The 139,397-nt window shown below is 43.3% G+C and overlaps 11 protein-coding genes and 1 non-coding gene across 17 annotated transcripts in view; 5 read left to right on the top strand and 7 right to left on the bottom strand.

The window, feature by feature from the left end:
• frmd6 (FERM domain containing 6) overlaps window positions 1-20,964 on the top strand; it is a 25,613-nt gene extending 4,649 nt beyond the window's left edge. Inside the window, exons 2-14 of one of the 2 annotated variants that reach the window (XM_053434204.1) lie at window positions 5,226-5,534; window positions 6,167-6,257; window positions 8,351-8,430; window positions 9,201-9,277; window positions 9,410-9,596; window positions 11,004-11,159; window positions 11,338-11,403; window positions 11,715-11,783; window positions 15,452-15,626; window positions 16,400-16,708; window positions 16,971-17,102; window positions 17,374-17,465; window positions 17,789-20,964. In XM_053434204.1, the coding sequence (XP_053290179.1) occupies window positions 5,436-5,534; window positions 6,167-6,257; window positions 8,351-8,430; window positions 9,201-9,277; window positions 9,410-9,596; window positions 11,004-11,159; window positions 11,338-11,403; window positions 11,715-11,783; window positions 15,452-15,626; window positions 16,400-16,708; window positions 16,971-17,102; window positions 17,374-17,465; window positions 17,789-18,079 (1,824 nt within the window). In that variant the 5' untranslated portion in view covers window positions 5,226-5,435 and the 3' untranslated portion in view covers window positions 18,080-20,964. Of the gene's footprint in view, window positions 1-5,225; window positions 5,535-6,166; window positions 6,258-8,350; window positions 8,443-9,200; window positions 9,278-9,409; window positions 9,597-11,003; window positions 11,160-11,337; window positions 11,404-11,714; window positions 11,784-15,451; window positions 15,627-16,399; window positions 16,709-16,970; window positions 17,103-17,373; window positions 17,466-17,788 lie in introns of both variants that reach the window. The other variant, XM_053434203.1, reaches the window with a different exon arrangement.
• Window positions 20,965-28,309: 7,345 nt separating this feature from the next.
• LOC128450635 (guanine nucleotide-binding protein G(I)/G(S)/G(O) subunit gamma-2) lies at window positions 28,310-43,972 on the top strand. Its single transcript, XM_053434205.1, has 5 exons — window positions 28,310-28,403; window positions 28,799-28,883; window positions 37,745-37,821; window positions 41,987-42,107; window positions 42,965-43,972. The coding sequence occupies exons 4-5, from the start codon at window positions 42,021-42,023 to the stop codon at window positions 43,091-43,093; spliced, it is 216 nt and encodes a 71-aa protein (XP_053290180.1). The 5' UTR covers window positions 28,310-28,403; window positions 28,799-28,883; window positions 37,745-37,821; window positions 41,987-42,020; the 3' UTR covers window positions 43,094-43,972.
• A 3,237-nt stretch (window positions 43,973-47,209) lies between these two features.
• Window positions 47,210-47,292, bottom strand: trnal-cag (transfer RNA leucine (anticodon CAG)). Its single transcript has one exon. It is a non-coding gene; the product is annotated as a tRNA-Leu (tRNA).
• On the top strand, window positions 47,264-50,110 carry dusp23b (dual specificity phosphatase 23b). Its single transcript, XM_053434314.1, has 3 exons — window positions 47,264-47,536; window positions 48,315-48,595; window positions 49,193-50,110. Exons 2-3 carry the CDS (start codon window positions 48,326-48,328, stop codon window positions 49,376-49,378), a joined length of 456 nt encoding a protein of 151 aa, XP_053290289.1. The 5' UTR covers window positions 47,264-47,536; window positions 48,315-48,325; the 3' UTR covers window positions 49,379-50,110.
• LOC128450703 (afadin) lies at window positions 49,728-60,618 on the bottom strand. Its single transcript, XM_053434313.1, has 25 exons — window positions 60,523-60,618; window positions 59,557-59,749; window positions 59,364-59,470; window positions 59,084-59,211; window positions 58,883-58,975; window positions 58,691-58,752; window positions 58,381-58,586; window positions 58,119-58,264; window positions 57,313-57,407; window positions 56,942-57,213; window positions 56,306-56,449; window positions 53,855-54,053; window positions 53,638-53,729; window positions 53,457-53,543; window positions 53,286-53,351; window positions 53,135-53,208; window positions 52,761-52,879; window positions 52,514-52,672; window positions 52,303-52,397; window positions 51,898-52,035; window positions 51,400-51,734; window positions 50,859-51,351; window positions 50,259-50,358; window positions 50,111-50,162; window positions 49,728-49,815 (listed from the first exon to the last, which is right to left on the bottom strand). Exons 1-25 carry the CDS (start codon window positions 60,616-60,618, stop codon window positions 49,728-49,730), a joined length of 3,639 nt encoding a protein of 1,212 aa, XP_053290288.1.
• A 5,011-nt stretch (window positions 60,619-65,629) lies between these two features.
• txlnbb (taxilin beta b) lies at window positions 65,630-71,426 on the bottom strand. The gene is made up of 10 exons (XM_053433954.1): window positions 71,133-71,426; window positions 69,181-69,424; window positions 68,747-68,838; window positions 68,469-68,639; window positions 67,530-67,724; window positions 67,097-67,216; window positions 66,924-66,998; window positions 66,745-66,837; window positions 66,530-66,625; window positions 65,630-66,234 (listed from the first exon to the last, which is right to left on the bottom strand). Exons 2-10 carry the CDS (start codon window positions 69,407-69,409, stop codon window positions 65,698-65,700), a joined length of 1,608 nt encoding a protein of 535 aa, XP_053289929.1. The 5' UTR covers window positions 69,410-69,424; window positions 71,133-71,426; the 3' UTR covers window positions 65,630-65,697.
• A 1,017-nt stretch (window positions 71,427-72,443) lies between these two features.
• On the bottom strand, window positions 72,444-84,185 carry hivep2b (HIVEP zinc finger 2b). The gene is made up of 7 exons (XM_053433953.1): window positions 83,970-84,185; window positions 77,462-81,432; window positions 76,834-76,991; window positions 76,524-76,699; window positions 76,009-76,107; window positions 75,142-75,929; window positions 72,444-74,740 (listed from the first exon to the last, which is right to left on the bottom strand). Exons 2-7 carry the CDS (start codon window positions 81,326-81,328, stop codon window positions 74,330-74,332), a joined length of 5,499 nt encoding a protein of 1,832 aa, XP_053289928.1. The 5' UTR covers window positions 81,329-81,432; window positions 83,970-84,185; the 3' UTR covers window positions 72,444-74,329.
• Window positions 84,186-89,456: 5,271 nt separating this feature from the next.
• fuca2 (alpha-L-fucosidase 2) lies at window positions 89,457-94,318 on the bottom strand. Its single transcript, XM_053433949.1, has 7 exons — window positions 94,003-94,318; window positions 92,488-92,675; window positions 92,016-92,355; window positions 91,705-91,915; window positions 90,857-91,047; window positions 90,631-90,739; window positions 89,457-90,023 (listed from the first exon to the last, which is right to left on the bottom strand). The coding sequence occupies exons 1-7, from the start codon at window positions 94,209-94,211 to the stop codon at window positions 89,892-89,894; spliced, it is 1,380 nt and encodes a 459-aa protein (XP_053289924.1). The 5' UTR covers window positions 94,212-94,318; the 3' UTR covers window positions 89,457-89,891.
• Window positions 94,319-94,472: 154 nt separating this feature from the next.
• Window positions 94,473-97,450, top strand: LOC128450475 (putative deoxyribonuclease TATDN3). 2 transcript variants are annotated; one of them, XM_053433952.1, is made up of 10 exons: window positions 94,473-94,591; window positions 94,670-94,702; window positions 94,794-94,867; window positions 94,943-95,027; window positions 95,850-95,912; window positions 96,010-96,119; window positions 96,260-96,315; window positions 96,407-96,519; window positions 96,830-96,907; window positions 97,098-97,450. In XM_053433952.1, exons 1-10 carry the CDS (start codon window positions 94,475-94,477, stop codon window positions 97,239-97,241), a joined length of 873 nt encoding a protein of 290 aa, XP_053289927.1. In that variant the 5' UTR covers window positions 94,473-94,474; the 3' UTR covers window positions 97,242-97,450. The 2 variants fall into 2 exon arrangements, with proteins under 2 accessions (XP_053289927.1, XP_053289925.1); XM_053433950.1 differs by having other exon boundaries at window positions 96,827-96,907.
• Window positions 97,451-100,642: 3,192 nt separating this feature from the next.
• LOC128450472 (atypical kinase COQ8A, mitochondrial) lies at window positions 100,643-111,783 on the top strand. The gene is made up of 13 exons (XM_053433947.1): window positions 100,643-101,023; window positions 101,104-101,170; window positions 101,961-102,032; window positions 102,984-103,109; window positions 104,478-104,563; window positions 104,647-104,787; window positions 108,774-108,855; window positions 108,974-109,067; window positions 109,628-109,769; window positions 109,855-109,962; window positions 110,050-110,115; window positions 110,739-110,825; window positions 110,980-111,783. The coding sequence occupies exons 1-13, from the start codon at window positions 100,784-100,786 to the stop codon at window positions 111,262-111,264; spliced, it is 1,596 nt and encodes a 531-aa protein (XP_053289922.1). The 5' UTR covers window positions 100,643-100,783; the 3' UTR covers window positions 111,265-111,783.
• Window position 111,784: 1 nt separating this feature from the next.
• On the bottom strand, window positions 111,785-115,941 carry LOC128450473 (proton-coupled zinc antiporter SLC30A2). Its single transcript, XM_053433948.1, has 8 exons — window positions 115,788-115,941; window positions 115,468-115,685; window positions 114,950-115,096; window positions 113,781-113,934; window positions 113,491-113,689; window positions 112,925-113,030; window positions 112,709-112,843; window positions 111,785-112,336 (listed from the first exon to the last, which is right to left on the bottom strand). Exons 1-8 carry the CDS (start codon window positions 115,844-115,846, stop codon window positions 112,203-112,205), a joined length of 1,152 nt encoding a protein of 383 aa, XP_053289923.1. The 5' UTR covers window positions 115,847-115,941; the 3' UTR covers window positions 111,785-112,202.
• Window positions 115,942-116,788: 847 nt separating this feature from the next.
• LOC128450831 (dnaJ homolog subfamily C member 5) lies at window positions 116,789-122,909 on the bottom strand. Of its 4 annotated transcripts, none has more exons than XM_053434545.1 (7): window positions 122,605-122,909; window positions 122,382-122,511; window positions 120,168-120,381; window positions 119,095-119,251; window positions 118,766-118,828; window positions 118,273-118,329; window positions 116,789-117,540 (listed from the first exon to the last, which is right to left on the bottom strand). In XM_053434545.1, the coding sequence occupies exons 2-7, from the start codon at window positions 122,492-122,494 to the stop codon at window positions 117,461-117,463; spliced, it is 684 nt and encodes a 227-aa protein (XP_053290520.1). In that variant the 5' UTR covers window positions 122,495-122,511; window positions 122,605-122,909; the 3' UTR covers window positions 116,789-117,460. The 4 variants fall into 4 exon arrangements, with proteins under 4 accessions (XP_053290520.1, XP_053290519.1, XP_053290521.1 ...); XM_053434544.1 differs by having other exon boundaries at window positions 122,693-122,904; XM_053434546.1 differs by having other exon boundaries at window positions 118,766-118,825; window positions 122,693-122,904.
• Window positions 122,910-139,397: the final 16,488 nt, after the last annotated feature.

The raw sequence follows: 139,397 nt of genomic DNA, 5'->3' as shown, positions 1-139,397 counted from the left end.
CTGAAACACACACACACAGGGCCTTCCAGGTATTTATGGCGGAGCAGCTAAACATGCTTCTAGGCTCTATCAATACCAGCAAGGGTCACAGCAGAGCTACACAAATATATAAACGACAACATCATCACAGTGAGGGCTGCATCCTTTTTATAAGTAAAATAAACATAAGTGAGTTTTTTTTTTCCTGTACATAACGACAGCCACTTCCTGACATCGCGAGCCAGCCAGGACCCAGAATAGATGTTTAGAACATCCATCCAGGGTTAGTGGTTCGGGTGGTCAAGCATGTCGGCCACTAGCGTGCCTCTTCCTGTTTACTCTCCGCACTCGGCCCCTCCTCTTTCAGTGTATCGGTAGGTTAGACAGAGACAAGCAGGGAAAGTCTCACAGCAAGGGCTCGTGCCATCTTGTGACCAATGTGATTTAGGGCTGCTCGTCCGCTCAGCAGCATTTCTCATTAGCTGAATAAACAGATATTTTGGCAGCGAACCGAGGAGGGGAGGAGAGAAAAGAAAGAGCAGTTCCCACTCAGATTTAGTTGTTGGCACTATTTTTACAAGCTGTGGCCTTTTGCAAACAAGCCTTTTAGATATCTTAGCGAGGGAAGTTTGTGTCAGCATCTGCAGACACACAAACATCCATCCTCTTATACGATTGTTTGTACGATAAAATTGGGATTTGATTTGTTTTTATTTCTACTGGAGCCACATCTATTCTGTTAAATAATTTTGAGAGAACGTAAAGTGAATCTAGTCTTTGAACATAGTGCCATTATTTGAATTGTTTGATTGTTATTTGTCTCTCCGGCTCATTCTCTTGAATGCGATCTTAGCAACACCTTGAGGGAATCTCTTCAAATTTGGCCCAAACATGCACCTGGACTGGACAATAATCTCATATTAAGCTAAATTACAAGAGGGCAACAATAAAATGGTAAAAGTTCACTGTCACCTCACACTTTTGGCCATAACTCAAGAATTCATACATTGATTATGACTCAATCTTTATAAATTCCTTCACAGCATATTGCTTGAGTCTGAACAGGAAGAGGGATGCTATTGTAAGGCATTAATTTAAGTTGTAATGCAGAATGTCTCAAATTATTAATCGCTGGCCATTTTCTTTTGAGCTACAAATCAACTTATTATTCACAGTTTCTTATAGCTCATACTTCAAATACAACTGCTTCACAAATTGATTGTGAGAATAACTGTTGATTACTTCTGTCAATTGATGAATGGTTTCATCTCTTCAAAGTTGTTAATATTGGAAAGTGAGTTGAATCGGATTTCCGTACCGTAATACCAAACTGGTTCTACCTGTTAGGTCCTGATGCACCAGTATTATTCTCAAAGTCGGTGGAGCCAAACAAAACCAGCCAGTTATAGTGAATCACACTAATGTATAACTTTATTAATAGGGTTCTGTTCTAGATTAGGAGTTACAGATCACGTGTGCAGCTCCAGGTTGTAGGAGGATGGTGGAGGATGTGTGCACGTGGAGCCGGTGGCGGCGCTGCCCGTTGTGTTCGTCAGGAATCAAAGACCGCCATTGTTGGAATGAGAAGCAGATGTTAGTGAGGAATTCTCCTGACTGCAGCAGTTTTTTTCATGCCCGAGCTTTGAGGGCTGCCTCACTCCATCTCCCTCCCTCCCTCCGTCCTGCGTTCTCTCGCTCTTATCCGCTGTATACATCCTCCCTCCTTTCTCTGCTAGTCTGACACAGACTCCACCTGAAGCTATTCTAAAAGCAGCCTCCGTCCTCCTCCTTCTCTGAGCTGAGGAAGTTTCTCTCTTTGGCTTCACCCTCCAATAGTTGGTCGCAGAGGCTCTCCACCCCTCTGGTGTGTGAATGGAGGAGGGAAAGAATGAGAAGGAGAGAGGTGTAGTTGTGACAGAGGGCCTCTCTTTCTCTTTCCCAGTGTGGGGTTTGATGTCATGACTCTGAGGTTTGCCACGTTGACAGAATTCCTGTTTTTCGGGCTGAAAGGCAGGAGGTAGAAGTTCCGCTGGCTGCTCTTTGTGTGTGTGTGTGTGTGTGTGTTGCTTTAGATGGACTTTAGTGTTGCATCACACTTTGCACAGCAGTGAAAGGGTTGATGGAAAGCAGCAGTAATGTTATTACCCAGCAGCACTCTCCTCGCACAGACCCAGTGTTTGCCATGCTGAGTGTAAAAGCCCTTTAATTTCACTGTGGAGTAGACCAGACATGACACTATAGACTTTTAAACCCATAAATAATAAACTGTACGCAGTTATCTCTGAGTTACCCGCCTCTGCATGACACCAGCACACGTCCACTTTCTCTGTAACACCAAACACTATGATAATTGTGTCATGACTAGGGCGTCTGCAGAAAGTAGGAATCATATTTCCGGCTGCAGATGCAACATGATCTGATTTTAACGGAGACTGCTTCAAGGGCCATTAACCCTCTCTGCAGGAAGACATGACTAAGCTGAATGTGGGAGTGTTTCCATCTTGTTCACAGAATTCAATCCCTGAGAAATAAGAGTTTTTGAGCCCCTAAAATAAAGAACTATGGAAATGCTGCAAGCCATGTTTGAGGCTACATCCACGCTACTATTTTTTTAATCTTAAAATGCATCATTGCAACTAACACGTCTGCTTCTTATCCTTTGCCTCTTTCAGTCGGCAAACAACAGAAGTAATCGTCTAGTTACACAGAGAACGGTCCAGTTAAATCACACTACCCCAACTCTGTGCTCTTGCAAAGAGAGCAGTTCAAAAAACACGGTGTTCTCGGTGTATCGTTCGTGTTTTACTGGAACCACTCTCGCTCTGTGGATGAGAAGCGAGCGATGCTTGGAAGTGATCCAATTAGAAAGATCTCAGCACTAATTAACCCTGCTGCCATCACACAGCTCAGCTGCTCTGTAGCTGCACCTGACACATGGTCATGGCAAGAGATCAGAGTGTGAGAGTGATATTGTGTGTGTGCATGTGTGTGATGGATTTTTGTCTTCATGTACATATGTGTTTGTGCAGCGCAGCAGTTTAGTCAAGGTCAGCAGCAGTGCAGGGAGTCGCCCCAGTCACGGCTCATCAGCTGACTCTGCTGAGTGGCTGGTCGACTGCCACGCTGCTCGTCCAATGAGCAGCTCTAATGAGAACTGATGCAGGATGTCAACAGTATGTGTATTTACGGCTGCTTTGCCCACAATGCTCCCTCTCTATAAAGTTGGACAGCGGGCGTATTGAATGGGCACTTAGTCCGAAAAGCACTTTCAGAGTTTGCAGCAGAAGTCCCATCCCACAGCTAAAGGTGGTGTTTATTGGTTTCGGGGCTCGGTCGGTAATTTCCGTGTTGTTTTCCACCGGTGACAGATAATCGACCTGCTGCTTTGTTACAGAAGCTCAACACTCACTCTCCCATCATTCCCAGGCCTCATGCACGTGAGCACGGTTCAGTTTTAAACACATCATCTTCATCTTAGACTCATCCCTGTTGCTGCGGTCGTGCCCACCATCCACACTACCCCAGATTTTTGTAACCTCCTAAAACAATACACTCGATAAACTGCACCGTCTTGTTTTTAATTCTCTTTGTAGTATGGACAGGCAGGAACTGAGATGTTAAGATAAAGTCTCCTGCATTTACATCCTGATTGGTTCTAATCATTCATGAGAAGACTACCAGCGGTTAATGCAAAACGCTGTTAACACTTAATGTCCTGACCTCTAAGAAAATAAATCCCTAATACTTAATTTTCAACATTGCTTTTCCTTGTTTGTTGAATTTTTCTATAAGTTTGGAACCAGCTGCAGAGGAGACAACTTGTTTCAAGAGTCCTGACACTGCAGCAGAGCCCAACATTTAGATCATGGTCTGTTGGTTCCTCAACCCTAAACTCTCTGCCTTCGTCTTTTAAAATTCAAATTGCTTTCCTCTCTCTGTCATGGGATCCTGCCCATTATCTGCCCTCTCTGTTTTTAATGACAACATGTCCTCTAGGTGAGGAACTTTAAAACAGGATGAGGTGATAATCTGGATCCATTGTTCTTAAACATTCTTTTGTCAGATCAGCTCTGAGACTTTTCACACCCCCTGCTGGTCTCACACGCCCCAGGGCTCAGTTCACGCTGTGAGCTGTTCCCAGGAGGTGTGTGTGTCTGTGTGTGTGTGTGTGTGAGTCACACAAAGTTGTGAAAATTTAACATGAGATTGGCTCAGGTGCAGAATAAAGTAAAATTTCTCCAACACATTTCTGTGAAAACACTTTAAATTCACTGGGCAGATATACTGACTCATTCCTGCAGCAGTACTTTTCCATAAATACAAACAAAAACATACACATCACAACAATCCCAGTGTTTAAGAAATAATTACATAACCTAGGGATGTTTTAAATGTTTGTCTTTCTGTGTCAGCATCAATAGAGCTGTACATGTGGATTTCAGCAGACAACCAAATATTAAACCGTGTCAACAGCTGAAAACAGAATGAGTTGACAAATCTGATGCCAGGAGGAAAATGTGGAGCTGTGAGACTCACAGTGCCAACGAGGGCAGACACCCGCTCAGCTTCTAAATCTCAGAGTTTCACAACAGCTACTCTTTCGCTGCTGTGTTGTAATTCTGTTTTTGTCGGGAAAGTGATAGAAAAACACTAAAAATGTGATTCTCAGTCTGAGTTCTCTGTGTTTCCTTCGAGCCATCGTTATGCATCTCATCAGTTCCTGTGCAGACAGATGTTCACATGTTCCTCTGGAGTCACTGACATTCTCCTGCCCTGATGTCACACGGTCAAGGACATGAACAGGAATGCTGCCTCCTTTCATATGAATTCATAGGACTCTGGATGTACCCTGATAATATCGGATAAAATTAGCTATTCAAAGACATTTGATAATCTGCTTTTATATTTTTCTATATCATTTTTTTCATTGTATATACTTATTATTACTATGTTGACATTTCTCGAAATCATTGGTTTTCTCATTCAACTTCTATATCTTTGGTTCAGTTCTTTGACATACAGGATTAATCACATCTTAGGAATCATTACCAAATCTTTAAGTACGTATATTGGCCAATATTGGTATAAGCAATATTTGTAACTGCTAATAGTGGCATCAGACCCATAAAATCCCTATGAGTCAGGGTCTAATCTCCTCTCATGTCGCAGAGCCCATCTTGATACGTTTGCATTCAACGTGATGCACTAAACTCAAGTCTTCCGTCCTCTCTGTTGTGTCTCTACAGTGTCAGACTTCAGCTCACGTCCCCATGCCCTGCCCTGCGAGTGCTGCTCGGCCTGCTGAGCCCAGAGGTGCGTCAGGTGTGTCTGTACTGGACTACAGCGACTGACCTGTTGAGGACGAGGAGGAGGAGGAGGAGGAGGAGGCGGGTCGTCCGAGGGCCCAGAGCCCCCGAAGCAGGCGGAGGGGCCTGTCCTGTCCCAGCCACTCGAAGATGAACAGACTGAGCTTCCACAACAACAAAACCATGCAGGACCGCCGCTGTGTCTGTGTCTTTCTGCCCAACGATGACACGCTCAACGTCATAGTCAATGTGAGTAGACGTGATGTCACTTCTCCTGTTGCAATGCTGCTTTTCCCAGGTTTTTATCTCTTGAACAGTCAAAGGAGCAATTTGGTATTTTGGGAAATAAAATCGAGGCAAGAAACATGAGGAAACAGCTTCTCTAACTCAGTCTGAAGATATAAATACATAAAAATGTAAATGAATAAACTTGAGAGAGCTTTTAAATAGGATCAGTTTTCCCTAGTGTTGTTTTGATGTTGTGTTAACAGAGTTGTTTTAATTTCATAATAAACGTTGGCTTCTTGGCATCTGACAACAGCTACTTATGAAAACCCAGTTTTTTGTGGTGCAGAATCCTGAAGATGTTAATTACAGTAAATTATCAACTGTTGTTCCATAACTACAGCTTTGAATGTGACTTCCTGGGGTTGTTGGCCAAAAACCAGGTTTCGACATGAACTGAAATAGGTTTAACTTTACACAAGAAGTCACAGGGCGTCTGCAATCCACACCAGACGTTAGTATTCGATAGATCGAGTGTGATAGTCTCTGTGTAAGGTATGTGATTACTAACGGATAAGCTAAAATTAACCTTCCTCCTCCTCCTCCTCCTCCTCCTCCTCCTCCTCCTCCTCCTCTTCCTCCTCTTATTTCCTCAGGTGAAGACTTTGTGCCAGGAACTGTTGGTGCAGGTGTGCGACCTCCTGAGGCTGAAGGACTGTCATCTGTTTGGTCTCAGCGTTATTCAGAGTAAGACCTCTCATCTTCTTTCGGGGGAAACAAAGAAATGCTTCCTTCTTCTGTTTGTGACTGAAGGCTGTTCATAAAGACTGACAACGTAGCAGAATCCCCCTGGTGGCCGGTCGCAGTATAGGCCCTAAACCCTGTCTCCTCCGTGGTCGTGAATGGGACACGAGCCAAACTTAAAAGTCAAAATACACATTTTGGGGTAGTTCTTATCATACTGATGTTTGTTAAATAAATAAAAAAGGCCAAAAAGAATCTTCCAAGAATATACAAATATATTTAAATTTCCCAATGACTGGATGCAAACTGTGCAGTGGATCCACTTACAAAGAGAGGCACATAAAACTCCTCAGACAAATAACTCTGCACTAAACTAAACTAGCATCTCTCACCTATCTGTCATGGCGGTCTCCCAGGAACCAGGCCCACCTCGTCCTGACTGCCTCCCATTGTGCTGTGAGGGGTAAAGTTGTTTTTACTGTGACGCTGCCCGGCGAGGGGCGTGCGCATGGATTGAGTCAGCGTGTCTGTCCCACGGCCGAGCAGACAGCGGGTGACAGTCATAGGCAACTGCAAAGGGAGAGTAAATGGCAGAGGCAGTGTCTAAAGACAGCTGGCCTCCACATGAGCCAATGACGGCACAGCAGGGCAGTTGAGCAGGAGCCAGTGGGTCTGATGGTGGGACATTCCTGAAGTGCTTGTCTGAACAGCGTGAAATCCCCAAGGCAAACAAAGGCCACCCACTCCCTGTGTGTCACCCACCGTCCCCTCCGACCAGAGTGTCACACAGACGTACATCTGTTTCCTCGCTGTTCGGAGGATAAAAAGAAGAAACAATAACTCCTGCATTGATGAAGGGATGAGGGTCTTTTATAGATTTGCTCAAAAAATCAGGCTCGGTTCAGAAAATACAGAATCCCTCCTGAGTTCTGGTCGGGGTTGGTTAGTTCTCTCCCGAGCTCGGACGGAAAAAATTACTTCCAGAGCTGCACTCTAATCCACGCTGCTATGTTTCAGTTTCAACAGCATTGATCCATTTCATTGTTAGTACAGTTCAGTTATGGCTCACACTACTTTGCAGTTTGCAAGCACTTAAACACTGCTGACCCTATTCTGGTTTGAAAACTCTGGGGCTGTGCTATAGCATCGTCTCAGGAACTTTGTTAGTATGAAAATAATGATTAGCTTTAGCTTTACAGCGTTTGTTAATTGATTAGTTCGACTTTGTTCCTCCATCACTCAAACTTTCTTCAGATGACCTCTTCAGATTTTTTACTATGCATATCCACTGTTATTCTCACACACACACACAACATGATACAATGCTAAATGTACTGTCGATGTTAACTGACAGGATAGACCACTAAAATTAAGGTAAAGGCTTCAAACAACTCCTTAAAAACATGAGTTTCCACTTTCGATCTTGGATATCGACCAACAGGGAAATTGTTTCTGGAAACAGTCGTCTCTGGACTTTTTAAAATGTAATTTATGGATTCCTGAAGCACCACACACTAAATGCCGCTGACCTCAGCTGTAATGGGACGGCGGCAGAAGCCTCAGCCATCGTCACCAAATAAAACTCAAAGTTTCTGGTGAAATGTTTTGAATTTAACAAGGTGAAAACGAGGCCGGTAAGATTTTGGACATCGTCTTCACGTCTTACTGCTCATTTAATCGCTCTGATAACACACTCACGAAGATATTCTCCGGTGCTCTGTACGAGACGCTCTTCATCTGCTGCAGCTTTTCAACAAGTCTTCATTCTATAGAAACTGTGAGTTGTCAGATCAGCGTTCAGCTCATGAGAGGCTTCACTTCAGGAGGAGATTAAGACGTGACAGAGCGAGGTGAAGAAACGAGAAGGAATACCAGAGGCTCCGAGTACAAAGAGGAGAGCAGAGACTGTCTGATGTGATTGCTCTGAGCCTCGTCTTTGAACAGACCTCATTCAGGGGGGATTTCTCTGAGCACACACAAACCTATACGTGCCTCCATACCTAACTCATGAAGGCACCTATACGTACACAAACACACACACACACACAGTGATGACAAAGACCTAAACCCGTCTCTCTCTCTCTCTCTCTTGACAGATAATGAACACATCTACATGGAGCTGGATCAGAAACTGTCCAAATACTGTCCCAAGGAATGGAAGAGAGAAGCCAGCAAGGTGAGAAAAGATGTAAGGGGATTTAAAAGTCCACATTTTAAAGTGACACGAGAGAAGTTTCAGACACTAAAACTTAATAAAACTGGATTTAATAGATCCCCTGTCTCGGATTTACAGGATTTATCAGAGAGTCAGCATCAGGTGAACATGCTCATGACGCAGGAAGTGGAAATATAAACTGTCTCTTCTATTTTTAACCCTGTAAGTTGCAGGTGTATTCACCTCAGTCAAGGAGGTTATTATTTCACCCCTGTTGGATGGTTGGTTAGTTGATTTCCACAGAACTTGGAGGAAGTACATATTTCCTAGTCATAGGTTCTCGATGTAAAAGTCATATATAAAGGGACTGATATGTAATATTTAGTTTGCACCCAGAAATATAATAGTTTCATTCTTTGGGCCATGTACCATCTGTCATAAACTGCTTTCTTTATCTTTTTAATTGATTTAGCTATTAATCGATGTAGCTGTTAATTGATTTATCTGTTAACTGTGAGGCATGTTGCCCTTTCACTTTACTATCCATGTGCATTTGAACTGACAGCAGATCAGCCCAGTTGGTGAACATGCTAATTGGAATGTTTTAAAGCTATTTGCTCTTTCCAGTTAAAGACGGAGATCTTCATAGCTGTACCTCTCAGACCTAAACATTTCTATAAAACTGATCTTTCTCAATCTTGATGCTAAACAGTTGCTCCCTGACTTAACCGATGTAATAACGTTCCCTGTTCCAAACAATAAACATGAATTTCCACTTGTGTGTTTTCCAGGGTATCGACCAGTTTGGTCCTCCGATGATCATTCACTTCAGAGCTCAGTATTACGTGGAGAACGGGAGATTGATCAGGCAAGTGAAGCTCAAAGACTGTTCACAACCTCCGAGTGACATCACCCGCCTGTAGCAGACTGTGTTAACGTCACCCAGTTCAGCAGGATTGACATATAATCTGTTTAACTCTGCCCTCTGTCTGGCCTGCAGTGACCGGGCAGCCAGGTACTACTACTACTGGCACCTGAGGAAACAGGTGCTGCCCTCTCAGTGTATCCAAAGGGAGGAGGCCTACTTCCTGCTGGCGGCCTTCGCCCTGCAGGCCGACCTCGGCAACTTCAAACGCAACAAGCACTTTGGGAAATACTTTGAACCCGAAGCCTACTTCCCCCCGTGGGTGAGTATGTCTAACCTGTAGCGCATGTGGCCTGAACTCCTGTTCGTCAAAGTTATTAAAGAGAAAGGAAAAGGATGATTTAGGACCAACGACCGTCATTCCTTCTTCTTTCTTCTAGCTGTTCACACCAGTTCACATCTGGATCTTCTTTGTTCTGCTGCAACTGAGCACAACCTGGAAAACAAAAAAACAAAACCTGACCTATTTTTCTCTCTGGCTCTTATTTAAATATCAGGCACTTGTTTATTTAATGTGATTATGCAAGAGACGTGTGAGTATTTGCTTTAGAGCTCAAGGTGACGTCTTTAAATATCTTGTTTTGACCGACTCACATTCCCAAACTCAAAGATATTAAGCTCCCAACTAAAAATAAAATGAAGAAGAGCAGCAGCATCCCCACACTAAGGAAGCTGGACTTAGAAAATGTTTGGAAATCTTGCTGGGACTCATTCTCATGTTGTGGCAATTCAGTTATTTCTCTCACGCGAGAACTTCTCCTTCACTCTTTAGTCGGTGTACCTGTCACTCGGGATCTGTTGTGCAAGAGATTGACCTTTTTGTGCATGCACGTGCCCCCCCCCCCCCGTTACCGCCATAGATTGAATATTCTAGTGGGAAAAGCTGGAAAGGCTGCAGCCGTACACAAACAAATTGCTTAAACATGTTGTCAGTCCTTCTGTGGTGAGCTTGTCTGACATTCTACTGAGTCACGGTGAAATCTCCCTGAAATAAATAACAGGTCCAAGCTGATCAAATCTAAAGTTCAGGGTCCTGGTCTGTGGTGGGAACAGAATATGGGTCTGTAGCCACCTGCCGTTAATCACACTGACCAAACACCTAGCGACAGCTCCACGTCTGAGCATGTGCGATAATGAGAACTGGGACAGCAAGTTTATTTTTGTCCATGAAAGTGGAACACACACACACACACACACACACACACACACACACTGATATATTGTTTTAATCTTGAGAAATTCTCCAGTTTGAGTTTCTCTTCTGGCCACATCGTCCTCCACCGTGGCGTTTAGAACCACCACACCCGTCTGATTGCCCTCCACTTCCTGTGATTAGCCTCCTGCCTCCTTATCGCCACTTGAAACCAGGCGGTGACAGGAAATGGTTTGATGATGAGCGCTACCCGGCAGTAAATCTCTGGTGGATTTAGGTGCTTAGAAAACTCACTTATGAAATCTTCAGAAGTCACATGCGGAGCTCAGCCGGAGTGTTTCCGGTTCCTTGTCCGGTCTCTGCAGGCTGACATCAGCTTGCTCTGCAGCAGGCAGCCTCATTATCCTCATTGGCAACTCGTGCCTCCAATCTGCTGAAACGTGTCCGTGCAACTTCAGGGCAGCCAGGCCTGACGCTTCTCTCTCTCTCTCTCTCTCTGTCCTTCCTCCTGCCCAGGTGATAGCCAAGCGCGGCCGTGAGTACATCCTGAGACACATCCCCAACATGCACAAAGACCAGTTTGCCCTCACGGCTTCAGAGGCGCACCTCAAATACATCAAGGAGTGTGCTCAGCTCGATGACGTCACTGTCCACTACTACAGACTCTACAAGGTGAGAGATGGGATCAGACGCACAGTCGCAGGTGGCTTTGTTGTTTCTGTAGAAGACTATGAATCTACATGCAGATGCCGTGGTTGGAAACTCAAGATCTGCTGCTTTTTGTTTAGGGTAAACTTTCTATACTTATATCAGGCTTAACCCCTCTTTATGATTTCTTCTCTTTCACCAGGACAAGAAAGAAGTGGAGGCCTCGCTCACATTGGGACTGACTTTACGTGGGATTCAAATATTCCAGGTACAGTTTTTATTTGCGAGGCGATGGAATATGTATCTTCCTGCCTTTCCTGGATCTGAGATTTTCATCTCAACAGTAACTGAAACTACCATGGCTCCACCAACATCTCCCTTTTTTATTTTTTTTTATTTTTTTTTGCAGTTTGTTGCTCTTGAAGCCATAAAAATTGAGATGTTGAAATATAGAGATATGTAATTTTCCTATTTGAATAAAACATGATTTTTATGGTTCATCGATGGACACAGTGTTGTCACCGGCTCTGTTTGAAAAATTCTAATAATTGACTTTGTCTGTTTGTGTCTTTTTCACAGAACGTCGGCACTGTGAGGCAACTGTTGTACGACTTCCCCTGGACCAACGTGGGAAAACTGGTATTTGTGGTGAGTCAGATGCACCATCAGACCGACACATTTTTCCACCGGTACCGTTTGTTCTTTTTCTTCCTCTGTTGTAACGAGGATGAAACCCGAGCATCCTCTGGCTCACGGAGATGTTTGTGGAAGCTTCGCTCCTGCTCAGGGTCGTGGAAACACAAGGATCCTTTTCTCCACGCTGCTGTTTTATCTTAGCCCTGCAAGTCCTCTGGAACAAATCAGGGATTTAGGCCGACTTTTTTTTGCTTGTGCTCACACACACACACACAAACACACACAGACACACTCTCACAGCATATATGTTTTCTTGGAAGCAGCATTATATCCTCTCGTGATATACATGTCTCCAGATTTATCAGAGTAAATTTTAATTATTGCCCTCTCAAGGAAATCCTGTTCAATCTTCTGATCTCTGCCCTGAGTCAGCTCCTTGTTCAGTCGACTGCAGCAGTCTGTTAATTTGCTTCCATAGGGTTTGTGTTATCACAGGGAGGCAGAGAAGCCGACTGTATATCTGTTTCACTCTGACGCCTCCATGCTTTATGCCGGTCGGCTAATAATCACAACCCAGAGAGGTAATTAATGCTTGTCACTGCTGTTTGCTCCTTGTGAGTCTAATTTTGGCTCCCTCTGTATTTTTAAATATGTAAAATAGGTTTTTACGACTGCACGGCCTTTGAGAAAAATGCTTTGTTGTCCCAGAATGTTTACGTTTTTTGAGTCGCCTTCATTTTGGCATTGTCCCGTCTGCCACTCAGTTCATGGGGGAAAGACATCCGGTTTTTTCTCATTGCTCTTTTTCTCGGTGGTTTCCCTGCATCTGCCGTGACAGTGCACCGGCGCTGGCGTGGCTGTGGTCTCACGGTGGACATGAAGGGCCTCTCGCGGCCATGTCCCACCCTTCAGCTGAATAACAGGCTTTCTCCCTTCGCCCCACCCTCGAGTCACGTCATCCAACACCGCTGCTGCCACCACGGCTGCAGCAACGGGCCGAGCGAGCCAGAGAGAGGGCGGAGGGACATGTGGGGTCAATAAGCACCAGATGCTGCAAATGTTTTGGATCCAGGCTTTTGGCCGCTGTGACTCTAGCTTGTCTTTGGTATCGAGGTTAGAGAAGGGGGGGGGGGGGGTGCGTTTTCCACTCGGTGTTGGAAAAGGTTGGAATTCAGTTTTCTGATGCAATAAGAGGAAAATCAAATTCTGCTTCTTTTCTGGAGCTGGTGAGAATTCGATGTGTTCCCACTGAAATGAAGTCATCACCCTGGTGTCCTGTGGTGTGGGATCTGGGGCCAGACTCCGACCTCAGCAGAACTCCAGTGAACGCTGGTGTTGATGATAGATCGTTGGATAAAACGTCCTCTCTGTGATGTGGGCAGATTGTCGATGTGTGTGGCCCCGTCTTTTTTGGAAAAAAGGGGGAGAAAGTGGTGCAGCTGTCTTGTGCAGGGAGTTTAGATGGAGCGGTCACGTGTGCGTCATGTAACCAGAAACGTGTCTAAGTGGTTCCTGAACAGTGTTTAATAACCTGCTTGACACCGGTCGGCTGCTGTTTGTGTTTTGTTTGGAATTGAGTTACAGCCGGCAGGGAGGCCGTTGACTCGGTGTGTTTGGTTCTTGGAGTGTGGGCAGATTAGAACCTTTTCAAACAGAAACTAGTGGAAACGGAAACTTAACTCATTCCAGTGTCGGTTCATGATAAACATCAATAGCTTGATTTAGGGATAATTCTCCTCTAAACTTGATATATTTACATCTGTGGTCACATGGTCTTTTAGCCGGACTTCCTGCTGTACACATTGAGGCTGTCACTTCCCCCAAAAATCAAGTTTGAATGGATTTGACGTTTCCACTCGCCGCTTCTCAATTGCTTTGGTGTGATTTGTCCACTAGGACGACTGTGCATGTTAGCAACTTCCATTTTCATAGCCAAAGAAGTTGACATCACTGACTTAATTCACTGACAGGTCAACAGGGCATGCAATAGAGGTCAAATGACCACCCCCTGCTGGATTCACTGGCAAACTACTCCAGATGGTCTGATGTACTTCTACAGAAGATACATAGGAGATACATTTATTTAATGGTCCCGCAAACACACACAACATGCAAATGGGGGGGTATTTGTTCTCTGCCTTTGACCCATCTGATGAACACAGGAGGACACACAGAGCAGTGGGCAGCCATGCACGGCGCCCGGGGAGCAGGTGTTGGTGGAGTAAGGTGCCTTGCTCAGGGGCACTTAGACAGTGGGGTGGGGTAGGCACTTAGACAGTTGGGAACAGATCCAGGTATGTTGTTTTTGTTGTTGTTGTCACTCCGTGGAGTCGAACCAGAGACCACCGTCAGATTTTCTGCCCATAGTCCAACTTTCTGCCACTAGTCAGAGTAGTTTAAAACTCTCAGACAACTCCTCTATATCTATTTATCCATGTTTGCTTTGAAAACTTGCTTGAAAACCTTCCCAGTCCAGCAGTGTCCCAGTGGCCTCTTGGTTTGTGGCGCTGCATCGTCCTTGGTTTGTGTTCAGCCGGATCTTTTGGTCCCATATCGTTCCTGTTTTCTGTTCGCCCTCCACTCCTCTCATCTCTCTACTCTCTGTTGTGGAACAAAAGCCTAAATATAACTGTCCTGGGACCTGCTTAGTATCACTAACAACGTGAGCATCGACATTTCCGAGCATCTTCACCAATTTGAGCTAAAACATGCAACTTGTCAACAAAGCAGAGTTCAAATGTTTCAGATGAGGAGAAAGAGCAGAGAGATACACGTGGTTATAAAGCAGAGATGTGATGCAGCTGCAGCCTGTGTTGACTCACTCACTCTGGCTCGTTCACACCTGGCCGCTGCCCAGTGCGACTCAACCGTTTTTTCGCTGGCGGCTGCTCTGAGCTGTAGAGGGGCAGTTTGAGGTTGAAGACAAATACTCAACTTGGATGAGAATAAATCCCCTTCCTTTTCCCACCAAACAGTTTTTCCTGCCAGTCCAGGGTTTTTCAAACAGGAAATCTCTCGGCCTCAAGGAGACCTCTGCCCAGAGAAAAATGATCTTTTATAGGAAAAGCCACTTTCAAAGACCTGTCAGTTGGTTTCTATGATCTAATTTCCCTACAGTAAGAAGCTGAATATGTGTAACTTGCTTCCCTGCTTGTGTTCAGGCTTTAAAGTTACTCCAAATCAGCTGGATTCTTTAATAACATCTGGATAAATAAAGTAAAAAAAAAATCCTTGTGGTCAAAAACCTGCATCTCTTTGCATTTTCACAGTCTCAAAACTGGCCCATCACCGTGTGGAAGTCCAAACCTTTGCAGAAATGTTTATAGGTCTGTATTGAAAACAACCCGCTGACACTGGAGACAGCTGTTATTGAGTCGTGCGTCTGCCAAAAGGCGAGGGGAGAAAGCACAAACCCACCATTTTAGTTTTTCCGTGAATTCAGCCAACATGTCCTCTCCCTGGAAAATCATCCGGACGGCTCAAAAAAAGCTTTGTTTCAGGGTCTGCATGAAGAAATGAGAAACAGACACGTGAACTGAATGTTGCTTTGTGTTCGGCTACCAAATCGTATTTTTAAAACAGCCTCTGTCTTTCATTCCTTCGTTCATAACTGCAGTAAATCATCCCATAGTCCTGTAATCAACGTTCATCTTTTCCTTTTTATCCTCCTGCTCTCACAGGGGAAGAAGTTCGAGATCCTTCCTGACGGCCTCCCCTCGGCCAGGAAACTCATGTACTACACCGGGTGTCCAGCGCGCTCTCGCCACCTCCTGCAGCTGCTCAGCAACAGCCACCGGCTCTACATGAACCTGCAACCTGTTCTCAAACAAGTCCGGCGACTGGAGGAGAACGAAGGTAGGAGCCAGCAGCTGATGTTATTTAATTACTTCGTTTTTTTTCATCTCTTCTTTCAGCGTGTGCCAGAACTCGATAACAATGATGAAGAGTGAATTATGACAGCTGTAAAATACGAGAACATAAACTCCTGCAATGGGAAGAAACTTCCTGGAGTCTAACATTCTCCTTCTGGAGGGGCAGGATGTGAGACTGCACATGTCTGAGTCAGTTGCTCCTGACATGCTCCAGAACTTTTCCTACCAACCCTCTTGTAATTTGTTTGGAAAAAATGTCGGAGTGAGCCTATTTGAGAATACAGCAGGAGAATGTCTGGAAACATCCCAGCGAACGATCGGGCACGTTGATGGTTTTTCACACGCGACATAAAACTGAAACTAAACTAAACTAAAACAGATTAAAAGAGGAGTCGTACACGAAGAAGAAGTAGACGAAGATGTCAACTTGGGAAGACCAGACCCAGCTTTGAAAAAATTGTCCGACAGAACTAAAATTAAACAACATTAAAACTAAGAAAGTTGTTTCTAAACTTTAGTTTTGTGAAGTTGAAACAAGAGAGATCATGTGTTAATTGTTGAGTTTTAGAAAAGCTGATCGGTGGATTGTTTGACCTTTGACCTCTTTCAGAATTATCTTCTAGAAAACTAATAATTTCCCAGAGTTTTGAAGTTTTGCTTTAGGGTATATAATTCTAGACAGCACTTAAAGTTGTGGCTCTTGAAATCTGTAATAAATTATAAAATATGTCTATTGTGTGTCTTGTGTGATTTCAGATAAGAAGCAGTACAGGGAGTCGTACATCAGCGACGCTCTGGAGCTGGACATGGACCACCTGGACAAACGCTCCCGGGCCAGCGGCAGCAGCGCGGGGAGCATGTCCCATCACAAGCGTCTGTCTCGCCACTCCACCACCAGCCACGGGAGCTCGCACACCTCCGGCATCGGGACGGACAGCTTCAGGGCCCCGGGCCAGGCCCCACACAGGCCCCTGAGGACCTGCAGCTCGTCCACAACCAGCCACGGGAGCTCAAACACCTCGGGCATCGAGAGCAGCGGCAAGGAGCGAATACTGGATGATGACGGTAAGAGTGAAAGGTTGATGTTTCAGCTGCAGTGAGCCAGTAGCAATAACTGTAATATCTTGTTAAAGGAAGATACCTCCAGAAAAAAGACATCACTGGATACAATGATTACTTGAATTATGATTTTTGATGTCCTTGCATCAAAAGTGCTGCAAAATAATATCTAAAGACAGAAGGAAACTGCAGGTTATTAGTTCAAAGTTGTAATTACTTCAGGGGTTTTCTTGAGTAATAATTTAGACAACATTTGTTCCTTTTGCAGAGATCGAGATGCTGGTGGACGACCCCAAAGATTATGAGGAGCTCCATGAGATGGCTCTGGACCAGGAGCTGTGCATCCACATCACAGAGGACATGTTGACGATGTCTCCTGATCAGACCAACGGATACTCAGGTACACACAGAGTTCTTTTTACATTCCCACTTAAACCCTGAATTACAAGTGAATAAACATAGACTTGATTTACTTGAGGGTTTCAGAGTTTTCCTTATCTGATGTTCTTCTAGAGCAAATCTGGAGAAGTAAAATAATATTTGAGTCACGGTTTTCCAACTTTAGGAGTAGAGAACGAGATTTAAAACCAGATATCAAATATAACAATCAACCATGGGGGAACACTTCTTCATAATACAGTAACTAAAACAATACCATACCTTCTCCTCAGGACTGATCGTGAAAGATGTCAGCTCCTCCACCTCCAGTTCCTCCGAGACCGTCGTCAAGATGCGAGGACAGAGCATCGAGTCTCTGCCGCAGGTGATTGAGATTTAATGCTCAGGTTTCTCAGCGCTGCAGTAAAAACATTAAATATATTAAAGAGCATTAACCTCTTTTTACGGCTTGATCCAGAGAGCGGTGTCCACAGGACGTGGTCAGCTCGTTCCTCCAGAGCACTTTAACAAACACCATCATTCATGTTAAGGATACAATTGGCTTATCCGGTGAAGGGGTGGAATAGTGATCATATAACTGCCATCTCTTTTTTTTTGCAGATAAAAGAAAGTGTTGAGTGTCACAAGCTAAAGATGAGAAACTATAACTCGGTGTTTAATTTTGATTTTTTTTTCCTTCTCTCGCAGACATCTGCATGCAAGAAGCCCGACTCTTCGACCGACCGCCACAGCCAATCCCTGGACGACGTGCGGCTCTACCAGAAGGACTGCCTCCAGTGGGCGGAGCTCTGCCAGGACACCGCCCACAGCTACACGTTCGGCTGCGCCCAGGAGCTGAGCGACAGCAGCGGCTACCAGGGTCTGGCCGACCAGCGCGCCGGCATGCTCGCCGACCAGCACCCGTTCCCCATCAAGAGAACCAACAAGTACTTCTCCCTGGACCTGACCAGCGAAGAGGTCCCGGAGTTTGTGGTGTGAGGGAGACGAGGCGACCTCAGGGCGGCCTTTTCGCTCCTCCGTGACACATGTGGAGATATTTCAGCCCTCAGGGAACGAGACGAGAGAGGGGAGTGTCGGAGAGAGGTGGTTTCTATTCTTGGCAAGGAACGGAAGAGATGAGTAAACTGGCAACAAGTCGGCTGCATCTCCAGTCACCACGTCACACGCGTTACACAGGATCAATGAACAAACATGGAGGATTACGACTGAAACGGTCATTTTGAAAAACGAACACTGGGCTCAAGAGAACCTGTGTCTTCAAAAAACCGGCTCCTCCTGTGTGAAGGGAAACGAAAAGGGATCGAATCATCTTCTTAAGAAAAACAATTTAACTCAAACCTGTCTCCTCCAAACTGGTTTTGAAACGATGTGTGCATGCAGGTAGAGCCACGGCAGACACACACACACACACACACACACACACACAAGCACGATGAGGATATCGAGGGTTTCTGTGGAGGACAGAAAATCTCCCCGAGCTACGAACCAAAGACATGAAATGATGCGTTTCTGCATCCGCGTCATTAATCGCAGTGTGACGCAAAACATTTCAGAGGGAAGATGGACCCATAATCCTTTAACTCTTCCTCTATGCCACTTCATTTTACCTCAGAAGGAAGTGCGGTGTGCCAACGCTCCCCCGTCTCCTCTCAGGCTGGATCCTTAATCATGTGAAGACACACTCGACGTGCCTTCATCACACTATGCAGGTGTCAAAACCCTCGCCTTGACAATCACCCCCCCCCCCCTGGTCATTTTTACACACCCAAGCCATCAGATTTCAAAGCTCCACTTTATATCAACACATCGTGCACACGCCTCGTCGGCAGTCAAGGCTCGTGTGTCAGCATCTTAGATCTCAAAAAGGTCCAAACTGTTTCTCGCCCTGTGAACTCCGATCGAGTTCCCCCGGGAGGAATGAGGTCGAGTTCGTTCCTGCGTGTCCGGACTCGAGTCGAGTTTGGGGCCTCAGAAGCTTCCCTGTAATCCCCGACTCAAGATGGAGCCCGGGCCGGTCGCCAGCCAAGACAAACAGTTCTGATGCATGCGTTATTCGTCTTCCTTTGAGTCCTCGTTACTTTTGTTTTCGTCTCATCGTTTTAAACTGGAACTTGTTACATTGCTTCCTGTTGTTTAACCTGAGATCTCTTTACATGTTGTGGTTTTTGTAAAAAAAAAAAAAAAATCGTCCAGACTGTCATACAGTATTACATTCAAATCTATGCGACAGTATTAAGAGGTTTGTGGCTCCGAACAAGAAAGACTGGTTTCATTAATAAGAGGTGAGCGGAGTGTAGCCTGCGGTAGCTGACAGCTCCTGTTACAAGCTCTTATTACACGTTAATTACATCTCAACGTCTCAGTCCGCTGGTGTGAGTGAGGACGGGAGGTTGTTTTTGTTTTTACTCGTAAGTCGTGCAGCTCAAGTTCAAAGTGCCGCAGTTATAGCTTTAAAATTACAGCCATAATGTTTTTATTTTAAGTTCTCTGGGGTGAAAACACTAAAGATTTATTTAAAATGCACCGTAACCTTTTACCACGACGACAGAAAAACCATTGGTTTTAAAATGAACTTTTAAAACATTGCGTTGCTTTAAATTATTTAAAATCATCAATTGGAAAAAGACCAGATTCTGCTGATAAAGGAACATTTATTGAATTTCCTTGTGAAGATTGATACTAAACAATAGGGCTGGGCGACATGCCAACAAATATAAAAAAGGTAAATCTCATTCGATGTTGATCATCACGTTAAATGTCCCATTATTATTTCTTTTAAGTTTGAAGACTTTGCTCCTGAATGAAAGTTGTGCTTTTCTTTCTAAGCAGATAACTTCAAACACTTGATAAACAACAACACTGTGTTTACACAAAGCATAAGAAATATATCAATATATATTTTACTTTTGCTATATTGCCATTGATTTAAAAACATTATTTGCAATACTTATTGATATTGTTTTAACGCCTGGCCCTACTGTACAACCTTGTTAGCTTTGGACAGAGCCAGGCTAGTTGTTTCCCTCTATTTCCAGTCTTTATGCTAAGCTAAGCAGATATGTGCTTGTGGTACAGTAGCTTCATATTTACTGTAGAGACACGAGAGTGGGTTCAATCCTGTTCTCCTACTCCCGGCAAGAAAGTGAAGAGTGTGTTTCATGAAATGTCTCAACTGTCTCAGTGAATGCTCAGTGTTCACTCTGCCGCATGTCGTGGGCAGATGAAATCCAGCGAACAACAAACATCGGAGCTGATAAATGTTCAGTTGAGCCTCAGCTACTTAAATTCCTGTTGCCGAGCTGAACTGTGACGTGTACGTTCGTAGCTGCAAGATTCCAAAGTTGTATTTAATTTTTCCCCCGCGTCAGCAAATACAGCATCCGAACAATTTTTGTTTTGTTTTGTTCAAAAAAGACGTCTCTGTTTGACATAACTCATGAATTTGATACTGCTATGTAATTAAAAACAACTATATTTCTTACAGTTTGTTTCTCTCACTGTTTTGAGCTTATACGTATTTCTACTCATTAATGGAAAATGTCTTAAGTCATATTTTGATGGACAATGATGTTTCTTATATTCAAACAGTGTGTGTGTGTCGAGGTACATAGCCATACAGTCATAACCCACCACCTTAAAGTCTTCATGAACTCTTCTGACTTCGATATATGGTCCTAGAGGCCGTATGTGTGCGTCCATCATCCTTTCTGTGAAAGGATCTCCCTTCAGGAAAAAAGATTAATTTTTTTTTTGTCACCTTGTAGTTTGAAAGAAAAAAAGATTTGTTATTATGAAGTCTGGTCCGTGCCTTCCTGGTACTAACGCCCTCAATATCCAATAAAAAGGTACATTTATCTACCAAACCTCTGCTGCTTTGTGCTGATTTCAATTTGCAATGAATAAAATGTGTATTTGTCTTTCTACTTGGTTCTAAATATGTCCAGGAAACTGTTAATTTTTACATATCTATATTACAAAAGCTTTTTCAAAATGGAATACATTTTTTTATCAGACAGACCTATCTCTATAATAATCCACAGGAATGTTCTCGATCATGTTTCCAAACTCTCCCCTGAGTCTATGCTGCCCTCTGGTGACATTCACTTTCATGTGATTATCATCCTTGGCCTGAAGGTGGCAGTATTGCCTGTGAAATCTCTTATCCAGCTGTTTATCATTACATGTTTGCATCTGCCCAGAGACACAAACCAACTCAATTATGTAAAAAAGTACAAAATGAGGCAGAGATATTTTATCTCTGCTTCTCTGGTGCAAACGTTGATGAAATAAGTATTGACAGTAAAAGTATTTAGCATTTTTATTGAAACACAGTAACTGTACATGTTGTGTAGCACTGAATGACTCGTACGTCCCTGCAAACTGATGCTGATGCAACAGAAGTCATCTGTGCTCCAGCTGCTCTCGTCTTGTCCCTGAGGTGACGGGAAACCTTTCTGCTGCTCCTCTTCCTCCTCCTCCTCTTCCTCCTCCTCCTCCTCTGTTAAATCTGCATCATAAATCTCAGTGACACTTTTGACCAGGGATTGACTCTTGAACAGAATAATGTGAAGCGCTGGAGTCGTTCCTGTCTGTTCCTCCAACTGAGGAATAATCCTGAACTTGTGTCTCATTGTGTCTCAAACTCACACTGAGAAAAGTGTTTGCAATGTGGTGCGGATCCAAATCCAAATCTGGATCTAAATGTGGTTTCATGAGGAAAGTGTTGGGCCTTAGCACAGATATGTCAGGGATATGTGTTCAGCTGCAAAGTGCAACTCCACCACTAGATGTCACTAAATTATACACACTGAACCTTTAATGGAGAATCCTCAGCAGACACTTTACACTATTGAAAAGTATCAATAATTATTTTCAAAAGTATTTGAATCCAATTTGAATCCAAAATAAATACTGTAAATGTTGACCTGAAGTTACAGATTCCCCTTTAATTGATAAAAGAAAAATGTGGATTGGATTATTGGGAGACTTTTCCCTAAAGATGCAGGTAAATGTTAAATTGTGCAGGTTCACATGTTTTAATTCCTAATTTTTTTTTTTATCATGGTTCCTTTCTTGAAGGTTGTTTAATGGAGAACAGCTGTGTGCAGGTGTTTACAAAAAAACAAGGATTTGATCAGTGAAGTCTGGCTCCACTGATCTACAGCTTGACTTGATGGTCGTTAAGGCTTTAATGAATCAATCATAACCTTTATTTTTGATTTAAATATCAACGTGACTTTCACCTTTTGGAGAACCATCGTCTTCTCTGATGCCCACACGCCTCAGTGAACCTGCTCTAACATCCCAGTAAGTACCGGCCCAGAACTTGCCTTGGAATAAAGTGTTTTTTAGGTTTATTTCAGTGTCAGAGTAATGTAGTGATAGTCAGGTCATACATTTATGATACATAGCGAACAAAAGCGGCTAGTTATTAATTCGGTGCATTTTAAATTCCCAAATGTCTCGCAAATAAAGGCCAAAAACGAGTTGTTGAAGTCTGCATCAACTGGACGGCTAAAGACAGAGCTAAGCTAGTAGCAGTTAGCCACAGCTAGCACTGAGTTCACTCATTGGTGAACAATGGACATTTAGAATCAACCGATATCTTTGTAGTTCTCTTGTTATTTCCCATTACTCAGTGGTTAATGGTTTTTAATGAAGCTATCAAAGCTAACTAGCATGCTAACTTCAGCATAAGCACGTGGAACCAGGCCGACGATTTGGTGACGTTAAGCCACCTGTAATTACTGATACATGAATTAACTGTTTAATTTACATTGAGTAAAATGTAAATAATGGATTCAGTTGTTTTGTATTTGAACGTGGGATTTAACAAATAGTTAATGAATGTGTTGAAATGAAATAATCTGTAACTAGTTTGATAAAAATTTATTTATTGTTGTAACACTCTGCAATGGTCACACCACATGATATTTTTCTAGTTCAGTCAAAATTTACTGCCACAGAATTGGCCACCTAAAGAAAACAAAACTAGGTCAGCACAAAAGTACACTATGCAATTTATAATCCAAATATATATTTTTAGAAATAACTTAGATAACTTAATTTCAGGTCCTACCACATGATATCCAAATGTGACAACTACATACCAGCTGTGAAAAAGGTCAAATTTGCATGATATTTTGACACTTTAAAAAACAGGAAACATTTAAATAACTAATGCTCTTTTGAAATTTAAGTGTGTACATATACGGGACAGGTACGACAATTATATATATTATTTCTGTATGTATTTAAACCTTTTTTTTTACAGAAGAAAAAATGCAGTCGGACAGAAAACATAGGCGTCACTTCAATGACCCATATACATTTTTTTTTATAGACCAAATGATTAATGAATTATTTGAGGAACTATCTGCAGTTTTCTTGATAATGTAAATAAGTTGTGGCTCTGGCACAAACTCAATAGAGACACTTATTTCTCAATGTTTCTGTCTCTGTACGGCACGTGCCAATAACTCTGGTACTGTATATGTTTTGTTCCATATTGTTGTTAATGTTGTTTTTATATTGTTGTTTTTATATTGTTGTTTTTATATTGTTGTTTTATGTTCAGTGCACCAACGAACGACACCAAGGCAATTTCCTGTATGTGCAATCATACTTGGCAATAAAAAGAATTCTGATTCTGAATCTGATTCTGATTCTGTAGGTTCACGTCTCTTTGCTGAGCAGGCTGATCTGCTGATGAAGACACTGGATGTGGCTGAAAGCTGCAGAGACAACAAACACGTGGGTGTTCCAGTGAGATTTCCTTTTCTCAATCTTTCTACAGACACTTATCTCAATTATAGAAAATAGATTATAAGAGGTCAAATAGGTTTCCCAGAAAGCTGTAGCTCCGGAGACACGTACGTTTTCAAACTTGACCTGTGGATAAAGTACGGCTCCAGAGTTTACCCAGAGTTCACCTTTCAAACACGCACATAACAGAGGGAGGTTTTCTGCACAGACAGATTCGTAACAGCAACAGATCCTCCGCATTATTCAGGCGAGAGGTGGAGCAGACACAGGCAGGAAGTGACGTAGTAATTCTACGAGAGCGTTGGCACAACAAACTCTTGACATGTCCGTCTGGCTTCTACGTGTGTGGCTCCACTTTTTCACCGGGAGATATTAGTTTCTTTTTCATTTCTGCATCTTCAAGCAGCTATGGATGTTTTAACAGACCTGGGTAGGGCATTGCCACTCAGCCATGCCGACAATTTGTCCCAGTGGCCGTTTGTTATATTGCAATGATAAATATTTTCCCTGCAGCCCAAAAATAATTTTCCAGATATGAACGTAAATATATAATAAGACACACGCAAACCATTTCCATATCAGACATGCTGAGCTTCAATTACAGCAGCTTCTAAAAGAAACTAAAACTTTCATTATTATAATAAATATAAAGAAAACAACCATAACTTTGTGAGCTTAGAATTATCTGCATGTTATTGCAACTTGGTTTCATTTATGTCCTTAAAGCATTTACCTGTGACATCTAGCCCATGAATGTCTAGGGCTTATGGGAAATGGTGTTCTGTAAATGTTGCTAAAAAAATAAATATTGGATGAACAACAATGTAGAGAAAACACAGATATATTGTACAAAGTCAGCCACAATATATACTGTGGAGAGAGCCTCTGTTCCAAGGTTTAATATTTAGTTATCACTGTAGTTACAAATAACAGAGACTCAAAATATGTTTCATCCAGAAAACACTGATCACCACAGAGAGACTTATGTCGATTTTAAGAGAAAACATGGATGCTCTTCTACGCTCGCTCCACCTCCTTCCTCCGACACAGATAACGCGTCTCTCCCCTCTCTCTCTCCTCTCTCTCCTCTCTCTCTCTCCTCTCTTCCCTCTCTCCCCTCTCTCTCCTCTCTCTCCTCTCTCTCCTCTCTCTCCTCTCTCTCTCTCCTCTCTTCCCTCTCTCCCCTCTCTCCCCTCTCTCTCCCTCTCTCTCTTCTCTCTCTCTTCTCTCTCCCCTCTCTCCCCTCTCTCTCCTCTCTCTCCCCCTCTCTCTCCTCTCTCTCCTCTCTCTCTCTCCTCTCTCCTCTCTCTCCTCTCTCCCCTCTCTCTCTCTCTCTTCTCTCTCCTCTCTCCCCTCTCTCTCCTCTCTCTCTCCCCTCTCTCCCCTCTCTCTCCTCTCTCTCTCCTCTCCGAGCTCCACAGCTGTACAGGAAATCAGTCATCCACCATCCACTGCTGTCGCCATGGCAACACAGAGGGGGAAATCCATTCTCTCTTTCTGTCGCCACCCCCTCCTCCCTCGCCTTTCTTCTGTCTTGTTGAATTAGGTGTAGCTCGCGTACAAGTATTTTCTCGATGTTGTTTTTTTTGGGCGTTCAAACCGGGTCACTAGTAACCTTTAATAACACTTCTAATTATCAAATCATAAGGACGGCTGAACTGGAGATCTGATCCTCCATTAAGACGTATTCATCATCTGTTTATTTGTCTTCTCACAATCTTCTCTCTACAAGTTTCCCCCCATTTGCATCCTTTCTAGTGTGTGCGATGATTTGAGCCGATTGTTTGGAAGTATTAGGTGACAGTGCGTCTCCGGCAGCGGCGGTGACCTCTCCGTAAATCCCATGAGGCATCGGGGCAGGACAGGCGGGGCGGCTCTGTTCGGCTCGGGGCCTGCAGCTGCCTGGAGGGGCCAGATGGTCACAAATCAGAAAGTAAATCCAGGCCCTTCCCCCGCCCGTGGTGATAACCCTACCCCTGCTGCACACACACAAACAATGAGCGTACAGCATCCTTCATCCTCCTCATCCTCATCCTCCTCCTCCTCAGCCAGTATCACCATGGTTGTGTGAACAACCCTGTTATTATGGTCACGATTTGACCTCAGCTGATGGTTCTCCTAAGTGCTGGAGCACATTTTACTACACGTCGGGCTCATAAAACCCTGAAAACACTTTTGATGTGAATCCAACGCGGCTTTTCCCAGTTCCTGAAAAGTCGCCCTGATTCAAAACGATGCTACTAATTTCACCAAGAAAAAATCCTTGTAGTGATAGTGAAAGTCTGAAGTCTCTACATCTGCCCGTGTCCTCTTGGAGGTGGATTAACAGCACTTAATAAATCAGCCTATTAACCGTAAAACAGCTGCACTGACACCACACGGTTCAGAGATGATCCCCAGAGCCGATAATAAAACATAGTAATCAGATTACAAATAAACAAATCTCTGGGTTTATCCCTTCTCCAGTGATGGAGGGAGGGAAGGAGCGGTCTCTCTGATGTTAAACAGGGACGTAACAGAGCAGCACTGCACTGTAGCAGAGGGCAGGGAGGTGGATGAGCTTTAATTTAAACAATTAACTTACATAAACTATTACAATAGAGTATAAGGACAGTACTACAGAAAGTGATTCCAAATACAACAACAGATTCTGTTTATTGATAGCAAATTCCCCAATAAGCTAGTTTAGCTAGTTTTTTTCCCAGTTGCTCTTCTTGCATTTATGGTTCTGATGCTTTTACCTTCAACTTTAAAATAATCTGTGGTTTTCTATTGGATTCAAGTCAAGAGAAGTGGCTGGATCATCGTTTTCACTCTGTTCTTTTTTCCAAACCCTTACTGTGTGTTTGAGATCATGGCCATGTTGGAAAGTTCCTCTCCTGCCAAGTCATACTTTGATTCAGTGTTTGGCTCCAACGATTCATAGAGTTCTGTGTTAGTGCATTGATTTGTTGCATTAATATAGTATCGACTATGAACTTCATCTCTCATGCTTCCACCGCCATGTTTCACCGTGAGGTCACTGTGGCCAGGACAAACATACTGGTTAACGGTGAAAATATTAAGCTAAAATAATTGTTGAAATCATTTGAAAAGTTAAATAAACATTTTAGAGAATTAGCTGAAATGTTTAAACACATAAAACAGGAAGTAACACAGCTTGTCACTTAAAATATCCATTACCAATGCAGACTTACATTGATAAAATGAATAGTAATATAATTCAGAGACAAATGAAAACATCTAGTTTATAATCCATTCATAAAAACATGACATATAGACTCTCGGGGCACGTCAGGACAGAAGATGTTGGGAAACACTGTCCCAGTGGACCCAGGAAGGTCCACTAGGTTTTCTCCTTCACAGGAACCATGACTCACTAATTCTCCATCCTCCTCCACCTCCTCTCACCATCTCTCGCCGGTTGTGTGCTGTTACTGTACGGCTCAAGGAGAATAACATCTGCATGAATGAAGCTGAGGAAAGTGTGATTCACAGAAAACGAGATGTGCGGTGGAGACAGCCGGGCAAAGATGAGTAACGTTCACCGAGTTTACCTGCAGGCGAAGAACACGCGCACGAGAGCAGATGTACGGTATGATCCTTTTAGAACAGATGCGTCTGCACGTGCATGAACAATTCTCTTAATATTGACAATTATAAATGTTTAGAAATGATTAAATCCAGATATTGACTGTTAAAGACACGTCTCCACATTATCCCAGATGCCAATGTTGCCATCTTGCACCGATGACACCAATTTAGACACAGACTCTGCACAGACGCGTGTGGTGGATGAGGCCGTGATATCAAGGTCCTGCCACTACACACTCTCCACCAATTGTAAGTCAGTGACTGCTGTCAATCATGATGCTCGATTATACATCAGTGTGATAAGAACGACCTAAATCGAGAAGCTCTGGCTTTGCTTTTTCGGGAGCTGTCATGTCGTCCTTCTTTATATACAGTCCATGATCCAGATGTGCAGCCCCATGTCTATTTCAAAATATTCTATTTAAATATGTCAATTTAGGTTTTCAAATCTCCTGCTTCTACATTAACGTATGTGAACACTATTGACCAGAAACAGGATCTCTTCTGTCAAGGCAACACACACAAACAATGCTGCACATTAGATCTTGTTCATCTCCTCCTAATCAAATACATCCTGTACATTCTCTGTGATGTGTGAACGAGCCATGTGTGTGTGCAGCCCTGTGCTTGTTTATGTGTGTTGCTCAAGCTTTGTAGTGCCGTTGCTGGGACACTCATTCTCTTCTTTATCTTCTTTTTTTTTGGTTTTAATCTTTGATGGTTCACAGTTGTGCACAAGTGGTGTAAAGCCACAGCGCTGGCAGTGTCATGTCACACGTCATGTTTGCGATGCAGGATGTTGCCGCTGTGGTCAAGTGCTGAATGAATGTTTTTCTCTTCAAGAAAGTACAGTAGCAAAACATGCTGAGGAGAGCTGTGCAGGAGCCGGCATGAATATTTATCAGTAGGGAAATCCAGCTCGTCCAGACTGTCTTCTGTCCTGGTATGCATTTGTTTACTGTAGGTGTTTAGAGAGACAGTCAAGGCTTTTCCTGTGGACCTCTGGGAGATGAAGGGAGTGTGTCCCTAAAGCAGAAAAAGAGAAGACGGAGAGAGCGAGGGAGAGGAAGAAGAGGAGGAGGGGGTGGGTGGTTTCTTGCAGCCTGAGCATTTGGCTGAAGGGTGGAGACTCAGAGCAGCAGCGAGGAGGGAGGCAGGGAGGATCTCAGCTGGAGCAGAGAGAGAGAGAGAGAGAGAGAGAGAGAGTGAGAGAGGAACAGGCATACAGAGAGAGGAGTGTGTGCGTTGGATGTACGCGCCTGCCTCGCTGACTGACTGACAGACAGACTGTGTGTGTGTGTCTGTGTGTGTGTGTGTGTGTGTATTTGTGTGTGACAGAACGAGAGAAAATCGCGTGGACACTACTCTGCGGGACTGGATACGTCTGGCATCGCGGGAGGAGAACACGCACGCTCAAAGAAAGGTAGGATTATTCTACATTACTGGAGGCAGGTGTTGTTTCATATTGAATTTCTGATCCGGTGACATCTGGGTTGATTGCATCCAAAACAGGGTGTGTTCCAGAGGAGCAGGGGTGGGGGGGTTTCAGGTCCACACTGTCATTTTGTCAGCGCTCGAGGGGCGAGATGCTGGTTTGCATCATGGAATCCCCTCCTACCTCTAAAAATCTAGAAAAAAAACATCCCTCCTGCTGCTTTATTTCCCTCACCTCCCTTCATGTGTACGTTCGAGGGGAATAAGAGAATGGACGGCCGTTCTCTTCTCCCACCCGTCCTCCCTCTTCTTCCCTCAGGATTGGGCAGATCTTATAATGTGGAGCCAGAGGAATTAAGGGCATCTGTTTCTAAAGGGATATTTGCACCAGGACAGAGAATGAGACAGATGAAAAAAAGGGGGATGTGGCATACAAGAAGGGGGGGGGGGGTGCAAGAGTCGTGTGGGGGGGCCGAGGAAAACCAGAGAAGAAACCGACACGCCTCCAGCAAGGTTTTCCAGCCACTCTCAACCCTCTCGCCCCCCCAATACCTTGAGGAGAAAGCTGTTGACCACACACGAGCTCCGTGTAGTGGTTGTATCAGGCAGATGGCGATGGGAAGGGAGGTGAAGGAGGGGGGGGGGGGTTGTGTTTTTATGCTGTTCCTAGATAACGTCTCTGACACCGGGCTGCATTCACAAGTAAACCGAGAAAAAGGGAACAGGATGTGCTGTTTTTCCCACTCTCAGCTTGTCATGCGAAAGCATCGTCATGCACAACTCGCATTAAATCGTCCAATCGTGTGTGTGGTTGTGTGTTACACATGCAGGCCTGTTACAAATTGCACACAGCGAGTCAGAATTACGCAAGAGCTCACGTCCAGGCAGCTCGTACTGTATCTCCAAGGCGAGCAGCTCCAAGGCCAAAGGTCTGTTCACACACGTCAGTGTTGAGGCTACGAGAGACGTTCAGTGTTACACAGGGAAGAGTCCGAAACCCTGAGAGTTATCTGCATCACAGTAGAAAGTAGTGAGCACTACAGGGGAAAAGGGAGGGATCACAGAGGAGAATAAGGAAACAGGAGCAGCCGTTCACTCTTTGCTGACCACTTTGACCTCTCCACTCCCTTCACACCCGTCCACTGAAAGAATTCTTCCATTTCAAATCAAAATGTGAGTCGTTCTTCCCGAAAGCATCTGTCTGGCTGAAGTCGTGTCAGTGTGAACCTGAAACCTCTAAAACAGAGTAACCCGTGTGTCTGAGATGTGGAGGGCTTCAGAGGGACGAGTAACACGAGGTAAGAAGGATGTTGTTGCCCCGGAGGCCTCGACCTTTGTACTGGCTGCACCTGTTTGTTTCAGACTGTGTTGATTTTGGGTTCGGAGCTTAATCGAGCGTGTTGTGGTTTGTCACGATAGAAGCATCCAAGTCAACTCTCGTGTTCTGTCCAGCCGGCTCTCAACTTTTCCATAGTCCTTGACTTTTCAAGTCTTCAGGGACCCAGAGCTCTCAGGGTTGAAGGAGCTTTTCAGTCTTTTGTGGTCTTATCTTGTCCAATCAGGTCCTGAGACAAGCACAATCAACACAGGAGTCTTTCAATCAATCAATCAATCAAATTTTATTTGTATAGCCCATATTCACAAATTACAATTCATCTCATAGGGCTTTAACAGGTTGTGACATCCTCTGTCCTTAACCCTCAGCAAGAGTAAGGAAAAACTACTAAAAACCCTTTTAACAGGGTAAAAATACGTAGAAACCTCAGAGAGAGCCACATGTGAGGGATCCCTCTCCCAGGACGGACAGAAGTGCAATAGATGCCACGTGTAGGAAAACATCATCAATAATCAAAGTCTCTAGCAGCATTTGATGAGGGTAGACATCCCGAAGGACAACCCCAACATCTTTAGTCCTTGTTTTTGTTACTCAAGTCTGAATTGATGTCAATGTCTCAAATCTCAAATCGACACTTCTTTCTCAAACTCGTCCTTGAGGCTAAAATATGATCTTGCTCTTAAGGTAAAAATGTAGTCTTTAGGGAGTGAAAACTCAAGTTTCACAGAAGCCAGGTTTAAGTCGGAAATCCAGACTTTTGTGACTTGGGTCCAACTCTATCAGAGCTGGTTTTAGGCTTCTCAGATCAAATACAAGCCTGGATCTTGTCCCACCAAGATTCAAATCAAGACCAAGTAAAGTCAGATCTCACAGCAGTCAGTCACATCTTCTCATATTTGTGACCTAAGCCTTACCAATCAGCTTTTTTGACTCTTCGTGGGAATTCCAACCAACTCTCAAGGAATGCAGCCGAAGTCCATTTGAAGAGAAGTCTCAAGTGCTCCATTGGTGACTTAAGTCTAACCAAGGTCTAACTCTACCTAAGTCTAGCTAACATCTTTTATGTGTTTTGAGACATTTAAAGTCTCATGTCAAATTTTGATTCCTTACGGACAAAACACAAGAATTTTATATTTTTGCTGTTAAATCCCATCCAAGTCTGGAGTCAAGGCCAAAGCCCGTCCAAGTCCAAGTCTCAGGTCAGGTCTCAGGTCCTTAACTTAAAGTCAGAGTCAATGCAAATGTTCACAGAACTGCATCTTCAGGTCTTTTAGGTAAATGCTGACCTGACAGACACTCTCAGTCAGTTTCTGGCAGTTTGGATGAATCTATGGCAGATTCTTCCCTCAAGTCAGATGCACTTTCATTACCTTCCAGTCGGTTAGAGCAAGTCGGGGTCTGAGTCTCTCTGAGGAGCTCACTCACACTCTCAGCAGAATCCAAACAAGCCCGGATGTTTGTAATATTGTTAACAGCCAAGGAGTGTGGCCGTGTTATTCTTGGCATGCAGATTGATTCCAGAGGAAAAGTGTGTTCGTGCCTCCGAACTCAAATGCAAATCCACTAATACTGTTCATTCCTGCCTGTTAAAGCACAGAGATGAGAGCCTAATATTCACAAGATATGGTAAAGGTCATCTCCTGTGGCATGGGGGGGGGGGGGGGGGGGGGGGGGGGGCAGGAACCTAACCTTTTCAATTTGGCGACCACAGCGACCACTTCCAAATATGACTTCCACAGTGGGAAAGAAGCTCCACACAATGGTTGGTTTCATGCCGAATTGGCCAGGGGATTTCAATAAAACCATCACCAGCATTATTTGGCTGGTGTTAATTTTCCACCCTGGTCAGATAAAAGCACACATGTGCCTTTTCTGTGACTACAAAGCTTCCAAAGCTCTGTAGCGGCTCCTGTGACAGCAGTGCCGTGTATTGTTTCTACCCCACTAACTACACGGCTGTTACATAACACACACATATCAAAGGTTTTAAACACGGGTCTTTTACACGTTCAAGGACAATAGAAACACTTTGTCACCGCTTTAATCTAACAAAGAAGAAACATGCTGATCCTTGATCGTCTGATTTAATAAACACAATGGAGCCAATTTGCACTCCCTGGAGCAATGAGCATCCTCCCTGCTGCATCCTTGACTCCCAGGGGATGCATCATTTCCTGGGCCACTGCCTTCTCCCTCCCCCCCCTTCTGGGACCTAGATTAACCCTCAACACACACACATATCATGGGCATACACACACATGCACACACACACACTGCAACCTCTAAGATGGCAGGATGGGCAGGGCATGCTGGGGGTGGCACAGATGTCCGGGCTAATCGAATGATCACGGGTGGTGGCGGTCTGACCGAGAGGCGGCAGCACGAGGTGAAACCAAAACACAAACTGGGTTTCGCTCCTTTTAAAAGGAACTGAATGGATAGTGTTACTGTTTATACTGGGTTTTATTTTAATGGAAGTGCCAGCTGTGGTGCACTCGCTGGCGTTCTGTCGACATGTGTGTGGTTCTTTTCACCAAGGAGTTTGGTTGAAAAGAAAGATATTCCCAGTATCTTATTGGTTGAGGCTTTGACATGAATACAATAGTTCAAAGTGAATAAAGATGCTAAAGGTTTGGTGCTTTATAATGGTCGTATAACTTCACTACTACTAAATATTTCACCAGAGCAAAACCTCCCTCTGAACATGCTTCCTTCACACAGTGTGGATCCGAACCACAAAGGTCCCATTAGACGCCTCTCAGGGTAGTAGATTCAGGCCATAGACTCTAAATGTTATGTGATAATAGGACCTTCTTCTTCACATCTCGGGTGCTCTATTTTGGGGACTAACCTTTTCCAAATGTCCCATATTCCTGTATAAAGGTTGTTGGAGTCTGCTGTGATGTGAGGTCCAGGTCTGAGAGCTGCTCACATCCTGGTGTGTTCAGGAGTGGTGATGCAGAGAGAGGCTCAGCTGTCAGACTCGGCGTCCTCGTCCCCAGGCGATCGCGTCCTGACGGCTCCGTGTCCCAACTCTTCTTCTCTTTGCGTTTCGTGTGCAGGGGGAGCGGTGACCCTCCTCCGATTCAAGGGCAGGGATCTGTGCTATATTACATTCAATAGTCAATATCGTCTTGATTGTGTTCATTAATAACTCCAGAGGTCAGTTTTAAATTACTTCTCCTTGCTGCGGTCGCTGTGAAACACTCAGGAAGATGGATATTACCACCACTTTTATCTTCCTGTGAAACTTTACGTTCCTAGTTCCAGCTCTTCTTTTATTTCTATCTCACTCCATCAACATCTCCTATTGATTTACGACTCTGTAAATCTTTGTTTAGCAGCGCGTGCCCTTCACCGCCTCTTATTTCCCAGTGACATCGCAGAGTGTACCTCATTGTCCTATGACACACTGAGGATGGTGCAGTCGCTCAGTCACACTGCGAGGCCTCGGAGGACTTCCACTGACACAATGTCTTTGAAAAATATATATATATACATTTCCTTAAATCCACAGGGGGGCTCTGGATTCATTTTGTGGGTTTTGTAGCAAAACACTTACCCCAGAAAGGAAATGAGTCTCTCAGCACAGAAAAGGGCCGAGTCAGCATCTACAGTAACCAAACTGGAGTCAGGAGTTTTGTTCTGTGATGAATAAATGAACATTCCAGTCAGTTCACCCAAATCACCCCCGATTTCTGAGATAGTCTTCAACAGTCATTAATCACCCAGTTAAGAATCAACTGACATTTCATTGAAAACCTCTCCTGTACAGTGAAGGTCCAAACATGGCTTAGCAACCAGTCGAGCTTTGGACTTCACTTCCTTCTCAGACAGTTACTTGACCTTTTATCATTATGTCCCATATATGGTGCAGTGGTTAGCAATGTTGCCCCACAGCAAAAAAGTTCCTGGGCTTGAACCTACTGTCGGCATGTGGCTTTTCATGTTATCCACAGTCCATAGACAGGCTGTCAATTAAGGACTTTAAATTGTCCGTAGATGTGAATATGGGTTTGACTGGTTTGTCTCTATATGTCCTTGATATGCTGGGTACACTGGGATTGGTTCTGCGACCCCCAAATGACAAGTAGGCTAGATTATGGGTGGATCATGTATGTCTCCATCAATTGCAAATTTGAAAAAACCCTTTTCCAAGTCAGCATTGTGGAGCTGTCCGTCAGATGTTGTGAAAGAATGGAAGGATTGACAAGTACAGCAACAATAACCCACGGGACAGGGCTTAGTAAACTGTCAGTTGTTTGCGTCTGCAGTTTATGTGGCCCTCACAACTTAGTCCCTGTTTTGGCTTAGCGGGGGTCCCATCCTGCCTCCGCTCAGTCCCTGCAGACCCTCACAGGTTAATCACTGGCTCTCCAGGGTCCAGATAGCGGAGCCAGGGACAGATTTTTAATTACCACGCTCTGATTTCACACGCTGGGCATCGTAGAGGACAGAACACTCCCTGCCTGGCCGCCTTACTTTCTCTCTTTGGATGGAGTGAAGGGTAAAACAAAGGCAGGATGATAACGTGTGCACTACAGTAGGAGAACAGGGGAGAAGTGGGGAGGATGAACCAAGCGGAGAGTCAACGTGTGAGGGGAGTACGTGAGAGATCGTCATTCTCGGCAGGCCAGGAATTATATTTTCCTCACCAGGATGTTTCCTGCGGTGCTTCATCAGCCTTTAAGTCTGCTACACCCAGAGTCGAGCAGCAGCCATAATCACATCTGTGGAGGGCCCCGTCATGAACACAGCCCCCCCGAAAACCCCGGAGGAAGGGGTTCAAAACGGCTCCAAATGGCAGCGTGAGGACGGCAGAGGGGGTCAGATTGATTTGGTGGAGGTGGCAGGAGGACAGAGCTGCTGGGGGGGGTTTAGTCCCATCACTGAACACCTGTCGGCCACGGGAGGGAGGGATGGGAAGCAGGAGGCTGTAACGCAGGATAGAAATGGATCAGCAGACACATCACCTGGACGTATTTCTTCTTCTTCCTCTCTCAGTGCAGTTTAGCTCAAGATGCTTTGCAGGCATTAAGTAGGAGAACAATATTGCCAGAGCATCAAGATTGAAAAAGATCTGCTTGCTCTCTCTGTTCTCTCTTGCACACTTGCATTAATGTGAGGACACAGATGGTGTACAAGCAAAATCTAATTGTGCAATTTCCTTTTTTAAGAACCTTTTTCTCTTACAAGAGTGGAGAAAACACAACGAAGGTGTGAGACTGCTGTAGGAGGAAGTCAACAACACGCTAATTACTGTTATGAAGCATTTAGCTGCTAAAAAGAAAAATATTTTGCCCGGGGGTTGGGAGGAGAGCGAGAACAGAGCTATTCAGGAAAGGGCATAATCATCAGGTCACCGTAAACACAACACAAATAAAGTTGTTTTGCATCTGTGCCACGTTTCATTGGCTAACAAGTGAAATCAGAAAATGCACATTTAACTTCAAACAACCACTTTGATCGGGTATCGTGTTTTTTAGTTGCTCTACATTGGTTTAGACTTTTAGATGCAGTTTTTATGTCACATCATTAGAGGGCTTATTTGGAGGTGGAAAAAACTAAAATAATACAAACAAAACAAAAACTTTACTCTACTAATATGTTGACCCACACGTTTCAATGCTCTAACAGGTAATTAATAATTCAATACATCAACAGAAAATTCAGTGGAAGAACAAACACTATAATACGATAGAAACCTTCCCATCTCCACTCAGTCCAAACCAGCAACAACACACAGTCGAGCTTATTTCCTGAGAAACGTTAATGTGAGTCTGCCGAGTGAGGAGCCGGATGTCTCCGAGGGCGAGCACATGCTCTGAGCAAATACAACTTGGTCACAAGCTCCAGGTCATGTGACTGTTTGTCATCGGAACCTGTTTTCCAGCAGGAAAGATAATGTCAATAACGGTGATGAGTTGAAAGTTAGTTTTGCATATTTTCCGACTCCTGAAACGCCCTCAGTGGTTTTCAGTTAATATGTAAAAGAACTGACATAGAAATATACAAGTTACTCGCAAGATGCAACTGAAAAAAAGATTATTGTTCCATTTCTTTTCCATTTGGATTGTGCAAAGTTTAGTATTATTTATTATGGTTATTTATTCAAATGTATATCAAGTTAATTGGATTTTGTCAATGTTTCATTCAAAGTCAAAGAACAGGGTCTATAATCTGAAGGTCCTTCAAACATCAAATCCGTTTAATTGATTCCAACCCAGCATCAACTCTGCATTTTATTTGTTGAATTAAAATATGAACACACATGAAGGTAAATCAAGGTTATATCTCAGTCAAAATAAAGTCAAAGTGTTGTTTGGTATTTCATGACAGCAGAACATTCCATGTGAAAACCCATGAGACCATCCTGCCACACACTGAAACCCTCCAGTGAATAGTTCAAGATTCACTGCGCTGATAAAATAATTACACATGTTGCATAACACGTAGTAACAGTGAAGATTAATGATGCCAGAGGGAATCAGGTCTGATGGTAGTGCTGCTGCTCTGTCTTCTATTTGTTTCTTTAATCTCCGAGCAGTGTTGGTGTCACTGGGAAACTCTGGCTGCTCTGGCTGGTGAGTGGATGCTTCCATGTAGCGCTGCTTTAACGTTTTGTGCGGTCGTGATTGACGGTGGGTAGAATTCCCTTCCTCTGCAGATCTTCTCATGCAGGGTAATTGGCCCATTTATCAGACGCTGCCGAGGGAATGTGTTGGACCAGAGGACGAGAGACAGAGGAATGGGTAGAAAAGAGAGAAGTGAACCGGTCAGAACTGACAGGACAGTAGATACAGTGGTAGCGTGTCCAGCCAGTTAGCTTAGCTTTACTTAGCATGACGACTGATGGTTAATTACTGGACAAAGTGCCTACAAGTCTCTGTGCTAAGCTAAGCTAACCAGCTGGGGGCTGTAGCTTTATAGACAGACAGTTAGAAGTGTCACTGAAATCGAAACAACACATTTTTCCCATCATTTCAGATTGTTGTCAGATTTCCAGATGTTTTGGCTTCACTTTCGGGATCTGTCGTCCATCTTTAGAAACAGTTATTAGTTCTAAACATCACAATTATTGTTATCTTATAATAAACAACCGTGATGAGACATAACCCTGCAACTTCTTGTCTGAGCTAAGCTAGAAGTAGTTGCAGCTTCATGTTGACTGCACAGACATAAAAGTGGTATCTATCTTCTTGTCGGACTTTTGGCATTTCCAACAAGAGTTGAACTATTCCTTTAAATGCAAGACTTCCCTCTGTAGTTTGTTGTTGTGTTTTTCAATCAGTGTTTATCTTTGAGGCCTTGAGTTTGTAAGAATGAGCTGTGACATTATGACACACAGTGACCAGAGGACAGAGGCTACACACACACACACAAACACACACACACACACACACACACACACAGTCGTGGCATCATTTATCTGGAATGCAGAAATGAAAGCGCACGGAGCGTCTTCCTCTGATCAGCGTCTAAATGTCACTGTCTGTATCTCTGTCTGTTTGCAGAGAGCGAGCTGGACACAAACTGCTGACTGACCTGCAGGAGGACACCGGGGCAGAGCGCGGAGGAGTGAGCAGACAAGGTAAGTCAGCTCAAGACCAGAGGAACAGGCAGTGCAGCATTATGAGAGGAGGCAGAGACCGGCAGGAAGGGTCAGTGATGACAGCACCTTCGAGGCGCTCACAAACTTCCTGCTTGCAACTTGTGCAACAGCGTAGACTTTTTGAATTGGTGGCGACAGCTGACACAGTTGAGGCCTGCGTCCATCGGGATGCATTATTTATCAGTGCCCACATTAATCAGCATGTTGACACCGTGTGCAACATCTCAGGGTATTTTGAGCAGCTGATAGGACCGAGGGAAAGAAGGAAGATAGAACATTGGGCAGCAGATAAATAATATCCTGAAAGAATGAGTAAACCAACCTCCAAAACCAAAAGGCCAGGCCGCTGTATTCTCTGCTTATCTTTCATTTGAAATCCTTTCAGTTGCCTTCAAGGTACCAGCTCTTCCGCTTGATGCCTCCCCCCCACCCCTTCCCCTTCCTAGATATGAAAATGTCAGGGTGGCATTTCCGCACGCTCCTCTGTCAATAAACAGGAAACAAACTTTGTGGACGCAGTGACAGTTTTGTTAAATAGCGTATCTCATAGATTTAGATGTTTAACATATTCTACACATGAAACACGCTCTCATAACACGGCAGCTTTTTATTTCTACACATTTTTTGCGGTACAAATCAATTTTTTATTTTTTAATTTGTTATTTGATGCTATAAAAACAGGGATGAACATGATTCACAGCTGAGACTGACTCATGATTTCTCCTTTCCAATGACAAAAATCAGCCCCTCGTGTTTCAGCTCCTTAAGATGCTGTTTTTTATTTTCTTTTATGATATTTAACAAAACCATCATGTCTCTGTGTCAGTCTCACATTAAACTAGGTTATTGTTTCAGTGTCTGATCGTTTTCTGTAAAAAACACGAAGCCCTACTTTTTCATAGACATCCCAGAAACCTTTAAAGAGGGACCTCTCTCCCTATCAATAGCCTGGTGTTGGTCTGGCCTGTTTTGACGTCTCCCCTGAGTGTTGAAACAATGTTATGGCCTCGAAACATTACAAAGACAAATTTCTACTCAGAATTCTCACCTTGTAAGAAGTCTATGGCCTATTTTTTTGTTTTGGCGAGGTATAATTCTGAGTCACAACATATTTTGGCTTAAAATTATCCTTAAAATAGATAGAGCAGTGTATGAATGATGTGTGATAGAGAAAGTGCTGCACATAGATGCACTGTAAGAATGTATGTGGTCATCAGGATGAGAAAAGGGCTATAAAAACGCTATTTTAAACCTAAAACGTCACATAAAATACACCGAACCTGCTCCATCTGTGATTGTCAGATAACACAGGAACGTTGGCATATGGCTTCCACACAGGGAACCCAGATTATTGTATTTTAACCCCACAAAGAAGTCAATACGCTGAAGCCAGGAGTCCACTGGGAGGAAGTAATCCAAAACCCCTCCAGCTGGTGTAAACACGACCTCCAGTCATTTCCTTTCCTCTGTTTCTTCAACATTTCTTCCGCTTTTTAAAGCAAAAAAACTTTTGGGACGTTTTGGTAGTAACATATTTACCTCCTGTTCAGACTTGTACCCGTCTCATTCATAAGAAGAAGAATCTGACAACACAACAGATGTGGAATTATATATTCTGACACCGAGCTCAGTTTGAAATCACCATAAAAGGTGAAACTCTCTAACCAGGATCCCTCTGCTGCACTTACTGTAAAACACAGTGTTTATTAAATCTGCACAGTCCACTGCAGGTTTTGCTCATGAATCATCTTCAGGTTGTCACTTGGTTTATACACTGACGCTGGTTCGAGATATTCCAGCTCAGTTCAGAAGTGTTTTTCAGCCTTAAAGTGGAAATTAAGATTTTGACATAAACCTGTGTTTCAAGTCAATTCAGGCTCATGCTGTGCATAGAGACATCATAAGTGTGGATATAATCACCCTCACTGTAAACACTGTCAACTTCAAACCTGAAGCAAAGAAACACTTTGTAGATGAATTAGTCGGCCGACAGAAAATCTCAGACTGTTATTGTAGAAGCAAGATCATTAAAATACAGTTCATCTTCTAATCAGACGCTGCAAACAGTGATAACTTGTACATAAAGACATAATAGACTAATGTGCAGTAGAGCAATGAGGTATTATAATAGAGGAATATAAAAAGGCCTCATGTATTTCCTTTTAATAAATACAAATATGAAGACGACACTCTGGGCCCTGAGAATTAGTTGTTCTGTTTTAAGATTGAACGATTAATAAAAAACATTTTTAGGAAACAAAGAAAATACTAATTAATTGACAACCCTGAAATGCAACAACATCATTAACCACATATTGGAATCAGTGGAAAATATGTGTATGTGGGTTGTCAGAGCTCAACAAGAAACAGGAAACTAACATGAAAGAATACAAAGACCACAGAAAACAGAAGAAAGGTACAGAACAGTATCACATTCAGTCCGATTCCTCTGGTACACGTTGGGAGTTATCACGTGAAGCAGACAAAGAGGAACCGGTGACCCTGTGCTGCGGTCGTGATTAACGAAGCACGTCAGGTCACCGGGGTTCAGGTCGTGTGACACCAGAGACTCCTGCGGCCTGATGAGCAGATGTGCCACCGTGGAGCATCATTATTCATGCTCGGCTCCTGCGCCGCGCTGAGATCAGTCTTGACCCCACACTGAGTGGCACCGCCGAGCGTACGGGCGGATGATGGAGGGAGGGAGGGGGGGTAGCACGGGGAGGATTGATCCCACACACCGAGGAGGACGCTGTTTGAGAGCGCACGCAGCTGGATCCAGTTAATCAAACAGGTTATAAAAGGCAGAGAAGCAACTGAGGACACGGAACTAAAACTGTGAAGCAAATACAGACACACACACACACAGGTGGCAGCTGTGAGGGGGAAGTAGATGGTTGGTACAAGGTGGAAAAAACAGATACTTCTATTCATATAGGACAACCAGAAGTTTAATTCAATTCCAGAATCAGATCCCAACATGTAAGGGAGATTCTTGAGAACAACAGATTAGGGAACACAGAGTTTCAGAGACGTGCAGAGTCTGAACTGGATGATTCCACTCATCCGTCTGTGTGACACATACCGAGCAAACAAACACAATAGCATCCAACTTCTTGTAAAAGGTCCTGAGAGGTGACTCATCCCAACCAGCACCAGTAAAACAGGGACTTTGAATCTTTAAGCTGCTCTGAACAATATTTTCAGATCCTGTGACTCGTGTGTTTTCAACGTGAGTGTCAGCGTTTCTGTCCCCGCCCCCTCAGTGTTGTTTCCAACAGCAACTGGGCCTTGAAGAACAAAACACCTCACATGAGCTCATTCACTGTTTGCTTCCTAGTTGACCTTTGCAGCTTTACTGAAGATTAGATATTTCATTTTCAAGTGGTCCCGTCATTCACAAAATCTATTTTAGAATAAAGTCAAAAAAACGACCAGGTAAAGCATCAATCTATCCTTAGAAGCCATGATTCAACATGAAGTGAACGCTCAGCCCTGTCATTCGCAATATGAATAAACAACAATGTCGTGTTTATCCTGACTTTATTGAAATTTACTGTTTTGCATTTAACGAATGATAAGGTAAAGCAATCTATATATAAAACACTGGGCTGTGTTTGCATCTGCTGCACCAGAGGTGACCGGTCTTACTTTGCATCAGAAACACACTCCATCACTTTATTGATCCATGCTCCTCTCGTGTGACACTGAGGACCGAGTCTGAAGAAAACAAAACAAAACTTTGTATCAGGGGAAGCAGTCATGTCACTTATCCGTTTATCTGTTTTAAATATAGTGCACGACAAAGCGCTGCCCCCTCACTCTCCCCCCCCCCCCCCTCTCTGCCTCCCCCTCACTGTCATGGGCTGCCTAGCAACTGACACCATAAATAATATGCGTGTGCGTGTGTGTGCGCGTGTGTGTGTGTGTGTGTGTGTGCGTGTGTGTGTGTGTGTTTGCAGGCATGTGATAATAAACAGGGTGTCTGTTAGTAGCACTCCTCTTTGCATGCCTGGTGTATTATGGTGCTCGTCCTCATCAGTGTCACAATGTGGCTGAAGTAGATGATGTGTAAACCTCTCTCTCTCTCTCTCTCTCTCTCTCTCTCTCTCTCTCTCTCCCTCTCTCTCTCTCCTCCGTGTAGACAGAGCACACAAGACCTGACTGATAGCGCCCCAATGGCGAGCAATAACACGGCCAGTATCGCACAAGCCAGGAAGCTGGTGGAGCAGCTGAAGATGGAGGCCAACATCGACAGGATAAAGGTCAGTTGACACGTTTTGGATCTTTTTTTTAATTCTCCACCGTCCAGGCAGCTCTTAAACCCAATGAGATGTTTGATTGGAATCAATCGGCAGACTTTAATCTTGAAAGGGTCTTTAAAGTGAAGCCAATGTGGAAGTGCCTGAAACCTGTATTTCCCTTAATGACCAGCAGGGGGCGACTCCACTGTCAGTTTCTATAAAAGTCACTTAAGGAGTGAATGAAGAATTTATGTTCTCAATCTCTAGTTTCATGTCTTATCAACACAGCATAATGTTAGTTTAGTAAATTCTAAATAGACGATTGGATACTTGATGTGATTGACAGCTCTTAATGTGATTGATGCCATTGAGCTCTCAGTCAGGAGTCCAGACACTTCTTCTGATAATAGATTTCCAAGATCACTCTGTAGATAAAAGAAAGACTATTTAAAACTTGTATTGATCCAAAAAATGGTGATCAAATAATTATTCATCATATGATGTCATGAAGGAGTTCAAAACTACATGTTCACTGTATCTGTGCAACCTAGAAACTGACCTGAAGCTTATATAGACCTAAAAACCATGTATATATCATATGGGGAGAATGATGTCATCATGATGTCACTGTGATATGAATACCATATGAAATAAGTTACCTGAATTGGGGTATATACAGTATATGACTAACCCCTCTCCTCTGTATCCAGATGTTATGCTAAGCTAACTGGCTGCTACCTGTAGTTTCCTATTTTCTGTATAGACATGAGAGCAGCATCGATCTCGTCATAGAAACAAGTACATTCCCCTAAAATGTCAAAGTACTTCTTTACACCTGGCGCCTGCTGACACGTGTGTGTTTGTGTTTTTAAATCCAGGTTTCAAAAGCAGCGGCGGACCTGATGTCGTACTGCGAAGCCCACGCCAAAGAGGACCCTCTGTTATCGCCGGTGCCGGCGTCGGAGAACCCGTTCAGGGAGAAGAAGTTCTTCTGTGCCATCCTGTAAACTCGGCGTGGCCCCTCAGCAGCCTGCTCAGCGTGGGACTTTGAACGAGGACGTTCAAAATACGTAGAAATCTTCTAGTAGGAGGGCATGGCGATTAATGCCCCCTCCCCCCCCCCCCATTTTCTTGAACGGCACCTACAGAGTGCACAAATTAAAACCAGAGTTAACATGTAAACATTAAAGGGGTTGTGATTGCTTTGTTGGGGGGGGGGGGGGGGGTTGCAGCATGTTGAAGGGAGTCAGTGCTTTTTAGATGAAACAAAAGGGATGTTATTGATAATGAGGAGGAGGAGGAGGAGGAGGGGGAGTAAGATGAAAACCCAGAGACGCAGAGTGATGGACAACCAGTCAACCGAGAAAAGTCTTCAGGTTGTGACGTGTACAAAACAAAACAAAAAATAGATAAAAGGAGAATAAATATATTTCGTGGTTCTGTTGGGACTTCCAGATGTTCTGTTAAATGGTTTGTTGGTGGCTCGAGCTCCGTAGGACAGAAAAACAAAAAAGTACGCCTTCCACTAGACACCACCTGAATCTTGGAATGTTTTTTAAGTTGTTTATTTTGTGTTTATTTGACCTTTGACCTAGATATCTTTCTATAACTGTACGTGATGACTGCTCTGTTAACTTCTATTCTTTTCTTTTCTTTTTTTTTACACCAACAGGTTAGTGAAAGCTTTTTTTTAAATGGGATGTTTGAAAACGTTCGACTCTGTGATTCTCTTTACAAACACCTTTCTGAAAACCCCCGGTCTCTGTGTATCTCAACATCCATCTGGCAAATGTGACGCCGTTTGTCTCCTTCAGATACAAACCCTCTTTCTACTCTTTGTATAAAATGACTAGCAAGTAAACTGTGCTGTGCTGTGAGTTCTGAAACCGTTGTGTCTGTATCTTTGTCTAATTGCATGAAACGAGCGGAACGAGCTTCTCTTTCCTTTCGTGTGGAGATTGTGTGAAACAGGGTCCGGCCTAAAGAAATTAGAAGCAGAATGATTCAGTGTGGACTCGACAAGGACGTCTCTCAAACGTAAGAGGAAAAACAACGATGAGCGTTTGCTGATCATGTTCTGCAGCACATTCGCAGTTTGGAGACGATTGACTGCAGAAAACATCAGATTTTACGAACATTGGTTTGGATGCTCGGGATAAACATACATTTATTTATAGTCAAACTAAAAAATAAACTGTTTTAACCTTAAAATATTAATATGTTCACTTATTTTTCTTTAAATTAGCGGGGAAGAATAAACTTTTTCCTAAAATATGTAACAGTATAAAAATCGATATATCTGCTTTAAATAGAACTATTAAAACCCAGATCATGTGTTTTCATCATTGCTTATAATTTGATATAAAATCCTTGGGATGGCTCGGTTGCACAATACAAGTTTGTGAAAAATGGATCCAAGCACCATTTGTTTCTGCTGCGCCCCCTACAGGTATTTTAAGTGCAACTGCGTGGATGATATAAATACATGTAACATTTTTTTTATTTCACCTTTTGGGGATTTTGGGATAAAACTTTGGGATAAAACAAACGTGTGATCTCAGCTGGTCACTTGTTAGACATTTGACATATTTCTCTGTATCATGTTCCATTTTCATCTTTACAAAAAAAAACGTTAAAGTTTTGTTTTGGCATAAAACATCATCAGAACACAGATTCTCCAAAGATACAAATGTTTGGTATCTGATATTAGTATGATTTTAAAACAAAGTCTGGCCTTTATGTGTAATCAAGTATTTGAGTTGTGTATAAGTTTATTTCATTCATCCACCAAACAAAACTATTTCAAACGCAAACACAAAATCTCAAATCATTAATAAAAAGGAGAAGAAAGAAGAATAATCTTATATAATCTGCTCCTGTTTCGCGAGATATTAATTTACAAAGCAAATAATAAAACCTAATAAAATTATATCTTGTGGTATTAGTACATTTACTTAGACTTGAACTCTGAGTACTTATTCTGTCGATGAAGCAGTACAGTATAAAACACGTGACATAAATATAAGGTTCTGTACCAGTAGGATAAAAAGGTTCATGTCATAAGTGGGATTCGAACCCACGCCTCCAGGGGAGTGGAACAGCAGCAGACGGATCGTCCGTGCAAATTCTCGACCTGACGGCAAATCACGTTCGAACCTCTATCATTCAGCGGCCAATCGCAGCGGCGGATTCTTCCCGTCTCGCCAACGTTTTCAACATTTGACCAATCACAGCACCGAAATGTTGGAGGTGCTGGAGCAGCGAAGGTGAGTAAAAGGGGCGTGTATCATGCAGCGAACACGTGCGGCTGGCCGACGGACGAGTGGGCATTAGGGCGGCAACCAATCACAGCGGCTGTCCGGGGAGACACGTGCCCGCCCGTTCCTCAGCTTTACCTAAAGAAGTTCATCGAACGCTAATGCTAGCAGGTCACGGAAAACTACCGAAGTTCCCGATGGAGACGGTAAGAATCCACACATTTAATAGAGAGAAGCGACTTGGCCTTCGATGGAGAAGTGGTTTCACCTGAAGTGTCGTGTTGTCATAGACATTTAATTAACTCGTTAGCATCGAGCTCCCAAAGCAGCGACCGCCATTGGTCGATGGCGTTTGGAGATTTACTAACGTTCACAAACCTTTTTATTCACTGAGTGATTGTTTGACAAAATAACTCTGTGGTGACGAATCCATTTATCGTTACTGCCTTTTCAGTTTTAAGTTTCTAACGTATAATTACCCAACTTTGACTTATTATTAGATAAACACGCTTTCTTCCTCTTTTCTCAAGTTAACTGATGCGTAGACATCCAACTCATCCAGTGTTAGAGCATCATCCATGTTAAGAAAACCAACAACTGTCGTCTTTTCATGAAGCTCAGCATCAGGCAGTCAACTGTAAAATGGACAGAACACTTTGAGCAAAGCACAATGGGACAAATCTGCGTTTCTTCCACTAGATTAACGGATTGTTCAGTTTAAACTGTTCAATTTAATAAAGGTATGAATCATCTCACAGTTTGTTTTGGCATCAAACATTATCCGAACACAGATTCTGCAAAAATACAAATGTTTGGTATCTGATATTAGTTTGATTTAAAAATAAATAGAAATAAATGATAAATGAAGAGATAGATAGTTAGATTGAGAGATAAATAAATATATACATAGACAAATAGCTAGATTGATATTGATTAATTCACAATTTTACTGATTTAGGTCTTTAACACAGAAACCCTGCTGTGCTTATTCTTATTCCCAAAGCTTGCTGGATATTTGTTCACGTATCAAGGACTCTGATGTGTTCTTAACGTGTAATAAAGTATTTTAGTTGTGTATAAGTTTACTTCGTTAAACGACCAAACAAAACTGTTCCAAATACAAAATGTTGAATGAAAAGGAGAAAGAAGAAGAATCTTATATAATCTGTTTCACAGGAGACCATTAATTAACACGGCAAATAATTCAGTAAAAATAAACCTAATACCTTGTGGTATATTAGTACACTTACTTAATCTTAAAATTCAGAGTACTTCTACTTCTGTTGATGAAGCAGTACAGTATAAAACACGTGACTCCTGCATAAATATAACGTACTGTACCAATAGAAAAAAGGTTATTGTCAGAAGTGGGATTCGAACCCACGCCTCCAGAGGAGACTGCGACCTGAACGCAGCGAAATAGCTAGATTGATATTGATTAATTCACAATTTTACTCATTTAGGTCTGTAACACAGAAACCCTGCTGTGCTTATTCGTATTCCCAAAGCTTGCTGTATATTTGTTCACGTGTATCAAGGACTCTGATGTGTTCTTAACGTGTAATAAAGTATTTTAGTTGGGTATAAGTTTACTTCGTTCAACGACCAAACAAAACTGTTCCAAATACAAGATGTCAAATGTTGAATGAAAAGGAGAAAGAAGAAGAATCTTATATAATCTGTTTCACAGGAGACCATTAATTAACACGGCAAATAATTCAGTAAAAATAAACCTTGTGGTATATTAGTACACTTACTTAATCTTAAAACTCAGAGTACTTCTACTTCTGTTGATGAAGCAGTACAGTATAAAACAAGTGACTCCTGCATAAATATAACGTACTGTACTAATAGAGAAAAGGTTATTGTCAGAAGTGGGATTCGAACCCACGCCTCCAGAGGAGACTGCGACCTGAACGCAGCGCCTTAGACCGCTCGGCCATCCTGACATGAAAACGTATGATTTCAACGAATCATCTTATACATCTGATTTACGTTGAACAGCTGATTTCCGCTGGTTGTCTCTGACGCACCTCGCACTTCTACCGTTACATAACAGAGCAGCAGCTGTTTTCTTTTTACTGTGGAGACGGGTTCGGTCATTCATTCACCTCGGCGAGTTAGCTTGATGCTAGCTTGTTAGCCGCAGCTTTGGGAAGTAGCCGAACATCGTTTCACCACAGAGAAGAAGCAGTGAGTAACTTCACTCGGGAACAGGAAGCTTTGATATAAGTGTACTGGATAATATAAACAGTTGTGTCATCGCTTGAGCAACATGTGTGTGTCTGTGTGTGTCTGTGTGTGTACATGACGATAGCTGCTAGCTAGTTAGCTTCCAGTGGCTCTGAATTGGACTTTGATACAGAAGCTAAACGAGATCTCTGTCGTGTCTTTTCTGATCTCTGTGTGAAACAAGGTGGAGGCATCTGCTTGTGTTTCCTTCTCAGACTAACTGGGACTGACTGGGACAAAATGTCTTCAGACTAATCCCTCAGGAAGACACTGGACTAGCCAGACTAGCCAGTATGCTAATGTCCCTCAGGAGTACTGCTGTTTACTTTGTGTATTTTCTCACGTGTCTCCACAGTATTTAACTTGTTGCTGTGGTTATGTTTACTGACACACTTGCTAGGCATTGTCAAAGTTTGTTGAACTTAATAGGAGTGTGTAACTTGTCTTAACTTTGTGTGTTTACCTTACAGTCTATGGTGTTTACATAAGAAAAACACACAAAGTTTTAGCCAACTCACACTTCAAAGCCATAAACTCTGGGAGAATTTCTAGATTGACTGGATATGACACGAACCAGGAAGTCTGGCTAAATGAAACAGTGTCTTGGACTGTTAGCTGGAGAGGTTGAATGTTCATTGTGTAGGATTGAGTGACATCTAGTGGTGAAGTGTCTGAATACCACGCACTTCACCCTCCCAGTTCCAAACATGAAAGACTGTCTCTGTCTGTCTGTCCTCAGATCCTACAGTCATGGCCTCCAATGCTCCAAGCAACTTCTCCTGGGTCGAGCCAGGCAAAGTGGCCGGACTGGCGTTGCCCAGGATGACGGCTGAATACCAGTATCTGCTGGACAACGGCATCAAACACCTGGTTTGCCTGTGCGAGAGGAAACCGCCCCAGTATGACTCGTGTCCACAGCTGCAGCTGCACCACATCAACATCACAGACTTCACTCCTCCTTCGCCGAGTCAGATCGACAGATTCCTCGCTCTCGTGGAAGAGGCCAACTCCAAGGGGGAGGTGAGATCTCAGACACTTGATCCACTGTGGTGTGAAGGATGGATTATTTTTATAAAGTAGTTTCAGGATCATGTACAGTATTGTGTTGTTTGCTGGCTCACAAGTTATGGTCGAGTAACCTAAAACACTTGGAATAATTATTAGGTGAATGTGATGGAGCCTGTGTGAGAGTGGAAAAAACCACAACTTGTAGCTCCTCCAAAGTTTGTGAATGAAAAAGGAAAAAATAAGTCTGATGCTCTGTCAGTATGTTGAATTAACCCAGCATGCAGTATGTTTTTAAAGCCTCACACAGGCTGTCAGCACAACCATTGTTTACTGAAGCTTATTTAGCGGTTTGTCATTTACTTTGTCATTTGAATGTGTTATATATATATATATATAAAAGTGTAAAATGTATACATATTAAATACAGCTAATCCTCTCAATTAGGAAAATACAAACAATCCATGTTTTGCAATGTTTGCTGGAAAACATCACTTGGATAATTAAATAGTTGATGTTTAATTTCCCCTTGTCTCACAAGAGAAACTAATGCAGGTTGTGTGCGTAGCTGCAGCTGATGAAACGATATTGAATGGTGTCTCTTCTCTTCAGGGTGTTGCAGTTCACTGCATGCACGGCCACGGTAGAACCGGGACGATGCTGGCCTGCTACCTGGTGAAGACGAGGAAGATTTCAGGCATCGACGCCATCGAGGAGATCCGGCGGCTGCGGACCGGCTCCATCGAAACACACGAGCAAGAGAAAGCAGTGGTGCAGTTTTATCAGCGCACCAAGTAACTGTGACACAGAGGATTTAATAACTGTTTTACAGATGCAGCACTGATTATCACAGACAACATTATTTCCCTAAATTTATACTTTATTCTCTACAAGTAAGAAAATACAAAATAATAATGTTGAGACAGGCGAAAAATCAAGAAACAAAGTCCTGAACAATAATGAACTCAAATGTTAATTACTCACATGATCCCGTTGGGATATTTAACTAAGAGAAACACCTCTACAGTTAATGAACACAGAACATGCCTTTTTATATTGTACTGTATACCCTTCCTTCTACCAGCACATTCTTACTTTTCTTTATATAAACATTCTGACATTTTCTTTTACACGGCTGAAACTTCTTTCATGCACTGGACGCCAGAGAAAAGAGACGCTGCCGCTCCCTGAATGTGAGCGTCTCATGAGCCGCCAGGCTTTTCTCCTCCTGGTTTCTGCAAATAAACAATCATAATGAATACTTGAATTGTATATCTTGTTGGGGGGGATATTTTATAGCGACACAATCAGGAGCTTGTTTTTATTTATTTATTCTTTCGCTTGAAAGAAATTCACGAAGCAAACTGGAATAAGCTTGACGAATAGAGACTAATGTAATAATCTTGATGTGCTTATTGATTTCTATGTCTTAAATTCATCATTTGTACAAATGCTGCATAAATATCTTCATGTCGGTTGATTTCATTTCAATGTTTCTCCTCAATTGTAAAAAATAAAAAGTCAACTCACTCTTTTGATGCCACGTTGTGAACATGTTCAGTCTGTCCAGTTGGTCTGTGACCTGTAACACACAAGAAACGTGTAACATGAAATAAACACAATAAATATTACATGAAAACTGATTCTCATTGTCATGCAAACATCTGTAAACAATTACCGATGTTTGCCTTGTCTTCTTTTTTGAGAAAGTGATTTCCAATCTGCTGATTCAACTCTTTCAGTTCGCTGTTGATATTTCCTCCAGAGCTTATTTTATCCTGAAGATGGAAACAAAAAATATGAGCTATAGATTATCGAGACTTTTTAATCATCACCTTAATTATACAGCGAATAACACTAGTATTTCTAAAGTATAACAAGTCCTAGTTGGTTTGGGTAAAGCCTGTCAGCCTCTACAGATTCTGTTTTAGTATAATCTGTGTGATAAGAACAATCCCAGCTTCACAACACATTCTATACATGTACTTTTCTCTTCATATGTTTGTACATTATATATCGGCCTTGAGGTAATTTGGGCTGTGATTTGCCACGAGAGAAATAAAATGTAATTTTTCCAGAAGTTATGTATTAATTTTCCTGCACTTCCTAAACCTGACTAATCTATTATTATTAATCTGCCTCCATCTCCTAAAGAACCTCTGGGAAAGAGCCTCAAAATCAAAATCAAAAAACAATATACCAAAGTTAAAAACACATTACTCATAATTGAATATCTGCACCCTGTATATTTCCCTTAGAGCCATGTGATGTGATTCACCTGAGTCTTCATGTCCAGCTGCTGTTTCGCCACCATCATGTCCAAATCCTCATATTCGTCCTCCTCCTCGTCACCTCTCTGCTGAATCTCCCGCAGCCTCTTCTGAAACTGCCACTCCAGGCTGAGCTTCCGGAGTCGGTCGTTCTCCTCCGCCGAGCGCTTCACCTTGGCCTGGAGCTCCTGCACCTCCTGCTCCAGGAGCTCCACCGCCTGAAGCCGGTGCTGCTTCTCCAGGTTCTCCTGCGTCTCCCTCCTCCAGGGGCCGGACAGCTCCTGGGGGCCTCTCTGCTTCGGAGCACCCGTTCCCTGCCTCTGTTGAGTGGGAGGTTCCTGGAAGGAAACATGTTTTGTTGGAGGGATGCTCACTTGAGGTTTTACAGCTTGACCCCTGAACATGCCGGGCCTGTGCTGCTGGGACGGAAGTGACGGCCGGGGCAGCTTCTTCACTGCAGAGATGGGGCATGCGTAGTTATGGTGGGCCTGATGGTGAGGGCTCGGATTGTGTCCGTTGATTTTAGGAGTTGGGCTCATGCTGGTCGACAGCAGAGCCGGACTCTGGAAGGTGGTGAGTGGAGGATTTGTGTTCACTGCCCTGGTGATGGGGATGTCGATGCGTACGGGCTGAGATGAAGGCGTGGACATGGGACGTTGGGAAAATGGCGCCCTCCAGACACCGGCGCCACTTGTGCGAACGCCCTGCTGGTGTCTCACAGGGGAACTGTAATCAGCGAGGAGGTCGTGGGTGGAAACGCTGGAGCGAATTGGGAAAGAGGAGTAGTGGCTCATGGGTTGTTTGGCACTGGTGTCCTTCCCCCTTTTGTCCAGCAGGGGACCTCCACTCTCCATACAAAGGTTTTCCTGTGAGAGGGCCTGACGCTGGAGGGGAACACACAAACGGTTTAGGCACATTAACCTGGTTGTACAATTTTTTGGGGGGGAAACTATGTCAGATTTCATATGTTTACTGATTCTTGACATGATAAATAAAACATTTGATGATATCTAACGTTTTTAGAGCCTGAGGGACATTAATATTCACCATGTATGTCTTCTTACTGCAGCTGCTTCCACTCAAAGGCCCGAAAGACACTAATGTTTGCTGCGGTCGACTGGATTCAGACACGTTCTTGTCCTGTGACTTAGGAGATGGAAGTGTCAAGTATTCCCTGTGAAACGTCTGAATGGTGGAAAGGAGGGAACCAAATTTAAGACAGATTTAGTTGCTACAGTTTCACAAAAAGTTCAAATTCTATCCAATATAAAATCAAAATGTAAAATATTGGATAAACCTACATTAGACCTTGTAAATAAAATATTATAAAACTCGTTTAGATGAAGGTGTGAAAAAAAACTGTAAAATAATACAACATTTTCACAGTGAAATCATTGATGGATTATATTTCAGATTGAAGAAATTCATTGTGATAAATGAAACGTATCTTACGTCAGTGCAGAGGTTGACGGTGGACACAGCCGCAATGTTGTTTCCTCTCACAACAGGGTCAACAAGTTCATCTCCATCCTCGGGGCAAAGGTCGGCTGTAATGCGGAGAAAAATAAAAAAACATGACGAACCCTCGAGCATTAAACATATTTCACATTAAGGCCATTTACTTAATGTGCCCAGTAGAGGCTCGACATGGAAGAGCACCCACTGGTCATGTTGGGGTTGGAGCGGAACAGCTGCCGGTTCCTCTGCATCAGCTCTTTCTTCCTCCTGCTGCCTCCATGGAGCTGATGCACTGACGGACCAGGATCCAGAGCACGGTACAGCACCAGCGCTTCACCGTTTGGTTTGGCAAAGATTGTTTCACCTTGTGGAGCAATAAAAGCTCTTGATCAGGTCATGATCAACAAACAGAAGTGATATGGAATTTGTGTTTTGCTTGTTTAGTGTTTTACCTGTAGTCGTTGTTGGAGCTGGTTTACTCAGCAGAGCCGCCAGCCCGTGGAAGCTCGCTCCGAACTTTGCCACCTGTAAAGTCACAACAGGGCCGGTTTGCACCATGATGGCAGCAGCCCTGAATCAACACAAGAGTAATACAATCAACCACCAATCCACCATCATATTAAACTGTTAGCAATGCTAACCTGGCGTTGATTAAGAAACTGGGGCCTGTATAAGCTCATAAGAATATCTGTCGTATGGTTCATCTTGCAGGGAAGACGAACGACCAATGGTTTTGTGTCCCATTTCCTTCAAAACAGCAAATGTAAACCTAATGGTGGCGCTAGAGGACAAGTCGGGGGATCATTGAAGTTATTGGGATTCATACCTTTCTTGGTTGAGGCCAATGAGGCTCTGACCATCCACACTGAGCAGCTGATCTCCAGCTGCCAACCTTCCATTCTGTAGAGACACATGAGGCTTATGTCAATCTTTCCTTTTAGAGTCTCAAGTTCGGCTGCAGCAGGAACGTGTCTCACCATTTCAGCTGGTCCTCCCTGGACTACAGATTTGACATAGATCCCAAGGTTACCCTGCTGCGCTCCCTGTGGCAGAAAACAAGAGGCGGGCTGTTAATTAGCTGAGACGTTCAGCTCCCAGGTCTGGTGTTAGAATGGTTCCAGTTAGTGAGCTGGGAAACACGTGGTCACCTTGGCAGCCACGATGCTGACCCCCATCCCACTGTTGAGAGGTTTCTTCAGTGTGATGGTCACAACCTCCGGCTCTCTGTGTGCTGCCTGGTAAAGAGAATAGAAACCAGTCAGCGACTGCTTCATTAACGCTGGATTTGCTGCTGAAATTAAGATTATACTTTAAAACCTCTGTATTTACCAAGTATGTGTTCTCTGTAGGAGGTGAAGATTCACAGAAATACACGGTCCAGTCGCCTTTAGGGTTCGGCTGGGACGTTATAGAGCAGAGACCTGGAAGAGTAGGATGTCAGGAAGAACTACACAAATAACCTATTTTAGCAGTTTTAAATACACTACATCCTTGAAGTGCGATTTAGAAGTTTTGTATTTATCAAAGAGAATTCACAATCATGTACCTTTTCGGCAAATTGGCTCCAAAAACTCCCTGAAGCCATGAGGGATTCCTCTCACGGTGTCACAGGAGTAGCCTCCCTCCGGCAGCAGGAAAGGCAGGTGGAGGTCGAGGCTCTCCTCCAGCTGGACGTCCCGCCCCTCGCTGTCAATCAGGCTGTCGGCCGAGGCCTCGGCGCCCGCCACCACAACATCGATCAAATCCTGCAGCGAGGAGAACAGCGGACAATATTTCAGGAAAAGGTCGTTCGAGGATATATGGATTAGACATTTGTCATTCCGTGACAAGGCTCGAATCTGCCGACTGCGACCCTGAACCTAAATACTAAAGACCTTCCTGCGGATTACCTTGACCTCTGACCTCAGTGTAATGTATAATAAACCTTAACTCACAAAACTTCCGTCTTAGGTCGACCAACTAACTTCCCTTTAAGTTTTGTTCAACCATCTTCCCGTTCTCTCTCTTCTACACCCCATTTTTCACTTGATGCTCATTGTTTTTTATCGTCTTCATTTGTTTTCCCAAATTACACTCATGAGAATGTGATTCTGTTTTACGGCCTCCTCTCCACATCTGTCAGCTCGTTCTGTTCTCCGCTCACTGAGACAGCCTCTGTGCTGGTATCCATACAAACGCACCACTTAAGTCCCATCATTTGAATTCAGTTCCAGTTGCTGTATCTCTATTAAAGCATCTGCTGGGCTGTCTGAGCGGCTGAGTTTCAAGCTGGCTGGTTTCACGTCTTCATCCCACTGCAGTGCTGATAAAGGATCTCACGGGTATACAAGGATAATCCTGAGTCTTTTGAAATCTGGAACCACAGTATGAGTTTGTTCAAGCATCTGCGTTAGTGAGTGTAGCTGTTATCGTCATTTTGTTTGTTGGTCTGCAGAAATACCCCAAACTACTACCTCACTAGTATTTTGTTCTCACTTTTATATAAAAAGATACTTGTTATATAATGTTTTTCCAGCCTCAGGGCCACTCAAAGTACTTCACACTAAGAGTCACAGTCATCCATTCATACATCATGCTCTATCACTCGTATATTCATAAGAGGCAGATTTGTGTCTTACCCAAGGACCCTCCAACATGCAGACTGGAGAAGGCAGGAATCGAACCTGTGACCTTCTGAACGATGCACATTCTTCCTACTCAGCAGTAACTTAACTCCTTATCTTTGTTGTTGTTGTCCTACAGTGTTGTGCAGTTTTGTTTTTATTATTTGACTGTTATAATTGGTGGGGGCGGTTCCCACGGCAAAGAACTGGGTCATTCTATTGACGAGGCCCCGCCCACTTCTGCCACCCGCGTTCTCTGCTCTTCTCCTGTGAGATCGTTAGCCCTTAGCTTAGCTGCTAATTAGCCTAGCTGCTAGTTAGCTTAAATCAGGAGTTTCATATGTTGTCCTGCCTCAAACGACTGCTTCAACCCAACAAGATAAGTATTGTTTATAATTTCTGTTAGCATTAATAAGTAGCTTTCTTGGAGTCTCAGCTAGCATCATGTTTTCTTAAAGAATTGGGATTTAAACACCTTTAAAAGTTCTTTTAACAGCACAGAGATGTTTTTATAAATGTTTTACACTCCATCACAACTGTAAAACATTCAAGTTTGAGTATTTCCTCATTAAAACTTTTAGACAGCGAAATACAATCCTCAGGTTTTTGTATGAAAGCCGAAAAACAAACGCAATATTGTTTGTGAAAGTTGTAGCAAATATGAAAGGTACATATTCCTTATGATAAAACTTTAAACTCTCACAGACAAGTGAACCAAGGAGACGTCATAGATAAAACTGTAAATACATGTTAATGAAAGGGACTCAAATAAACATGTCAGACACAAAGTGAGCTTAGTTTGATGCATCCATTGCCTTCATGCTGTTCAAAGTTAAATATGGATGTTGATGTTTATCATTTTATGAGTTTAAGTGGCTGAATTGATCTCATGACATATTCCCAGCTCCTATTGGCTCGTTGTAAAATCTCAAACTGATGATGCAACCAAAAGCTTCACGCAGAAACATGGATTTTGGCTTTTGTGACTCGTGGAATAGTCGCGTTAATCTGCCGTAAAACATTAGAGAAATATTTCACTCCGAAGCAATCAGGTAATGTGACAAGTCGCTTTACTCGTTTTCATATATAATTCATAATCACATTCATCACCGTTAATTATTCATACTGTTAAACCTATACTGCCGAGCTTCTCTGGTACAGTCAGACACATTCATTATGAAACTAATATTCATACATGCCGTCATCTGCTTTGTGCAGTTCTAAACCCCAAGTTTTCTCTGTATCCGCCCTGTGTGCATGAGTTTCCTCTGACTCCTCTTGATTTCAAAGATCTCACACGAGGATTTGTCTCAAAAGCTGCATCGTGGTTTTAAAAAGCACACGGTGGAGAAAGACAGGAGAGAGAGAGAGGAGGAACACACTGCAGTACTCACGGGGGGGATGTGAGGCTCGGTGTTTGCATAGAGGTAGCCAGCGAGCAGCGTCTGGAGCTGCAGTGAGTTCAACTTGAAACAGGTATTCTGGATGTCCTTCGCCTCCTGCATCGAGTACTTATTCATGGTCAGGAGTGTGGTTGCCTGGAAACAGAGAGGAAACAGTGTTTTAGCAGCTCCTGTTCTCTGGATGTTCTCAGACGCAGAATCAAAAAAAAAACTGGGATAAAAGCTGCAAAAATCACAAACGAGTTCTTACACGTGGATGTTGAACGTGTAATATAGATGCACTGAGAAGCTTCTGTCATGTTCTTAGATGTTTTTAACCTTATTTGGATTATTTATCCATCATTTTATCATTTCTATAGACTAAACAACTGTCCCTCCCAAGAATTAAAAGGTACAAAGTATTTCACCTAAAGGCTATCTAACAATGTACAGTATAATCTCTTACACGGATTTGAAAATTATGTAAAACAAGGTTATTCAATGTATCTACTCATCAAAACATCCAAAAATAGAAAATGTGTACAGAAAAGATTATTTGATTCAGATTTTACTTTGTTTCTAAAGAAGCAGACAGACTAAACATTGCTTTAACCAGTATCCAGACAGGAAGTCCAGGTAGGAACTGACCTGGATGATGTGTCCGAGGTGGCAGTCGGCGGCCAGCTCCAGGCCCTGCCTCTCCGCCCAGGCCTCGATGCCGGTGAGCCTCTGGCGGAGAGCTGCTCCCCAGTAGTGGGAGCGCAGGCCCGGAGCGGTGGCCGCTGGGCTCATGAGCCGGTTGAAGAGCCAGGCGCTGATGAAATGGAAGAGCTGGGAGAAGAGCTGGATGGTGAGGGCGGGGTTGACCCGACAGCGGCGTAGCAGAGACATGGTGTTCATGAAGGTGTTCAGCACCATCTCTGGGACACGCAGAGCACGAGAGATACAACTTCAGAATACTGAACATATCTCAGCTCATATAATTATACAGTATTGTATTGTGATTAATGAATGTGTACCTATACCAGCCGGCAGGGAGCCATGTTGCTCAGGATCGATCAGAAAAGTTGGCAAATGCTTCATTAACTCATTCTGAAGACACTGTAACAGGCAACTGAGAAAAATACAACAGACACAAATAGAACATTTAGATAACAACACATGTGATTATTTAGAATTTTACACTTTAATAACCACATAACCTGAGTTCGGAGAATTTGTTCTTTCGTTGAACTAAATTTAATCTAGAATGTCAGAAACGATAATAAGCAGTCTTGGGCTGAAACTAACATGTCAGTTTTTGGAGTATACATATCAAATATTTGAAAACATTGGAAGAGGTAATAAACTTCCCTCAAGTCCCACAATCATCATGAAATTACAAATTTCTTCAAACTAAAAGCTCAAATTAGCGAAAGATTTACTTTACTTTGATTAAAGAAAAGAGAAGTCACTTATATTTTAGAAACTGGAAAACCAAACAAACATTAATATTTGTTTTACTACCACGTTCACAAGGCAGGAGAAATTAATGCTGAAGTGGCACAGTGCTGAAGTGCATGTAGTGTTCACTGTAAGGTTTGGGATTTGGGGATTTGAGGTTTGCTTCTGCATAGCTGAAGAATTAATTTTTTACTGCAGTTTGTTTAGACCTGCAGGACAAATGCCTCAGTGGGTAGAGCCGGGTGAGGTGAATGAGATCAGATGTGATTCTAGCTCCACTTTTCATGATGTGGTCTTAGCACAGCCACATGTTTGATGGGGAAGGAGGATAGAAACACTGGAAAAGCATCGTATGCCTCCGTGTATCGTCTTGTTGTTTCACCTGTAAGCTCTGTGCACCAGGTGGGCGAGGTCCAGCTGACTCTGCTGTGTGAGCGGGCAGAGGTCTTTGTCATGCTTGATGAAATTCAGCAGCTCAGAGGAGTTGGCCATCCAGAAGGCGAGCGCCCCAGCAATGGTCTGCTGCCTCTGAGGGTCAAACACAGCAGCAGTGTCGTTTTTAAACTCGCAACAACATCTGGTCTCGTGTTTCTCAGTCTCATCTGTTCAAACGGAACAAAAGTAGGTGTTTGACTTCCACTTGCCTGGATGACCTTCCGTGTCATGGCCACCATTTTGCCGGTGATGGATGTGACGGCGTGTGTTTGTCCTGAGCGCGGCGAGCCTTGCCTGTGTTGGCGCCGCAGGGTGAAGCGTCCCACAGCATAGAGGATGTACGCAGGTGAGAGCTTGAAATGGACCGTGGAGCTGTTGGTGTAATTTATGACTGCAGACAGGAAGGCCTCCTCAGCTGAGAAGTGAAACACACCAGCAGGGGGCACTGAGCTTCTGACTCACAGGTTATTAAACTTGAAAATAACTCGGTGGAAGGAAAACATCTAATCTCATACTCACAGGTTTCACAGAGTTTAATCCCGAGTGGTAATCCAGGCTGATCTGAAAAGTCAGGATGGAAACTTTCTGAGTGTTCACACCAGCAACCGTCGTTTCTTATGTTATATAATCTATTTCTTATAGAATAGATGTTAAATATTCCTGTATTTTATGCATGAAAGTAAATTCATCACAGTTTCTATATCTCTACACCTTCCAGAATACTCACCTGCAGCTTGCCTCTGCTGCTTTTGGTTTTCTGAGCCGTGATTTGCCTCCTGGTTGTTAAGTAGTTTTTCAGTTGACCTGGATATTGGTTTTACAGGTTAGATGGTTTTTCAGACAGTTAGGTACAGCAGACCTGGGACCAGTAGTTTGAAAACAGTAACGTATAGTGAACACTGGACATTTTACCCCTTCTCGTCTCCTGGGACCTTGTCAGCAGCTTTAGCTTTGTTCTTCTCCGTCTTCTTGTCTTTTCTTGACAATGTCCTCTTGAAGTTCTGGATGATGCCTCCTTTCTCCTTCTCGGGAGACATTTCCTTTATTTGTCAACACATAAAACAAATGTGAAATTGTGTGTGTGTAAAGGAGGAAGCTATCTACTGACTAAATTATCATATACCTGTAAAATAGCACCTTCAAATGAGGTACACCTGGTTAAATCTTGCATTAAGTAATAGGTTGATGATACCTGGGAAGTCTCCTTGTCCTTCTTGAGCACAAAGCGTCCTTCTCTGTTGTCCGAGCTCCAGTTTAATTGGACAATCAAAGGTTTCTCGTCCGGCTCTAGTTTGCGTTCTTCATCCACATAAAACAAAGAGAAGTGATCAGAGTGACGGTTTGCAGCTGCGGGACCAGAGAACACAGACCAAACCAATGCTCACCCTTCTTGGCTTGGATCTCATAAAGGGAATAACTGGAATTCAGCATTTTCATATCGGGCCTGAACTTCTCCGAGAGAGTTTCAATGACCTGGCGAGTGGAAGAGTTGCTGCAGACACGCAGGCACTTTGTGGCCACGTTCCCCTCTTCCTGATTCTCATGGTAGAAACGCATCACACCGTGAAACTCCACATTCTGCTGGGAAACAAAAAACGTCCAAGGTTTTTTCAATGTGTCCTGTGGTTTCTGTTTTCGGGACTATATAGTTAAATATGCTTTCAGAATATTAAGAGTACTCCGTGCTCAGTAGTTCTATCCACACCTTTAATAAGCCAACTCTTAGCACAGTGAAATGTCACGATGGTCACAATAAAATAAGATGTAAATCAGAAGATCAAGAGTCAGAATAGCAAGAATGTTTGGACACTTATCATTGCTGTAAGTAACTAGAAGTAGTTGTCGTCATAGTAGTAGTATAAGTAGTAGGAGGAGGTAGTTGTTGTGTAGTATTTCTACTTCTGCAGAATTTCTACTTTGTTATTTCTATATCTATCCATGTCTTTGCATGTTTACATCTCCATACTGTCCAAACTACCAACAGCTGTAGACCAATAACCATTCGGCTCATAAAGTGAAAAAATCATTATTTTCTTGATTCATAATTTGACCTGTTCAACAAAAACAGAATCAACAACTATTTTGACAATCGCCTAATTCTCTTGTGGCAAAAATGCTTCATATTCTCTGCTTTCAGTTTTTTTTAATGACTTTAAACTGAAAACCTTTCATACATTTGATAGACAAAATAATTAATCTAAAAATAATTACCTTCTGCTTAAGTATTACAGTGGCTGTTAACTTTATAAAACAGCTCTGAGGTTCATCTAAAGTTAAAAAGACTGAAGGTAAATCCAGCCTACAGCTGATTGAGGTGCAGGAATCCAGTCTAGTGTTTGCAGCCCACTCACCTCGTCAGGTTGGCTTATTTCAAACAGGTCCAGTCTGTTGTTGTTCCACTGTCGGATGACTCTGGCCAACTTCTCTCGTTCTTCCTCCTCGGGCATTTTTCACCAATTAACGTCAAAGTCTCTATGGGACTGACTCCTGTGGGTTTGCTCCCCAAAAACCAAAGAGAGGAATAAAAACAATCCTTTGAAAGATGAGTTATTACCCGTAGTGGCTAATGTATTGAGACCCCACCCCGTCCTCACTCTATTCTCTGTTCGTTATAAACCCATTGTGCTGTGCAGGGAGTTCGAAAACATAATTGCCTACTTCATCCCCACGTTCACATCTCCCCTCCGAGCCCTCGCACCCCTCTGCTCCCATTTAACGGGTCAGTGCCTCTTTGTTATGTGAGGCAAACACTTTCCTAATCATGGATCCTTCACAGGCAAACGATTACACTCGGCTAAATGTAATCTGTCAGTTTCTCTTCATTCCTCATCAGATCATTTCCCAAAGTTTATGTTTTCGGATCTCTCATCACGGACATTTACATGCGTTCAAGTATTCCGATATATTCCAACCGTGCTGCATAGGTGGTCATGTGACGCGGACAGTGTGTGGTGAACTCAGAGACATTTCCACCCAGCAACATGCATATTCACGCTTGAGGGAATCCCACTTCTCATGCATACCAGTGATCTTCAACACAATTTACGGTTACATGTCCTCCCATTCAGTCGGCTCCATGTATGTGGGGCAGCTTTTGTTGGCTGCACCGAAGCTCTCGGGGTAAACCCACAATGGAACAAAAGCCTTAAAGAAACCCACCCCTCAATTAGATATAAAGAACTGCATTAACAAACACTGAACAATCAAGGGCATTGTTGTCTGGATGCTGGAAAAAGAAGGTTTGCTTTAGTTTTTTTGAAAGGAAAAACACATAACTTTCTGTGATGATGATGCCTTTGAGAAAAAGGTATGGGGCCATGGTCCAACAGTGTAATTCTGCCAATATTGTTTTTAAGAAAAATAAGTTTTTTTATAATAAGGAAAAACGGTTTAAAACGGCATTAGAATCCAGATCTGACTGATGAGGCTTTGATTTCTGATACCTGAATCCTCACAGAGGTATATTCACCATAGAGTTTCGAGAACATCTTTGTAAAGTTTGCAGCATCACTGAGATGATATGTGCATGTTGTTTTGGTTCTAGTAGCAGTTCATGTCCGCTTCAATTCAATGAGGCCACAGTAAATTGCACACACTCACAAGAACTCAAGTATCAGTCCTCTAAATCTGCCGGATTTTGTTTCTTTTCATCAAGGTCCATGATTGAATCCCCGGGAAATTGGTGAAAATGTAAAAAAAAAAAAAAAAAAGATAACCCTAACCCTTTGTCTGGATCGGCCCCAACATGTAATGAGTTCTCTCCTGACCCGTGTCCTAATGGAAGAATCCATTCAGTAGTTTTGCGTGTCACACCTAAAAGGGGTCAAAGTTTTTTCCTTTCAAACCAAATTCATACCAGATTTTGTGATGACTGGATAAAAGATTGTGAGATAATGGATAGAAGTTTCACCACAGTCCTCTGCAGCTGGTTTTACAAGTTATGCTGTATAACATCTCGTCTCCTGCAGCCTCAGTGTTTAAATGCACACCGGTCCATAGTAGCACTGTTGATGGTGCGTTCAAAGATTAGCTGCAGAATAACAGAAAGATGATTGGACCACCCATAAAGTAAAATGTGCAGCACAGGCATTCAAGACATTTAGATTTGTCATTGTCATTAGAAAACAGAATTATTTCCAGATATATGTGGACAATTTTATTTTTCTTCCATGTATATAGTAACACATCTATTCTTCTGTGATTTTAAACCCTCTTAAGAGAACATGTTGATTTTCAGTTTTAAATCATTCTCTAAACCGTTAACAACAATTTTTTAATTAGCTGCTTAAAGCCACTTTCAATATTTATCATTTAACAACTCTGCATTTAACAATCTTAAATGAATCAGCCTTCACCCCCTCTGTTTATGTATAACTTTGATTAATTAACGTGTGTTGTGCATGAAGGAGTTTAATATTAACTGTGCAGATAAAACGTCCTCCAGGGTCTGTCTGCTGGATTCCTGCAGCAGAGACAGAACAGCACCCCCCCATGTTCGACAGAAACCAGGTCACCTCCCGGCTGGAAATACAGGGAAACAAAATCAACAAACAAATAAACCAAAATACTGAAACTCTCTCTGGGAAGATTAGAATAAAACCAATAAAAACCAAAGTGGTAAATACAGAAGTTTTGAATCGAACTTGCAGATTATTTATTTTTATTGTGAAAAGGTACTTTGTATATCAGAAAAATATTATTTGAACTCAAAGGTTATTTTTGTGTCCTTCTGGTTTATATTTGGCTGATTTTACTATTTTAAAAGCAGCTGAAATGTTCTGATTTGAAAGAATAGATCTTCTGTTTATAAATAAAAAGCATGTTAATTAAATCTGCATTAATTTAATCAAAACAGCAAAGTATAAACGTGTAAAAAGAAAGTACAAACTGAAGGATAAACTGTTGAGTCAGAGTATAATCACTTGTTAGAATGACAAGAGTTTTGAGCTTGTTTATAAAATGTTGACTTTCACAGCTTTTAATATAATTACACCTTCGATATGCTGAAATATACCAGTGACAGAGATGACATTTCCTTGTCACATTTCATTTTTAGAGTGGAACGATATGGCGTTTTGTCCACCAATGATGAAACAATTTCAAATATCTGATATATCAGCCTTTATTATGAATAATATAAAGGAATTGAAATGTGTACGTAAAATGTAAATAAACATCTTTTCTGCATTGTTTATTCTGTAAATAAGAAAGAATTCAGATTCTGATGTTATCGGTTGACAATGCATCGTCAGGCTCTATTCATTTGACAGTTTAGTTCATTAGTTTTTACTTGTCTGACGTTTACCTGATTCTCCTCCAGGTCTTTACTGTGGAGGCGACCGAGCAGACAGGAGAACTGACGGATCAGCATCAACAGGATCTTTTTACCTGCCCAAGGTATTTTTCTACTGCCACTGTTCTGACTAACACACACTAACAGTAGATCACTAAAATGCCAGCACACATGTTTTGACAGGTGGTAATTTATGAATTTTCTTAACAAGAATGGTTACATAAAAATAGATAAATCAAAGTCGGGGTGTCAGGTGAAATACATTTTGATTGATGGTCCCCAGCCGGTATCTCAGCGCTAAACTGTAACTCATCATCCACACGCTGTGGAAAGGAATCCCACTGCACCTGGGTTACATCAGCCACACTCCTGAGGAAGAAACAAGTTTCAGGCGATGGCACTGCGGAGAATACTTTTTAACATTTTTAACAAAATTGGAATAACTGAGTGCACAGCTGCTGAAAATGTCTCACACAGCTGGAAATGTCATCCAGCAAAGACTTTAGGGTTGTTTTAGTTTATGGGTTATGAGTTCTCGATGAATTAATAGGTGCACACTGAGGTTTACTGTTGCACTTGTACTTTAGACATGTTATACATGCTATTTTGTCAATGTGCTCTGCTACACTTGACATCTATTAGTAGTTTCTATTCACACTAGTTGAGGATTAGGCACAAATGATGTTGGATCTTGTACAGATTTAGTTGAGCACTATTTTTTACAGCATCAGGGTCAGTTGAGTAAGTGTAGAAACCAGTTAGATATAATTTAAAACCATAGGACCGTTTAAGATTTCTCAGTTTACTGTTATGTTTGTTCTATTTTGACTTGTTGCTCTTACTAGTTTTTATTTCTGGACGTCTGAGTAACGTGTTATTCAGACACACACCGATTGCGTAACTTGCTTCTCGAAGAAAAAACTGTAAACAACGGCACAAAACAACAAGTTGGAGAACTTCTAAGTTGTTATGAGAAGTCTAGCCACAGTCTGACTGTGCTAACTATTGAGAAACACTGCACTCACCCTCAAGGGAAGCACAAGAGTGAGGCGGCCCTGCAGGGAAATCAAACTTTAAAGATAAGAGTAAGTTATTATAAAATGTCCGGTGCAATCAGCAACACAGGTGTTAGAAACATGTTTACCCAATGGCATCCCTGATCTGAGTGTGAGGATCAATCTACGATGCAACGAGGGGTCACATGTAGTTTTATTTTTAGAAAACATGTCGAGCTGAGCGATAACACAATATCAATAATTGTCACAAATATAATTTTCATCGATAGGAAAACTCCAAAAGTCCAGTATACATCGATATAATACTTCTTCATTTTGTAAGCACAGTGAAGAGGGAGAACATCGACCTCAGATTTGTAAAATATGTTATTTAACGATTGTTTGTTAAGTAGAATTTAAAACCACAACCTCCATAATGTAGAAACTGCTCACAACCTCCTGCACACGGCTGCAGCAGCTTCACTCGGGTGTTTCTGCTCGATGCAGATTCTCTGCCCGATGAATTCCTGGAGAGAGAGACTGTGGGCGATGAGGTAAAGTTAAAACCTGTTAGGATTTATTCTTTACATCTAATTATTGACAGGCCTTCTGCCGCCACCGCTCAGGGTACAAACCATAAATCGCCTTGCCAGCTGCAGAGCACGGTGTCTGCGTGTCTATTTTTACGCGCACTTATCTGGCCCCACAGAATGCTGCCTACCTTCTGTGCGCTCTTTGACGGCGAGCTCCTGCAGAGCTTTTTCCATTTTCAATAAAAAAGCTGCGAGAGCTTTTGCACAAGAGACCACAGCTGGGTTTACCCCCTCAGCCATTTTCTATTTGAATGTGGACCTGAGATCTGCAGCTTCAAATAACCTCGGCTTTCTTTACACGTGAGGAAGCAGAAGATCCTTCTGCTGAAGCTTTGTCTAAAGGGGTGTTCCACTGGTTTTACATTTTACTGTGATACCAGACATTATTTTCAATGCTGTCAATATTTTGCAGTGATGATCGACCAGGATCTTCAGCAGCTCCATGTGTGTATGCAGGACATTTCTTTATCTGCGAGGTAGAAAGACATTAAGCTGCTTAGCTGCAGTCGTCCCGTTGCAGGACATAAAAGGAAGCATCTCTTAAATCACTTGACACATCAGGATCACACACTCGACATTAAAGCCAGCATTTTTCTTTTTATTTGCCACGAATCTCGGATGAATCTGGTTTCTTTTGTCACAGCATTAATCAACTGACTCCATTTCAAAATCTCTCTGTTCCTGCTCTCCCTCCTGCTCGCCTGCCTGGAGTTGTTCGCCGCCGCTCTCGTCTCCGTGGCTCTGTTCTGGATCCTGGACGCCCTCGCAGTGTCCTTGTGATTGGCTTGCGACTGTTTCTGTGGACATGATGTGAGAGATCGTAAAAGAACTGGCGACCTCCTTGAGACGGGCCTGCTCGGCTTTTAGTATCTCCAGTTGCATGGTCTTCAGAGTTGGGATTGTCGGGGTCCCAGTAGGGGCAGCGGTGGCGGGGGCTTCTGTGTTCTGGACGGGGCGGTCTTCCTCCGCCTCTTTAGGGACCTCCTTCACCTCAGGGACCTCCTTCACCTCAGGGACCTCCTCCTCCGCATTGGCTGCAGCAGTGTTGACGTCTGCTTGACCTGCAGCTCCCTGCACCTTCTCATAAAGACCCTTCCTCTCCCCTTGCAAAGCCCTGCACAGATTCTCCAGCTTCTGGTTCTTGTTCATGATCAGCTCAAACTCCTTCTCCTTGATGTCTTTCTGTAAAGGATTAAAACAGGTTTAATGTGTTAGCACAAGTGAGGAGGTCTTTGCTACCTTCTTCCAAATCTTGGTGGACAAATACAGCATGAGTTAAGTGGTGGATCCAGTAATTTCTCTAGAATTGTGAGGAGTTTTTCCACATCTTCATTGATTTCCCTGAGAATAATTCATGGATCTTGAAGACCATGTCATACTTGGACTGATATCTATGAGTGTGGCTCCACATTGGATTTAAGGGGACTGTTCCGCAAGTCTTGCATTTGTTGCAAAGAAACGAAAAAATGCTTCTTACGTCTGACACCATTTCCACGAGACTCCTGTTGCAGCTGTCAAAGCGGGTCTTCCATGATTGACACTCCTTGTCCAGCTTTTTCATTTTCTTGGCCATCTACAACACAAGAAAAAAACACGACACATGATCAATATGTTGGCACAGTTTGTCCGATTGTGTTTTCTTGTTGTTCGAGGCGATTGTGTGTTATCTTGAGGCTTCAAATATTCTCTTACTTTGTCCATGTCCTGCTTGAAGCCGCTGTAGACGGTGTTACTCTTTGATACCGTGCCCTGGAATTCATCAAACTTCTGGGAGTACATTTCGAGCTGGGGAGAGACGGTGAGAAAAGTCATATCTCCGGGGAGGTAGAAGAACCAGCTCATTTAGCTTGTGATGCCGTGTTACTGAATACCTGGATCTTCATATCGCTCTCGTGCGCCTTCATCGACTTCAAATGCAATTTATACTCTGCCAGCTGTTTCACCAGCTGTGGAACGTTCCATGAAAATGAGAATTAGGAGGATTAGTATTGAAAATGTTATTAAAATGCTTCAGCACTCGACAAATCGGACACACAAAACCTACAAGCTCCTTTTCCAGCTTGTGCTTGTCCTCGGTCTCCTTCAGTATCAAGGTCGCGTGTGCGAGTTTGGTTTCCAGCAGCTTTTCTTTCAGGTCTCGGTGTTTGAAGACCTTCTCCAGGTTCTGGAAGACGTTCAGGAGGATTTATGAGTGGTTTTCACACAGAAAGCTCTTTCTGTTCTTGCTTGGCTACACAGAGCTGAAATACTGTTGCTAATAAATGTAAGACTTGGGTGAAACTTGCTAATAATTCATGGGTTTGACAGTCGCCCCGAGGCCCAGATGTGTGAGGTTCGAGTCCAATTCAAGCAACGTTGGAAGCTGCTGCGAGTTTACAAGTTCAAATTCAACTAATGCTTTCCTGTAACTGCCCGAGTGTTGTGTGACTGTCTCGTCTAAAACCCCAGGGCTCGTTAGTACGTGGCAGGATCCATACCGCCTCTCGCTGGTCGTACTGAGTAATGAGCCCCTTCAGCTTCTCCGCCAGGCCGCTGTTCTCCTGGCACAGCTTGGTGTTGCGGCCGCTGTGTTCCTCGATCTGGGCCTGAATGTCACTGAGCGTGCCCTGGAAGTGGGTGGTGATCTCTTTCCTCTTCAGGTCGTCCTCTCGGCACCTCTGCAGGGTCTCCTCCTGTGTTTCGGGGGACGGAGTTTAGTGCTAGAAACCAAACTGTGCAAGAGGAAGCTGCAGAGACAACATGTACTTTCTCAGATCTCATGCAGTCCCCAGGTCTCCCTGCATTTTGAGTTTTTCTTTCTAACCAATAGGGAACAGCCTGTGTTTTTTTCACATCTCCACTTTCTCAGTTTCGCTGTTAATTTATTCATGTTAATTTATTTATTTATTTATAATTTATATGTAAAAAAATAATCAGAACAAAGTATTATTTACAAACAGTGATGAGGAAAAAAGGAAATCAAACACTTAATGATTTAATCTACATATTTGAAAGGGAGAGAGAAGAAGTACATACTTAACCAACTTCATATATCTATAAATATATTGTTTACCTGCATACTATATTATATATAATGTACAAAAATATATGTAATAATAAATATAATATGAATAATATATATAATTTATACATATAAGCAATTTCTCACAATTTGGTCTGGTTTGGTGGATTAGAAATCTTTGGCAGCACTTGTTTTCACAGCGTGAGTTGTGGTGGCAGGTTTAGAGGTAAACTCCTGACCTTTGACCTCGCAGCTGACCTTTGGTGCCAGCTGATGTCACCTCCTGTCCAGCAGAACATATGCTGACAACACCCGGCACCAAAACTCCACTTAACTGCACCTGGTCATTCCAGTAGCTCAGACCCCAGTCGTGGAGTTACTCTTCTTACTACTGCAGCTACTAACACTGAAGTACCTTCAAGGTCTTGTTGTGCCTCTGCAGCTCTCGGCAGAGCCCCTCCAGTTTGCTGCGAGCCAGCACGGCCCGGCTGTGCTCGCTCTGCAGTTGGTCCTTCTCCTTCAACACCTGGAGCAGCTTCTTCTGCAGAACCTTCAGCTGTTTCTGATCACTGCGATGCTCCTCCAACTACACAAGTACACACAAACGTCTATGTCCACAAGAGGGGAAGATATCTGTCCTGAATACCAGTCCACATTCCAGCTCTGTGCCTTTTTAATTCATGGTCCACTCACCAGCTCGGCGTGCTTCTTGATGATGGCCTCCAGTTTCTGGTCAGGAGAACCCAGTTTGTTCAAACTTTGCATCAGCAGCATCGCTTCCTTCCCTGGAACAGCCACAGACAACATTACATGTCCGTCATCATCTAGAGCACAAGCTATTACACGCTATTATGTAAAAAGAGACTTTCCAGAAAAAGATCCAGAGATGTCTGTTAAAACACTTCGTTAAAAATGAATTTTTGCTCCTGAGTCAATTGGACAAAAGACCAAATACTATTTTCCCTGCACATCTGTTGCAGATGGATGCACTTACATGCACAACAGCTCTGCTTACACACCTATCAGGTTCAGCACTACTCGGACTTCTGCTGACTGAGCCGAATGAAACCCACATCAGCTCAAATCAATACAACGTTTTTGGGTGGAGAAAGAATCAAATACAACACCTAGATTCTTGAGCATCTTCTTCTCCAGTTTCTGGTCCTTCCGCGAGTCTGCCTCTCTGATGGCTGTGACCTCCTCTGTGTCCTCTGGCTCAATCTCAGCGGCCTGGTAGGTGCTAATGATGTCCTCCAGCTGCTGGGCCAGGTCCTCTGTCAGGTCGATGTGGGGACCCTCGGCTGGTGGCGCTGTGGGACCAGTGGGCGCAGGGACGCTCTCCTGACAAGCCTCCATTTTTATGAACGAGTTCTAGGAGGGAAGGAGTGATATCACATCTCATCCTGTGGTTGTTATCTAATTGATCATCATAAAACTGACCTTTAACATGTTCAGGATTCAGAGGAGGACATTATTTTTACTTAAACTGTTTTAAAGACTTGGATCCATCATAAATTGTCCAGAATTACTTTTAATATGAATTTTGATATGACCCCCATTTGAGCAGGCAGTGTTTATGAAATTACTGTTGTAATTTGTAACATATATCAATTACTATCAATTACTATCAATATCAATTAAGTTTAGAAAATAGGAGAATAAAAAAGAATAGCAGACATTAAAAAGTAAAATCACCACTGTAACAATGGTCTGTTCTCCATTCTCCCAGCGTCCCAGTAAACCGTGACAGTGAGACAAAGAGCCAACGTGTGTGTTCTTGTTACCTTAACTATGAACCATGACACAGCTCCACTGATACATCAATCACTTAGATACAGAAAATCTACTCTGATTAAGAAAAACTGAAGAAACATTTGCAGGTCGCAGCTTCTCAAATATTAGTGTTCACTACTTCTCTTTGTAATTTGTGAGGGTAAGGTGAGCAGCTACTGGTCTGGCCCAAGTAAACACAAGGTCACATTGGACTGTGGGATTTTAAAGCCAGTTACTGTCCAATCGCTTAATTGGGAAAATACTTGACACTTAAAATGTCTTAGTTGCAGCCCTATTGCAGATATATCAAACGATCGCATGCTGGATGTTGAATAATAATTGTTCTCAGGGCAGAAAGGACAAAGAGAGAAGTGACATGTTGATTTCTCTCCTGTGAAATGTTCCACTCAGTTTGTAGAAATCATCAAAACCTCGGCACCTTCACACTTGTTTCTATTTCCCTCAGCCTCATTAATCCTTTTAATGAGATTCAAATTTATGTAATTTGCTGAAAATGTGTTTTTCTTCCACTGGTGAAAATGTGAAGCTCCTCTAGTTAATGGACGGGTTCTGGTAAGATTCACAAGAGTCCATTAAATGACTTAGTTTCCCAGTTTTAACCTCAGATTAATAAAACACCACTTCCCTCTGGGATATCACCACAGTGGCTTTGAGCAAGGCACTTAAACCTGCTGTATACGCAGTGGGAAATATATAAATGTAGCTTCCACACTTTGAGAAAGTGATAAAACACCTTTGATTGAAATAACAAAGCTTGTTAGTACAACCAGAGTGATATGAAGCGACGCTGTGCCTGCACTTGCGTCCGTCTTGTGTTGTACAGCCTCACAGCCGGAGCCTGTTTACGTGCATAAAATTAGTGCCGCCTTCAAACTGCCTGTGCTTTCACAAGCCGAGCACATGGCACCTGTTCCAGGCCCCATGGGCTATTTTAAGAACTTCTTAATATGGGCAAGTTATTTATTTATTTCTAATCCACTCTTATTGATGTCAATGTCAGACAGTGTGTGTACAAAAGTTCTTCTATAAAAAAAACACATCAATGTGACACAAGCATCCCCAGCTACTGTATATTCAATATTTTTAGAGGGAGGCAGGGATCCGAGTGGAAATTCAACTAAAAATAAACGTCTGTAAGGAAAAGCAGTATTGATTTCTTGGCTGTCCGAGGAAACAACAGTGTTATAAATGAGGCGTCTTCCCTTAAACTAAATAAATCTCGGTACACAAAGGACACAGGCAAGTCTCGATAAATCCAACACCTCCTCATCTGAAATAAACCTACCAGAGTCCTCAGATTCACACAAAGATTAAAGATGAAGAAGAGCAGTTCAAAAGACAGGATGCAGAGTAATTTTGATGTTGAATGTCCCTGAAGAAGCAGGCTGACGAGCAAACAGGGTTCCTACCAGGACCAAGGGCCAGTAGGGGAGAAGGAAGAGTGTCGAGGGGCTCGGCCAGGGTCTGCCACCACAGATACAACAGCTGTGATACGACCACCTCAAAATAAATCAGAGGAGCACAGCTCAGCTCTGAGCAGAGAGAGGGAGGACAGAGACATGCAGCGCCACTGTCTCTGACCAGGACACCCACAGAAAACCCTTCACAGACCTCCTCTGACTGTTATCATGCAGGGAATTTACCCACGTGGCCGCTGAGTGACTGCTTCATCACTTCAACCTGTTTCCTGTACAGATCTCAATCAGCCATTTTATGCGACACCTCTGCTGCTTTAAACCAACGCAGTGCAGGTTTTTATTTTAAGCCGGGAAATTCTGTTAAAAGCCGTATAATTATTTTAACAAATGGGGCCCGACAGGCCGAGTCGCTGAGCAGGAGAGCTATCAGTGATTGGCCAGAATTAGAACAGACCCCCTCCCCAGCTCTGAGAAGAGTGTCAGAGCTGAGCTACTGCAACTGGGAGATCACAGTCATGTCCTCGCTCAACACAGGCAGCGTTAACTCCCAGTGCAGCTCTGTATGAGCTGTAACACGCAGCAGTGGAGATGATGCTTGATGTAATGCACAGAAATGGAAAACGATGGTTGAATATTATCCACAAGGTGAGAACTATTTTTGGAAGCATTTTTCTCGCGCAGTGTTATGACTGCAGTGATCATTCTTCACCAGAGGATGTCACTGGTCAGAGTCGCCACAATTATTCACCCTGGAGGTTGTTTGTTATTCTCCCCCCCCCCACCCCCCCCAAGATAAACTGTGAATGATTTCATCGGAAACGCTCAATCGTGAATTGTGCAGGAGGAAAGAGATAAAAACAGGAAATAAGCTGCAACACACATCCTTGGGTCAGAAGTTTGTTCTTTTAAAACAATTTTTGAATTTAATCTGAAAAAGTAGAGCACCAAACAATAAATTCCTCCATAAAAGCATAAAAGAGGCACTCCGTCCTGACTAACCACTTTTGATGCAAATAGCTGAACAACGCATTGGCTACTGAGGATTAATTTTTTTTCTCCCTCAAAATAAAACCTTAGCTGAGAGGTAAAATGATTTGTCCTCCGTGTGTTTTACAGGAAATTTCATATAAATGAGAGGCACAATGAATACACAACAAAAACAGAACACAATCTGAGTATGCAAAAGCAAAGAAAAGGCTTCACTTTCCCTTCACATTTTATGAGCATTCTTCACTGTTACCACAACAAACAAAAAATTACATGACCGTGAAATCAAAGCTACGTACATGTCCAGAAAGGGAAACACAAAATTAAAGCAGTGCACCTTGTAAATGTCGTCTTTTTTTTTTTTTTTATGTAAACATGAGTGAACAGAGTGTTTTCAGATTTGTGAAATCCGTTCTCAAACTGGTCACCTGACCAATCGAAGATGTGAACACACTCGTTTCTTTCTTAAAGATGAGACGGGTGATACGTTTGCCCTCATTAAACCTTCTGATATATGTCAACTGCAGACATTTTACCTCTTAAAGAGATATAAACAATCCACGTAAAAAGTTTTCATAATTCAACACTGCAAAAATAGTTTAAATCATAAAAATACACGTATATATACAGAGAAGAAGTAATGCATAACGTGAATGATTACTTACATTTTCTAGCTGAAGCACAGTAATATGCCACCAACTCAACATCATTACTTTAGTTTTTCTCACAGTAAGTGATATCCATTTATCCAGTTACACTTGAAATGCAGCAAAACGTGCGACTGACGGATCATCGTCGCCCGTTGAACTCGTGTTCCACACAATGAGAAACGTGAAAAAACACCTGGAATGTTTCATAAAACCACACGAGAACGCAACACGTTTTTTTTTGTTTTTGTTTACTCCCCGGTTCCACATCAAACATGAACGGATCAAAGTGCATCATCAAAATCCAAACTCATAAAATGCTTATGGTCGTAGAAGAGAGACAAAAGCTGTCTGTTTAATCAAAGCGAAGACATGAGATCAAAAGCAAATGCCAACTGCATAACCGCTGCATAAGTACAGATATACCATATAAATAGTAGTCAAATATTTACCAGTATTAATAAGTGCTTACGTTCTAATATATAAATACATCTTACAGTATTCATAATTACATATTAACTTCCTCTATTTTTGTGCAATAGCAAATACCATGCATTTTACCAAGATATAAATCACAACATTAAGAAAAATGCAACATAAGAAATAGATTTTTTTTCTTTTTAAAGATTATCTCACATAAATCAAGCTGCAATCCGTCTGTCAGCTGAGCGAACAAAAAACTGAAGGCTCTCCTTTGGGCGATCGCTCACTGAATAACGTACCTCGGCTTTTTTCCGTTTACTCGACAACCTTCTGATAAAGAAACGACAAAAAGCAAAAAAAGGCACAGACCCTTGCTGCTCGATCAGAAGCACCAAACTGCACATGAAGCGTCTACTTAAAATTTGGTCAGACTGTTTCATAATACATGTACTCCCCCCCCCCCTCCCCTTATAAATAGTCTTAATTTACTGCACTACTGCATCACACCTCGATATGATTACATTAAACAACAGTCTATTTTCAAAGTACACATACAGTAAAATTCACTGTTTGTATGCATCTAAGGAGTATATGTTAAGTACATTTGTACAGAATCCATAAATATAATTTATGTGCAATTGTACGCAAACTACTATGTCAAACAAAAGGCATATTAGCATAATATCTTTCCATATTGCACCTGCACCCAATAGTGATTCTCCACCTCGCAAAACACCTCCTGCCGCTCGTCCAGTCGTTTCAGAGTCTCTGAAGAGAAGAGCGCACCAGACAGGACGGGTTCCTTCTGCTCGGCGAAGGCTAGATCTCCACTCAGATTAAAAAGGAGCGCTCTGGGGTATGTGCAAGACCAGAAGAAGTGTCAGTATATTGCCTCTAATGGGATAAAGATGAGGTTATGTGCATAAAGGGCTGAGCACGACAAGGTTGCAGGTGTAGCAGGGGGGTGTTCGATCTTGGGTATGATCGGGGAAACAGAAAACAGGTTCTCAGTGAGGTTCTTCTGTGGTAATCTTCAGCGAGGCGATGGCTTTCAAACAGGTTTGTACGTTCTCCTCCTGTCCGGTGTCGCTGCCGCCAGGGTTCAGGCTCTCCTCCTGGTGGGAGGGGAGCTGGTTCTGGCCTCCGATGTCCTCTCCTCCTGTCTCGGGCTCGTGGACAGATCCCTCTCTGCTGCTGCAGCGCTGGCTCTCGCTGCTCTGTGGGCTCGGCGCCGGGGAGGAGGTGACATCAGTGCTGGACGAGGACGGGGACTGTAACATCTGGAGCCCTCCGACAGGAACCACGGGGAGCAAACTGTGGGCCTGCTGCTGCGAGTGCAGAGGGAGGTGGCTGAGGATGTTCTGGTGATGAGAACTGGCAGCGCCGGGGAGAGTCGAAGCCAAGCTGCCTCTTTGATCCTGAAATGACACATTGGCAGCGTTAGTAGCAGTTGTAGCGGCGCCAAGATCAGTTCTCCTGAAAATGCATTTCAGTAGGAACACGCAGAAATGTGAGAATGAAATGTAAAGCACTCAAAAATATTTGCCATAAACTTCAGAATAATCTTCTAACCCATTTTCATAAAGTTTCTAGTCATCGCAACGTCAACTCACCTTTACTCTAGTGCTACGATGATGTAATATTTGTTGTTCGGATTGTAACTTCTCGGCTCATTTGCCATCTACTATTTATCTATATCACCTACACACAGCTGACATTGAGCGAAAGTCGGAGAACACCCTTGACAACATAAAGCTCTCCTCCCTCCTAGTTTTCTTGAGTAGGGATATAGTTTAACTCAACACATCATGCTACGTACCATTTCCATTTCAAAGGCTCCTTGATGGTGAGCCATCTCCATCTTTGCTTGGTGTCTGGTTTTATCGCCGGCGCCTTTGTGTTGGTGCGAACCTCTACGCGGTGAAACGGCTCTCAGCACCACTCTCTGTCGGCCCCTGATCGAGGAGTCTCGCTTTCCAGACAGCTCTGATCCAGGAGACATGGGTCGCTCGATACAAGCCGGGGAGAGATGCTGAATGGGCGTGCAGCTGGGTGAGCTGGGCCTCAGCGGGGAAGTATCCCATCTGGGCGAGGAGCGACCTCGCGGGGAGAGCTCTCGCCTTGGGGATGGGTAACGCAGGCGGGAAGGCGAGGGCTCCCTGATGGGAGACTCCCAGCCCGGAGAGAGCAGACAGGAGGAGTAAGGGTCAAACAGGAAGCTGGCGTGGTCTGGAGACAGCATGGTCAAAGAGTCTTCATCCACAGACTTCTCTCTATGGTCGCTGGCGAGGACAGGCCGCTGGTCGGAGTCTGTCCATCTGCCAGAGGGCTGTTGGCGGACGTCGGTGCCGGGCAGAGAGTTGAGGGAGCAGCCGTGGAGGGCAGCGGTGGCTGTAACTGACAGAGAAGTAACTCCACAGGGCTGAGGACTTGTACTTCTTGAGCGCAACTTTGGAGTGGAGTCGCCTTCGTAGTCATCATCCTCATCGTCGTCTTCGTCGATTTCATCAGCGTCTTCGTCCATGCCGTCCGACTCCTCCGCGTCTGAGAACTGATGTTTGGCCGTGACCCCCACCCCTGTCTTTGAATCTTGTTGGTTGTCGTCAACTTTAAAAGACAAGGGCACAGGTTTAGTTTGATCTGTTGTGGTATAATAGGTGCACATGTATGTATGCAACTATCTTACCATGTTCCTCCATCTCTGCCTCGTCCATCGTCACTGACACGCCCAGCTCCAGACATTTCTTCATGTGCGCCTTCGACTTCATATGTTTAGTCAGGTTTCCTGTCGAAGGATAAATTAAGTACAAGGTAAGGCTCTGGGTTTTTGGTAATTACCAATTTTCCAAAAAGCTAAAAAACCATGACCTTTTATAAGGAGCAGATTTGTGCAGAAAAACATTTTTTGATGTCCCTACACAACCAAGAATAGCTTTTTCTACCACAAGAGGACACTGGTTAGTGTCATGAAGACGGAGCCAACTCCCAGCAACAAAAAGTAAAAAGTAAAATGAGGAAACAGTGCAGCCGAGTTGCTGATTTTGCAGGATGGTGTAGTACCTCTAAATAGCTGCGTTTGTGCTGCTGCTGCAGAAGGTATTTTTAAATTCTTCTGATCATTTATTTGTTTTTACAGATTTTCACTCAAGTCCCAAAACGCTGAAAACATAACATTTTACCTTCACGTTTTTAATTCAATACCTTTAGTTTTAAAAGCGAAGTTGCAAACCCTGCAGATGTACGGTCGCACGTCGGTGTGTGTCCTTATGTGTTTTTTCAGCATGCTTGGCTTCTTGCAGCGAATACCACACTCCTCACAGATGTATTTCCCCCGGCCTCGACCTCTGACATACACATAGTCCTCGCTGGACTTGTACCTGAAAAGGAGAGACAGTTTACATTTGAATCAAAAAGCAGGCTTGGAAAGCCTTGCCTGCGCTAGCACGGTAATATAGCTGCTGTGTATGCTGTCAGCAGAAATGACAATCGCTATGTTAATCTCCTCACTGACCCTCCCTCGAAGATCTTAATGCGTGTTGGCACTGTTTGGGTCACGGTGGCCTCCCTCTCCTTCCACTCCTCCTTGGCAGTTTTCACTCTGCAGCTAATGTCTTTCACCTTCTTCCCGTAGCCGATGTCCACCTCTTTGGGCTCCGGTTTCCTCTGCAGCTGAATCGGATGAACAAACATTTTGTTAACCTCCTTTCTAAGTGGACAACGTATTGACAGCGTAACGCAATGCTTTCTGGATTGTGTGTCACGCGTGGTGTTACACAGCCTGTTGTGCAAACATGCATTATGCTGCTGCAGAGGGAAAAAACACGCAGTACAACTTCGTAATAGTTTTCCCAGCCTGGAAGCTGTGACATCACAACCATCAAGGGGGGAAATGCTCTTTTAATTCTGGATAATAGGGCGCTTCAAATTTTCACCATTTTCAACAGCTACATCTCACTGGTATGTTGCTAAGGTAGAGAGGCGGCCTCTGCAACTTAAATGTAGGTATTTGCTCTATAAATAGATTTCCTTTATCTTCAATGTTGACAATAACAATCCCAACTAGTGAGCAAATTGCTTTTTGAATGTTTTACAGCTGTGATATGTTCAGAAACGATGATGGGACGGGATCGATTTCTCACCTGTTCCATGCTCTGCCTCCAGAGGATGAGCGATGACACCAGTTTCCCTGTCCCCGGCTGACACATGGCGGCCACGGTGTATATAACCTTGTCTCCCCTCTGTTTGGACCGGAACTGTGCCAGAGCGGCACTGGTGCTCACTTCCAGAGGATTTGGTTTGTGGGAACTCACACACCAGGAGGTGTACACAGAGAACAAAGGGGAGTTGCTGTGCGAGCAGCTCGGCTTGGTGTAGTTGAGGAAACACCAGCTCACACCTGTGGTCGTGCGAAGACTTGGAAACTGAGATGACAGTCTTGATGGCTTGACGTCTGAGGTCAGGATGTCTTGACTGGTAACCAGCTGTGCCACCATATCCATCTGCATCCGTTTCTCCATGCTAATGCCTTTGCCTTCTCTGACTGATATCACAGAGAAAGGGGGAGAGCCGCGTTCCAGGGAGCTGCTTTCCATAGCCGACTCGGCACCGTGATCAGTGGCCTCTGTGGCTTTCTGCTGAAGCATGATAAATGTACTCCTATTTAAATCAGGTGTGCATGCACCCTGCATCTCTGACCTATGCCCCTTCTCTTCACTCAAATTGCATTTTCCCAACTCTACAGCACTCATCTCCTCTACAATCTGCCCAAACATTCTTTCCTCTTTCACGCGCTTCTGCTGCTTGACCTCCATGAAAAGGTCGAGGCTGCTGGCGGGGGATAGCATCCGTTTGTTTGCACCACCGCTGGAGGCATTAGTGGTTGAGATGGTTCTAGAAGTCAGAGAGAGTGGGATGCCCGTCTTGAGTTTAGCTGAGGACAAATCAAGGGCTTCGACACTGAGTGTGTGTGAAGAGAGTGGTTTGGTGTGAGCTGATACATTATGAGAATCAAGAATTCCAGGCAAACGTAAAGCTTGATGCAGAGAGGTGACTGTAGTAGAGCTAACACTGTCGTACTGATTGTCAAAAATCTGTGATACTGAGGTGTATGTGATGCTGCCGTAGGATGGCACATGGGTCTGTATTCGTACGGGAACTAACAGGCTTGGATGTGACAGCTGGGGAAATGTATTCCCTGTGGAAAATATTGGCAAAGTCTGCGGTAGAGCAGTAAGTGCCGTGAACGGAGGGGAAGTGCTGCTGAGGTACTGTGGAAACACTTGTGATGGGACTTGTGCAACTTCAGTGTCCATATTCAGAGACTCCTGTCGCACTAAGTTGCCCCTCCTTCTCTCGTTCAGAGCAGAGAGGCCAGCGCTGATGTCCACGTGTCTAACTTTGGATGTTGGAGAAAGACTGCCATAGTCAAATGATATGCTGCGTACCTCTGGGAACTCCTTGCGCAAGTTACACGGCGCCTGCTCCGAGGAAGAGCGTCTCATTTCATGTTGTTGACGCTGGGTGAGCACAGAGAGGGAGTGCCCACTCCCTGGCACTGCTAAGAGCTCTAGTGGTTTGCCAAATTCATCCTGCCGGGCTGGAGAGAGGGACTTCAAGCTCTCCTCCCTGTCAAAGGAGAAGGTGGAGCTGTATGATAAGTTGCTGTCTTGGCTCGGACTGCGGGAGAGACTGGTGCAGGCGGACTCGAAGCTAGATTCACCAGAGGAGTGCTCGATATCAGCGAGTCGTAGACGTTTCTTCTTTGGAGGGAGTTTTTCCGGAGGGAATTGTGCTAAAGTTTCACTCCTCTGAGGCCATTGAAACTCCTCCACGTGCTTCTCTGGCTCCTTCACCTGCACCTCCGGAGCCTTTTCTGGACTGTCAGGCTCCACAGTGACCCTGATCTCTGGGACTTGTATGTTGGGCTGTCTCACAAGTTTGGGGCCCATTTGAAATGACTGCCGTAGTCGACTGTCACTCCGTTCCATTTCATATGATTCACCTGCCTCCATAGCTTGAAGTAAAGAAATACTTTCCTGCCTGTGCCCGTGATACTTGTAGGATTCTGACTGTTCTGAGTGAGGCCTATTTATGGAGTTTGTGTGCTGAATAACTGAAATCACATTCCCTAAGGTTTTTCGACTAGATATTTCCGGGCTCACTGATATGTCCATGTCACACCTCTCAATTTGTGTGAGCACACTTGAAGAATGTCCTTTCCCTAAAGCCAAAATGCCCAGAGCAGCTTGTTTTGAATCATAGTCTTGTTTTGAATCAAACATTTCCTCATTCTCTTCATGAAGGCCCTCGTACTGAACGGGCAACTCCTCCTCCTCCCGCTTCTCTTTCCGACGCTTCCGTGTTGCCAGTTCCATTGCATGTCTCTGATGGCTCATATTAGACGCCATTGAGGGGTAATTTTCCATTTCCATTCCTGAGGCTGATATGCCACACTCACCCATTTTTCCATGGCTGTCAGCATCTGCATGCCCGTCATGTGCAGTGACTTCGAAAGCAGCTTGCCGCCTGAGTCTCCTCATGCCCCCGGTGCTTGTTCGTTCATCAAACGAATGGCTGCCTCTGAGGGATTGAGGCATCGTCAGACACACGGCTGAGGACGCTGGCATTGAGTTGCTTCTGATCAGAGGCCCCACATCAGAGTCTGACTGGGGTTCTTTCACCTCATCCCTCATGAATGACTTGGTGTTTATTTTGATCGACTCCACGGTGTCTTTCTCCTGGGTGAAGACACGGGAAACACCTTTTTCTGAGCGCTTCCTGGTGTATTCACTCGAGTCTGTGCTGCAGACCGTCGTCTGTTTAGGGCTCGGCCTGTAGCACTTTCCAAACATGATTTCTTGATAGGACTTGGCATTGGTGTTGGGCGGACCAGTCTGGTGCTCAGAGCTTTCGGAGCGAGAGAAGTAGCCGGAGTCCGTGCTGCCCTTGCTGGACTGACTGGGAAGGGACAGATTGTGTTCCGAGTCGCTGCTTCTTTTTTCAGACAGCCGAAGTGCAAGCCTCTGTTTGATTGTGCAAGATTGAATTGCACGGCTAGCCTCGGAAGCGGCACAAGGTGCATTGATTTCTTGAGGCTGGGATGGACCATCTTGGGCTGACATCGAAGTGGCTCCCTTTTTCTGAGCAATGAGATTCAGTACTTTTACAGCAGTGTTATCCGATCCCTCCACCGGAGAGTCCAGCAGCAGCAGCGGGTCGTTAAGAGTGTCCTCGTCCGTGTCCGTGCTTTGCTCAGCATCGGAGAATAATTCTCCTTCCCCTTCAAAAGACCCCTGGTCTGTGTTGGCATTGTAAGAACCAAGTTCTGAGAATGGCACTGTTCCAGCTTTGACGGAGTGAGCGTGGGACTTTCTGTGTTTATATAAATTACTTTTGGTTTTAAAGGAGAATCCACAGGGGACACAGGGATAGGGCCGTTCCCCAGTGTGTGAGCGAATATGTTTCTTAAGCACGCTGGGTTTGGCACATGCTCTTCCGCAGTAATCACATACATACTTCCCAGGCTTTTGTGGTTTCTGATCCACCTTACACGCAGGTTCCACCTTGTCCAACAGCTCATCCATCTCTGAATGAGAACACTGTTGTTGGACTTCAAGTGAACCGGATGATTTCCTGTGAGAGGTGGGTCCGGCAGTCTGTGCAGAACCCAAGTGGCCCCCAGCTTTCTGTCTGCCGGAGGGAAATTGTTTTGTGGACTGTACTGGATATGAAGACACCTCATAGTCTGGATGGCCTGCGGACTGGGTGGACTGGGAGGGCTGATCTTCTAATTGTAGTAATTTCCCTGAGTCAGATACTTCTTTGAAACCACAGGTGTCTTGGCTCTGAGCTTCTTCCAGTTGTTGGTGCCACCCCTTGCCTTCCAGTTCCCCCGATGGACTCCCCCCAGTCTGTGCAGCCTCCGATGTGCATTTTGCCTGTGCAATGTTTCCGTCCTGACCCTCTGTGGGGGTTTTCACCCCTGCAGTAGTTTCAAGTGACTCCATGAATCCAATGTCACTTTCTTTGGGATCGATCTTCAAGGACAATATCTGTTATGTAACTGCAGTGAAATTAACATGCGTGTGAAGTGATTGCAGGGAAGGGTCATCTGAAAGAAACAAGACAGAGTTCAAAGTTAGACTATTGATGTATGATCTGCAATAATATACATCATAGACTTACAGATTTAAACTGAAGATGAGTGGAACAGAAATCTGAGTTCAACTTCACTCCTTGAGACTGAGAACTTTTCAAGGCTGTTTCCCAAAAGTCCTCCTAATAAAACTGGAGTATAAAATTCATAATGAGCTCCATCGCAGCAGGAATGGAAAAAAAGTATCTTTATCAGCTTATAAAAAAAGCCAAAGGTCAGAACCTAATGGTGCTGAAGCCCTGTGGACACACCTAGTTGTACGTGCCTTTATGGTAAAGTACACGCAAATACTGTTGTTCTTGCATCATCATTGATGTCTGTGTGTGTACGTTTATTTTGAGGGCGTTGGTGTGTAAGAGAGCTGAATGGAAAAATGTATTTAATTGTCTCAACTCCATTTAATTCAAAAATCCATTCCTCTTTTTTAAATATGGAATGTCACTCCTATTAGAATAGTTACTATTCTAAGTACAAACATCTGTGAATGAGTAAATTGATAATAATGCACCATAGAGGGCATAACTATCAATATACTGTATTTTGCATTGTGGCTGCACACACTTAGAAAACAAACTAAACCACAGATTTACTTCGTTTTATATCCGACTCTGACTCAGTTCCTGTCCACGACTTAATTTCTGTCAAGACAAGGCTCCAGCATGAGAAGCTGCCACATGCCACAGCATTTAGAGCCAAGGCTGACGCGCAACACTCATCCCTCGATGGATCCTTTCACAGTATCAGAAGAAAAAAGAAATCCAAGCTCCACTACAGGCTCTGCTTGCCAAATGAAAAGCGAATCATCTGCCCACATACAAATAGTTGAAACCGGAGAAGATAGGAGGCATAAAGTCAGAAAAGACATGAGTGTGGTGTGTGTGTTGCATGCCAGCACACACAGTCGACACAGTGAGTGTGGGCAATGAAGTATGACAAGTCTTCCTACTCGTCCGATGTGATATAAATACCCAAATATTCCTTCACTACATCCGCAACTGTTCATCTTATACGATAATTCATTCACACCCTTTAACTTGTGGCGGTGTTATCGTGTCCACGCTGAGCTGCACAGGCATTTACTGTACATACTGTATGTAAACACCCCCGGACCTCAGCCGGTAGCTTCACCGCGCCTGTGGTACAAGTGAATCGGTCTTGCCACTGTACTCTGGTTTCATAGCAGGGGGACGAGTCTCTGAGGGCACGTCGTTTCCATCTTCTCAGTATCAAATACTGTGTCCTCCCTAACGAGGTTATGTAAGATTATCTGGTTCAAACCCTCTGAGTTCCCCTTAATTAGGACATCCTCCGACTCTCTTTCTCACACTCTCTCTTTTCTCTTTGTTAGCACGCCACACGCTCTTCAGGCAGAGACCAGAGGATATGAATCCAAGGTGACTCGAGATGCAGAGGGATGCGTGAAAGCAGCAGTAAGGATAATCTCCCATAAAAATATTTTTTCCCATGGTTGCCCACTCCCTCTTTCGACTGTTTATGGCTCAGTAGCTCTGCTTGCAGGCAGATCTGAGGACTTCTTCCAGAGCAGAGGAGACACAAAATAATGCAGGCTTACAGTAGGAATGATGGGGAGAGGGCTGTGTCGGGGCTGGAAGGATCCATGTTTTTACAGGAAGGTTTACAGAGGTAAACTAAGTGGGGTGCCTTGGGGGGTAACAACATTCAGAGGCCTGGTAGGGAGCTCCCTTTCAAGGTCGGTCTGACCTCATTGCTTAGTTTCCATCCTCTGTGAGCCACGAGAGGAGGGAAGGGGGATATGGGTGCAGAGTGAGAGCGAGATAAGACCCTCAGAAACAATGCATACCTTTGAAAAGCGTGAGCAACACGAGCCGACGCATTCAGCGTCTCACTGACGAGTCTCACTGCAGATCCAGACTTTTTGTGTAAAGACTGTACCAGTAGAACCCTCTCACTGCAAACGTCTCTGGCTCCGGGTAACGAGCACCGACCCAAACGAAAATATATGACACGGCAGCAATGACGTGCAACAACAGGAGGCAGGTGGGCGGCAGTAGGTGTGTTTGGGGACAATTGTGGGCACACTGTGGTACAGTATGTCCGCATGGATGGAGAAATGACTGTATGGAGACAAACATTTGAACAGGCTGCAATGGTGGGGCACATCCCCGACTGGTTTACACACGAGAGATGACAATGAACAGAAAAATGCTGGCTGTGGAGAGCTGCTGCATTACATCATTAGAGGCTAAGTTGGCCATGAAAGGGAACAGGCATGAAGCCTCACGCTGACAACAAATCCATAAATATATCATAAGGAGATGACCGGCTTCACAGCGGCTGGATGGTAAAAACCCTCTGTGGTTCACCAGGAGCAGCACAGCAGATAGCATGCACAAGTAGTCGGCTGCTCTCACCGGGAGCAGAATGGCATAAAGCACACGGTCTGATGGGAAAAACGCCTCGGCTCATACAGCAGCTGACATTCAGACATCAAATATAATCCTCACACAAACCTGGCATTTGAATCGTCCCTGTCCCATATCGACGGTCACATGTGACATTCCTCATGCCGTGTACTCCGTTTCTCCATTCTCCTCATGTCCGGGTGACAATAATGAAATAGATCAGCGAGGTAGAGTCCCATCAGTCATGAAGCTGCTGGCTGACTGGGTGTACATTAGAAGATCTATTGATGCGAGCTAGTCACCAGAGAAAATACCCAACCGTGACGTGCGGACCCAGGCACAAAAATAGCAAAGGGGCCCTGGGAGGGATTACACAACAGCCCACGTTTAAGGACTCTTTTCCTCTCTCGCTGTGTTTCAGAGCAGAGCAGCAGCTGCCTCGCTCTACACACAGTGCGGATGTCATGATGTAAAGAGCTAAGCATCACCTCTCTGGATTCAGTCCTTTTATCATTTTAGCCACGAATTGTATGATCTGGGGGAAGACACAAAGGTACACATGTTCGTTCACTATTATTATTATCTGTTGGACGGTGTGTGTGTGTGTGTGGATGTATGCAAGAGCAGAGGAGGATTTGCAGAATTTACAGACGCTTTGAAAGACACTAATCACACGGTGCGGCCGCCCTGAATGTACATTTCTGACAGCATGCTCCCATTCAGCGCGTACATTCGAGAGGAAGCGGATGAAAAGAATTAGACATGTTCTCCAAACGTCTGAAACACCCACAGCCCGTTCAGAGGCAGCTCTCTCCCGTCACGACAGGATTTGCTTTGTGAATGGAGAGAGATGTGATGAGGGTGTCATTAACACGGCAAGAAACTAGGACAATACGGCAGATTATGTGCAGCTGCAGACCTCATCCTGTGAATCAGACGCACGAGTTCAGCGTGACATGGAGACGTTTCCACATTTAGGCAACAACTCCTCTGGATCTAAACACTTCCGCCCAACAAGAATTCACCAGGAGTAAAATAGGGTGTTGTATTTTTTATGAATCAAGTTCAAGTTTTTTGTTTATTAATGTTTTATTTTAAATTTTGTATTTAGTAGAGCCCGACTCATATATCCATAGTTGTTTCACAGCTATTTTGTTTCAGTTTGCAGGTATAAAAACAATGCAGACATGATGTATTCTTATTTTCTACATTAAAGATCTCTATATTTGTTTTTCTGTTTACTTTTTATTTTTAGCTACGTATAATAGGGTTTATGGTTACTGGAAAATATCAAGCCACAATTAGAACTATTGTCCTAATTACAACTTGAGATACACTGGATATTTTCTTTTTCCTTATTTTTACATTATCAGCTGAAATATCAGTACCTGCCCCCAAAATCTATGCTGGAAGTGTTTGAGAGATTCCCTGCATGTATTTGGTAAATGTTTATGCTATCAATTGGATCCACTTCATTTGCATTTACTTCTATATTATTTTACACAGTTTTGTGTATAGCAGGATATCAATTGACTTAAAGTTGAAATGTTGAGCAGAGTCAGTCACACGTGCAAATTTGCTGTTAGCTTAGCAGTTTGCTCAATTTAGTTGTTTACCTTTTAGAATTAATTTGTTACCTGTTTTTTCAGAAGTTCCCCTTGCAGTTTGTATTATCAAACCATTCACTGGCGACCTGTCGGGGGTGCAACCTGTCCAGCTACAGGTAGACCTCTTGACAAACTGGACTTCACTTGAGTTAACTTTGATTTTTTTAACTCGGGGACGCCTCCCGAAGCTGCTGACAAGCTGTTGCCAATGTTTATTTCCATTACAATTTGTCCGAGTCTGAATTTGTTCCCCTCAACACAGCAAACAAGGTCTTTCCCTGATTTCAAATGTGATTTACGATCACTCAGGGTCACATGTGTGGAACTTTGGCCTTTTGACACAATATAGTTTACACAACTATAAATACCTAACCTCCTTTGACCATCCTCCTCAGTTTCCCCCTGTGCCATCGGGGTGAGAACAACTGGGAGCCTCTATGAATAGGAGTCCTTGGCTTAGGGCTTGCACCAGCTGTGCTTACTATGGGTAAGGCATACTTAACAGAGGCCTTACTCTTAATATAAAGCTTACTCAGCAGAACAAAGCCCTGAGACTTATGTAACGACTTATAGATGAACTTCACCGCCGAGTTCCAGATTTTTACCCCGAACGGCAAGAGTTTTATTTGCTGCGTAGTGAAACTGCAATTTCACAGTGCGTTTCCTTTGGAGAGCTGCGACTCGCCGGGAGCCTGACACAGCGGCGAACACAGAGACTATGTATTGACAGAGTCCCTCCACAGTATGGAATTGCAGGGAGCTATTATTAGATACAGCCTCTAACAAGCCGACGATGAAGTTGAAGCTAACTAATCTGCAGTGCAGCTGAGGTCCATTAAGCTGGATTCAGTATCTAGAGGAGCAGCACTAAAATGGCTGATACTCTGTGTGCAGTGAAGGTCAAGTCGCCCGTCTCTATAAATATAATGGTCTGTCCCCCGGGATGTTCCACACCGCTCGGCATGTCCACGATCCAAAGCTGCACCGCGCCTCCGCTGACCGCCTCAGATCCACCACAAATTTGCATGTGATTGAATGCCACACATGCACCTGACTACTAGCAGGCCTCTAATGATATTATTAGTGGAAGGGCTCATGGGAGGGGCGAGAGAGAGAGAGAGAGAGAGAGAGGGAACAGCACAGAGAGAGGGGGGTGAAGGGGGGGGGGGGGGTGCCATGTTTATGAATGGAAGGAATGAGGTTTTCCTCCCTGCTGTCATCTGGCGGATTGAGATATCGTTTCCAGGGGACACTCAACACTGCTGTTTGAACGAGCAGCCGACTCAAACACAAAGACAAACCCCTGCCAGCCTCCGTGCATTAATAATTGATTTAAATAAATAAATTAAAAAAATATATTCCCTTCCTTGCGATCAATTAACCCTCATTTCATTTATCCGTCTCTCTGAGTGAGAGCCTCTCAAACCAGGCAGGCGAGCTCGTTGCCATTATCACAGCAGTGCCCTGGAAATAAACTGACATGATGTGTGTCTGTGTGTGTGTATGTGTGTGTGTGTGTGTGTGTGTGTGTGTGTGTTTCCATGGCGACCACGCCAACGCTTGTACCAGGTTCCCAGTTTCCTGTCTACATATATAATTACGACCACTGATCACAGCACTCAACACTGCAGAGAATGAGCCACGTCGAACATGGGATCAAACGCTGCTACAGGTTACACAGATGTGCTCATATGGTGAAAATAAAGCTGCTTGCAATGTGAATCAACATGAAATTAGAGAATAAAACATCATGATTGACAGCTGAGACCAGCTCCTGATTGGTCGGGTGTGTATACTCCTCGTGATCACGACTGTACAAAGTCTGGCTCAAAAGGAAATGGTCACAAGCGACAGAGGGTAACGTCAATATCTGGGATATTTGGGCTTCAACAGGAGGAAGTGGAGAGAAGATAATGTTTAAATAATTGTGTTCTTAAACTTCTTGCTTCACTTTCTCCCATTTTAAGAGATTTGACTGCATATTTAAGGAATTTCTCTGGAGCAGAAAGTGACCATGCATGCATGAATATGATGAAAGTGGTGGTTTGCGGTTCCCAGTGCCCCCCCCCCCCCCCCGGTACAGTTAAGAGCAGTTTGCAGTGGTTCCCCCTCCCTCTGGTTCACAGCTTATCCACCAAACCATCTAAACATATGAAGGCTCATCCAATTATATTTCACCTTCAGCGCACAGAGAGGAAATTGCAGAGTTTCTCAAACAAAGCCTCAAATATTCGTCTAAATCCAAAGATTAGCTCTGCAAATTTAGAGAGAATGGATGGAAAGGGGGGGGGGGGGGGGGGGTATTCTTATATTAGTAGATTTGTGTGGCCAGAATGCAAGTTAGATTTTTGAAGGATGTGGATCATGTTGAAATGTTGTGTGTAATATGAGGGAATATTTAACTGGGAAGGAAACTGGGCTGAATGGGATTTGCAGCAACAAGGGGTGATTCAGTTTAAGATTATACAAAGATTCCACTGAAGCACATTATATAGAGTTGGTTTAAAAGAGTCTGCTGCTTCTCTTCTGTCTTAAAGCTTTAAATATTAGACTGTAAGATGCCACCTGCTCCTTTCAGGTGAAAGGAATCCGTTGGAAGAAATTGAATATAAAACAATCCTAGTTTGTATAAATTGAATAAAATGATGTTTTCTTTACCCTTGAATGGTCTCTTTATATTTTAATACTTTATATTTACATCAGGAGCGGATCCTCTCCACGTTGGCCGCCATGTTTTATTACAGTAGCCCAGACTGGAAAAACTAAACTGCTTTTGAGTTTTCGTGACAACTGAAACCTGCCGCAGATTCTCTTTCATGTATTCACCACTAGATGTCACTACATTCTACAAACTGAACCTTTAAGCCAAACAGTTAATCATGGGAATAAAATGCTGTTTACCTAATAAATCTTCTATGATATCAAACAATGTATTGTGGGGTTGTGCAAACAAACCTTATGAACATTTTAAGGATCACATTGCATTTATTTTTCCATCCCGAAGAAAATAAAATGCATATTAAACGATTCATCTATTGTATCAAATATCAATTTATTTTTGGATTTGACAAAAAACAAAGAAAATGTTTATGTTCTTATATTTATGGATGAATACATTTAAATAAAATGTTAAATTAACGTATTTCATATTATACTATAACAATATTCATTGCAACACTGCATGTGTGTAAGCTTCACATTCAGCCTCATCCTCTGCATCTGTCCCTCGTGTTGTTGTGGTGATGCAGGGGATCCGCGGTCATGAGCCGGGGATAGCCTGCCCGCTGAGGGGGGGAAACGCACGGACGTGAGAACCCCTTGCAAACCCCCCATCCACACGTCATGGAACATTTGCAGGAGAGGGACCACCCACTTTAAAGGCGTGCAGCGGGGAGCAGACACAACAGAGAGCTGTGCCCTGCACTGAACTCCGCAGCTCAGGTGACACACACACCTGCAGCCGCCGCAGCTCGTGCATGCGGGGTCACTCACGCACAGTTGCGGGGGCTTTAGAGAACAAATAAATGACGCGGAGCAGCAGAGACTCAATGAGACACCACACGCGCATTACGTCATCAAGCATATCTTTCTATATGCACGAGAGGGATGTTGTTGTTGTTTACCTGCTCCAGATGTGCGCAGCTGGAGATCAGAGGTCGTTGTTGTTTTTTTTGCGCCGTCAGCCGATACAAGGACCCGCATAGTTGCGGTGCGGTTGAAGATGCGAGCAGCAGGGGGCGCTAGAGAGACGCATTACCTTGGATGATTAGAATGAGTGTTTGTTGCCAGGGAGGTTTTCAACATGCGGGGAATTTGCTTTGGTGTTTGCTGCATAGCCAACCCAGTGATCACGAGGGTCCAAGCTGAGCTTATACAATCAATAATCAATAATGATGTATAACCTCATAGCAGAGTTAGTGAATGAGCTGATCTTCTCGTTCGGCCTGTTTTAAATTAGAATCGTGTTAGATCATGAAAAAGACGCTCAACAGCTTTATTCGTTTTATTTAAAAATTCCTCAATAGTGCAAATCAAACAAATCACCACATTCATCAGGCCGCAGAAAAATCTCGTTAAAAAAAATACAGAAAAGCAGCAAATATGTAACAAAAATCACAACGTACAAAGAATATTTTCATCTTTCATGATATGAAGATCACATCTGTCACATTATCCCTGCAGATGAATATTTATCTTTAAATAAGATTCAAAGCTATAGAGCTACAGACAAATGATTGTTAAGTCCCTTCATGTCAGTTTGTATAAAAGACAACACCCACAAAAAAAAACATTTCCCCCCCTCAGCCTCAGATTTGAACTCATTTCAGGACAGATGAATGTGATTTCACGTCACAGTTTTATGTTCAGTGATTTAAAGCTGGTTCCCTCTCCGGGCCTCCAGCTCCAGCTCCCTGGTTTCCCTCTAAGTGGCTCCCGTCAGCCTCAGCGTCCAGGCCCACTGGCCCGGCATGAAGGCCGGGGGGGGCAGGAGCGCCCGCAGTCCACTGGGCTGCACTGGTTCCCACTGCACAGCACCGTGGCCGACCAGCACCACCTTTTATAGAACAAAGACGACAGGTTGAACGAGGGCGACATGTTGGCAGAGAGGGAGAACAACCAGTCATACTCATTTTTCCGGTTATTGGATCCTTGAGTGTGGTCTGACGGGCGTGCCAATGTGCTGAGCCGCTAATTAAATACTGAACACTCATTTCTCTCACCACTAGTAGGATGGAAGTGGCTGCCACTTATTTATTTATTATGTAACATCTACAATTTTTTTTACATGTTTAGATCAGTGATTCATGAAAAAAACAGCTAAATATTCAAATGATTTATGTTTAAAAGCATTTATCAGCTTCTACAATATGAGATCGATCAATAAATAAAAAAAATCATGGGATTGATCACATTTAACAGATGAATGATATGTGACACTAAAACCTTTAATGCTAATTGATCACTAACATCATCATGGTTTAAAAGAAAAATAAACAACTTCTGTTAAACTCTGTGATTTCGTAACCCTGAGTCTGACCGATACTTGTGAAACCTCATTAGTGACCTCTGGTGGACAAATGGAGACATTACTTACCTTTTTCTAATGAGTTTTCTTGGTATTGATCAGTTTCCATAAAAAACAGTGTAGATATACGTCTTACCTGAGTCACTCCTTGTTTCACCACAGGATCATGTAGAATCACAGATCCATTGCTGGGCCACTCCAGAAACATGGCAAAGACAGCCTTCTCCTGTGGTCTGGCTGTGTACCTGTTGAAGATCAAATCTATATTTGTTGAAACATGCAGTAACTTTAACTCCAGTGTCGGTTTGTGAGTCTGATCACTGCAAACCAAACATGATGCACAAACAGGGATGAGAACCTACCAGACGTTCGCGGTGCCGTTGTCCTTCTGGACTCTCCACGCTGTCGTGTTGTAGATGGCCTCGCCGTTCACCTTCAGCCACTGACCCATCTGCCTCAGGCGCTCCTCAAAGATCGGAGAGATTCTGCCCTCGTGTGTGGGACCGACGTTCAGCAGCAGGTTCCCCCCGCAGGACACGGTCTCTACCAGCGACTGACACACACAACAACACAGTCTCTCAGTCAGTTAGTCATACGTGGCCTTTGAATAAGACTTAATGGTTATACTTTAGAACTGAAAATCTTTGGGTTTTGAATTGTTGATCATAAAGCAATTTAAATACGTTGACAAGCTTCTAGGCAATCGTTAATGAGCTTTTTTTACTCTGATTGATTAATGGAGAAAATAAACAGGATGAGAGAGGAGGGAAAAAGTGTATTTGTGTTCTTAATAAGAAACAGGAAAAACTGAAATAATGAGTGAGAACCCGAATTTTAAAGAGAACCTGGAACTTCTTTTTTTAAATGTGGTCGTCTCAACCATTTCCTTCCCTGTCTGCAAATTTTAAGTCTTGCAACCAGGTTTTCAACTTTCTCGCTTGTTCTGAATTTTCAACCAACTGCTGCCTGGAGTTGTTAGGTTTTAATTTCATTTAACAGGGGGACTGTTGGGCTACTAATTAAAACATATATATTCTTCACAAAATAAAATATGTTGCATTCCTGATTGTTTTAAGATCAGTTTTATAGTTTCTTTGTCTCGCCCCAAATTTTAATTTCTTCCAATAATCCATTTAGTTACACCGGATGCTTTGGTCTCAGTTCAGCAGTTACACAACCTCTCAAAGGTTAAAGGGATTTTTCTTCTCACCGCCACGAGCTGCTTGATGGTGAGGTAGTCGCTGAGCGGAGCGTTGCGTCTGTAGCCCCAGGACTTTGAGTCAATGGTCATGCAGTTCTCCCATTTGTGTTTGATCAGGTGTCCCGGCTGGTAGCGATCGTTGCAGGTGTAGTATCCCCCGTGGTGGCAGATGGTGTTGTAACCCCACCGGTCGTTTGTCACCACGGTGTCTCGCACTGGACTGTGGGAAAAACACACAAACACACACAAAAAAAAAATATTTAACCAAGTGACGTTTTTATCTATAAGGATGAATTTGTGTTTTGTTGTTCTCCTATTACCTGTCGTTATAGAGCCAGGCTAAGAAACCAGTGCTGTTCCAGTATGTGTCAGGTGCATTCCCGTCCCCATCGGACCACAGCAGCTCTGGTTTGTACTTGACGATGAGCTCATAAAGCTCAGGCAGAGTTTTACTGGTCGGGAAGTAGTTTGTTTTGAACACGTTGGCAGCGTCCTGCTTATAGAGGGGATTAAACCACTCAAACAGGGAATGGTACAGCCCCAGACGAAGGTCACTGTTAGCGCGGAGGGCGCTCGCCATTTCCTCCACCAGGTCTCGCTTGGGTCCAACATCCACTGCATTCCAGTTCCAGGAGGTTTTTGAGCCCCATAGTGTGAAACCTACACATTTATTTAAAAAAAATTCAACTTATTTGTGGTAGAAATAACAGCATTAGTGCTCCAAGTATGTGGGAGTATGTTCTACCCTGCCCACACACAGAGCAAACTGAATCACAGGATCACACACTGCACCTTCGTGGTGTTTGGTTGTCAACACGATGTACTTTGCCCCCGACGCCGCAAAGATGTCCGTCCACTCTTTGGGATCGAAGAACTCGGCGGTGAACTGCGGAGCAAAGTCTTGGTACTTGAATTCCGGAGGATAGTTCCTCTGCATGAAGTCAACGTACGGCTGCACTTTTTTCCCCTGCCAGTACCACCTGTAACAGGGAGGCAGAGTGAAACTGAGTGAGGGGGGGGGGGGGGGGGGGGGGAGAGAACTACCTCCTCTACGAGTATTTACCTCAAATATATTTGAGGTTTTGCTTAATTTTTTTGAAGAAATTATACTTTCTAGATTCTTGCTGTTCTTGGTTTGTACCCTCGGGGTTGAATGCACTTATTGTAAGTTGCTTTGGATAAAAGCGTCAGCTAAATGAAATGTTATATATAGATGAAATAGTGAAAGGTAATTTTGGGATATAAATACAACAGGTTGAAGGAAAATGGAAAAAGGGATGGTGACAATATTGTACTGGTTTACGTCTTTTAAGTAGAGGAAAGCCAATAAACTTTTTTATCCTATAAAATTTCCTGAAAAACATTTTATGACGAGCTGATGAATCATCATTTTTCGTGGATGAATAAACATCAAACATGTTTTAATCCATTTCATTCCTTTAGTAGCTGTTCTGGAGCTTTCAGTCTCATCATGTGATCTTCACTAGCAGCTGGTTCAAACCACTGAAACTATTATGTCTGCACATTTCTCTTGTTTTGATTACATACTACTTCCTCTAGGATTCCCCTCATCTATGAGTATTTACCTCAAATAAATTGATAAAAAAAGTGAAAGGTAATTTTGGGATATAAATACAACACGTTGAATGAAAAAGGCATGGTGACAATTTAACAATGATTTTCTTTGTTTTATACTGTTTATGTCTTTTAAATAGAGGAAAGCCAATAAACTGTTTTATCCTATAAAGATTTCCTGATAACATTTTATGACGAGCTGATGAATCATCCCTTTTCGTGGATGAATAAACATCCAACATGTTTTAATCCATTTCATTCCTTTAGCAGCTGTTCTGGAGCTTTCAGTCTCATCACGTGATCTTCACTAGCAGCTGGTTCAAACCACTGAAACTATTACGTCTGCACATCTCTCCTGTGTTGACTCCATTGGGCTGTTGGTGTGGATGGGGCTGGGAGAGGAAGTTGAGCAAACCAGTTTAAAACCTGTTCGGGAGCTGTGGCTAGTCAGATGATCAGACTTTATAGAGACAAGTTGGGAACAGTGCACAGGAAATATGGAAAATGTATGAATTGAAACACAATGAAAATGTGCATATCCACCTGCTGATGAAGACCATGCCTGAAAGCTCCAGAAAAGCGACAAAATTTAACTTATTTGTTCTTGACTGTTTCTAGAACTGGCCCCAATTCCCAATTTAACCAAGTCCCAGTTAGTAAAGTATTGTATACTCTGGAGGAATATAATCAATTACATAAAGTATAATAAGGTTGAACCATGTTGACACTCACCAGAACCACTCGCTGCCGAAGCTGGGCACAGAGAAAACCCCCCAGTGGATGAAGATCCCGAACTTCACCTGGTCGTACCACTCCGGAAGTGGCCGGGAGTCGATCGAATCCCAGTTGGGTTCATACTTGGTCCCTCTGGTCCTGCTGGTCCCGCTGGTTCCGATCACCAGTACCGACACCAGCAGGAAGCACACCGTGAAAGTCCCCATGTCAGCTGGGGGGGGGGGGGAGCGCTCGGTTCGATGATCCGAGTCGAATGAACCTGCAGGAATCACGTGATAGATAAACACAGTGTCTGCAGAAGAGTCACGTGATGACACTCGACGCGGAAGTGAACGGAATGTATTGTTGAAGCGTTCGATTTGTTCATTTGTTGATCCCGCCGTCCAGTTCCAACCAATCGGAGTTGAGCCTGAAGAGAACCCCGCCCTCCCGGCAGACGCCGCGTTCTAAACCTCGCGCACCGTTCGTTATGTTGTTTGCACATGCGCAGTTGGAGTTTCTCACCGGAAGTGGGCATGTTTTGGTTGTGAACATGCAGGGTTTCATCGACTGTCACTGTCACATCTCTGCGCGGGACTTCGACCAGGTATTTAAACACATAACAGTGGTTTATTAATAATATCAATGTCCCAAGTTGTGTTCACTGTTCTCTTTTCATCGCCAGGACTTAGAGGAAGTGGTTGAGAACTCCAAGAAGGTGAGAAACCCTGTCAGCTGATTCTAGAATACAACAGAACAGTTATTATTGTCCATGTCCAGCTCATTCATCTGCTGTTTCCCGCCCTCAGGCTGGAGTGTTGGCGCTGTTGGCCGTCGCAGAGCATGCTGGGGAATTTGAAAAGATCATCTCCTTGTCCCAGAGGTGATGGAAGGACAAGATGGATCCAGTTAAACCTGATGGGACACGTGAGCACTAACCTTGTTCTTGTTGTCGTAGGTTTCCAGGTTTTATTTTCCCCTGCTTAGGAGTTCACCCTGTTCAAGAGGTTTCCCCGGAGCAGCAGAGAGGAGCTTCTCTTCAGGTACTGACCACTTCCCACGGGTCGGTTCATTCAAACCACTGAGTGATATCGAGCTGTACAGCAGGTTAAATCAAATGAACCTGAACGAGCAAACACTTCTCTAAGGAAATAATATCCTCATCATCACTCTGGATAATCCACAGAACTAGTTTTTAACTTTTATTTGTCATATGCACTTGAACACAGAGTTTAACAGTACACAACTCTGTGATGGACAAGAAGAAACCGCTCAGCAGTGCAATAGTTAAATTAAAATAAAAGCAAAGTGGAAAGAGCTTAATATGAAAAAAAGTAAAATAAAATACAAAACTTAAGCTATACACATTCAAAAGTGCATTGTGTTGAATGAAGTAACAACTTTAACTGTATGGAATGTGTGTGTGTGTGTAGTTGTTGAACCGTGTGTGTAACCGTTGTGTCAGTTTTTTCAAAATAAAGTCCAAACAGAGAGGAAGACAGATGTTAGGAGGGTTGTCACAAGTGGATTGAAGTTTAGGAACCTGATGACCTAAACTGAACTAAAGACATTATTAGAACTAATTTAATTATTTTTTAATATAATGGGGGCATCCTTTCTAGTTTCTGCTTATTATTGGTCTGTTTAAATGTTCAATGACCACACACGTCTATTCACCTCCACTGAACTTGCAAAGGGACAGGCCCACTATCTACATTGCTCAGTAAGACTAGAGGCTATTAAGATAATGTCTTTTTTCTTAACCAACAATTTGATAGACAACACTGCAATTCAGTTGATAATTTTGTGATTTGTTTTAATATCGGTCTTGTAATGAATTATTTTTGGTTCTATCATTTCCACAGGATCTAGATGCAGCTCTACCCATCATAGAGAAATACAAAGACCACCTTGTGGCTATCGGGGAGGTAAAGATTCCCTCTGTCTTGACTTGAAGAGCAGTTTTCTGTACGGGTGTTGTTTTGCAGGTATGGTACAGTTCACTAACATTTGTTTTTGTTGAAGGTTGGTTTGGATTTCACACCCAGATATATCAAATGTGAGACCGATAAAGACGCTCAAAGGCAGGTCCTCATCCGTCAGGCGCAGATAGCCAAGGAGCTGGACCTCCCTCTGTGAGTAATACATGATGGAAATACATAAACACTGCTTTTTTAATCTGTGTTTTGAATTCCCATAAAGATCTACTGTAAACCTAACTTAATATCTTGCAGGTTCCTGTAACAAGTGTGTTTCCTTTGTGATTTATTTCTAGAAATGTTCACTCGCGGTCGGCAGGTCGACCCACCATCCACCTCCTGAAGGAACAAGGTGAACAGTTTGGTTTCTCAGGTGACCTGTGGATGAATCCTTCACCTGGACGTCAGAGAAGTAAACTGCAGTTCCTCTGAAATGTCACTAGGTGTAGAAAAAGCCCTGCTCCATGCTTTCGATGGGAAACCGTCTGTCGCCATGGAGGGAGTGAAGGCTGGCTATTTCTTCTCTATCCCACCGTCCATTATTCGGAGTGAACAGGTACAATAGAGCGGTTTTATATGTAAAATACACACTGTATATAAACCCAACCTGCTTTACCAGGTCCACCAGTATCACAACTCACCCACAGATTCTCATTTTGCATTTAAATCTCCAGAACGACTCTAAATATTTCACTGATCTCGTCAGAAATTACTTTAATATACTTGTTGTTTGTATGAGAATATTTCTAGGTCACACAACATGGGGACACACGTGTTGACTTTGTGTTCACTGGCTGACGTTATCGCTCTATATGTTAATGATTGATGACGGTTTATTTCTGTGTGGTTTTTTTTCCACCAAGAAGCAGAAACTTGTGAAACAGTTGCCGTTGGAGAACATCTGTCTGGAAACTGACTCCCCTGCTCTGGGTCCTGAAAAGCAGGTGAGATATTGTGTGCCTCAGAATGAAGCAAATGCTGAAATCTACAAACTCAGTATATTTAGCAGAAATTGGTGATAAAATCTATATTTCCTCTAAATTCTGACCCTCATATTCTTTCCTTCTATATTCATATTTTTGGCATAAATGGCTTAAATCTGCTCTCGTGTTTTTCTTTGTGTCGTGTTTGCAGGTGAGAAATGAGCCCAAAAACATTTCTGTTAGCGCCGAGTACATCAGCAGAATTAAAGGTGTGTCGTTGGAGAGGGTGATGGAGGTGACCACACAGAACGCCCTCCGACTCTTCCCCAAGCTGAGGGCGGCCATCAGACCCTGACGCAGCCTTAAACGGTTAATTTCACCGGCCTAGAATTTATTTAATTATAAACCCGCAGCTCTCTGTTATCATTGCGATCTATTTAAGTAACATAATGAGCACGTCAGATTGAACCTAGAAGCCCTGAAGTGTAAACAACTCAATACACCATCTATTAATTCCTTAAATTCTTGAATAAATAAAGATATGCCAACTATTTTAACACACAAGTTGTGTATTTTTCATGTGTGCGATACATCTGAGTCACCCAACCATTCATAAACACTGTGTCATGTAACAGCAGCTTACTGACAGACGTTATTCATTTAAACGTTCATGTCAACATGAAATAAACAATCACAACAAGCAGCTCTCCTCATTGTTACACTGAGCATCACCTGATCCAATCAGAGCCGTGATATCACAGAGGAATTTCCCCCTGGTCACTTGCTCTATTTATTTATAAGTGTTGTTGCTCTTTATAATTAAAAGGTGATTCATCTTTCACTTAGCATCAGCAGCTGAAGCCAAACTCGAATGGGCCTGGATCAGTCACAGCTCACAGTGGGATGAGGTATGCTGCTTTCAAGTGCTCCTCAGATGCTCCCATCTTCGAAATGTCAAAAATCCATAAATGAAATAGTTTTATAAAGTTTCACCCAACTTGATTGAACACAGGCTGAAATGTAAAGTCGATTATTTGCCCTGAAAAACGTCGTCAGTGTGAAGAGACAAAGCAGAAGAAGAAGCAGTGATTCACTTTCCCTAATTAAGATCGTTTCCTTATTTTCCAGGAAGCTGAATGTTGTCCACATGCAGTCAGTTTGCAGTTTATTAGCAACACACTCATGTCATCTAGTAAAACAATCCTGCTGTAAATGTTACTCTCATGAAGGCTTTAATATTAACTGTTACAGAGAGGTGTGAGTATTTGTCCATATCAGCGAGGAATAGCTGAGTAACAGAAATACTGGTTGGGTATTTATTTTTTGACTTAATAAACTGGTGACAGAGTAGTTTGATTTTGTCCCAGTTTCTGATTTTATAGTTGTTAAATATTAACAATCTAAAGGCTGGAGTTGGTTTCATGTAAGCTTTTAGATAACCAACAGTTTTTACACCATAAATACAGAAAGGCAGATTGATGTTTGTAAAACTAAGCGACATATAAATCTAATATTAATGTTTTGGGTTGATTTAAATCTGAAAGACACATTTCAGAATAAAAGCACTGTAGTTTTAAGTACAACTCACTTTTACTCTTCTAGTTCAAGGTCTTTCCTGATAGTTATCACTTTTAAAGTGCACAGGTAATCGTCTTGTTAAATATCGTTTTTAAACTTACTCCGTATGGGATTTATGTAAGTATGTCAGTGATGTGTTTAAGTGTATAAGCTACTGGATGATCTAAATTTCCCACGGGATTAGTAAAGTATCCATCTATCTATCTATCTACTTCTGAATCAGACTTTATTTGTGCTCCCTGGGAACTCCGGGTTGCTCTTGAACGCAGCACGTGTGCAGTTCAGGGACCGCCCTGCGGGAACACATCAGCTGCGGCCGAGCAGACACAGACAGTCTCTCCCGGTCTCTCCCTCCAGCTGATGCACAGGAGTCCTGCGGCTGAACTTTGCACAAGTCGCGTGTCGTCGCTGCAGCGCCGGAGCTCAACGTGTTGACGTGAAGAAGTGAAATCCAGGAGAAGTGAAGCTGCACGATGATCAGAGCTGCTTTCCAGAGCTGAGGGAACTTCTGCTGGTGAGTTCCTTCTCTCTCTCTGTGTGTCTCTGTGTCTCTCTCTCTGTCTCTCTCTCTCTCTCTCTCTCTCTCTCTCTCTGTGTCTCTGTGTCTCTCTCTGTCTCTCTCTCTGTCTCTGTGTCTCTCTCTGTCTCTCTCTCTCTCTGTCTCTGTGTCTCTCTCTGTCTCTCTCTCTCTCTCTGTGTCTCTCTCTGTGTCCCTGTGTCTCTCTCTCTGGGTCTCTGTCTCTGTCAGTCATTTAGTCAAAGCACATCCAATGTAGTTTTATTTACTCTCTCAGGTTTGGTGTTGAGATTCATCCCAGTGCTTGTTTCTGACTTTCTGCTCTTATCACCCAGTTAACATTACACTGGTATCTGTGTTTGACTGGGTGGTTCTGCCCCAGCATGCTGTGGATGTGTAATCATGTTTAATCCAACAAGCCTGGGCTCATAAACCGATGGTTCCTCAAACACCACACACAGACAGATGTGTATCGATGCCAAATTGGGAAATGAATGACAAATCACAACCTTTAAAAAAACCACCTGTTGCTCAGAGACGTGTGTGTCTGTCTGGTCCCTGCAGGTCTGAGTAGGACGACACCATGACAGGGGACGCTGTGGTGCGGAGGGGTCTGACCTTGGTGGGTCAGGCGGCCTGCAGAGCCCCGCCTGGCGCCCTGACCGGCCCTGGCAGCCGGAGGCCGGAGAGCCTCCATCATGGCGGCGGGTCACTGAGGGTGAGCAGTGGGCCGTGATTCGCCCGTCACGCTGCTGCAGAGCAGGTTTAGAGTTTCACAGACACGCAGCCAGGATTCCTCCTCTGTGTGCGTCTGCCAGCGTCTCCTCATCAACACCCACAGCAGTGACTGGGAGGCGGGTGACGCTGGAGGAGGAACCCACAGGGACTCAGCTGATCTGGGCGTCTGATAACTTCATTGTTGTTTTCCCACAGATGTTTTTTCCTCTCACCTTGTAAAAGTCCTCCACCTTGAAACTTCTCTCACTTGAAGTCAAACTGTGACATGAAGGTTGTGTCGCCCTCAGATTTCTCTGATTTGAATTATTGCAGGGCACTACATTAAATCTCTAATGGACCTGAATGCAACATGACGTTTACAACAGTTGCTGCTGACACTGTGTTTGACCTCCAGTGAGAGACGCCCTCGGTCCAGACAGTCTGTGGGATTATGGTCCGATAAAATAAAATCCAATTTACGCCCCTAATTCTGTGCGGTGCTGCTTCGGTGGAGCGGTGATAACTTTCTCATTCAGGCGCCGGTTGAACCACCTTCATACGTGACAGCTCTGAAAAAGCCTGTCTGTGATTTTTAAGTTGATCAGTTGATTGTGAAAAAAGTGACTGTTTAGGTCAGTTTGGCTTAAAATGCTAGAAAAACTATGACTTGGCCGAGAGACCAACGGGAAAATGAATTTAAAGCGGAAGAGGTGAACGGCTGACAAGAATAAACTCTGAATTAACTCCCTTCAATAATAATGGTGAATAATAATACAACATATTTCATGGCGACTTTGTAAATACACAAGAATAATTAAAGTCAAACCAAATGTTTAAAAATCAATTCAGAGGCTCAGACGACTTGAAAAACATCCTGTAAATACAACAGTAGTCAAAAATGTAGTTAGAGATATTAAAAGGAAAAAAGTGGAATGATAAATACAGATTTGAATTATGTGGAATCATTGTTTTCAGTTTTGTTGTATCTGTATCTTTCTCTCTAACTGTCCCTTGTTGTTTTCTTCCAGGAGCCGTTGAGCAAACCTCAGGACGTCCACAGAACCACGCTTCACAGATATTCCACCATGGCGGCGTGTGTCAGCCTCCGTTTCCCCGGCGGTGTGAACGGAGGATGGGGGGGGCCCTGCCGCGGTGGAGCCGGCACCGAACCCCTGAGGGACCCCAGGGTCTGGTCCAGGCGGATGTTCTGCGGACACACCAGGTTGTTGAACCAGGACAACTCCACCGTGGGGGGGCTGACGTCAGAGGACATCGACAAAGCCCGAAACGCCAAGAAAACCGATAACAAGCAACACAAACAAGTGGTATTCACATCTTTCATTGGTTCATGGCTGCACCTGCTCAGTGCTGCTGCTCTGGATCATCGTGTCTTCTTCTGTTTCAGCTCAGTGAACGAGCCCGAGAGAGGAAGGTGCCGGTCACCCGCTTGGGAAGGCTGATGAATTTTGGAGGTAAATGTTTTGATTCAGAATCACAGAGCCCAGAAACTGTGTGGAAGGTAAATATTTACAGGTACTTCCAGCGTGCCCTTCAGCAAGGCGTCTGACCCTCAGTCGCCCCAGTGCTGTGTAACCAGTGTTAGATTACTGGCTGAGATCTTGATGGATGTGAAGCGAGAGAAGGTGCACGCTCAGCAAAACGTGTGGAATCAAACAAAACACCAAAGTTTTGAAATAGGCAGCAGATGAATCGGTGAATATAAAAATCATTAGTTTTTAATTCTTGAGTCCTGATGTGTTTCTGGTCTCGTCTAATGTCTGAGTTCACATCTGATTCTTATAACTAAACAAATAAAATGACTCACAATCAGATTCTAAAACTTTTATCTACTCGAGATATTTGTGATAATCCTGAATGAATCATTTCATCAGTTGTTTGAACTTGTTCAGAGATCGATGCTAACAGCATGGACACTCCCTCCAGAGCAGGATGTGGTCACAGCAGAGTTTACACAAGGCCACAACCTTTTAAACGTTTATTGTTTTATTACTTAATAACTTTCCCTGGACATCAAAGTTTAATAGCTGAGAGGATTTGCCTTTATGACCCTGGAGCCGGATTCGAACTACAGACTATCATCAGCTGAGGAGACGTGTCCTCAGGACTCCTCAGACTTGTTTTCAGAGACTCAACTCACCTCTGGATGCTGATTTCTGTTATCGCCTCTTTTCAAGTTGCCGTTATCAGATGCAGAGCTGAGAGAGTTTGTGAATCATTTATTATTTTCATTTCTTTTTGCAGGTCTGGCCGTCGGACTTGGGATCGGAGCGATCGCTGAAGTGGCCAAGAAGAGTTTGAAGCCACAACAACAAGGTGTTGACCCTAGGATGTTGTGTTGTTGTTGTTGTTGTTGTTGTTGATAAATGGTTCATAATTCAGTTTCATGCTTCTCAAAGGAAATTAATGTATGTTTCACTGAAACTGTGGAATTGGCTTCAAAATCAATGACACCCATAGAAAATTGATTCATCTAATCAGCCAGTTCAACATGAGGCACCAATAAGTTTTAAAATAGTTTTTCAATATGAACATCTGAGCATCGAGAATCAACATTCTAAGTGTTTAGTTAAAACACTTTAGTTAACAGATTTGGATTTAAACAATGATTTATGCTCATTCTTCTAAAGGTTTTTTAACGTAAACCTATTTTATTATATTTACTATATTATTATAAAATGTATTATTATATTTTATCATTTTTCATCGTTGTTTGAGTGTCTCTACAGGAAGTCCGGTCTCACACTGGCACCAACATCATCAAATCTAATGAAATCCAGTGGTGCTGAGATTTCATAGAATAGCATAGAATATATGAAAGTATAATTTACATACAGTGTGAAGCAACCATAGAAATCTTTATAACAAAGAGCATGAGGAGTTTGAACAGCTGCTAATTTATAACAGTTAAATCAAACAGCAACATGTGAGTGCAGGGTTCTCACAGAGGAAGAGTCAGGCTTCATATCAGTCCCAGTTTGGTGCTGATATGAGAAAACTCATAGTTGCAGTGCAAGTCAAACAAAGTCAGTTTGATAATCCACCTTTGGACTTTGTTTTGACCAACACAGTCAGTAACATGCTCCATTATATTCCTGTTTATTAAGATTTTCTAGAACACCTCCAGAGACTGTTTATTAATTTCAACCAAAGGATTTCCACCTCATCACTGAGTGAATTGATGAAAGATAACAAAAAGTTTAAAGTCTGATATTGGAGGTATTGCCAATAATCTGTGCTTGATGTTAAATCCGTTTATTCTTTTAGACGATAAGAAGTCGGTCCTGAACTCGAGCGCCTTCCTCTCGGAAGCCAACGCCGAGAGAATCGTTCGGACGCTCTGCAAAGTCCGAGGCGCGGCTCTGAAGCTGGGACAGATGCTCAGCATTCAAGGTGAGACAAGTTCCCGTTAAACACGAGTCTGTCTCCAGTGCCACGTCCCCAAAGTAACGTGACATGACCCGGGGACATCAGGACACAGAGGACGTCTCACTTTATGGACAGTAAAGTCTCATGTGTCCCTGTAAATAAAGGTGCAGCTTTCTCAGAAAGTGAACTGATGCCTCAGCAGCACTTCATCGTGTTTCTGACTCAGACTCTGGCAAACGCACAAGGTCCCTTTTACCAACGTGGAAATGTCATCACCCAAAATAAACCCCGGGCCGGCAGAACAATAAGTGCCATTCCAGAGGAGCTATTGTCGGAGTGAACAGCCTGTTTGCTGTAAGCAGCACAGAGCTTCCAGTACAGTGCTGTTCTGAGATGTCCACCCCCCCCCCCCCGAGGAGAATCAACTCATCAGGTCGCAGAGGAAGCGTCTTCCTGAACAATAAACCACCAGCAATCATCTAGTCTTAAGAGACAGAAAATACAATGTTATTGGATTTTATAATTTATGAGTCATGTCGGTCAGTAAGAAATTATGATTGTGAAATTATCTAAATTGTTTTGAGACCAAAAACAAATCAAGAAAAGTGAATATTATATATATATATATATATATATAATTATTATATTGCAGAAAAAACACTCTCCATTGTTTCTCTTTAACTGCTGCATGTGTGAATAAGACTCAAATTTATAAAAAAGTCATAATTCTGTGGCTCAGAAACTTTTATGCAGCTTTCATGTAAATAATATTGAGTTATTTATTTTTTATAGATAAACATGGACCTTGAGATGCAATTGTCTTTTCAACTATAAAATATATTCCATTTTTACATATTTGTCATGCATATGTACAAAAAGAGCAATGAGATATATTATCTCCACATCTACATCATTTTGGTTGATTTTCAGAAAAACTAATTCAAACATCATGAAGCACAAACAAGCACAAATAAACTCTTGAGTTCCTTTAACAAACATTTTGGCTCTAGATGCACCTTCACAGGTGCACCTTCACAGCAAATTATCTCTGACCATCTGTGGCTGAGGGGTAGAGCGGTCGTCCTCCAATCTGAAGTTCGGCAGTTCGATTCCCAGTCTGACCCATCTGCTTGCCGAAGTGTCCTTGGGCAAGATGCTGAACCCTGAATGCCCCCCCCCCCCCCCCCTAGAATAACAAAGTGCTGCGAATAGATGCACTGTATGAATGTATGTGTGAATGGGTGAATGTAAAACTGTACTGTAAAGAGCTTCGAGTTGTCATCAAGACTGGAAAAGTTTTATATAAATACAAAACCATTTACCATCCTCAGCTTCCTCTTCTCTTCCTCTTCTCTTCCTCTTCTCTTCCTCTTCTCTTCCTCTTCCTCTCAGACGACGCCTTCATCAACCCTCAGTTGGCCAAAATCTTCGAGCGAGTTCGACAGAGCGCCGACTTCATGCCGACCAAGCAGATGACGGTAGAGTTCAGACCTGTGATGATCCACCACCGCTCAGTTCAGGGATGAGACCGGCTCCTCTCTCTCTCTCTCTCTCTCTGTAGAAAGCCATCAGCAGCGACCTGGGCCCAGACTGGAGGCAGCAGCTGGAGTACTTCGAGGAGAAGCCGTTTGCGGCGGCGTCCATCGGGCAGGTGCACCTGGCGAGGCTGAAGGACGGCAGGGAGGTGGCCATGAAGATCCAGGTGAGTGAGGACCAGGGCCGGGTCTAGGCAGGGGCAAGAGGGGGCCTGGCCCCCTCAAATAAATGTTGTGCCCCCTCAAACTAAATCCCCCAAAATATATTAAATTTCATATATTTTTTATTATCTCATGCTTCTCTCCTCCGCTCCACTTCTTAATGTCTTAATGTCTTGCTTGCCCCCTCAAATATAAAATATATCAAGTTGTTTCTCATGTCATGTTTCTCACCTCCGCTCCATCTCCCCTTTTCGCTCTGCTCAGTGTATCGGCCTGCTGCCGGTTCACTGTGAGGGATAGCTGTCTGCCCAACTTCCAATCACCCTTTAGTATGCAAATGAGCTAGTGTCAGGTTTCTAATAGCAGCTTGCAGCAGTAAACTGCGAAGCAAAGGAGCTCTGTTAAATTCGGTCATAGTGTTTTGTGTAGTGACATACTTAATTGCTAATAACATAATAAAAACAAGAGTTAATATTTTTCTTGAAAATCTTTATTTGCTCAGTCAACAACAACAACCAAAACCACATAACCAAATTCTTGTAGTAGCTAAGCTGTAGCCTATTCTCCTAGATCAGGGTGTGTGGGCCCACAGTCCCTGTCATGTGTCACAGCACGGGGAGAGAGCACTGTCCGCTCCCTGCCACAGACTGAGCACAAATGATCTGTGCGTGCAGACCCCTAAAGAAAGCCCCGCCCCCACCCAACTTCTGCAATCTGGCTGCTATTTTACAATCCCGTCTTCACTTTTCCACTCCTGTAAAACTTTCAGCAGACTTGTCCCAACCTTGTGTATCTCATTCCCCTCAGGGACTCAGCCTTGTAAACAAGTGACATACAACACTAGTGTAGAGATTGCTTGCATTCCATTCTGCTGATCATTCTGAGGTTACATATACAATGCATCAGTTTTTCAGAGCTTTTAAAAAACATACTCCTCCTGCCCCTACCAATGGAGATCATGGTGGCAATGCTCTAGCTAGCACCTCAGCAGCTAGCGCTGCACCTACCCCTACCAGTGTTGTAGCTAGCAGCGCATCAGCTAACGTTAGTAGTGGTTCTGCTGCCTGCATCACTCCAGCAGTAGCTAGCATAACACCAGCAAGCACTACTTCTACTCTACCTCCTCCTTTCCCAGCTGTTCTTACAGTTAACCCCAAACTTCCCATTTTACCCAGTGACTTAACCACCATTGCACCATCTCAGCTATTTTGAAGTAGCTACCCAAAACGTGCATTTAGCAAAAAACTGAGGTCGTTCAATCCTGCCTGGTACCGCACACGACCATGGCTTGAATACTCTGCTGAACGGGATGCATGTTTCTGCTTTCCCTGTCGCAAATACAGTACTGTGAATGAGAGGGATGTTGTGTTCACTCTGACTGGTTTCAACAACTGGAAAGTTGCACTGGAAAGTGACAAAGGGCTGCAGAGGCATGTGTCCTCCCACAACCATGTGCATGCTTCTACTCTCTGGGCTGAGCACCAGAAGAGAGAGGCTACTGGGGGAAATGTTGACACATTATTGGTTGGCAAGACACAGGTAGAGAAAAACCGGTACTATGTTAAGAGTGTGGGCAACGCTGTGAAGTTCCTCTGTGTCAATGAGTTGAGTCTACGTGGAACAACGGAACACAGGCGTGATGCTGCTGGTCATGATGATGATGATATTGCTTCTGGGCTTTTTCTTAAGTTAATGGAATATACCCTTGAGAAAGATGAAAAACTAGCCAGCATCACCAAGGGTATCCCAAGGAATGCATCATATACATCAAATCACATACAAAATGAAATTATTGACACACTGGCAAACATGGTGCTCGGAGAGATATAAAAAAAAATATGAAAATGCTGATGCTGTGGGTTTTTGCCTCAAGAGTGATGGGAGCAGGGACAGGTGTAATGTCGAAAACCTGTCAGTTATGATTAGGTTTGTCAGTGCTTCCCTACCCGAGGAGCATCTCATTGGGTTGCTTGACCTCGACCAACTAGATGCACAGTACATAACCTCTGAGATCCTGAAGTGCCTCTCTGATGCTGGTTACAGTGCTGACAACATTCTGAGCCAGTGTTATGATGGAGCTTCAGTGATGAGTGGGGTGAGATGAGGTGTTCAAGCTCTGCTCCAACAGAAGCTGGGAAAGTATATACCCTACATTCACTGCTACAACCACCAACTGCACCTGGTAGTTGTGCATGCCATGCAGAGCGAACAATGTACTAAAAGATTTTTTGATCTGTCTTCTTCCTTGTTCAACTTTTTTCAGCACCACTACATCACTAGAAAATATGATGCTCCTAATCTTAGGAGGCTAATTCAAATCCGATGGACTAGCCACTATGAGGTGACACGTTGCATTACTGAGAATGAAGATCAAATAATCACTGTTCTGTCTGAGGTGGCAACGGATGATGATGCTGCAGTGGATCTGTGCACTGAAGCATCAGGCCTGCTCTGCCAGATTAAGAGGCAGCACTTCTTTAAAATTGGCAAGTTTCTGGTGCAAGTGCTTGGTCTACTGAAACCAGCAAATGCCATACTACAGTCTCAGTCTGTGGATATGTGCAGAGCCTCAAACGAGGTCGGTACAGCACTGGATTCTTTGAGGGCCATGAGGGATCACAGCGATGAGTGGGGAGAGGGAGATCACACAGCAGCTGGGGATGACATTCCAGCAAAGAGAAGGAGAACAGTGAATAGGCACCTCAGTGACAGTGTTGTAATTACAACAGTGGGCCACACAGACACAGATGACAGTGTTCCCCCCCATAAGACACTTAAAAGACCTCTACTAAATATTCTGGACCGGGCAATTACCGAGTTGGAGACAAGATTCTGCCAGAAGAATTTGGAGCTGATGAAGGCCACGTCCAGCCTTGTGCCTACATCTGGCACATTCCTCCATGGAGCTCTGTTGCATCCTTTGGTTGAGCTGGCTGGCACTGATGCAGGATGTCTGAATAATGAAATCCTGGTGGCAAAGCCCATGTTGCTTAAGGAATGCCCCAATGAACCAGATCTGTCTACAGTGTGCAAAACCCTACAGCACTACAAGGCAGCATTTCCCTTGTTGTACAAGTTATACATTACAGCACTGGTCATTGGGGTTTCTTCAGCTGCATGTGAGAGCTCTTTCTCCACACTGTCCCGTGTCTTAACCCCCTTTCGCAGAACTATGCTGCATCACAGAAAGAGGAACCTGGTTATCTTGGCCCATGAAAAGTCAATTACATACAAGCTGGACATGGACGAATTTGTGAGGGAGTTTGCCAAGGGAAACAGGAGGCTGACGTTGACCTAGAGACCTAGGAGAACTTAACTAAAATTAGTGGCCAGCAAAAATGCTGTAGTTAGCCAACGTTGTTTGTTTTTTCTAGGCTAATAGCCTTTGTTTTATTTCTTTAATTTTTATTTAAAAAACTAAACAAAAACATCCTCCTAAGGGTGTTATAAAAATAAAAAAATACAAAAAAATACAAAAACATCCTCCTGAGGGTATTATAAAAATAAAAAAATACAAAAAAATACAAAAACATCCTCCTGAGGGATTGCCACCTTATCGTGGTCAGGAGGTTTGAGTGCCTCAGTGACCCTAAGAGCTATACCAACAGAAGCTAGTCTTCATAGGGACACCCAAGTTGGGCAGGTCTTAGGGTAGAGGCCTGACAAAGTGCAGTCAGTTTAGGTTGAGGGTAGGACATACAACTAACAACCCAAGTTCATATATGGTTAGTCTAACAACAATAACTACAATGAAATAAGTGTGCCAAGCATTTGAGACCACAGTACTTTACAAGGCACTTGTTCAGTGTACCCGCATCCTAGTGAGTGAATTTGTCAATTAGACATGGTAAAAGGTGCTGGAGCACAATGCCCCCTCAAGATTTGTGGCTGCCCCCTCATACATGCCTGTCTAGACCCGGCCCTGGTGAGGACATGAAACCCTGAGGCACCAGTGAACTTCAACATCACACCATCAAACCTCTTGTTTCAGTATCCCGGAGTCGCCAAGAGCATCGACAGCGACGTGAACAACATCATGACGGTTCTGAGTTTAAGCAACGCGCTGCCTGAAGGTAACATTTGGATCATTTTTGTGATAACTTCTGCTTTTGTGTGCTTTTTGTCGTCTCCACCGCCGACGCACACTAACCTGCTGCAGCCACTCCAATGTCCGGATCCTCTGGTTCACAGGTCTGTTCCCCGAGCACCTGATCGAGGTCATGAGCCGAGAGCTGGCGCTGGAGTGTGACTACGTGAGGGAGGCCAAATGTGCCAGAAGGTTCCAGTGAGTGCTTCACATGTGTTTGTTCTACACACACACTGGGACACAGTTTACAAAGTATGACCCCCTGTGGTGCAGATTGTTAATATCAGCCTCTTAATATTATATTATCAATGAAAGACAAATCAATGTCAGCGTTTGTTGATATGAAGATCTTTTGTTTTACGGGCATTTTACGCTTTCTTTATATTTATAGCGAAGTTTGTGCTTAAACTGTAAAATATCAAGTCTCGATTACATCTCATTTTGTGTATATATATCAGCCAATATAGTGTAATCACAAAATATTCACTCCCTAATATAGGTATGGAATAGGGACCACAATCCATATCGGTCCGACTCCAGTTTGCTTAGACATGTCTCAACCAGAACTGTGATATCAGCTGTGTTGTACAACTTGTCTCCACTGCCCCCATGTGGCCAAACGAAGGAAGTTCCTGAGAGCAGTTGTTAGATCAATCTTAGCCCCGACCCCGATGACCCAGGAGTGTTTTGATGTTGACGTGTTTTCCGTGTTTACATGTTGGTAGCGTGTGTCTTTAACTCTGCTCTCTGTGTTTCAGGGAGCTGCTGACAGATCACCCGTTCTTCTACGTGCCCGATGTGATCGAGGAGCTGAGCAGCCAGCACGTCCTCACCACCACGCTGGTGCCGGGCTTCCCTCTGGACCAGGCCACCGACCTGTCCCAGGAGCTCAGGAATGAGGTAAAGTGCATCGTGAAGCATCGTTTTTCACTTCATAATGGTTCAGTTCAATATAGAGTGAAACCTTTTTCCTTCTTCTCCTCAGATCTGTGAGCAGATCCTGAGTTTATGCCTGAGGGAGCTGTTTGAGTTCAGATACATGCAGACGGATCCAAACTGGTCCAACTTCTTCTTTGACCCACAAACGCACAAGGTCACTTCACCTTCAGTTTGTCAATAATAAACACACATTTAAATCTTTTTCTCTAATTGGTCTGTTTCTCCTGTTTCTTACCTTCAGGTAGCGTTGTTGGATTTCGGAGCGACCCGAGGATTTGATAAGAGCTTCACTGACACGTACATCGAGGTGAGACACTGTAAAAAGCTTCACTTACATTCCAACTATCTGAACAGTTTCCTTCTAGTTATTAATGCATATTAACTTTATTCTGTTTTTACAAAAACTTTCTTGTTTCAACAACGAATTATTTCGTCACAAAACTTTCATTATACAAGATACAAGATACATTTATTGATTCCAAACACAGTCACACTACATGCAGATGAGGGAAATTTGTCCTCTGCTTTTGACCCATCTGTTGAACATCGCAGGACACACAGAGCAGTGGGCAGCAGATGTTGGGGGAGTAAGGTGCCTTGCTCAGGGGCACTTAGACAGTGGGGGTAGGGAGAGTCTTCTGGACTTTGAAACTGATCCAGGTATGTTTTATATTGTCACTGCGAGGAGTCGAACCAGAGACCTTCCGGTCTGATGTCCTTAGCTTTCTGCCCATAGTCCAATTTGTCTGCCACTAGTCCACCTCCGCCTCTCCAATAATGTGATATAACTACAGTTAATACCAAAAAGTTATGAAAAAAATGTTTCTACATAGAGAAAAGTGACTGATTTTCATATTTGGAAAGAGACATAATGAAAGTGTTGTGAGATCTAAAGTATTTTTTTATTTAATGTGCTCATTCTCACACCAGATCATTAAGGCAGCTGCACATCAGGACAGAGAGGGCGTCCTGCAGAGATCCAGAGACATGAAGTTCCTCACGGGATACGAGTCGAAGGTGATAAACATCATTGTTTCAACTGCAAAACACAACAAACTGGAATCCCTGTGGAATTTAAGCCAGAAATCAAATCAGTGTATTTCTCCAACCGCTGAACTTTGGTTTAAAGTTTGTTTATTATCCTCATTCACTCCTGGTGTCTCCCCCTCAGGCGATGGAGAGCGCTCACGTGGACGCTGTGATGATCCTGGGCGAGGCCTTCTCCTGCGAGGAGCCCTTTGACTTCGGCGCTCAGAGCACCACCGAGCGCATCCACAGCCTGATCCCCGTGATGCTGAGGGAGCGCCTGACGCCTCCTCCCGAGGAAACCTACTCCCTCCACAGGAAGATGGGCGGCTCCTTCCTCATCTGCTCCAAACTCAAAGCTAAAATATCCTGCAAGAACATGTTCCAGGAGGCGTATGACCACTACTGGAAGGATGTGCACCACCAGTAGAGACCAGTAGAGACGGGGTTTCCTGGAAGCTTGTTCCCACCCGGGAGTTTCCAGTGGTTTCTGTGGGACGTGGAACTATTCAACTCCCACATTCTCACCTGTGGAGATATTTTCGTGGAGCCTGGAGCAGATCTTGTGTCCAGATCTTTTCACCGTCAGATTCTGTGTGCGTCTGATTCCATTTCTCATCTCGCCCAGGACTCCATCCACACTAACTCTGCATTGAATATTATGAGTGAAGATTATTTGTGTGTAGTGTTTGAATTTGTTGTGCGTTTGTACGACCTAATATTTCTGTGCCTGACTGGTTTGAGGAACCGGGGTTTCCAGTTTGAACAGTTTGAACAGATACAAATATATGGCTTTAGTGACGTGTGTCACTGTTTTCTTATTCAAATCACTTTATTCTGTAAAATAAAATAAAAAATATGATGTGAATTGATATGTATTCAGTGATTTTAAATAATATAAATCTTTTATTGTTTTTGGCATCTTATGCTCGAATCAAAAAAAAACGTGGAAAGAAAATACCATAGTACTTTTTACATTTCTGTCTAATTTACTTAGAATGTAATAAATTCTTCTAGTTTCAAATACCTGACAAATATATTTTATTTCACATTTCAGATTTGTGCAAAAGGAGGATGTGAAAGTTTCTTAATCTTGTTAGTTTTTCAAGGAGAATTTGCCAAATTTAAGAAACAAATAAAGTTCAAACGTGACTATTAAAACAACAGAAAAAACACATTTCAAAGGATCACAGCTCTAGGATGTTGTATAAATAAGAGGAGTAAATATATTAGCTGAACTCCAGCAGACAAAAGTCCAGAAATTATATGTAATTACCACAAGGGTGAGGAAACCATGTGTAATACAAGTCAACAGTGTCAGAACTCCTCAGATCCCAGGTGAGTCGGAGGCTTGTGGAAGCTTCTCCCTCAGATTCCTGTCTCTTCCGTCCGGGACTCGGGACTGAGACGCTCCACTTGGATCGTGACGCTGTGGAAACTGAACTCCGAGCGCAGGAGCTTTGTCGCCCTCGTGAGGACGATCTGTGAATCTGCGTCTTTTTCTGACGACACAAATACAGAAACAGACATTTTCTTAGTAATGACTTTAAAATGATCCTGTTTAAACTCCAGTGCTGCAGCTTCATCTTCTCTACACCACCTCTTGGTTTGACTTCATTAAGCATTTGTGATTTTTCTTGCAGTTGCAGTGACTCTACACCACCGGGTAGTAGACTCTCACTATTTTACAAATCTATATTTATAAAAAGGACTTTTCTTTGCCACACCAATCTTTACAGAAGTCGTGAATTCTGAGATATGACCGAGACAATCAACCATCCAGAACAACTTGCCGCTGAGCACCTCATGCACACGTCTCTCCCCCCCCCCCCCCCCCCCTGCTGTAGATAAGCAGTGTTTGTTTTGGCCTTTACCTGAGACCACGTGGACTGATAGTAAAGCGTTGCTGGTGTTGAGGCTCCACATGTGCAAACTGTGCACGGCCACGACTCCTCCGACCGACAGCAGCGACTCTCTCACGGCGCTGAAGCTCGTGTCCCGAGGAGCTCCTGCAGGAAAACAGGAGAAAAGTCACCGACCACAACAGAAACTGCAGGAGCTGTTAGAATGAGTGTCCCCACAGTGTTTACCCTGCATCAGGATCCTGAGGACGTCCTTAGTGACTGGAAGCGTCGTCCCCAGAACGAGGACGGAGAACAGGAACGTGCATATTGGATCTGCTACTTTATATTCAGGCTGTGAGAAAAGGACAAATATGATTCACAAGAGATAAGAAACCACAGAATAAAGAGTTTATTGCATCAACTCCACACGTGCTGACAGGTTCTCCAACTAAACACATTCATTTTTCTGTCTGCAGCCTCAAATTTATCAAAAAAAGTTGATGCAACCACTTCCAGGGACTTAGTTTATCTTTGTGTTTCAGTTTAAAACAAAAGAGATGCTGCTAATATACATTGTGTCTCCAAACTCTCTCACTTCTTGACCTTGGACCAACAACTATAGTAAAATTTGGAAATAAAATAGTCTCAAGCTTCACTTTCTAGCTTTTTCCAGAGCTTTCAACCAACTGACTCCATCAGGTGGTGGAGTCTCCCTCCGTCCACACGATGCAGCTGAAAGCTCCAGGAACAGTAAGTGGAGTTGATGCAGATCTTCCACATCCGAGTGCGACTCCTCCTAAGAACCCACTGACCCAGAAGTGGATGACGGTGGCGGCCAGCAGGACCCCGGCGCTCTGCAGCAGATCTCCCACCACGTGGATGAAGGCCGCCCTCACGCTGGCGTTGCCGTGACTGTGACGCTCCCCGTGCCCCTGCGGCCGGCCGGTGGAAACCCCGTGGCTGTGGCCGTGGCCGTGTGAGGCCCCGGACTGATGGAGGATCAACACCATCCTGGGTCAAACAAATCAAAAAACACTTTTCAGAGACGTTGGATGAGACGTCTGCCTGCAGGGGGTCGTGGACCTGACCTCGGCCCACTCACAGGATGTTGGCGCCCACAGCGCAGCCCGACGTGATCAACATGATGCGACTGTCGATGTCGTAGTTTCCGTCTGAGATCCTCTGAGCGGCCGACAAGACCAGAGCTGCCGTCACAGCCCAGATGGAGACGATGGACAACAACATGCCCAAGATCTCTGTTCAACACAACAACTGAGAGTCACACACAAAACACACAAAACAAGTCAAAATCATTTCCATAAAGCAGGGGTCTTCAACGTTTTTCAGGCCAAGGTCCCTGAAACTGATGGCGAGATGGAGCAGGGACCCCCTACTATATAAATTGCATAAAATAGTGTTTATATTATTCTGGGCCTAGTGCCATGTGTAAACATAGCTACCCTGTTATTGTGCATTCAATACTACCCTTGTGGGTAGCAGCATGCTAACGTTAGAAAGGTGGCTCAGACACCTCGCAAATCCTCTCAGACTTATTTTTCAGTTACAGTAATGTTTTTTTTACTATTTCTCAGTAAATTTTAAAAAATCTAAGCAAAAAAAAGTCAAACAAACAACTTTTAGGTACATATACGACTATCTACAGAGTTTGGTCCGCCATCTGTTATTTTTGAGCTTCGCACTCTTTAGACGTGAGCATAAACGCGATCTGATTGGCTAGTGCCTGTGCTATCGTATTTGCACTTATCCGTTCGCTACAATATGTTGAATTCATGTCAATGTGTATCTAAAGACAATATATACAATTCTGGTTCTGAAGAGGTGAATTTTGTGGAAACATTTTTTTTGAAAAAAAATAAAATAAAATTTTGTCTTATCAACCAAAAATTTCGCGACCCCCCTGCAGTACCCCCGCGGACCCCCTAGGGGTCACGGACCCCCTGTTGAAGACCACTGCCATAAAGGATCTCTTACAGGGGGGAGAAAAAGGCAAATTTAACGAAACTAGGATCCACTAGACGTCATCTTTAAAATATTTAAAACAAACCTCAGCCGTGTTCATATTCAATGCACAGATATGAGATTGATATAAATCTCCTCATCCCAGACAAGAGTATTTCCAAATACTCCAAAAAAAAAAAAAACACAAATACATAAGAAGCTACAAAACCTTGCGATATCTCTACATTGATCATCATTTCTCTCTCTCTCTCTCCGAGCAACGAAGTCTCCGCTCCAGTGTTTTGACCTCACCCGCTCGATGCCAGCCGAAGGTCATGGTCTGCGTCCGAGGTCGGGAGGAGATCCACAGAGAGAAGATGCTGATGGAGATGCTCCCGAAGTCCGTGAGGAGATGAGCTGCGTCCGTCATGATGGCCAGACTGTGGGCGGAGTATCCACCTGGAGGGGGGGGGGGGGGGGGGGGGGGGTTTTAGACGACTCTCGGATGCTGTGAGGGAATCTAATCAGTGACAAAATTAAACTAAATGTTTGTTATAGACAAAGTAAAACTCTGAAATATTCATGTTCTGTCTCTGAAAATATCTTTTTTGTGCAAAATCCTGTTCACATTGTAAATAATTTGTCTACATTCTACCTATTGTTGCCGTTTCTTTTATTTAACTCTTGGAAAATTTACTTCAGTAAATATTTGAGTGACTTTCTTTTCACAGACACAAAAAGGATATTTCAGGAAACAGGTCAGATCAAGATATAACTAAAACGTTTGGTGCATTGAGACAGGGGGTCGTTTAATTCACTTGTGATCTTACCGATCACCTCCCCGACCATGAACACGAGGGTGAAGGCGCCGGCGATGAAGAGTTTCCTCCTGGCCACACGTCTTGCCTCACTTTCAGCCGCCGGCATCGCGCCCGTCTCCTGGCAGAGCCGGAGGGTTCGCTCAGTTTGCCACAGGTCAGAGGAACCAGGGGCCTCCTCCAGGATCTCAGATCTGGATTCAGAGTATGTTTCCTCCAGAGAACTCGTCCTGAGGGAGGAATGCAGGTGAGTCAATGAGTCCTGATTAAAATCTGAATGTGTAAAGCAAATAACTGAATTTACAAGGAGGATAAAAAGATTTGAAACAAACCATCCCAGAGGTTGAGTCTCGATCAGAAGCTGTTCCTCAGAATCAGAGGATAACTCCATTTCTCTTCAGGTGAACACACTCTCACTTATTCCCTGACTTTAAGTTCAACTGGTTTGAGGTGAAGCTTGAAAACCGGCCAGCTGCTCCCACACGCGCCTCCTGTCAGAGGAGGAGCATGAGAGCAGCCAATGGCAGCTACCTGATCTCAGAGCTGCTGCTCACAGACAGGAAACTCTCTTAATCAAAGCACACACCAGCTGTTCCAGTTTTACCAGTTTATTGAACAGACAAATATTACATTTTACAGAAGCATGTAAAAGTCATTAAAAAAAAAAAAAAAATCAGTACGTTGCCAGGGAAGGTTGAGATAATTAAACAAAATATACAAATGTTCTTTTAAATCTGAAAAAAAAAAAACAATGTGTGACCTGCCTGATGGAAAACAAATATCGATTGAATAGATACAGATTTGTACAAATAAAATTAGATAGAAGCAACCCAACGATGCCCACACAGCAGAATCATAAAATATAAACAAGATCAAAGATGACATAATTTAAGGTTTTACATAAATATATATGCATATATATAAAAACCTCAGATTTAAAATATATCTCTGAATTTACAAGATAACATGATTCCAGTATTTAAAGGTTCAGTGTGTAGAATTGAGTGACATCTAGTGGTTAAGCTGCATGTTGCAGCTGGATACCCCTCACCTCACCCTCCACTTTCTTCTCAATATAAAGTGTTTAAATATAAAAGGCCTATTCTAAAAAGGTTAATCTTACACACTGGACCTTTAACACATCGTCACAACTTCTCAGGGAACAAGTCGTCTCCAACACCACAGAGGAAGAAAAGCTCTCAACACATCTGGAGCGTCCAGAAATATCAGAAAACAAGAAACATTTGGCACAAAAAGTCATAATAAAATAAAGTCCCTGTTGGCTTTCGTTTCAAGTGCTTGTACAGTACAGCTACTCCGCCCCCCCCCCCCCCCTCCCCCGCTCTCCTCTTAGGAAAAGACGTGTTTTCCATGAGGTAACGAATCAAACGCCGATGAACGAGTCCTGATCCATCACGAGTGACCAGTACAAACCAAACCGACAACTGGCTAACGATGAGTTTTTTTTTCGAGGTTTGAGTCGAGACGGACACAAACACGGGCAGAGCTCGAATGACACAAATTAAAAAGGAAACCAGATTTAAATGAACCGCTCCCTTGAATAAAACTGTGGATTTCCTCTGGGTTGGAACTCTGTCGGAAACAGTTTTACACAATCAAAGTACACGAGTCAACTAAACAGAAAACATCTGGTCATCTAGTCGTTTTTAAGAGTTGCTCCATATTATATCTTATAGAAATAAATAAAAGACGGGATTAAAGAATACACCATTAACATTGTTTGTTTTTTTTAAAAGGAAGAGAAACGTTGGCACAATCAGATCGCTGCCTGGTTCATGTAAACGAAAACACCTGAGAGATGAACAGGTTTTCTGCAGGTCTGCCACAGTCCGAGGGAAACAAACACACACATACAGACACACACAGACACACACACTGGACTTGTGTTCATCAACAGCCACCACCTGGTTTAGAGACGGTTCACAATCAGAAATGACTCCACTCACTCCACTCAACTCATTCATTCTCGTCTTCATTCCTGAGCTCACTCTTCCTGTTGGGCGGCTCCGGGCCCCGAGGAGCCGTCACTCGCTCGAGGCTGAATCACAATCGTTGCGTTGTCACCTGCACGGGTGACAAACAGAGTTTTAACAACAACGACAACTTTATATCACTTATTTCAGGGTTCATACACATTTTGACCAATGGATTTCCATGACTTTTCAATAACTTTAAAACCAAATTTCCATGACCGAACACTTTGTGAGATCTCAGTGTATTTAAACTAACGATGAGAATTCCAAGGCATACAGTTAACCTTAAATGACACAAACCAAAGTATGCCTGCTTATATTTTGAGTGTGTTTCTTTAAAAGAATATGAATTATTTTAAACTCAGCGTAAATGAACGACATGAAAATATGAATATAACTAATTTCCATGACTTTTCCCTAACTTTTCCCTAACTTTTTACGGATTTTATTTTTTTCCATGAGTTTTCCAGACCTGGAAAAACACATTTAAAAAAACCCTGCTTATTTGAGACTCTGGCTTTAAATCACGTCAGAAGTGAAATGTTTTGTGCGATGGGATCCAGTGGCTGTGCATCATCCATCTTTATGATCAGAGAAAGATCTACTCATCTCAGTCCTTCACTTAAACCAAACAAATGCCACATTTTCTGCTTCCTGCTTGTAAATATGAAGATTTGCTGCTTTTCCCTGTTTCATACAAATGTGAACCTCATATTCTTGTGTTTTCGACTGTTTGACGGGTTAAACATTTAAAAGACATCATCTTGGATTCTGCAGCAGCTGAAACTAACAGGTGAGAGTTTCCTGAAGAGAGGAACTTTACCTGATTTGTCAGCGGCAGCCGAGCTCGGCTGCATAACGATCACATGATCTCCTCCGGCTGGGAAACACAATCAAAACAGCAGATTTAGAAGAAATAGACAACTCGTTGTATGTGACTGTGCAGCATTAGAGAGCAGGACAACAGAGCAAAGGTTAAAACAAACAACGGTGAAGCCTTTAATTCATATTTTTAGTATCTTAAAAGAGCAGCACGTTTCTTTACAATCATTATTTGTCCGCTCTACATTGAAAGCATCAACAGCAGCAGGTGAAAACAAGGAAAGTTAATAAAGAGGCACAGAAAGAAAGAAAGAATCCCCCTCAGCCGATTGTGCTTTCTCCTGTGGGAAGTTATTAGAACCAGGAAATCCTTGAATGTTAGTGAGTGAATGTTGTGAGCGACACAGTTCAGTTCCCAGCCGTGTTAGAGCTTCTGTCAGAGAGCTGAAGCAGCACAGAGCAGCTGAGCGTCTCCTGCAGGGACAGAACTTTACCTGGATCCTCAGCAGCAGCAGCAGCAGAGGAGCTCGGCTGAGCAACTATCACAGGATCTCCTGCTGTGAAACAGAATTTAACACTGAACCAACCACGTGCTGCTTCTCACAGAAACAACTGGAGTTAATGTCGCAGCTGGAAACATAAAGAAGGTGAAGTATCTTCACTTTCTTGCCACGACTGACCCCAGGTCACATTTACCACGAGGCTGTCAGCAGTCGGTAAAGACGGGAATCAGTGGTGAACTGCTTGATCGCCTTGTTCTGTCTGTGTGTGACCAGCCAGGAGACGGCGTGGGTTCACTGTCTGAAAGCAGACTTCCCCTCACCTGCTCTGTGTTCTTCAAACTCCCCGTCCAGGTCGTCCGGGTCCATGTAGAAGTTGGGCTCCTCTTCGGCAGTGGGGGGGCCGCACCTCCCGCAGCCGAAGCAGCAGCAGCAGCAGCAGCAGAGGCAGGTGAAGAAACAGCCACACACCAGGAGGGCCTTAAACACAAGGGGAAGGCAAACGGGAATGTGAATATACAACACACTGTGTGATACACACCAGTAGCTGCAGCTTCAACCCCTCGAGTCGGACCTGGAACATGTGTCAGTTATTATACAGAGCAGGTTCATTTGGTACCTTTCTCGGTTTGTGCTTTGAAACCCCCCTCGTGGGGTTAACAGTTCTGCAACGGGGGGGTTGAACTGATTGTTTTATTTGTGGTTTTCCAGTGCCGCCTTTTGTATTTTCTTTTATACCTGTGTGTATGTTCCTGTGTGTAACAGGTGACTGTAATTCCATGTGAACACAAAGCTTATGTTATACTAGGGAGACTTTTGTGACAGTTACTATTCTGTGTGGCTTGTTATTAGCTCCCATATTGATAATTCAGTTTTAAATGTGAGGTGCTGTTTTTTTATGCAGGTCATTGATAAGGGAGATTTCTATTGTCATTATTGGCCTAGTGCCCATATCCATTGAGTTTGTTATACAGGGCCTAAATATAGTTTAAATAGCCTAAACATAACTAAATCTTATTTCTGGTAGCGAATCTTTATTATTTCAACTACATGACTGCTTTGGTTAAATAAATAAATAATTGACAATGTGTTATGGACTCCACTCATTTCCATTAGTAGACATTATTCAGGTGGTTTAAAGTGAACTCAGGTAAAAGCAGAGTCTTAACAGGGAATTGACTATAGGGCTACATGAAGCTACATTTAACCAAAACTCAAAGAAACAAAGCAAATTTCTCCTCTTCAGAAACATGTTGTATATATTACAACCTGCCAGAGAACTATTAACAAATCATACAAAAAAGAACAACGATAAAAGCTCCGTCTCTTCTGCAACTGGTCCAAACACACACCACTCTCCAGCTGCAGGTCATCATGAGATCCAAAGGTCTCTCACCTTGAACCACCACTTGTTCACGAGGAAGTGCAGCTTCACGCTCTCGTCTCCAAACTGCTCGGCCACGTACAGGCCCATGGATCCGTACTCGTCGTAGATCTTCCTCTTGTTCTCGTCGCTGAGGATGGAGTTGGCGTTGTTGATCTCCTTGAACTTCTCTGCAGCTTCTGGGTTGTCCGGGTTCTTATCGGGATGATGCCTTAGTGCCAGTTTCCTGGAAACACAAGGATGAGAGGGACACCAGCCTTTAGCACAGGGAATGAATCAACACAAAACCAGATACACAACTGAGTGTGAACTATTACTACTACTTTTATACAGATGGAATCTTTGCCAAGGACACGTCCAGTATGTCATTAATCCTAATGAGCAGAATAAATCTTCCTGTAAACTGAACCTCTTAAATCCAAACATGCAGCATGAATTATAATAATAATAATAATAACCTGTGCAACGTGCAGCCTTTTTTCATCTATGATAATGTTTCTACTACACTTATTAATTTTATTATTGCATTTACAGACGCTTCTAACTTTCACTTTCACTTTTAACTGCTGTAACACAACAAACACCTGTTGTGGGACAAATAAAGAGTTTTTCATTTGATCTCGTCTCATCTGAATCTTTTCATGCTTTCCATCACACAAACATTTGTAATCGTGTGTCGTCACTTTTATTTCATAACTCAAGTTGTTAAAGAAAGTGTTTATGTTCTGCACCATGTCAGCAATAAGTGTATTAAAAATGAAACTCCTCAATTTGATTTTCAATCGATAAGTTGATTATCAGATAATTTATCAAACACATATAACTTTGATATATTTAAGGAAGGGATGTAGCTTACTAGCGACATCTACTGGTTATTACAACACACAGCACCTAATGTATGGGCTCTGTTGAGCAGAAGCTACTGTGCAGTTCTTAGTTTGTGTTGTTTACTTTACAATCTGCTGTAAAACTGAATAAAAGACAAACACTTTCACTGAGGCTGATTAAAATTACAGAATATAATCAAACTCCTCTGAAGCCGTGTGGACACAAGAGAGAATTATCAGTGAGGCATTTATTGCAGGCCCGTCGTACAAGGTTCTTCTTGATAAAAGGTTTTATTGCTGCTGTTCACTTTCTGATTGACTCGTGTCACAAGACCTGGACTGAATTCTCTCGCCTATTTACAGACTTTACTATTGTTAGGGTTAGTTAGAAACCTGGTGGAAGGAAGTGTTACGGGTCAGTGAGCAACCTACAAAATCATATCAACGTATTTTCACTTTCTCTCACATTGCCCGAGGGCAGTTTGTAATACTCTAACAGATTTACCAGGTCATAATTCACATTAAACATGGTTTCATTGGGAGAATGTCGACCTTTCTACCATTCTAGTCCAGATGTTGTTTCTGCTTCGGGATATTTTCAATCATTGCTGATTCTGTCATTGTCTGGTTGATGTGTTGTCAATCTTGTGTGTGTCTGTATGTCTTGTGTGTATGGGAGGGGGAGTGGGGAAGTCAGACAGAAAATGGCGAGTAAGTAACACTTATTAAGCAGACTAATACTGGGTAGTTCCTCCCTTAGCTTTTATAACAGCCCCAGCTCTGCTGTGTTGTCTGTTTTATTTTTTTTAATTTTTTTTAATGTTGCTCTTTAATATATTGTTTAATTCCCTGATCTAATTTCCCCTCTCGGCCCTGAAATGTTTAAGACATGAGATTTAATGTCCAGAATGTGGAAGAACCGTTGGGTTTATCTATACATTTTAGCATGATGTGATTATAATTGAACTGAATTCATACCTTTTATTTTAGTTCAATAATATAATAATAATAAAGTGCTTTATAACTTTGTTCTACACAAATAAAGTTAGTGTTGTAATGCAGACTGGTTATCTGAACTGGGAGAGCAGGAGGGAGGGGGGGGGGGCGGTCCACTAACCAGAAGGTTGCAGGTTCGATCGCAGTCTCCAGTCTGAATGCCAAAGTGCCCTTGGGCAAGATTCAAAACAAGATACTGAACCCTCTGTGCCTGTAGTGTGTGAGTGATGTGTGATAGTGAAGCACGTAGATCCACAGTGTGATTGTGAAACTGCTGTGTAAATAGTTTTGAGTGAGTCATTCAAGCTCTAAAACACACACTCTCCCCAGTTTGTGTTGGTTCAAGTCTTTAAAAAGGGGACTGGCTGATGTGTAACCAGTAGCTCCCAGTGTGAGAACCCACCTGTACGCCTTCTTGATGTCCTCCTGGGTGGCTCCTCGCTCCAGACCCAGCACCTTGTACAGACTGTCTCCAGCTGTGGACATCTTCCTCTGAGCCGGGCCTCGATCCTCCATGTTTCACGGTTCAGCGGCTGTGACACACAACAACCACACACAACACACACTCAGCGACACGCAGCGGGCTGTGACCTCAGAACATGGCGGACACGTCAGTGGCTCCACACCTGGGAAAGTTTAAACACTTGGAGCTTCTCTTTGCCCTCGTGACTCGATGCTAACCGGTTAGCCGGGGAAGCGGAAGTCGAAACGAACCTGGAGAGTTTGTGTCTTCGTGTTTGTTGGAATCATAGAGTCTGAGATTTGGACCCGGGTTCTTCTGGAGGAGTGGATCCGAGGGGGGGACGCTGCTGCTCGGCTTGGTGTGTCCACAAGCAGGGTTAGGGAGGTGGAGGAGGACTCACACACACGGACACACACACTCACACACACTCTGAGCCAAGCAGGAAGTTTGACAGAGGTGATAAAGTTTGTTTTGAATACTCACACACACTCACGCACACGCGCGCGCGCGCAGGTTTTGTTTGAGTCCCTAGAGTAGTGAGGACATTCCATGACATGTTCCTCAGATCCTGACTCCATTAACACCTTTTAAACAACTAATCCTAACTTAAACCTAATGTTAACCCCTGATACCATGGATGGAAACACAATTACACACAAACACACACTCACGTAGTGTCTTTATTTCGCACGCAGGGGCGCAGTAAGGGGGGTTAGGACCATTCCAGGGCCCCTCAGAGAAAACTATTAAACTCATGTAACTATGATGATACATTTTTGATCTATTAACAAGTTATAAATGAAATAACCAGAGTAGGGAAGTCATGCAGAAAATGGCGAGTTGAGTAAACATTTATTATTAAGCAGACCAATACTGGGTAGTTCCTCACTTCTGCTGTGTTGTCTATCTTATTGTTGTTATTGTTTTAAAGTTGCCCTTTAATATATTGTTTAATTCCCTGATCTAATCCCCCCCCCCCCCCCCCCCCCCCCCCCCCCTGCCCTGAAATGTTTATATCCTGTTTCAACCATGTAACGCACTTTGTGGCCATTTTGTATAAATCATTCATGTCATTATTGTCAGTGGTGATGTGAACAGTTTATTGCTCTTCACACACATTCATGCAGAGTGTCTGAGGGCAGCACTGTTACTGTGAGGGGTAATCCAGTATCTTGCCCCAAGGACGACTGGGAAGACTGGGATCGAACTGCTGACCCTCTGGTTTGAGGACGACCCTCTACCCAGTCTGCAACAGCCACCACCTTTTCTGGTATTTTTTCCGCATCCATCACTCGGGGGGTATTATATTCTTTCATAGGGCCCAATATTTCTAGAGGCGCCCCTGCTTGCTCACTCACACACACACACACACACACACACACACTTTCTTCTTCATCAAAGTTCACATCTTGTGTATAATCACAAACACGTAGAATCCAAATTGAACAGGGAAGAAAGTTAAATTAAACAAGTCCCGGAGTAAAATAAGATATTTTAATTCTTTTGTATTATTATAATTGAGTTGTGCATCACACAAGTGTCTCTATACTGTGTGTGTTTGTGTTTCTGACAGTAAACAGGGATGTTAGGCCTTCTGACAAATATCAATCGAAACTGTCAAACATGCATTCGTCAACTTCTCCTTTATGGAGGGAGGCAAACAAAGGATTTTGAAAAGTGACGGATGTCCTCGTACAAATAATCATTGACATTAAAGTACAGATGGTTTCACAAAGGAATTGCAAATGTCAAATGTACAACGTGGTAACACAAAGGGTTCGACTCCCTCTCCTGGAGGATGGATGCTCGTTTCTGCTCACAGCCTCAACTCTCTTCATTCCTTTTCAATATTTTCCAAGGTTCCCCGCATTAGCACCGCTCGGAGAGATCGGGCTGTCACTCACACTCCTAGCTGAGGCCCTGCATGGCGGTGAAGGTCGCCCGTGGGCAGTGCCACTGTGCTGACACGCAGCTCAGAGAGACAGATTGTTAAGATCCACGTGACGGCTGATGGATTCCGGTAATTTCCAGGTTTCAAGAGTGATGAGGGAGAAGTGGCACCGCGTGGGAGTGAGGAGGCAAGAGCGCGTCCTCCAATCACAGCCGAGAGTCGCCGCCCGAGGCTGCACTGTGCACGACACTTCACAATCAGTGTGTGGTTATTGTGCACGAGGGGCTGCACAACGTGTCCTGATACTCTCCTCTCAGCGACTGTATCCTTTCACCTGCATCCAGTGGTGGTGAACAACGAGCTGCTGTGAGGACCCCATGCTGGTTTCCCCTCTTCTCACTTTCTCTTATTTGAAATGTTAAGATGTTTTTCAATCAGATAACTGCAAGAGGTTTTATTACAGCAGCAGAACAAATCGAGAGATAAGCTTCTCGTCTCCGACCTGATCGCTCCTTCAGATGTGATTGTAGAGATGATAGGAAGCGATGAGCAAATATCTTAATAAAGCGACACTGTGCAGTTTTTATAGCAGCTTCAAAAGGAGTTTGATGGTTGGTGTGAATGTGAATGTGGAGAATGTTTCCTCCTTCATTCCCACTCCTCACCCTGAACGTCTGTTCTATGGAACTGTGGGGAGTGGGTTCGATCTCCTGTGAGAGGAACTAATTCTTCAATCGTCCCAATCAGGTCCAGCAAGTTGAAGAGTGAAGCTGAACTGAAGATCAGTTGAAAAGACTTAGAAGTTATTAAAAACCAGAGTTAATCTCCAATATTTAGCAGTAAACCCTTAAAATAAGAAGAATTCTAAACAGAGTTTGGTTTATTTGTAGCAGTAGCAGCTCTTCTGGTTCAGGAAGCAGAGGATTGTGGGTAATATCCACCGGTCGGTCAGTGGGACTCTGCTTTGATTTTTCTCTCCATGAAAATCGCCTCATCACTTGGACATGGAGGCCAACAGAATCAAACATGACATTTTACTGCAGAGGGCGCTGCTGCTCAGGAAAACACGCATAGTGCTGCTTTAAACAAATAGTCACATTTTAACAATTAGCAGAAGATGTGTGGTTTAAACAAATTTACCAATGAAACATAAATACATAAAATAACAGCGTTACCATTATGGATTTTTGAAGACCAATGCCAATAATGATATTTGGAAGTTAACAATTTCTTATATGGATATGTAATATACCATTATCAAACCCTCATGACAAAGACGGTTAACTATACGCGTTATCATATTTGACTATAAATCAAAAATAAATACCATGTAAAATGTAAACATAAATGCACATCTTTTCTGCATTTTTATTCTGTATATAAATAAATATTATAAAAGTGAATAAAACTTTTATCACAATTGCCAACAGATTAAAATACTTTACGCTCTGATTTTCGTAAAAGGAAAGCAGCAGAAATGTTTCACATGCACCTGAGTGAGGTCCGTTACATGAGCAGGTGTTTGTGTAGCAGAGTGGATGTAATGAAACGCACAGACACATTCAGAGTGTGTGTTCATGTTGTTGTGTTTCTGCAGAATCAGGAGGACGAGCTGAGTGACGCAGACAATCTGTCCTCATTGGACTGATGAGGAGAACCACATGTACCTGAGAGCTGGGGGGCTGCTGGTGGCAATTACAGCTAAAAACCAGCTGTTCCAGGATCTCCATCAACATCTGGAGCCAGTGGAGCGATGCTAATTACCAGTGAGATTTCATTTTGTCCCGTGTCCCCCTCACACATCTTACTCGTCCTCGCAGTGATGACTTCCAGTGGCTCGGAGTCTCCAGGGGACACACATCACAGGCTCCACGCAGCGTGGTTCCACTGCAGCTGCTGCTGTAACACAACATTACAACATCATCATTCTGTGGATAACTAAATTTGATATTAATTAGGTGACTCGCAGGAACAACCAGGTGGTAATTAATGAAATTCAGCCTTATTTTCTCTGACATCTTTAGTTTCCCATCATTAAAGATCTGTTAATATTAAAACCTTGAGTTTAAAGTATAACATTTGATTAAGAGGTTTTGTAAACTTGAACAAGTAAGACTGGGTTTTACATGAAAAACAGAAACTATAAGAAATTCACATGCAGAGATTTTATTCCTAAATTCAAATGCCACAAAGTGAAATGCAAAAATTCTATGATGTTTTATATATGTTAGCTCTAAATATCAGCTTCAGGTGAGTGAGGTGATTGATGAATGAAGAGGAAACTGTTGGGTCTAGATGGACGTTTGAGCTCTAAAGAATAATATCATACTATATATTATATTTATTATAGTTATTGTTTGTTGTATTTGTGCTGCACGCCGTGAGAAAGAAAGAAACACCACCTCCTGCTTGTCCCATGTTATCTCTAAACCATATCATCTAACGGCACAAAGCCTTTTTCTCATTTGTGAAGTACAAACCGTATCTTCAGTCTTCAGCTCAGACGCCTGCAGCCGTGTCAGCGTCAGAGATACTGAACCCTCCGGCCACTGAGTAATGACTCTCTCTCCTCCGACAGCCGGTGGAAGGTGACGCCGAGTTGTCATTGGTTTTCACGTCTGCGTCACCTGAGGGGACGACGCTGGGTTCAGCCCATGTGCCACAGTTTGGGATGTGCTGCACACTGGAGGATACATGGTTTGGGTTTCCTGATGGTTTGCATTAATTAAACCTCTCAGAGAGCATTTGGATAGAACCGCTAATTACCAGACACACAACACTCTGAAAAACACTCTTTGCTCTAACGCAGCTAAATATAGAATCCATCACTTCCCTGTAGAACACATTTTCCCAGAGAATTGTGCTTTTTAAATCCATTTCTTGTGATTTACGACCATAAATTCAGGAGCTAAAGAACCATACAAGCTGGTGAATGCTCCGGTGCACTGTGGCATCTTGTGGAATAAATATTTTCCCCCCCTAGAGGAGGCAGGAATGAAGGATGGAGGAATCCAACACTAACACAGGAGATAATGATATTGTACCAGCACTCTAACATAGTTTCGGCTGCAGTGAGATTAGCTGAGGAAAACCCTTCAGGTCAGTGTAACAGCTGATCACAGGTCAGTGTTATGGGCTTGGTTTAATTTCCTCAATGGTTTTATAGATGCATCTGTGTCGTGGTGGAAAATGTGATTTACGTGTGTGTGGGTGTGTGTGTGTTTGTGTGTGTGTGTGTGTGTGTGTGTGTGTGTGTGTGTGTGTGTGTGTGTCTGTGTGTGTGTGTGTGTTCTAATCACTAAATTGCTCTTTGTTCTATAGGGCAGAGGAGAGGAGAGGAAAGAAGAGGTGTGAGAAGAGTGGAAAGGAAGGGAGGGTATAGAAAAGCATGGTGAGGAGAAGGAGAGGAAAGAAGAGTGCAAAGGAAAGAAAAGGAGAGTGTAGGGTGAATGAAAGGAAAGTGGAGAAAGGCAGGACGAGGAAAAGAGAGGATAGAAGAGGAGAGAAAAGCTGAGAAAGGATAGCAGAGAAGAGTGAGGAAAGGAGAGTGGAGAAATTAAAGGAAAGATGATTAGAGAAAGGAAAGAAGAGTGGTAAAAGAAGAGGAGAGGAGAGGAGAGCAGGGAAAGGAATTAGGAAAGGAAAGGGAAGTTGGCAAAGGAAATGAAAGTAGAGTGGAGGAAGGAAAGGAAAGAAGAGTGCAAAGAGAAAGGAAAGGAAATGAGAGGGAGGTGTGATGCATTGAGTGACATAGAAAGAGTAGTCGATGCCAAAAGTGGGTCAGTTGGACAGTGGGTCAGTGGGCCGGGGGACACGTTCGATTCCGCTGAGCTCAGCTGATCGTCCTGACACCTTCACTCATCACGGACTCAAATCCTCAGGTCCACACTGATTCCATGTGTCTTCAGAGTAAACAAACGTTTACTCCATCATGTCAGGATCAATTTTAATTTCACAGCTCTTTTCAGCCATTCAAAATAAAACTGCCTTAATGCAATGATGGTTCCTGCAGAGCTCCTTCAGGGATGAACATCATTTTACAGACGGGAGGAAACCAGGTCAGGGATTTTCAAATAATAGTAATTTCAAGCTTTGCTCCACTTGTGTTCGTTTGATCTCTCTTTTCTCTTTGCATGTGAAGCAAATGTTCTAAATGAAATGATAATCTGCAGCGATGTCCGTTCACTCTGTGCGTTACTTTGCATATTGTGTTTGGTTCTTTGCAAAGCAGCAGGGGACCGGCTCAGAGCAGTTTTGAATGCCGGGTGCAGGAGCGTGCAGCCTGGGACGCGTCTTTCTGAGGCTCTGGAAATGTGTCAGGCAGCAGCCGGGGAATTCCCAGCTCCTCGGGTCCCTGTAATTGGTTTTTGCATTTGAGAGAGAGAGAGAGAGAGAAGGGCTGAATTCATCTGGAACAAAACACTTTATTCCAAGCTCTCATTCCGCAGAGTCCATCCTGTTGCTCGACACTTTCATTTCCCAGACTCCCACGCTGCTGCGAAAAAAAAAAAAAAAGAAGTGCTGCCAAGAAACGGCTCGCTCGATGCAGAACACAGGTTTGGATTAGAAGCGTGTAGATCTGAGGACGTGAAACATGAGAGGACAACAACACATTCTGGTTCGAGTCCAGGTTTGAATATCAGAGAAGGTGGCGTTGACATTTGTGAGAACACACGAGTTCAGATGCTCAACACCCACAATGTGTTTGTAAAACCTCCCAGTGCTGGAGAGCCTGTCAGAGCATCACAGTCAAATGAAGGATGAACAATAACATTTAAATAGCAACAAGTGCACTCTTAGTTTTAATTTGAGTGTGTTTACATCCACATCAGAGGAACTTTATGGAACCAGTCGCTCTTGTTTAGCCACAGGAGCAGAAGAATGTTCTGTCAACAACAACAACCACAGTATCTGTTGTTTCAGCTGGGACTCGATGCAGGGGCTGCATCCTTCCGAGGACCCCAGTCTACGCTTCCTGATGTCGGCTGCATCCTTCTTCAGTTGCATCCTTTCATCGGCCGAACTGAAATGAGACGTTCTGGTCTTCTCGTTGCATCTTCATCTTGTTCTGCCCTTACAGCCATCACCTAGTGAAAGAGCTACAGAAGAAGAAGTTCAGTTTCAAGATGAACCGTTGAGCTGTTGTGTTGAGTACTAACATTGAAATATCTTAGGACTACGGTCTTGAAATGAGGCCTCTAGAGGAATTGAGCCTCAGCTATAGACTACATATGATGATTGACGACATGGCTTGTTAACCAAAGCCAAATCCTCCTGATCGCCCCCTTGTGGATGGCTGTAGTATACATACATCTTTCCTCCTCCATGTTAGTGGAGAACAAATATTAAGAAAATGTATGTTTTTTAATCGTTCTCTCACATTTTGGACGCGAGACTTGTATTTAAATTGAAACATTTAGACATTCTGTTATTGCTACTTCAACTCTGCATAAATGTTCATATTCTAGCATTAGAGCAAAACTATCTTCAAATCAATTCGCTCTTACAGAAGCAGCAGCTCACGCTGTTTGTGCTCCCTGCAGACCTGTGTGGCTAAAATAAACACTCTTACATAAGGTGGATTTCCTTTATATCTAAGAAGGCCCGGTGCCCATGTACGTAAAAAAAACCCATTCATGACTCAGTGAGAGATGATGCTCACTCAAACCTTTGCCGGAGTCTGAGAGCGAGGCTGGATCGTCGGAAGCCGTGGGAGGACAGGACGAGCAAAATGTGAGGAAACAGCCTGAAGAGCGAGAGGTGGGAAGCGCACAATGACATATCATTCCCGGACAGACACCCACACACACACACACACACTCATCAGAAGGTTTAAGAATATCTATAATTATGTAAGAAGCTTCTAGCCCCCTAGCAAAGTACGTGAGTAAAACCTATATAAAAATAGACGTCCTTTACCACAGACACCTCTTTCGGATGTGACGCAAAAGATGTCTGTCGTCACACGGTGCCTCTAGATGTACGGAGCAGTGTGTTGCTGTTAAGACGCAGAAGACACTGCAACATCAAGTCATCTGTGGATTTATGAAGATGCATCATTAGACAAACAAAGACTCCCTCAGCTGTGCAGAGGTTTTGGAGCTTTGGAACTTGTCCGCCCACTTCTCCAGCCGTCGCCTTTGTGGAAGAAAAACTGCACGTTCGTTTTTTTGTGCAAAGACTTTTATAGAAAATCTCACAATTGAGACTTTGATTCTCCTGCAAAGAGTCGTCCGGCTGCCTAATTAATCATTAGCTTATATCAAAAGAGTCTGATATAATTCATGAAGACAATGCCAACACTTCAAATACGCTAGAACATGATCTTAGATATGCTGTTGATTGGTTTATAAAACAATTAGCATCCTATAGACTCTATTAAGAAGATATACAAAGATGGATAACGTATCTTCACTTCCTCTCACTATGCAGAAATATAATCTTGCAGATTTGGAGGTTGCACAGTAGCACATGCATCTGACTAATCATGTGTCAGTCTCAGCTGTCAATCAAGACATTTCACAGTTTAAAAACAAAATCACTGTGAACAAACCTCAGTGAGATAAGAACATCCTGAAATGACAGGAACCATCTTTGACAAACATATATTTGACCTTTTGAGGTTTTGGTTTGGTTCATGTCCCGTCCACTAACAGGGAGGAGGCAGGATTTAAGACTGCAGCCAGCCAGCAGGGGGCGATAAAGTCATTTTGGATTCACTTTTAATGTCAGTCATCTTTATATACAGTCGATGAAGCATCCTCACCAGGTGAGAGTGAAAATAAATGAACTTTTCTTACAACTGCAGATTTGAACAAGTATCGTACCTCATGTACCATATTAAAAAAATTAAAGTTAATTCTGTTGTTTATTTACAGGATTCTTTGTTTATACGTTTGTCTTAAACACTTGGACAAGAAAGTTAATTTATGTTTCCATATTTATTTAATAAAATGAATAACAACGAGAGATTTTGTGGATGTTTAAATGCATAATTATTTACTCTTCTGCTCTCATTGCTTAATTTTGGAAAACCAAGAATAAGACTCCAAACTCTTTGAATGTTGAAAACTGGATTTGATGCAAACTCCCTCCAGCAGCAGGGTTTCTGTACTCAGCAGGCTTTAGCTGCGAAAGTCATTTGCCTACGACAGATTTGTTTACTGGTTGTATCCCAGCAAACAAACCTGCCTTTGACTGGGAGTGAAACCTCCTCTCCCATTTGTTTACACTTCTGAATGCTCTTTACCTGTATCGTGTCCCGCATTAAAATCACATTTCAACAAGAAACGTAAGAAACAATGGCACCGAAAAAATAATAGCAACAATATGTCATAGCTCTAACAGACCAGAGAAAAACGGGACCAACAGTTGGTTAAGACTTTATTCAGCTCAGATTTCAACCTCAGAGTTTGTGTAACTGAGTCTCTCCTCCATCGATAAGAGAGAAAGTTTCCTTTGTGTGTCTGTAGACTCTTTTCACCACAGACTGTCTGTGCAGCCCCACAGACACCGAGCCACCTGTGTAAAGAAACACACAGACTGCAGCAGCTTCACGTCCTCGGCTCGGAGTCTCCACGGGACGCGGCTGTGACTCTGGCAGGACGGGAATAGAAGTGGCCGATGTGTCTGGCTTAAGAAAAGTTGTGGTTTTGTCGGATGAAGTGACTGTAATTTGGAGAATGGAAGTTTGCACTGAGTCTAGAATTACACAGCAAATCTTTAAGTTTCAGGTTTTTAGAGCTAAAGACGAAGAAGAAGAGTTTACAATGTTTTATTCGATTTTTAGTAAATGAGAATCTGCATGTTGGTAAAATTGGATGTTAGTAGGTCCAAGGATTTTTAGGCTGCAATTTATCAAAGCCACCCAGTCTATGTTTATCCCTACATGGCCACAAGTACACAGACACAAAGACACAAAAGTTCCTTTATGTTGTGTGTCGTGATGTGATGTGATTTGCTGGGGCCTTCCCATGATTTATAAGATGTGAAAACTCTCTTATTAAAGTTGAAGACTTGTGTAGGTTCATGTACAGATCATGGTTTTGGTTCAAATAAGTGCTGTGTCATGGGTAAGACGAGCTCTGTCGTTCATAGTAACAATATAAAACATATGGTTTAGGCCCAGGAACAAAGATGGTTGTGGTTAAAAGCAAATGGGGAAACAAACAGAAGATTAAGTCCAAGATTCATCCACCGATTCATCCATCCCTGCTTCCTCCCATCATATGAGCTGTTTGGTGAAATGACCTTTGCCGTCGCTCTTTGGCTGTAACATACATTAATAAAATAAGAATACAGATGTGATGCAGATCTGTGAGAGGAGCTGATGTCAAGTGTCCTCTGGGTGGAAGTTGAACCACGTGCTCATCACATGACCCACCTGCCCTCGGCCCTGGACCTGCGGGAAGGCTTCAGATTGACATTCCGACGACTGACGAACTTCACATCACCTCCAAAAACTCCTGAATCCAACTTCTGATTGTGTTTCCTAAAGATCACTTGTGCACGTTCACCTCCGGTCACCTCCCCCCCCCCCCCCCCCCCCCCCCCCCGGTGCATCACTTCTCACTTTATAACCATCTGCTCTCACGGCAGCAGAACGGGCACCTTGGATGTAGAACGCCCCCGACTCAGTGACATCTCAGTGCGACTCAGCATCTTCAGCTCCCTCCGACGACCTCATGTTTATGGATCCAGTTCCATCTGTGCCCTTCACACTGACCTGGAAAATACATTTTCATGCTGCAATATTTGCAAATTAAGCCTTCGGGCTGAAACTGCCGATGAGGTTGTTCGTTAATGAAATACGCTCCAGACTTAAAGAGAGCTAGTCAACACAAGGATGATGCTTCTCTGAGGTTATCTGAGTGCACTGTTTGTTTCCATATCAAGACGTAGGAAGGGAAGGAGAGTAAATATAAATATGAAATCGTGGCATATGGGGAAGGAAATGCAATGCAACAGTGGCCTCGTGGGTGTTTTGTATTCGGCCACCCATCTGACCTCAATGTAATGAGAATGTAGAAACCGTTTACAGATTGTTGTGTGTGTTAGTTTACAAAACTTGGCAAACTTCCCCCAGCTTAGGGAACATCTTCAGTTTCCCTTCAGTCTATGGACGGGAGAGCTTTAGATCTCAAAACCACTTCAGTGCTAATTAAAGAAAAGAAAACTAAAATGGCGCAAGACAAAAATCACTGTTGCACCTTGCTTCCTAAGATGTACAAAAACAAGAAGTACACAAAAAGAAGTACACGATGCACTCATGGTTATTTATGCACCAACACCCGCACATTCAATGTAACATTATAACGTCGCACAAGGAAAACTCAACTGCCAAAATATTAATATTCGTGAAAATGTCAATAAATGCCTCATTTCAGAACAAAAGCCAAATTAAATCCTGGGTGACAATTGGAATGATTTACCTCACAGTGTAGAATCAGAATCAGTTTATTTGAGTTTATCACTTTCAAAAACACAACAGCACTAAAAAATTTGAATAAGAATTAAAAACACAATTCTTGAAATAAGATGAATTGTGTCTCTGAGTGTTTTATCACCGTTTTGAATGCTGTGTTTAAACTGCAGCTCTGCACGGGAGGAGTTCTGTAATGATGTGTTTCTTTAGCCGCACCGATCTGGATTGGCGCTCTGCCTCTCGGCGCCATGTTGTCAGTGAAAAACACAAAAGGACCAAAGCAGCTGAAACCGAGGCTGAAGCACATTTAAGTGCAGCATTGTGAGCCGGATGGTTCTCTCTCTCTCTCTCTCTCTCTCTCTCGCCCCCTTTAGCCTCCCATAGGAGGGAGCGAGGTCACAGTGAGTGAGTGTTTCTACAAAGCAAATGGTCGACTACATTCGCCAGTGATGCTCTAATGGAGAGCAGCGTAAAAGAAATTGCACTCGTCATTTCCCTGTGTGTGCGCGTGTGTGGATGTGTGTGTGTGTGTGTGTGTGTGTGTGTGTGTGTGTGTGTGTGTGTGTGTGTGTGTGGGCTGCCTGAAGAGACGTGAGCAGGGAAAGGCCTCCACGTGTTAGCATCGTTTTTAATGTCTCCCGGGAATCAGCACTGCAATTAATAGCCTAATGGTTTTTCTTTTTCTAAGCGGCTGGTGAAATTGATGCTGATTTTGGTTCTGCTGTTGCACGGGGACTCGTGCACTGTGCTCCAGACCAGGAGCAACCTGAGGAATCGAGCTCGGATGTGAAAAAAATACTGAATCTTTAAAGTGTCTCTTTAAAATGTGCAACTAGTCGAATGCAAGTGTTTCTGAGCCCACTGTGAGATGAAGCACTTTGAACACATGACATATAAGTGAGCCACACAGAGGAGCTGGCAGGAGAAGTTCCAGAAAATGTCAGGAGCAACAGACTTGGACATTTGTCTTCTCTAAAAAACGCAGCTCTGGACAATGTCAGGAGTTCTTTGCAGGTCTGAGAACAGCTTTATTTGGACAATACAGTTCAGTCAATATTCTGTTTGAGTCTTTTTTATCAACCACCTCCATTTCCCACCTTCTCCTTTTGGAGTCATGGAGTCGGGAAGTGTAACAACTCGATTCCTGCACCGTTTTCAACCCTTCTCCTTTAATCCTGACCTCCACCGTCAACACCACCGAGGCAATGTGCTTCCAAAAGCCTCGATCTATACATCCAGTCCCCCCCCCCCCCCCCCCCCCACTCCCTCCCTGCTAATGGCATCAGCTCCTGTTACTGTGGCCTTTGTTACCACAGCCTGAGGACTCTTTTGTTTAGCTCCAATATAGGGAAATCAGAACAGGTGCAGCTAAGTGCAGCGGAATACAAGAACCACTGGGACGAGGAGCGAGATGCCAGCAGAGGAGGTGTCGTGGAGGCCATGTTGAAAAAATAATAGAGATGAGGGAAAAATAAATCCGGTCGCAATGAATGTTTGATGGGGGGGGGGGGCTGCAGCCGTCTTTCCACAGCCAGAGATTTAAAGCTTCACCTCTATCAAACTATGAAGAGGCCATAACAGCAACCAGGGGAATAGAGCTCCCTCTGCCTCCACCCTGTAAAACCTCCGTGATCATAACTCATAAAACATGATGTTGTTTCAGATCTCACAGGGACGGAGGAGGCAGGTTTACTGTGAAGATGCAATTATTGAACATATAATGTAATGTAAAGCTCATGTACTTCACAGTACTACCCACATACTTGCTTTTACTCTGCGGTCTTCATTATAGAGAGCTGATATTTGCTGATGCGGTCTTCTCAAAGCCAGGAGGTTCCTGGTTCGAATCCCAGATCGGATTCTTCAATTGCTTAATGGTCTTGAATATTCGATTTTATGTAAAAACACAAAAAATACATATCGGATATCTGAATGTATGTATTTATATTTGTAGCTGTATTTTAAACAATCTCGGTAGAATAAATAAAGGTTTTGCATCTTATTCTCTGAGAAATTCAATTTTGCAGCTTTTCGTGAAAGCTTTGGATCATGTCTTGAATTCTGATTTGGTTTCATTTGCCATTGTTCAGGCTTCTGTGTATTTTCTTTGTTCAGTCTCTCCTTCGATCCTCTTCCTTAAATCTCTCCGTTTCATATCCCCACTCCCCGGGTCTCCCTGTAAATCTGTCCTTTCTGCCATTGAGAGTTGACCCCCCACAGGCTCGGTGACCATTGATCCACTGGTTCGTTCATTGAGAGCCATCCCCCCATCTCAGCCGCCGCAGGAGCCGGAGCCGGAGCAGAGGCCCCCTGGGGAGCAATAAGAGGCTGGAGGAGGTGAACTCCACCTGCAGCAGCACAGGAACCGAGAAAACCAACAATCAAGTGTTGCCATTGACCTTGCTGGATAAATCAGGAGAACCCCCGAAGCTGTAGATTGTAATCAAATGAAAAAGGACGTGATCAAATATATAACTAGAATCAAGACCCAACAGTCGTCTTAAATGAACACTCACAGAGATCATTTCCCTAAAGGTGCCAGATTCTTTAAAACTAAGATACATAAATTGTTTCCTGGAAAAACTGGGAAAATGTTGAAAAATGTCACAATCTCACAATGTTCAAGAAAGTGAAACAAAATTTGTGAATCGCTGCCAAAATGTAATGGGTTCTTTCTTTATCCAGACTACATTGCTCCACCAAGTTTCATGGGAATTTGTTTATTTGTATTTGTGTAATCTTGCTCACAAACAAACAAACAAACAAACGGACAGGGTTGAATTCCCCTTGGCGGTGGTTATCAAATGCAGATTTAACCAGTTAACAGCGAGAGTCCCAGTATCGACAGGAAATCACTTCCAAGGCTCCACTTCACAATCACTACAGCGCAGATTCTGGCTTTGTCCGAAATCTCCCACTCACTCACTAATGTCCCACTAATCCCTACTTCACTACACAGTCTGAGGTCAACAACCCAAGATGGCAGCACCCACACCCTGGATATTTTGGCTTCACATGTGTACAGTGAGTTTTATGTTAGAAGCAGCAGCTAAGGGGGGAGAGGCCGTCTAGATACTGTATATTGGGGATTTAAAAAAAACTGATTTTCCTTAAATTAGACGTCTATGTGCATTTTAACAATCGTTCTACCTCTTCTCTTATGTCACTGCACAGGAGGTCGGCAAAACCTGCAGACTTATGGGAGCTTTCTGGGATGTTGATGGTGGAGGGAGAGTGGAACAGAAATGTGTGAAGGTTTTTCTCTCAAGAGTTTGTCCTGGCAGCTGCCGGGAACTGGCACAGAAACAAAACACAAATCAGATGAGATAGAGATTTAGCAGAATTGGCCACTTGTCTCCATGAAAGGCGGCAAACAGGAAGAGGCAGCGTGGCCCCCACGAACAGGAGATTTACTCAGAGAACAATGTCATCACGACGAAGGCGTCGGCAAACACACAAGCCCCAAAAATAACTGACGGTCCTGTCACAAGCACTTCAGTCGAATCAACACTAGATTTAGTTTTAATTCAGGCAAACATTCAAAGCTGCTGCTGCGGAGCTCTGAGGGAATAATGAGCAGAAACATCATCAGCACAGAAAGAGAAGGAGCACGTTTGATAGAAGACGGAGAAATGAAGAGCTGGTTCTGTTTTATTCATCATTATAGTAAAAAGTGATCAATGATAAATTCTTATTATCTTTTATCTTCTTTTTTTTACTGATCTAGAGTGAGATTATTCATATTTCTGCTTTAACATGTTTATCAGTGGGACACATGCCAGGCTTGATTATCTTCATTAGACAAAGACGTCAACGTTAATGTTCTCCCTGGACTCAAACTGCTTTAGAAAAATATGCAAATGTAATCACGCTGAGTGGCCTCACGTTGCCCTCTGTGGCTGTGAGGAGCAGGCGTCCCGTAAAATGGGATTATTTCATTTAGTTTCATCCCATCAACAGCGTCACCGACTGAAAACACTGAGCCGTGGAGCTCACGTTGCCAATGGGCGTCTCAGGGAGGACCGAGGTATTTGGCCGTAGAGATGGAGAAGATCTGGACCACAAAGGAGAAACCTCTTCAGAGAGTCGCTGCTCTATCTCTCAAATTGTCAGTCAACTTGTTTTATATCTTGGTTTCCACAGCAGCTGAGAGAATAAAACTTTTCAAATATCAAACAACACAAACGCTGCAAATGCAAACTGAGCAGCAGCTGCTTGAGTTTGAATAAGTTACGACCAAGTTTGCTCGTCCATCTCAGTCTCTTCTCTATAAATCGAACATTTCACAAACAAATACAACTGTCATTTATATTTAAGTCACCTAAAATCATAAATCAGTCAATCATTGAGTCTGTTGACAGACATTTTTTAATTTATCAAGCAAAAATGCAGATTTTTCTCTGTTTTCAGGTTATTAAGTTATGTTTTCTTCGATTTATATGAATATATTATTTTTAATGCTATCTTTGTTTGGACAAAACAAAGCAACATATATATTTATGTATAGATGTCATCCTGGGATCTGAGCAAATTGACAAAACCGTGAATCGACTGATCAGTAGAGTAAAGATGTCAATAAGAAATGATGACTGTTTGCAGCCCTGTGGGAAAAAACGTTATTTGATGATAATGATTTAACTGAAAATATAGAGAAAAATAAAATAAATATAAAATGGACTACCCTGGCTGTCAGGTTGTGTACCAGAGAGGTCAGTGAGGTCAAAGAAAACACACGTCACATGTCATTCGTGACAAGCGTGGTGGTAACAAGAAAATAAAGGCTCGATCAGAGTTTCACACGTTTCAAGACAAATGGACGAACAATAAAGACGAGCCAGCGTTTACAACCCGGACCGTGGCAGTGATGGAGGAGCCCAATCTCCAGCTGAACTGTGGGGACAAACACTCTCAGATGAGGTCAGCGCTCATCTGAGGACAGACAGAAAGCGTCCACAACAAGAGAGACACGATCTGAGAGAGACAATCTGATGAAACCTGCTTTTGGAGGGAGAGGTTTTGGAAAGAGCCTTGTTTCTGCTGTGGAGCTGCTCGACCCGGAGAAAGTGAAATCGCTCCAAGGAATACACATTTGCAGGAATATCGAATAAAACAGAGAAGATTGAAAATTAATGTCACATGAGGACCGAGACACGGAGTAAAAAATGTGATATGTAATATATGTGTCTGATAATTTAATGTGTCCACCTAAGTATGCTATAAAATGGGAACCAGCTCTCGTGGATGTGCCATAAATCAAAGTAGCCGACAGGGAAGTGTTGCCTACACATCAGATCCTGAGTATCAATGATACAGTGATTTATAATAACGCCTCTTTCTGGAAACATCAGTGATTTATTGCTTTTGGTGCATTTTGCTGATGATAGTTTTGCACTTTATTAAGTCAATAAACTGTGATTCAATGGCAGTTCTCAAAAACCACAGTTACAAGGTGCTTATTAAACATATTACACCAATATACTAAATAAAATCAAATACACAAAAAACCTCTACAGAGTTTTTAGTCGCTTTTTAAACTGACACTCTGCTGACGTGATGTTGATTCTCTGAATACTTATTCCATTAATCAGCTGTTGGACCAATCAGATTAAGAGAAACCTCATTAAGACAAGACAGAGGATTC

This window comes from Pleuronectes platessa, chromosome 11 (assembly GCF_947347685.1).
Source record: "Pleuronectes platessa chromosome 11, fPlePla1.1, whole genome shotgun sequence".
NCBI lineage: Eukaryota > Metazoa > Chordata > Actinopteri > Pleuronectiformes > Pleuronectidae > Pleuronectes > Pleuronectes platessa.
Note: the sequence above shows the minus strand (reverse complement) of the source record. Positions and strands in the feature narration are given on the sequence as shown.

What these genes read in the sequence shown, in the direction of transcription:
- LOC128450475 (XM_053433950.1), top strand. Translation starts at nt 94,475, where the DNA reads ATGTTGTTTGCACATGCGCAGTTGGAGTTTCTCACCGGAAGTGGGCAT. An exon ending in AAGGAGCTGGACCTCCCTCT is followed by an intron (nt 96,120 to 96,259) that starts GTGAGTAATACA and finishes ATTTATTTCTAG; the next exon opens with AAATGTTCACTCGCGGTCGG. An exon ending in CCATTATTCGGAGTGAACAG is followed by an intron (nt 96,520 to 96,826) that starts GTACAATAGAGC and finishes TTTTCCACCAAG; the next exon opens with AAGCAGAAACTTGTGAAACA.
- hivep2b (XM_053433953.1), bottom strand. Translation starts at nt 81,328, where the DNA reads ATGGAGTCACTTGAAACTACTGCAGGGGTGAAAACCCCCACAGAGGGT. An exon ending in ATTAAGATCTTCGAGGGAGG is followed by an intron (nt 76,700 to 76,833) that starts GTCAGTGAGGAG and finishes TCTCCTTTTCAG; the next exon opens with GTACAAGTCCAGCGAGGACT. An exon ending in GGCAGAGATGGAGGAACATG is followed by an intron (nt 75,930 to 76,008) that starts GTAAGATAGTTG and finishes TGTCTTTTAAAG; the next exon opens with TTGACGACAACCAACAAGAT.
- LOC128450703 (XM_053434313.1), bottom strand. Translation starts at nt 60,618, where the DNA reads ATGCCCGAGGAGGAAGAACGAGAGAAGTTGGCCAGAGTCATCCGACAG. An exon ending in GTCCCAGGAGACGAGAAGGG is followed by an intron (nt 58,976 to 59,083) that starts GTAAAATGTCCA and finishes ACCAATATCCAG; the next exon opens with GTCAACTGAAAAACTACTTA. An exon ending in GATTAAACTCTGTGAAACCT is followed by an intron (nt 58,587 to 58,690) that starts GTGAGTATGAGA and finishes TTCACTTCTCAG; the next exon opens with CTGAGGAGGCCTTCCTGTCT.
- fuca2 (XM_053433949.1), bottom strand. Translation starts at nt 94,211, where the DNA reads ATGGGGACTTTCACGGTGTGCTTCCTGCTGGTGTCGGTACTGGTGATC. An exon ending in GCCTGGCTCTATAACGACAG is followed by an intron (nt 91,916 to 92,015) that starts GTAATAGGAGAA and finishes TTTTTCCCACAG; the next exon opens with TCCAGTGCGAGACACCGTGG. An exon ending in TGAAACAAGGAGTGACTCAG is followed by an intron (nt 90,024 to 90,630) that starts GTAAGACGTATA and finishes GTTCTATAAAAG; the next exon opens with GTGGTGCTGGTCGGCCACGG.
- LOC128450635 (XM_053434205.1), top strand. Translation starts at nt 42,021, where the DNA reads ATGGCGAGCAATAACACGGCCAGTATCGCACAAGCCAGGAAGCTGGTG. An exon ending in CCAACATCGACAGGATAAAG is followed by an intron (nt 42,108 to 42,964) that starts GTCAGTTGACAC and finishes TTTTAAATCCAG; the next exon opens with GTTTCAAAAGCAGCGGCGGA.
- LOC128450831 (XM_053434545.1), bottom strand. Translation starts at nt 122,494, where the DNA reads ATGGAGGATCGAGGCCCGGCTCAGAGGAAGATGTCCACAGCTGGAGAC. An exon ending in TGAACAAGTGGTGGTTCAAG is followed by an intron (nt 119,252 to 120,167) that starts GTGAGAGACCTT and finishes CTTGTGTTTAAG; the next exon opens with GCCCTCCTGGTGTGTGGCTG. An exon ending in GTTTGAAGAACACAGAGCAG is followed by an intron (nt 118,829 to 119,094) that starts GTGAGGGGAAGT and finishes TCTGTTTCACAG; the next exon opens with CAGGAGATCCTGTGATAGTT.
- dusp23b (XM_053434314.1), top strand. Translation starts at nt 48,326, where the DNA reads ATGGCCTCCAATGCTCCAAGCAACTTCTCCTGGGTCGAGCCAGGCAAA. An exon ending in AGGCCAACTCCAAGGGGGAG is followed by an intron (nt 48,596 to 49,192) that starts GTGAGATCTCAG and finishes TCTTCTCTTCAG; the next exon opens with GGTGTTGCAGTTCACTGCAT.
- LOC128450473 (XM_053433948.1), bottom strand. Translation starts at nt 115,846, where the DNA reads ATGGAGTTATCCTCTGATTCTGAGGAACAGCTTCTGATCGAGACTCAA. An exon ending in CCACCGTCATCCACTTCTGG is followed by an intron (nt 113,031 to 113,490) that starts GTCAGTGGGTTC and finishes CTTTTCTCACAG; the next exon opens with CCTGAATATAAAGTAGCAGA. An exon ending in CCTCAGGATCCTGATGCAGG is followed by an intron (nt 112,844 to 112,924) that starts GTAAACACTGTG and finishes GTTTTCCTGCAG; the next exon opens with GAGCTCCTCGGGACACGAGC.
- txlnbb (XM_053433954.1), bottom strand. Translation starts at nt 69,409, where the DNA reads ATGGAGGCTTGTCAGGAGAGCGTCCCTGCGCCCACTGGTCCCACAGCG. An exon ending in GGCACAACAAGACCTTGAAG is followed by an intron (nt 67,725 to 68,468) that starts GTACTTCAGTGT and finishes CCCGAAACACAG; the next exon opens with GAGGAGACCCTGCAGAGGTG. An exon ending in TCAAGCAGGACATGGACAAA is followed by an intron (nt 66,626 to 66,744) that starts GTAAGAGAATAT and finishes CTTGTGTTGTAG; the next exon opens with ATGGCCAAGAAAATGAAAAA.
- LOC128450472 (XM_053433947.1), top strand. Translation starts at nt 100,784, where the DNA reads ATGGCGGCGTGTGTCAGCCTCCGTTTCCCCGGCGGTGTGAACGGAGGA. An exon ending in AAGGCTGATGAATTTTGGAG is followed by an intron (nt 101,171 to 101,960) that starts GTAAATGTTTTG and finishes TTCTTTTTGCAG; the next exon opens with GTCTGGCCGTCGGACTTGGG. An exon ending in CCCAGGAGCTCAGGAATGAG is followed by an intron (nt 109,770 to 109,854) that starts GTAAAGTGCATC and finishes TCTTCTCCTCAG; the next exon opens with ATCTGTGAGCAGATCCTGAG.